We start from the raw sequence: 143,675 nt of genomic DNA, 5'->3' as shown, positions 1-143,675 counted from the left end.
CCTGGATGGAAAATTTTCGAAAATTAATCAGCACCCCCCCTCCAGCTATTAGGTACCCAAGAGTACTTACATGTACACTATTCCGCACTTTAACGGTATCCCTCCTTTTTATGTCATTATATACCGCCACGCGTCATTGATACTACCTAGAACGCAAATGTTAATGTCAAAATCCTGGAAATTAGAAGATGTAACTTTACTTTATCTATGTTGGGATGAATTTTTGTCATTCAGTAGTCAACGACCTAAAATAGGGGTGCATGATAAAATTATTTTACTAGAAGAAAGATACATATTAAAATGGTATAAAGGATGACGATAAAATCAGGTGAAAACATTTGAGAACGAAATACCTTTTCCCAAATCTCTGCTTTTCCTAATTGTATGCCGTCCAATATGAGGATGTGTGGACTTCTCAATCCGGGATACTTGATAGCTGTACCATTATTCGACGTGTCGATTTGGAATATCTTGAAAGAAAAGCAATATATTCTAATTATTTTAATCTTCAACCGGCAAAACCACATTTAATACCAATCAAATATGAAACAGTGTTGACACACAACAGCGTTCATCAAAACCTTTTCTAACATTTTTAAATGTCGATCATGTGGCGCTAGAAGATCTTTAAAATCCCTAAACCGGCGAAACTCAGGATTCATTGACTTAAATCAAAATACCTTACGTGTCCGCCGCCTTAGGTGGATTAAACCCCGTGGAGTAATTAAAAATGGTAAACTTGTGATTTTCACGAATTTTCGCCCTTTTCGCAAAACTTAGTTCTTGCTAAATTGAAAATCCGTTATAACTAAAGAAATTGGTGCGTATTTCCTTCGTTGTGAGACAGGGATGTAATGTGTATTCCCTTCGTTGCGAGAAAGCGAGAAAGGGGTGTAATATACCCTGAGTATCAGAGGTTAAGTTTTCGAAGAATATATTAACCTCTGAAGACCGATAATAGAAATTTTATCGCGCATCATTGTAGAAAGAATCAGAGATGAAGAGCAAATAATACCTTATTAATGTCTAGCAAACTGTATCAGTATGCAGTTTACTATTTACGAATTCCCCAGAAACCTCCAAGTGTAATCGAAGTGAGTTTCTTTCGAAAGAAATCTTTTACACGATCCCCGAATGCATAACAGTAATTACTAAACTATTAATTATGGAAATGTCACTTTCAATTGAATCGAAATAATAGACATACTTTATGTTATGATTCTCTATCACTGACTCTTTTTAAAAAGCATTGATGATATTTTTTTGTTGTGTTTTCAACGACGGGAATAAAAATGTCAACTTTGAACCTCATCCAAGATCTTGGATGGTCGTCATGGTTACTTTTGTCTTCGTTGATTGCGCGCTGAATAGAATCTCGATTCGTCGGCACAGCGTAAATATATGATTTTTAGCTGTGCTTTTCACGGTAGGTGTAATATGTATTCCCTTCGTTGCGAGAAAGGGGTGTAATGTGTATTCCCTTCGTTGCGAGAAAGGGGTGTAATGTGCATTCCCTTCGTTGTGAGGGAGGGAAATAGGAAAGCTCACATACACACTCGCACGAGACATGGATGTAATATGGTATTTCCTTTGTTGGAACCAGAGAGGCGGGGAGAGCTAAAATGCCATTTGCATGAGACAGGGATATACGTATCTGATAAAATGATATTTCTTCGGGAAATTCTCGTGTCTTTTCGTTCGTTACCTTAATATACATCTTGAATTAATGCTTGTGAAAGAACATGAAAGAGTAAGCTTTTAAACTTTTAACCCGCTCACTTTTTATCGATCGTGATATATAGAGGCCCTTAAAAATATCCTTGAACTCATTTGCATGTCAATTAAATTCATAAAGTAACTCTCGCAGGAAATCTACAAAATGTGACGTCATTCTAATTAGATCGTGCAACAGTTTAACAACTTAATCGATTGAAATATTTCAAGTTGTCAACATAGGGTTATTATCCAAAATAAGCAAAATAATAGGGACAACTTTAAGAGGTTATAGCTCGTCAAAGATTCATCATTTTTCAGAAAGATTTTGTACACTTTACAATTGGTCTATTACGGGTCTATTACCACAGGAAAAAATGTTAAAAACCCAGGCCTGGGAACAGGGCATTTTCGGGGTGGGAAATGCCTGTTTTCGGGGGTGGGATATGGGTTTGGAACATGAAACATGCCAAAGGCATTTCGCACCCCGAATTTTTTTAATTTGGAGTCGAAATTGCCCTGTTCCCAGGTCAAGGATATTAAAATTTCGGGGCCGAAAATGGCCTGTTTCCAGGCCTGTGTTTTCAACATTTCGGGGCTGAATTTGGCCTGTTCCCAAGGGCTAGATTTTCAAACTTTCGGGGTCGAAAATTGCTAGTTTTCAGGTCGGTGTTTTTAGTAGACAAAAATCACGGGTTGTGGAGCTGGTCATTTCGGCCCCGAATTAAAAAAAATCCGGGGTGGAAAATGCTTCATATTCCAAAGCCAAATCCCACCCCCGAAAATGGGCATTTCCCACCCCGAAAATGCCCTGTTTCCCAGACCTGTACACGCTCCATTTTCCCCAGCCCCGAAAAAAGGCATTTCCCACCCCAAAAATGTACTGTTCCCAGACCTGTACATGTTCCTTTTCCAAAGCCAAATCCCATCCCCGAAAAAAGGCATTTCCTACCCCGAAAATGCCCTGTTCCCAGACCTGTACGCGTTCCATTTTCCCCAGCCAAATCCCAGCCCCGAAAAAAGGCATTTCCCACCCCAAAAATGTACTGTTCCCAGACCTGTACATGTTCCTTTTTCCAAAGCCAAATCCCACCCCCTCACATGGTCAAAATTACGTTAAGTTTCTCATCGGAAGCACATGAAAAAACGGATTTGACCTTTATCTTTTGGGGATAATTGTTTTTTTCCTTGGAACTATTTTACATATATTAAAATATTTTTACACTATTTATATCTTTGTATGCAAAAAAACTTAAATATAACAAGATATTTTAAAGATAAATATCTGAAATTGTTTATCTCATATTATTTAAAATCAATGAAATATTAACAAAAGCTTGAGATAAAGATATAATAAATATCTGTATATATTCTGGGCGACTTCAAGAGTTCTTTAGCTAGTGATTTCAATTTCATGTCAATCCTGAAAATATATCCAGAAAGATTTGAAAATGTGTTTAACGTGGCAATACTTTTACTACTAGTAGTCCCTACCCTACCCCCAACAGGGGTATCAAATTAAAAAACAAATACAAAAAGCGAATAAATTACTAGCTTTCAGTTTTTACACTGCTATGTTTGTTGCATTNAGTCCCGCTGCGGCAATTTTTTTTTCCGTAGACGGGTGGAAATATCTTTAATGGTCGGAAATATCATAGCGTAATGGTCGGAAATATCATTTGATGGTCGGAAATATCTTTTGATGGTCGGAAATATCCAAAACTCTGAAAATTTGAAAATTTAATGGTCGGAAATATCCCGCACTTTTAAAAATGCTTCATCCAGCAAAAAAATGTAAACAAAGATGGTAGCAAAGGTGCTGTAGTGTGGCCAACTTGTTGTTTGTGCCAGACAAGAGTAGTTTATTATTTTAAGTTTTTGGGACACTGACTGAGAACTGTTTTGTTTCTTAGTTCTTTATACTGTATTTTACACAATACGTAGACAGCTTTTTAGGGAGAGAAAGTGGTATTAACCTTTTTATTTAAACACGACTCTTCTTTCTTTCTTGTCTTTTTTATATCCTTTCCTCCTCTAGCCCCCACTGCTCTCAAATCACCCTAAAGCTAGTCCCAACCTACCTACCTGGACACCCTCCCATTCTAGACCTTACCCCGTTGGATCGATCTGAAAACGACCATACGTTCGGCGGAAAATTTGGCTTCCAAAATCGAACCCTTACAGTGCATCCACACAGGAAAAAATGTTAAAAACCCAGGCCTGGGAACAGGGCATTTTCGGGGTGGGAAATGCCTGTTTTCGGGGGTGGGATTTGGGTTTGGAACATGAAACATGCCAAAGGCATTTCGCACCCCGAATTTTTTTAATTTGGAGTCGAAATTGCCCTGTTCCCAGGTCAAGGATATTAAAATTTCGGGGCCGAAAATGGCCTGTTTCCAGGCCTGTGTTTTCAACATTTCGGGGCTGAATTTGGCCTGTTCCCAAGGGCTAGATTTTCAAACTTTCGGGGTCGAAAATTGCTAGTTTTCAGGTCGGTCTTTTTAGTAGAACAAAAATCACGGGTTGTGGAGCTGGTATTTTCGGCCCCGAAATTAAAAAAATCCGGGGTGGAAAATGCTTCATATTCCCAAAGCAAATCCCACCCCCCCGAAAATGGGCATTTCCCACCCGGGAAAATGCCCTGTTCCAGACTGTACACGTTCCATTTTCCCCCCGAAAAAAGGCATTTCCCACCCCAAAATGTACTGTTCCCAGACCTGTACATGTTCCTTTTTCCAAAGCCAAATCCCAGCCCCGAAAAAAGGCATTTCCCACCCCAAAAATGTACTGTTCCCAGACCTGTACATGTTCCTTTTTCCAAAGCCAAATCCCACCCCCTCAACATGGTCAAAATTACGTTAAGTTTCTCATCGGAAGCACATGAAAAAACGGATTTGACCTTTATCTTTTGGGGATAATTGCTTTTTTCCTTGGAACTATTTTACAGAGATTAAAATATTTTATACACTATTTATATCTTTTGTATGCAAATAAAAACTTAAAGATAAAATAGATATTTTAAAGATAAATATCTGAAATTGTTTATCTCATATTATTTAAAATCAATGAAATATTAACAAAAGCTTGAGATAAAGATATAATAAATATCTGTATATATCTGGGCGACTTCAAGAGTTCTTTAGCTAGTGATTTCAATTTCATGTCAATCCTGAAATATATCCAGAAAGATTGAAAATGTGTTTAACGTGGCAATACTTTTACTACTAGTAGTCCCTACCCTACCCCAACAGGGGTATCAAATTAAAAAACAAATACAAAAAGCGAATAAATTACTAGCTTTCAGTTTTTACACTGCTATGTTTGTTGCATTAAGCAGAATACTAATTAAAAAGACGTAACAAAATCTATGATAAAAAAATCTGTCAGTGAAAATATAGAAAAACGTTTTCGGTTTCGTGGGTTGTAATATAAATACAAACATGGGAAATCTATCCATCCAACAATGAAAGCAATAATAAAACAAAATTTTAACAGAGGTTCTATCTTCGTAAAGAGTTACTTTGCGATAATGAAAACATCGTAAATTATACATAAACATGTTTGAGTGTTTGAGAGTATTTTGACTTGACTTCATGTTATGTTTTCCACCGAACAGAATTGAGCACTGATAACTAATAATCCAAATAAAAAAATAATTTCAGACAGTGCTATAGGCATCATAACTTTGCCTGAAAATGCAATGACTACAAAGTGGATTTGTACCGTCAAGGACTCTAACTTGGGACAGTCTGACAAAACATGGGACAGCAATTCGGCAATCATTTTACCGAACCTCTACCTATTAAAAGTCATTTTAAATTAACATAGTCCCAAATCATAGAAAACAAACTTGTTGTCAACAGAGATTTAACAGTGAAAAAACAGTTCAGAAAGTCAACCATCCCATGATATGACACTCGTCCCAAGTTAGAGCCGTTGACGGTTATCCGGATATCCAAAACAATAACAACCCATTATATGATATACACAATCATGTCAATGTCTAAGGTACTTTCAATTTTTTGCAGTACTTTCAAAATTTCAGAATTTTTGGGCACTTTCTTTGCACTCGCTTATCCTTTTCTTGTCCTGGTCCAATCAAAACCTGCACGTAAAACTTACCCCAAAATCAGTCACGTTTATAAACATTATAACTCCGTCTTTGACGACTGGGAAGATTTCAACGACAAAATTTTGAGAGTTAAAGTAAAGTTTATCCCTCAGCGCAGTCAGCGATGAATCCGATCTGACCGTTAGTGCCTCCAGCCATTTTGGAGATGAATAAAATGAATCATGAAATCTTTGTTATCTAAAGGGATGGGTGAAACCATGTTTGATGAGCCATATCTGGATATCTCTCCTCATATCAAAAGTTCAATGCGATCGAAAAAATCTTTCTCAGCTGAATTCCATGATAGGGAATGTTTGTGAAGCTATTATAGTCATTGTTTGCACCAATATAAAGTTACTTCTGCAAGTTGTAGTCTCCATCAACAGCTTTCGAAAGCAGCGAAATCGACGAAACTACTTGAGTGAAGTTTGTAAGTAACAAAAAGCAAGTTTCACACATTCATTATGTTAAAAAAGTATTGTCTTTTATTCCAATGTATGATAGAAGTCTATTCAAATACATTTGATGTTGGTTCCAAGTAGTATTTCTTCTTTCTTACCAAGAATCACCAAATCTACTCAAAAAGCACTGTTTTGCAGTGCTTCCCCAGCCAAAAATGTAAACAAAATGGCTTCCGCCTTGATTTTGTCCCGACACGCACATCAACTGCAGCGCAGCGAGCGGCCCAGAATTTGGCTAATGGAAAAACCACCCGAAAAACTGTTTTAAGCCCCAAACCCAANTGCCAAAGGCATTTCGCACCCCAATTTTTTTAATTTGGAGTCGAAATTGCCCTGTTCCCAGGTCAAGGATTAAAATTTCGGGGCCGAAAATGGCCTGTTTCGTTCCAGGCCTGTGTTTTCAACATTTCGGGGCTGAATTTGGCCTGTTCCCAAGGGCTAGATTTTCAAACTTTCGGGGTCGAAAATTGCTAGTTTTCAGGTCGGTGTTTTTAGTAGACAAAAATCACGGGTTGTGGAGCTGGTCATTTTCGGCCCCGAAATTAAAAAAAATCCGGGGTGGAAAATGCTTCATATTCCAAAGCCAAATCCACCCCCGAAAATGGGCATTTCCACCCCGAAAATGCCCTGTTCCCAGACCTGTACACGTTCCATTTTCCCCAGCCCCGAAAAAAGGCATTTCCCACCCCAAAAATGTACTGTTCCCAGACCTGTACATGTTCCCTTTTCCAAAGCCAAATCCCATCCCCGAAAAAAGGCATTTCCTACCCCGAAAATGCCCTGTTCCCAGACCTGTACGCGTTCCATTTTCCCCAGCCAAATCCCAGCCCCGAAAAAGGCATTTCCCACCCCAAAAATGTACTGTTCCCAGACCTGTACATGTTCCTTTTTCCAAAGCCAAATCCCACCCCCTCAACATGGTCAAATTACGTTAAGTTTCTCATCGGAAGCACATGAAAAAACGGATTTGACCTTTATCTTTTGGGGATAATTGCTTTTTTCCTTGGAACTATTTTACATATATTAAAATATTTTATACACTATTTATATCTTTTGTATGCAAATAAAAACTTAAAGATAAAATAGATATTTTAAAGATAAATCTGAAATTGTTTATCTCATATTATTTAAAATCAATGAAATATTAACAAAAGCTTGAGATAAAGATATAATAATATCTGTATATATTCTGGGCGACTTCAAGAGTTCTTTAGTGTCAATTTCATGTCAATCCTGAAATATATCCAGAAAGATTTGAAAATGTGTTTAACGTGGCAATACTTTTACTACTAGTAGTCCCTACCCTACCCCAACAGGGTTATCAAATTAAAAAACAAATACAAAAAGCGAATAAATTACTAGCTTTCAGTTTTTACACTGCTATGTTTGTTGCATTAAGCAGAATACTAATTAAAAAGACGTAACAAAATCTATGATAAAAAAATCTGTCAGTGAAAATATAGAAAACGTTTTCGGTTTTCGTGGGTTGTAATATAAATACAAACATGGGAAATCCATCCATCCAACAATGAAAGCAATAATAAAACAAAATTTTAACAGAGGTTCTATCTTCGTAAAGAGTTACTTTGCGATAATGAAAACATCGTAAATTATACATAAACATGTTTGAGTGTTTGAGAGAGTATTTTGACTTGACTTCATGTTATGTTTTTCTTATCTTTACCACCACAAAATTATTCAACATAATAGAATTTATAAACTATTTTCAAGCATAAAATATTGGCTGAAGCAAACTTTGTACAAATTTTATATATTTAAATGATAAAGTAAAAACATCTCAAAATTTTTTATTATAATCCTTTGTGACAGTACTTTTTCTGTTGGGAAGTTGGAAGCTTTTCCACCGAACAGAGAAATTGAGCACTGATAACTAATAATCCAAATAAAAAATAATTTCAGACAGTGCTATAGGCATCATAACTTTGCCTGAAAATGCAATGACTACAAAGTGGATTTGTACCGTCAGGACTCTAACTTGGACAGTCTGACAAAACATGGACAGCAATTCGGCAATCATTTTACCGAACCTCTACCTATTAAAAGTCATTTTAAATTAACATAGTCCCAAATCATAGAAAACAAACTTGTTGTCAACAGAGATTTAACAGTGAAAAAACAGTTCAGAAAGTCAACCATCCCATGATATGACACTCGTCCCAAGTTAGAGCCGTTGACGGTATGCCGGATATCCAAAACAATAACAACCCATTATATGATATACACAATCATGTCAATGTCATAAGGTACTTTCAATTTTTTGCGGTACTTTCAAAATTTCAGAATTTTTGGGCACTTATTGCACTCGCTTATCCTTTTCTTGTCCTGGATCCAATCAAAACCTGCACGTAAAACATACCCCAAAATCAGTCACGTTTATAACATTATAACTCTGTCTTTGACGACTGGGAAGATTCAACGACAAAATTTTGAGAGTTAAAGTAAAGTTTATCCCTCAGCGCAGTCAGCGATGAATCCGATCTGACCGTTAGTGCCTCTTCAGCCATTTTTGAGATGAATAAAATGAATCATGAAATCTTTGTTATCTAAAGGGATGGGTGAAACCATGTTTGAATGAGCCTATATCTTGGATATCTCTCCTCATATCAAAACTGTTCAATGCGATCGAAAAAAATCTTTCTCAGCTGAATTCCATGATAGGGAATGTTTGTGAAGCTATTATAGTCATTGTTTGCACCAATATAAAGTTACTTCTGCAAGTTATTAGTCTCCATCAACAGCTTTCGAAAGCAGCGAAATCGACGAAACTACTTGAGTGAAGTTTGTAAACAAAAAAGCAAGTTTCACACATTCATTATGTTAAAAAAGTATTGTCTTTTATTCCAATGTATGATAGAAGTCTATTCAAATACATTTGATGTTGGTTCCAAGTAGTATTCTTCTTCTTTCTACCAAGAATCACCAAATCTACTCAAAAAGCACTGTTTTGCAGTGCTTCCCCAGCCAAAAATGTAAACAAAATGGCTTCCGCCTTGATTTTTGTCCCGACACGCACATCAACTGCAGCGCAGCGAGCGGCTCCAGAATTTGGCTAATGGAAAAACCACCCGAAAACGACTGTTTTACAGCCCCAAACCCAGGCCTGGGATTTGGCCATTTTCGGACCCGACTTCAAAAAACCCAAGCCTTGGAAATGACCCGTATACAAGGGTGGGTTTTGGGTTTGCTTTTTAGACAATTTTCATTTTTTGAGCTATAAAAACGCAGGCCTGGGAAATTGCCAAATCCCAATGGAGTCCTCACTTTGAAAAACCCAGGCCTGGGATTTGGCCATTTTCGGACCCGACTTCAAAAAACCCAAGCCTTGGAAATGACCTGTATACAAGGGTGGGTTTTGGGTTTGCTTTTTAAACCACTTACGGTTTAAAAGAACGCATGCGCAGTTTGTGGGCTCCAATTGGATCATCCACTATGTAGATGTAGATGTCCAGTCGAATTTTGTGATGATACAAGTGATACTTTTATGGACCTACCTGGTTATGCATTTAACACATATATAATTGATATCTACGTGAGCGTCACCATTAAACAATCATCCAGAACACAAATAGTGACGATCTATTAAAATTAGTCGGTTGTTTCTTATAAAAAAACACGTTTAGAAACCAAAATTTCATACTCTTGAAGAATTCTTTCATATTCAAGACTTCGAGTGCAAAAAAACATCTCATCAAAAAATTCAGTAATTTTAAGAACATTGATGTATGCTTACAGTGATTCTTATAGATAAATATGCGTTTTTTGAGCTGAAAAATTCTTTTTTTAAGAAAATCTGCTGAAGCCATCTTTTACCTACTTTCATGCAAAAAGTCAGAAAATAACAAGTCCAAAAAACCCTTTTTTATCCGTTTTTTAGCTGAAATTTACCCCCAAAATTTTTTTCCAAAAATCTAGCTCCGTCACATTCGAGGGTTTATAGTTATGCATCTTTGTGCAAAAAATCATAAAGAATGAAAGAGCCAATCTCGAGAAACGCTAATACCTAAGTAATTGATAGTGTGCTTATAAAAAAATATCGAATTTGGCCAGTTTTTCTATAAAAACAAGCCAAACAACCAAAATTTCATGTCTAAACATATAGGTCATGTTCAGACATGAGAGTTTAAGTTTAAGGCGTAAGTAGTACTAAGTTGATATGAGAATTAAGAAATACAACGACTTAATTGCTATTTCATCTTTTAGATGGATTACATAAGAGAGGAAAAAGGAATCCCCTTTTGAATGTTTGAGTGGGGCTTCGTTTTTGATAGAGGAGATCGCAAACAGTTTTGTTGCGGAGTATGGGAATCTCCATACTTCGATCCATGATATTCTCATTAAAAGTCCATTAGCTGCCTAAATTGCTAGAGACGCTCCGAGCGTCTCTAAGTCATAAATTTCACGTTCTCCTTTCATAACTCACAAAAGGAGCATGCTTTTCACTTGCGAACTCTGATTTCGTCCATTCAGAAAACTGTGATAATATCGTAAAAACTTTTTTTTTAAACCAGAGGGTGATTCCTTTTTAAACTTTGGTTTAACTTATGAGGAGTCTGCAGCTAAATACAAAAGGAATATAAAAGAAACATGTAGACTTAATTACTTTAAACCTTGGTCTGAACACGACCATATATTTTTTAAAAGTAAGCCCTCATGAGCAAAAAAAACATCTATCTCATAAAAAAATTGAGTAATTTGACTAAGAACATTGATGTATGCTTATTAATAGTGATTCTTATAGATAAACATGCGGTTTTTGAGCCAAAAAAATTTTTTTGCAAAAATTCGCTTAAGCCATCTATAACCTACGATGGTATCCTACTTTCATGCAAAAAATCAGAAAAAATTAACGACCTAATTTTTCACAAAGTCCAAAAAACCCGTTTTTTAGGCCGGTTTTTGGCCCAAATTTGCCCAAAAATTTTTTTTTTGAAAATCGGGCTCCGTCACATTCGAGGGTTTATAGTTATGCATCTTTGTGCAAAAAATCGAACAGACGAACAGACGAAGGAACGGACAAAGGTTAATTTATAGGACCAAAAAATGATGCGTAGAGTTTAGTCTGACAACAACTTTAAAACATAAATTTATGACTGATATATGCATATAAAAATCTTCGTAAAAAATCTTAAAATCAACCGTTTACTTCTATTGTGCTTAATTTCAATAACAACCCAGAAATGTACTCTTAGGTTCCAAATAAACGGGATGAGCTGGAGTTTTTATAAGATACTTCACTAATTGGTGGTTTGAGGTAATAGAGATGACGCGTTCTTTAAAAAAAGTAACAAAATTGTTTTTACTACATGTTAACGACCAACCAAATCAAATAAGAGCTTGTAAAAACTCCAGCTTGTCCCAAATAAACGGCCACCCCCCGCTTGTAAATTTTCCAACCCCCCCGGACCTTATTAGGACCCCCCGTTTATTAATTTTTAAGAATATTTCCAGCTGTCAAAGAGAAGGCCCCTTATTTTGCTCTAAATAGCCTGATTTTAGGCTATATTAACCTTATTTTGGGTTTTCAGAAGAACAATATCCAACCTCCCGGCAATTAAAGTCTGTCTCGAAATAATTTGCAGCTGGAGAAAAAAATGGCTGTAACTTTTGATAGAATTCGAATCAAGTTGCGGTTTTGTGCTCGTTAAAAAGATATTCGTGAGTGGAATATTATCAAGTAAAAAAATTGAGAAAAAAAAGGAAAATGAAAATGAAAAATGAAGAAGAAAAAATCAACTTCTTGTAGAAATGTGGTATAATTATCATTTTCACAGAAGTGATTCTTCAATCTTAGATCATTATCACTGTCAAAAAATTTTTCAAAAATATTCATTCAATCAAAAGATATCAAACAAAATTTGTTGCTGGTTGACTCTATAAAGTAGTAAAAAACGACAAAAAAAACGAAAAAACCTGCCTTTTGTCGATCAAATTTAGGTCTCCTTCCCCGTTTATTAAAATCTCGAAAATTTTCCACCCCCCCCCCCTTTATTTGGAACCTAAGAGCTCGCCTAAGAGTACGAGAATACCCTGTAATAATCAAGCACAAAGGAAGTTAGCAAAATAAATAAAAACTTTACATTGTAAAAAAAATTAAAAACCTACAGTTCATCTCGATCAAACCCCTCAAAATATGGAACATCAGAAAAAAAGTATATTTGCTTGCCAAACATCTGAGCACACTTTTTTAAGCAATCAAGGCTCGAGGGTCCTGAAGTCAGCCAAATGAATTTCACCATCTCGTAAAAAAGAAGCTTTTTTAGAAAAATCTAACTAATGAAGCTAACTATCGCCCTTGACCTAAAAATCTTTACTATGGTATACTATAAGGGATGGTTATGGGGAATTTCTCAGAGATTGAGCTAGCAATTTAAGCCCTGAGCCATAAATCTGGGTTGCTAATAAAAATTTGTAATAATTTGTGAAACCTAAAATCTTAAAAAACTAAAACACCAAAGGTAGTTCTTAATATCATCTTTCGTCTAGTCTTCTAAAAAGTCCGCTCAAGCTGCGGCGTCGAAGCGGAATGTGAGCGATGGGGTTGATGTTGAGGCGTGGCTAGGGTGGGGGCGGATCCGCCATACATATAACCTCCGCCACCACCACCAGGCGTCAGTTGTGGTTGCGATAATTTCAATGATTGGTGTAGCTGATCGATTCCCTCTTCTTCATCTATTTCGTTCAGTTCTTGGTAAGCCCGCGTGTAAATTTCGAGCGCTTTCGCGTAAAACATCATCTCGCTCAACATAAATTCACCAAACACTTTCTTCAAATCTCGAGTTTTCTGTCTTTCGAAATCGGAAATTTGATCTTTCAAAGTATTGGCGGACCGGTTCGCTTCTTCGGCAGCTTTTTTGAATTTCGTTTCAGCTTTTGCGAGTTCAAACTGTTGTGTGCTTTTGGATTTGACATTTTCAAAGGATTTGTGTTCCCTGACTTCCTTTGTGTGGGCTGTGTTGTGTTGTTTGACATCCACACGTGCTTGTTTACATCGCGTTTCATACACAGCGAATCCTTGAACAACACGATTCTCTAAACGTGTTACAAGCGCGTTTCGGTGATCTTGAACCGCGGCAAAACATTCAGCAAACGCGCCTAATCCTTGTTGCAATGCAGGGACTTCTGTGCCCGCGTATTGGCGCAATGATTTCGAGAATTGATCGCCAGCATCGCGGAGTTTTGCAGATCGAACAGTGTAGAGGTTGATGTCTTGCACCATCTGCGGAAAATGGTTTTCAATCTTTTCGATGTTCTCCGTTACAACTTTATTCTTCTGCTCTCCTGAACGAATCGATGTCTTCAAATCCCCTGTAAAGATAAAGAAGAAGATTTGTGATAGGAAGCAGATTTCTTTCAGCGTGAGACCCAAGTGAACGTCAAAAATCTTCCACCGGTGTCGAAAAAAACCTTGAAGTTTGATAATCCTATCTAAATCAAAATACCCATCTATTCCTTCGCTTTCTATCTCGTAGAGAGAGAGAGATGGGACGAAGAAGCAGATAACAAACTGTAACATTTCGCAGAGAAGTGAAGAGGTAGACGCGTACACATGATATAATCTTCATCTTTGTTTTCATCGTCACGACGTAGAAGATCATCAACAGTTTTTTCGACAGTTTTATCATCCTTTATCAGTTCATTTCGGTTGGGTAAATCATTGTTATTATTCCTCTCCCCTTCATCACGTTCATGATTTTCGAGTTCAGACACTTCTTCATAATAATCTTCATCTATCTCAGGTGAGGAAATCATCTCTCTCGCTTTTCCAACATATTCCTTCTCAACCTCTTCCATCGCAAGTCAAATCCACAAAAGATCTCACTCAATCAACCAAGCTTCATAAAATGTTTCAATAGCGATAATATTACATTAAGAAAAGCCTCTTCTTTCACTTTTTCACATTCACGAAAAAGTGTAAAAATACATGAAACGCTGCAGTTCATATAATGAATTATTTAGCCTATACTCTAATGTAGCTACAAAAGAAAACTCTAAATTTGCATGCACAGGCTAATAAATTATTCAACTTTATATGGCTGTTGAGAAATATAAGATGGGATCCATTACTACTGTGTCAGGCTAGTATCAACTTGAATCATAGTTTTCTGATTTCTCCTTGCTTCTTTGTCGACAAATTAAATTCGAATTCTCGAGAGTGAATTTCTAATTAATCGAATTAAGATGACACAATAATAGCTGGCAAAGACATAATGAATGTCTTTCCTCCATGCTGGGTCAACAAGAAGTAACACCCTTCTTTAAAACACTGAAACTTCAACACCTATAATCCTAATATAGCAAACATTATCAAGGGGCAAGGCGGAGGACACTATTGATAACTGGTTTTTCAAATTGTAGAACTGATTAAACCATCTGATTGCTCTCGACGAGAAGATGGGGTCACTTTTGAAATCAAGCATTTTTGATGGAGTCAGCTTTTGTTCATTAATCGAAACACCGACCAGCACATCATGACCCCCCTGATCATAGGCTTTTATATGGTTTATTGTGATTAGACCAACAGTAATAAAGGATTTTTAAAATCAGAAAAATAGCTGCATAAGGAAAATTAGTGTTTCAAGCGATTTTCAAGAGCTCGCCATCAGCTAGTCTTTAGACTTTTCTGTCCATTTTCCTACACACATTTTGGACTTTGCATCATCGAAAATCTTGAAATATCTTATAACAGCTTATAAACATCCATCGGGTCGTAAATTTAAGGGAAAACAAAAATATGTTCATAATTTCTTCCCCTATTACCACTAGGCTCAATAATTTGATGTTAACTAGCCTACGTTTTGGGGGCCCAAAACCTGCATTTTAACAACCATGGTGTACTGTAAAAATTTTACCAAACAAATTCTACCCAAAACCCTCTAAATCACATTTCTAAACTAGGGTCAAAATTTTGTATTCATATTTTAAAGAGATCTCGATAAATCGCCAAAATTGCAAACGTACGTTTTGGGGGCCATTAGAAAAGAGATTTAAAGATATATCTTTAAGAGATTGAAAAATAGTGTTGAACATTTTGAAAAGAACTTTCGGGAAATAAAGTAGAGATGTTAAAGTTTTGCATGCAGAAATTTTTTTTCGTAAAACCTCTTTTCCTCTAGATTTGAGAGAAATTTTAGATTCGATCGACGTTTTGGGGGTCACATACTGTAAGGGCTTTCTTTTTGTTCAATGCTACCCTACTTTTTCAAAGTTGCCGTCCTAGATGCTAAAGGTCCCTTTTATCTTTAGAGAGGCAGCGGTCATAAATATCATTATAATACACATATAGAAGAAATAATCGCTATCTCATTCCCTAGTGTATTGGGCTCTTCCAGAAAAAAACTTGAATATGAGGGGGTGGAGGATATAACATTATTGGGACCCCAGGCAATGTGACTTTTTATACCCCCGGACAGCAGATCTAACCCCCCCCCCGGACAAGCATCAGTTGACTCCCCAGACATTCATAATTACCCCTAAACAGGGCAGTTTTGCCCCATACAAGGCAAATTTTGTAGATTTTTCATTAACCCCCGGACAATATATCCAATATATCCTCCCCCCCCCCCCCCCCCATGTACTAAAGCCCATTCATATAAGAAAATATATATTCTGATTTCATCCATTTCCAAGAAATCTGTAAATCTCTACGTTTTACTATTCTTTCTCAGCGGTTTCAGATTTTGCATAACATTTCCCAATGATGTTCTTTTCATAAGTAAGTAAACCCCCGGTCAATCCTCCATAAAGCCGAAAAAAAGAACATGGGAATATGAACATACATTGAAATGAAGGAGGAACGCGTAGTAGGAACGTTTTTTGTAAAAAAATACAATATTATATAACGAAACGGCCATCCCTTTGCTAAATAACAATACTCGCTTTAAATGTGTTAACTTTTAATTTCCATGCCATTTCATCAACTGAAACTTCAATTTTAACAAATTATATATCGTTGAAAAAATAATTGAGTGAGAAGAAACATTTTAATTCAGAAAATGATGAAAAATTAAGAAAAACGAATTTATCCTTTGGTACTACTAACTTGGTACAGAGGTACTTCGAAGCATCCCAATTTCAACAAGACGCCTTAGCGGCGTGAAGGCCCAGCGATTGTCTTACGCTTATGCGAAATACGCGTGTAAATTTTTTATCTGACTGTGTTTAATTTACGTAATTGCGAGGTACATTTTCTTTATGTCTGAATCTGATATTGGACGCTTTTTGTACTATTTTTCCTGTTACAACTACCTTTTATATAGAGGTTTAAAATTTGAACTAATTGATTAGGAACTTATAAAAGTGGTTCAATTATTTCGCTAGGTTGGTATACACAGGGAAATAAACTAAAATAATGTTTTTCCTTTGAAGAGATAATTATTTGTATGAGGGTGTTTGGAGTTTAAATCTTATAGTAGTAGATCTTTAACATGGGAACTCATAGGTAACCGACAATTAAAAAAAAATAATACTACATATATACAGCTGCATAAACTACGCTTCAAAAAATTATAAAAATTTAATTAAAGTTACAAAACGCACCATAATAAACAATCCTTTAATTTTTCATTAAATCTTAATCATATTGTTTTAATTGTTGAAAATAGCCAACATTTATTAGACGATGATCTCATATTTACTGAGAAATTTCAATGTTGACAATTTGGACAAAATTCACAAAAACAGTATGGCATTCTAATTTTGTTTAAGATTTCAATTAATAGTATACTGTATTAAGCAAAGGTAGTCAAAAGATTTCCCACAAACAGTTAGTCGCATTAGCATCCCACCGAAATGCGTATGAAAGATTAATGCTGCCATTGCACTATATCGGTTACTTGACTCGGAAGCAAAAAAATGCATCACAAAACTTCTAATAGGATTCATGAAAAATAAACTGCGCTTTTTAATGAAATTAACATTTTTATGAGAAATTACCAAAATTTTGAGCCATAGATGAAAAAATTTGAACCGAGCCAACGTTGAAAACTAATTTGAAGAACAACTTCTCAAGAAAAAAATATTCAGGGGAGAAGACACCCACCTAGATCGACATGCACCAACAAATAGGCTATTTCCCCGGAATTTTTTCCCGACCTGAATATCTCCATTATATTTTGAAAAAGAATTTTCCCATAAAACAATGAAATGTACGATTGAAGTAAAGATGGCAGGTGAAGCAAAGGATGGAATAGTTAAAAAAATTCAGACAATTTTGCGACTTCCTGACTCAAAATAATCGGAAAATTAAGAGAAATTATCAGTCGGTCGGACGACAAACACAAGTATTTGTAATTGTGGCCTAAACCAATCTAGATATTGGTAAACAATGACTGTTAGCTGTAAAATCTGTAAAGTTATCCGTAACCGAACAAATCGCTACATGGAAGGTCACATATCTCAAATATCTTTGGTCGTTTTTAAGCATTCCATTTGCCTGGACCTTTAGACCTTCAAATGATACCAAAAGTGCAATCAAATCTACAGTATATAGAGTTTCTTCAGGAAATTTGCAATTCAATTTGATTGTCCATTCTGTTTGATTGGATATGATATTGACTCGAAAGTTTGACTTTTATAGCGTGACCTGACCAATCCAACGTTTGCTCTGTTTTGTTTTTGCCATATATCAATTTTGTTTAACTGTATATCAATAAGTATTTCATACAATACATATATACATCTGTGATAAAATTCTACCCAAAGCTGATATGATAATCAGATTGTCATACTCATATAAAAGTTCAATAAGTTTCACGGTGTTTCATGCATCAATCATGTTGGCATGGCACAATAATGTTGAATAACATCAATGTAAACAATGGTAGTAAAAACTTGCATGAAGATCATAATCATCCGCCAGCATGATTCAACACCATTGACTTTTTGGAAATTTTATTTCCAGTCACCAACCATTTCATATTGATTTGTCTTGTTTTTCTGGTAAAAAAGTTGTTAGTTATACTTAGTTATTGATTGCTCACTTAATACTCGAGCAAATCTTAATATGAATCAAATAGTTGTGTCATGTTGGCATGAATGAAGAAACCAAGCTTCAACGTAAGTTTGTTGTTTTTTGGATGCAGGCATCAGCCATCTTTTGATTAACTTCCTTGGAATTAAATTGGAATTCCTGTCTTATCTTTTCGTTATCCTTTCCAGTCAAATACATTCAGTCGGGTTCATGTTGAATGTACTCCTGACTGTATTATATCTAACATTACATAATAACAGAATAATAATAGAACAACATAATGTATAATGCAGTAGTATAATATACAATTTGCAAACACCGTAGTATAATATAACATATTATGTAATTCATTTAAACACGAATACATCCAGTCGGGTTCATGTTGAATATATGGAAGCTTTAGCCTGTAAACCATAAAACCCGTGTGATGCGCGAACACAGGGGAGACCCTAGCGTAACAGCAAAGGGCTAATGAAAGGCCCATATGCTATCGCTGGGCCAATAATAGTTTTAATTCATTATGAGAAACACTTACACACTTTACACACTTACGCACTATAAAGCGAAAGGACTTACATTATCGGCCCTTTTCACCAGCCTTTATTTGTGTTATTTTTTTGGCTTGCGATGAATTAACGGCTATTTCGTAAAACGGGGCTCCTTTGCGCAGAAGGTTGTACTTTATTTCACTACTATATAAGGTCCTAATTTGCGTAAGATTTAAGATTGGCTGTGATGATTAAAGGGACGGCGTTAATTTGGGGTGCAAAGATTACCAGAAGACCACGGAGCCTTCATAAGTTTATCAGTTTGACTAAGTTACGTAACTTCCATTATCATGGAACATTCGATTTGCGTAAGGAACCGCCTCTTCAAAATTCCATAATGGCGGATTTTTGCAAAGGTACGTAAATTTGGTAAAACCTGAAAAATCAGAGATTTAGGTTATATAAAGAGGAGAACAAAAGGAAAAAGTCATTGGTAAATAGCACTAATTGGGGATTTAGAGAGAACTATAAGCCGCTAGCTATATATAGTTTCATCATCGACAAACACTCCATAACTATTATACCCTCCTACCACCAAGTGGGAATTATCTAGTCTCGAACTTTAAAACCACTTAACAAACCATTTCGGACAAGGCTTGCAAAATGAACGTGAGAATGCGACAGACAGCATCGATCGTTTTTATTGCATTGTAACTTTTCGAACGAAAGCAACCGTTGAGCTTTTAATCCGCTTATAACATAACAACTTACTCAACATCTTCAAAAGAATAGAGATTCTGGGCCTACTACTGCAGTAGTGTCGCACTACTATGAAAAACTCATCTCCCGTACTTAATTTTTCTAACATTCTTATATGCGATTGACGGAAAACTTCAAAATAAAAAAGCAAAACGGGACCTTTGAAAGGTTTATTTTGGGGTGGGGGGGGGGGTGAATAGTTTTTTCCAAATTATAATTTTCAAAGTTATTTCGTAAATCTCAACTCGGAATTATTCTAAACTTATAACAGATGTGACGAAATGCCGACCTGAAATGAAACCTCAATTTATCAGATTTGACGACGGCATCATTCAGTAATTCATTAAATTAATTATGACGACACACTCCAAATAACTCGGAAAAAACGCAAAAATTCCAGGCCCCAAATTTGGCCCCTCTTTTGACTGATGAAGAATAAGATTACGTCAGTTCTTACGTTAAGTTACGTCAGTTCTTACGTCTGCTAATCAGACCAAAAGTGACAATCTCAAATTCAATTTTTCTTCTAATATTTCTCCGAAACGGAGATTTTGAAAACTTCAATCATTCCTCATCTATTTCGTTTGATGTTACCCTAAGAGGTATCTGAAATATTCTTATATGACGTATTACCCCAGAAAACGCTTAAGCTCTAAAGGAGCAGGCCTTTTTTACCATAGACGAGGGTTGGCCGAATTTGCCGACAACAGTTGAACTTCTCTTATTGCGTGGAATGAAGATACTATATTATACAAGTAAAGTAAGAACGTTGAATTTACACCAGAATCAAACAGTGTTACGGTTAAATATGTGGAAAAGTTGATTTTACCTATCTGATATAACTTTACTTGGATCGCCCCAAACTTCAAACATGGTCAGGCCTGATTTGGTAATGCAAACTTTCTAGATGTTTAAATATCTACTCGATCTTCAGTTCGTCAAAATATTTCCTCGTTTTTATTGTTTTTTAAAGTTCCCCATCTTTTCCTCGACGTCCCAAAGGATTGCCCCCTTTACTTTCCACAACACCACGTTAATGCATACACGTGACCATAATGCTATAATTTTTTAGCGAAAAGCTTTTGCTCAATTTTGAAATAAAACTTTGCTGTTTTTTCTTTAATTTAACTTTTGAAATGGCAAAATTTCAAAGATTAATGCTATAAAATACAACAAAACAGAAATTTTTAATGTAGAGTGGGGTACCCAGTTGGTGTGAGTTTATAAAGATCCCCGTTTATTTATATCGGCAGTATATTTTGCTGAGATTTCTTTTCGCATTCAAATAGTCACTACCGAAGGGAGTACAAAACACTTATTTGATTTAGTTTTTTATTAATAACGGTTCGAAAATCGCTTTATAAAAGCTGAAACCTATTCGATATCTGTGGTAAAATTCAACATTCTCTATTTATATTTGCGAGATAGAGAGTTGAAAAAAGGCAATGTCATTTTTCGCAATTTTGTCTTTTTTGCAAATTTCTCTCCAGCACCAGTTAATTTTGACCCCACTTTGATTTAACGTTAGAATTGCTTACACTACAATGACTTTTAATGCTATTTTTAGGTAGCACGTCAACTGGGTAAGTGCTATTCTTTCTCGGTACCCGGTCTTCGATATCTTCTAAAAGATGAAAGTTTTTGCAATGAAACTTTTTTTAATTGCTAGAGGAAGAATCCTTCTCCGCGTGAACTAATTTCTGGCGAGGAAAGATCTTATTTTCTTGACATAAAAGGCTGTTACAATAAAACGTAGAAATAATAGAACTTTTGCGAAAATTTGCATTTCTTCAAGTACTGTTACAAAGTTGTGCACCCTAACTGCTATGGTGGATTCTTATTCCTAACTTTTTCTCTATAAGCCACTAAAAGATACCCCTTTAAAACTCTGATCCTCTTTTTCTCTGAAACGCTATAGATTTTGTCCAATTAGTACCCAAAGTCGAAATTTACGCCAACTGGGTTATCACACCAACTGGGTACCGCACTCTATATATGCTTATTAAAAGAATGTAGTCGAGAAAATGTATAGTCTAAACGAGAATATACATATTGCGGTTGGGATATACCACGACATTTAGAGTAAAAGCCGAGAATGTAAGACAATATGAAACAACGTTTCTTCATCAATTTGAAGAACATTTGGGCATAAATCAAAATGAGGGATTTTTTTCTGCGCTGATAGCAACACCTGATTCTAGACTTGAAAATTAAAAGAGAAAATGGAGTTGTTAGAAATTTGGCGGAAATTGGTATCCTGTTGTTTGCACAACTCAATGTGGGTCTTTTTGCAAAAGTCAGCATTTTTGATAGGCCGGGATAAGGAAACTGTCTCCGAAGATCTCAGCAAGAAAAAAACGGCGGTTAACATGAATCTGTTAGAAGCTTGAAATACTTACAAAAGACGTGCTTACAAAACCTGTATCAAAATATTAAAAATAGAAACTAGTTCTTTTTTGACGCGTGAGCATCTACTTTGAATTCTCCTAGTAGGGGTCAGAATACATGTGAAATAAGTCCCGTTCGATTTTTCTGATAAAAGCACTTTCTCAACGGATTTGAGATATTTGACCTTAGTAGAACCCAAAAAAATAGGGTGGCAATTTTTTTAATGTCGTTTTGGGTATTTTACAGACCAGAATGGAAACGCCCTAAAAATCACTTATTTGGCAATATCTACTCGAAATATTAGTATTTTTCACTGAGATTTTGACTGGACATAGGCATCAGTAACAGGTAACTTTCCCATCCATCAAAAAAATTATTTCTTTAAAAGCGTGTATTTTACAGACCAAAGTCTATTTTGAGGTTTCTAGTCAGTAAAATGTCTCAGATTAATTTTTTTTCTTCGAATTTCTAGTTATAGCTCCCTCTTACTAATGTCTAAATACTGGGGTAATTTCAAGTCGGTCGGGCAATTAGTTTCCGAGTAATCATGATTTTTATAATTTACAGACCAGAATTTTGAAGTTTTGACCAAAACATTAGGTCACTAGGTAAATGTTACATCACAAGGAGAAAATTCAAAATTTACTTTTCTTATTATTTTGAATCTTGTTTATTATTTCGAATTTCTTATCTTCAGTAATATTTTCAGAATCTCAATTCTCTCTTTTTTTTAATTAAACAATAAAAAGTTGAATATGCAAATGAACAACGACACGGACTTTGAAAAATGTATAATCTGGCAAGAAACAGACAAACGGAAAAGCTTTGAAAGAAGCGTTAAAAGAGAGAAATGATTGTAAAGACGTTAGTATTGTGGGGCTATACCAACGATTATCCGACTATTCCGCTGAACATTTACAAAAGAAATCAGCTAAATATCATGGAAGATGCTATAAATCGTGTACACATATTAAAACTATCACACAAGTACGAAAACGTTACGATGAAAGCTTGCAAGGCAAAGTTTCTGCACCGAAGACTGTTGTTAGACGACCTGAGAAACGACCTTCAGATGCTGTTGATCAAAGTGTTTGCAAGCGATTGAGATCTTCATCCGGAACGATATTTAATATAAGGATTTATATGTAATATGTCAGAAGTATCGCCCAGAATCGCTACACACAGTTGAATTTTTGGAAATGGGCAATCGAATGTTTGAGGTTTCACGTAATCTAACTGACAAAACACTGTTCATCCGACTTAATTCAATTTCGGCTGCCGATGATGGGGTAGCTAATGATGTTCGTTACCATCGATACTGCTGGGTAGATAGTCAGAGACAGATGGAAAGGATCAAAGGAAAGAAAGTAACATCAAACAAGGTAGAAATCTGGCAAAAAGAATTATCCATCTCGTTGATTCGGAGATTCGTACATCCACAGTATTAAACATGAGTGACATAAACGATGCATACAATGACTTCCTCGATGCTCAGTCAACAGTAAAAGATCACAAAAAAGTTAATCTTAAAACGTTGCTAAATAAGAACATTACCGACATCGAGTTCACGAAACCAGAACAAAAGAATCAGTCGGAAAAAGTTTCAATGTTGTCAACAAAATATGATGCTGCCGATACTATTTTCTGTGCAACTAGTCACGATATGAATGTTTTGTTCAAAGCTTCCAAAATTGTTCGATCAGAATTGTTAAATCATTCGAAATGGAAATTTAGTGGAAGTTTGAATAATTTCGATATATCCTCACCTTTGAAATCTTTTGTGAAGTGGGCAATCGCTGGCCCAAGAGAGAATATTGCGTCCAAGCGAAAGATCGAGGAGATTAAAACCACAACAAATTCGACTATTCAAATGTTGATCGGTGCTGTCAAAACAAACGACCAAGTTCGTACAAGAAAATCAGACGATACAACGAGAACTACCAACGATTTAGGTTTTTATAATACCAAAGAGACCCCTAATATGGTTGGCCTGGGGATGTATGTTTACCAGAAAACCTGAAGCAAAGAGGTTATTGACACTCTTGCTAAAGTTAACAGTTCGATAAATTACAAAAAGTGTGCGAGCTTACAAAATCAACTTGCAAATCATGTATGTAAAGTGATGGATGAGAACTAAGGCTGTTACATGCCACCAAAAGTTAAATGTTGAGAGTGGCGAGCGTCCTTATTTTGTAATTGACAACAGCGATTTCGAGAACGATACACCTGATGGAAAAGGAGAGTTCCATGGTACAGGGATGATCGCGTGCCAAAAATTTACCGAAAACTCGCAATCACCATTAAATTTCGAGAGAGTTAAGTTAAGTAGACCTGAAAACAAAATTCAAGGAAGACCACTTTTCCAAGGTCTATCAATGCAATCCACCAAAACCGCTAAACCTTACCTTCAAGTCCGATCTGAAAATTGATCTCGAGCCTCTGAAAGAGTTCCAGAACGAAAACCTCAACCTGGGTATTAAGAAAGTACCGCGATACCAGCACCGCCCTTGATATACCTACTTGGTCTGCTTACAACTCGTTGACAACGGACGCTTTACCAAAAACTACGTGCTGCAGTTTGCCATTGCTGAAAGGGTCTCCTACAGATTGGAGTAATCTTTACACATCATCGCTAAAACGAGTCCAGCAAATCAAAGACACTGTCAATCCAACAAAGAAAACCATTGTATCTGTAGATCTACAACTGTACAATAAGTGTTTATTATTGAAAGCAAACGAGGACATTGCTAAGAATTTAATTTTTCGAATGGGAGAACTACATTCTGTGTTTGCCATGTTGAAAGTAATCGGGAAATACATTGAGAGTAGTGGACTTGATCAAATCTTTGTTGAAGCAGACGTGTATGGTCAGTGACAAAAGGACAAATAATCGATGGTAAGCACATGAAGCGTGCAGTTGAAGCTCACACCATGCTGTATCTTGCAATGTGCCCTTCTTATTTTGAAAATGCTATCAGTACCGACAAAAATATCGCCAAACCTTTGCAACAAATTGAAAGATTGGAAGGCGTTGGCAAGCAAATCCACAACAAAGCTTTATCGATCATTGCTAATCATGGAGTTACCAAAGCACTCGAGAAAGTCGATTCTTCTTTAACCATGCAGGCCCTCTTTTATCGCAATTACATGAGAATGGTGGAAAACCTTCTCCTCTTTATTCGAGCCTCCAGAGAAGGTCAGTGGTCAGCTTTATTTTTGCTCACGACCAGCTCAACTATGCGAGATTGACGCCGGTTTACCTGAAAGAAATGCTCACTCTAAAAAGCGAAGATCGTGACACTTGGAATTTCTTTGAAGCCGGCAATTTCTCCGTAAACAAACCGCCCTGGATCGATTCGTTTTGACTGCTCCACAGATGTCTCAAATCATCGAGGAATTCTTTGAAAACAATTGTATCGGATTGTAGCACTGCCCGATGCATCTGTCGAAAGAACAAACTCATTTGCACGGACATGTGTACAGTAAGTGCTCTGACGACTTTGAGAACGATGGTTGCGATGATGATGACGACGAGGACTTAGTGATAGGAAATGAAAGTGACGAGGACGTTAGCGATGACGAAGAATAAATATGTTTCTCATCAATCTTTCTCTTGAAATTTCATAATTAGATATTGTTGTACATACTTTAATGTCAGAAAATTTCGCGAATTTCACGAATGACCCCTCAATTAACGAAATTAAATGGTCACTAAAATCTTTTCGCTGATTCGCAAAAATTAATTCCCACGAGACACAGTTTTCAGGTTTTCTTAGTCATTATTTGCTTATTAGGGACAAGCCTTACGTTTTAGCAGAGAAGTTTGTATTCATTGATTCTTGTTTGCAAGGGGCTTTTATAGATAAATTTGTTTATTTTGATTCAGAAAAGCTTTATTTTTGACATGAATTACGTGATTGTAGAGTGTTAATATATTCTGGTCTGTAAATTACCACGGTGGACTATCATAAATATTAAATATTTTTTTCCCTCAAAGATAGAAATGCGATATGGCAAAAAAAAAGAAAAATCCCAGCCAACCATTTTAGGAACAATTCGATATTAGACGGGGAAAAAAGATAGATTTTTGGGCCTTTAAAAATTCGGGTCAAGCTGGAGTTTTTACAAGATACTTACAAATCAGAGATGCTTTGAGCATAGAACTTTTTCCTATCGTATACAGTAGAATTGATTTATAAAATACAGAACAGATAGGAGGTAAATAAAAGATAAATACCTCAAGCGTCCACAACACTCTCCAAAGTATCTACAACCCCAGGTCCCGAGGTCCCGAAGTCCCGAGTTGAACTGTGCCAACACTCTCCAAAGTATCTACAACCCCAGGTCCCGAGGTCCCGAAGTCCCGAGTTGAACTGTGCCAACACTCTCCAAAGTATCTACAACCCCGGGTCCCGAGGTCCCGAAGTCCCGAGTTGAACTGTGCCAACACTCTCCAAAGTATCTACAACCCCAGGTCCCGAGGTCCCGAAGTCCCGAGTTGAACTGTGCCAACACTCTCCAAAGTATCTACAACCCCAGGTCCCGAGGTCCCGAAGTCCCGAGTTGAACTGTGCCAACACTCTCCAAAGTATCTACTCCCCCAAGTCCCGAGGTCCCGAAGTCCCGAGTTGAACTGTGCCAACACTCTCCAAAGTATCTACAACCCCAGGTCCCGAGGTCCCGAAGTCCCGAGTTGAACTGTGCCAACACTCTCCAAAGTATCTACAACCCCAGGTCCCGAGGTCCCGAAGTCCCGATGTCCCGAAGTCCCGAGTTGAACTGTGCCAACACTCTCCAAAGTATCTACAACCCCAGGTCCCGAGGTCCCGAAGTCCCGAGTTGAACTGTGCCAACACTCTCCAAAGTATCTACAACCCCAGGTCCCGAGGTCCTCAAGGGGATTAAGGCGGGTTCGTGGAGGTCAAAATCCTTGCAACGTTACAAATAATTTTCAGAAGCTCGTTTTGGGCTCAAACGAAGCGTATAACTAATTAGAATAAGATTCAGTCTAGGCAGATGTTTTTTCATTTTGAAATTTTGCGTAATTCGCAATAATCCTCAATTTTGCGCTATTTTGATGACGTCATAAAAATTGAAATTCCAATAACTTTTGATAGAATCATCAAAATAATTTCAAACTTTCACCAAAGATGCATTTCAATGCAGATTTTCAAAAGATTTCAAAAAATTTTCAAAATCTTGATGACGTCAGCATTTTTTAAGGATTTTAGTTTTTTGGCTGAAAAGTGATGACGTCATCAAATTTTATTAAAATTTTTTTCTAATCCTAAAAACATTAATAATATGCATCTTTGGTCAAAATTTGAAATTATTCTGATAATTCTATCAAAAGTTATTGGGATTTCAATTTTCATGACGTCATCAAAATAGCGCAAAATTGAGGATTTTTGCGAATTACGCAAAATTTCAAAATGAAAAAACATCTGCCTAGACTGAATCCTATTCTACTTCGTCATACGCTTCGTTTGAGCCCAAAATGAGCTTCTGAAAATGATTTGTAACGTTGCAAGCATTTTGACCCCGCCTTAATCCCCTTGAGTCCCGAAGTCCCGAGTTGAACTGTGCCAACACTATCCAAAGTATCTACAACCCCAGGTCCCGAGGTCCCGAAGTCCCGAGTTGAACTGTGCCAACACTCTCCAAAGTATCTACTCCCCCAAGTCCCGAGGTCCCGAAGTCCCGAGTTGAACTGTGCCAATTCTCTCCAAAGTATCTACAACCCCAGGTCCCGAGGTCCCGAAGTCCCGAGTTGAACTGTACCAACACTCTCCAAAGTATCTACAACCCCAAGTCCCGAGGTCCCGAAGTCCCGAGTTGAACTGTGCCAACACTCTCCAAAGTATCTACAACCCCGGGTCCCGAGGTCCCGAAGTCCCGAGTTGGACTGTGCCAACACTCTCCAAAGTATCTACAACCCCCAGGTCCCGAGGTCCCGAAGTCCCGAGTTGAACTGTGCCAACACTCTCCAAAGTATCTACAACCCCAGGTCCCGAGGTCCCGAAGTCCCGAGGTCCCGAAGTCCCGAGTTGAACTGTGCCAACACTCTCCAAAGTATCTACAACCCCAAGTCCCGAGGTCCCGAAGTCCCGAGTTGAATTATGCCAACACTGTCAAAACTATCTACACCCACAGGTTCCGAGGTCCTGAAGTCCCGAGTTGAACTATAACAACACTCTCCAAAGTATCTACAACCCCAGGTCCCGAGGTCCCGAGGTCCCGAAGTCCCGAGTTGAACTGTGCCAACACTCTCCAAAGTATGAACTCCCCCAAGTCCCGAAGTCCCGACCACGTAGTCCCGAGATATGACCTCTAAAGTCCAAAAAATGACGATTTTGATGACGTCAGCATTTTTACTGAGAGCAATAAATTGGAACATCGACAAGCTCATTATGTAGCCCTGATCATGAGCTTTCATAAAAATATATGGTTTAATATGTTTAGATCAGCCGTTGGCGAGATATAACAATTTTAAAATCGTTAAAAACGCTTATTTTTGCTGAGTCAGCACTTTTCTTCGATTTTAAAATCACATAACTCAACTCGGGGCCTCGGGGCCTGGGGTGTGGGTTTTTATGGGTGAAGAGAACATACATAACTCAACTCGGGACCTCGGGACTTGGGGGAGTAGATACTTTGGAGAGTGTTGGCACAGTTCAACTCGGGCCTTCGGGACCTCGGGACCTGGGGTTGTAGATACTTTGGAGAGTGTTGGCACAGTTCAACTCGGGACTTCGGGACCTGGGGTTGTAGATACTTTGGAGAGTGTTGGCACAGTTCAACTCGGGACTTCGGGACCTCGGGACCTGGGGTTGTAGATACTTTGGAGAGTGTTGCTACAGTTCAGCTCGGGACTTCGGGACCTCGGGACCTCGGGACCTAGGGTTGTAGATCTTTTGGAAATAATATTGATATAGTTCAACTCGGGACCTCGGGACCTAGGGGTGTGGGGTTATTTGGGTGAAGAGAACATAGCTCAACTCGGGACCTCGGGACCTGGGCTGTTTAATCTTTTTGGAGAGAATATTGATATAGTTCAACTCGGGACTTCGGAACTTGGGGTTAGAGAATATTTTGGAGGTATAACATATCGGGTGTGCTTGTTCCGTAAAATACACACAAAGAAAATCGCATCCCAGCTTGTAAAAACTCCAGCTCATCCGAAAATTCTGGTCTGTAAATTACAAAATTCACGATTACTCGGGAACTAATTGCCCGACCGACTTGAAATTACCCCAGTATTTAGACATTAGTAAGAGGGAGCTATAACTAGAAAGTCGAAGAAAAAAAATTTATCTGGGACATTTTACTGACCAGAAACCTCAAAATAGACTTTGGTCTGTAAAATACACGTTTTTAAAGAAATAATTTTTTTGATGGATGAGAAAGTTACTGTTACTGATGCCTATTTCCAGTCAAAATTTCAGTGAAAAATATCAATATTTCGAGTAGATATTGCCAAATAAGTGATTTTTAGAGCGTTTCCATTCTGGTCTGTAAAATACCCAAAACGACATTTAAAAAATTGCCACCCTATTTTTTTGGGTTCTTCTAAGGTCAAATATCTCAAATCCGTTAAGAAAGTGCTTTTATCAGAAAAATCGAACGGAGATGTATTCTGCCCCCTACTATCCTGTTTTTCTTTCGTTTTTAAACCTTCTCTCTTCGTTACATAACTTAACATGGTTGCCATGGTAGAGAGTTAGCAAACACAATAGGACATTTCACTATAAAAGAAGTCATCTTTCGTGAAAAATCATGTCTCTCAACTTACAATCTAGATGATTGAAGATGTACAACGAATGAATGAAGAAAAATAACAAATTTCAAAGATAAACCAATCAGCTTGCTTTGAAGCCAGACATCTCAACACGATTGAGGTTTGGTTTTGACCATTGAAGTCCAACCACAAGAAGAAGAAGGAAGCTTTAAGAAAACCTCAGACGAGAAACTTCTTCCCTAGCAAAACGAGATAATAGGGATACTGTTTTGAATAACAATCAATTAAAAGACCGACCGCAAGTCTGGAAAACAAACCGGGAAATTTTCCATCGCTTCAAGCAACATCAGAATAAAAAGAATAAAAAGTTAATCAGAGGGGACGGACTTAAACAAGGGAAGAGCCAGACTAACCAATAGAAATGATTATTGAGAACGGAACAAGTTTCAACATCAGTCAAATCAACTCCATCCACGAAGATGAGCGACGTAGTGAATCTATCTTCTTCATAGTTTCATATCTCATGTCTTCCTATTATGGCAACATCTTTGTCATCGTGGCGCTGTGGAAGACCAAAGGATGCTTCACACCAGTCAGTATCATGATACTGAACATCAGTATCGCCAACCTGGCAATCACCACCTTCCCAGCTCTTACCAATTTAATGGAGCTTTTCTGGAGCCGTTGGTTACTAGGGGAGACAATCTGTTACATCACAACATTCGTACAGTATTATTTCCAAACCGTCTCAAATTTTTGTATAATGGCCATCGCAATACAACGCTACCGAGCCATCGCAAGTCCAATTCAAGAAATGATTTCCAGTAAAAGACACACCAAATTCTTACTCGGGATGGCGTGGTCATTCGCAGCTGTGATCGCTATCGTAGCAACCAATATCCACAGCCCTCAACAAATCATCGGAGATCGTGAAACATGCTTCAACGCCTGGATCAATTATCCAGGAAAATCGGAATTCGCAATCGGATCAATCATTGTGTCATTGGTGCTGTACATAAACCCGATGTTTTGTATCACCATTTTGTACCTGAAGCTTATCATCCTTCTCCGAAGACGCTCGTTTCCCGGGGACAACAAGAACGAAGCGCAAATCAAGAAACGCAACAAGGAGAACGCAAGAATCGCCTTGATGTTCGTCGTCACAGTCGGTTTGTTTCAACTTTGTTGGCTGCCAACAGTGCTGCTACAAATTACGGTGGCTACTTTCTTTCAAGGACGCATCACACAGGCTATTTACGAAGCGGAGACCATCATCTCGGCAATCGCTTTCCTTTACAGTGCAATCACGCCATGGGTTTCACGACTTCTATCTCAAACTTGCGACACGAGTTCCTTCGACACGCCGAAAAGGTTTTCCCTTGCATCACAGTGGGTCACATTCAAAGGGATCGTGAAAGCACAATCGAGCAAGCTGTGACAGATGTTTGATGGAACTGTGCAAATAAAAGTCCAACAGTCAGCAGATGGGGAAAATTTATCACTTTCACCTTTCGACCTATAGGAAGGTAGGATATAAAGACATTGGACAAAAAATGAGAGAAGAGTACTGAACAAACCAAGGGGAAAAAGTAGTTCAGAAACCTAACCAGCATTGATACAGAAGAATGTGAAAGAAAACGAAGGGATTATGTCAACCACAAACGACTCAATTAATAAGCAAGAGAAAATCAACAGACAAAGAACTTGCAGATAACAAATACTCCAGACATGCTTACCGAAATTCTGCAACACATACGCGGATAATAGCATTTATGAAGTACTTAACGGCTTTTTCATTTGATTATATGGTAGTTCTAAGGTATTCTAATAATTGTATTATAAACATAACATCAGAAAAATATATCATAATTTGACTTAAAAAACTTTTGAAAAGTATTCTTTGTATGATAACGAAAAGAGGCGCACCCCTTATGCTGACAAAGCAGAAGAGTTTCTCAAAATTTATTCCTAAAATACGTGGGAGGGGGTTGTCTGTAAAAAGATTTATACGGAAATTTCAAAATTCATTCCCGTAGAGGCCACGCTACGTTTTACGTGAGATACACTCTGGTACAGAGTAGGGAGGGAAGTAGTTCTTCCTTTTGTTTCAAAAAATGCTGTGTAAGCAAATGTTAGGAGCGACGTTAATTGATGGCCTTATTAGATATCCGTCTTGGGGAAGTTCATCAAGGTTTGGAAGCTGTCTTCATCTATCATCAATGAAGGGACTGCCTAATAAGTCTGAATAAACTTTATCAATGAGCATTATGAAGTCACGGGAAAAGTTAATATGTCATCATGAATCTTTTTTTTTAATACTATTTTGAGTTTCTTCCTGTCCAACCTATACTATCATTTACACGAATTTCAGGGTTTCGTCATATATAGATAGATACATATGAGCCCTTCGAATGCATTCGGGATAGGTCCTACTCCCGAAAGAGTTGGCGTCACGGCGCTGAGACACACTCCGACTTGATAGACGCGAGCTGCCAAGCCATATATATATCATGACAATCAAACGACACTGGGAGAGCGATGCTCACGCGAGGCCGCGGCACGTCACGATGTCTGTCTCATTTACTCACATTCTTGCATAAGAGTAAATGGTACATTAAGGGAACTTATTTTGGCGGGAACTAATTTTGGCGGATTTGGCAAATTTAGACAAAATTCGCCAAAATTAGTTCCCGCCAAAATTAAATATTTTGCTCACTCGTCAAAATAAGTTCCCGCCAAAATTTAAGTTTTTGTTTTCTTGCTTAAATAACCCCTGAAATTCATCAAAATTGCTCAAAATAAGACAAAATAGAACAGATTTACGCCGTCATTCGCCAAAATTAGTTCTCACCAAAATTAAAAAATTTCATCATTCGCCAAATAAGTTCCCGCCAAAATTAAAAGTCTTTAAGATTTTTGCTGAACGCCAAAATTAGTTCCCGCCAAAATAAGTTCCCTTAAGGTACCGAATTTCCCTCACATAGCATGGTTTGACTCGGGCGAAGGTACATTTACTTGCTAAGTGAATCGTAGTGACATAGTGGGTATCGAACTCGGGCCTCCCAGGCGGGAGTCAAGGATGATAACTACTACACGCTATTTTTTCATCATGGATATTCTTAGCTTATTGGGGAAAATCATCCTGAAATATTCTTATGGTATTCTTAGTCTAGAATCCAAACCAAGCCTAAACGTAGCATGCAATCCCTCAAACAATTCGCAGACTTCGTAAGTTTCTACCCAGGGAATCTCTTGTCACTATATACAAAACCTATGTTAGACCACACCTAGATTATGGAGATATCGTATATGATCGTCCTGGTAATTCTACATTTTCTGAAAAACTCGAGTCTGTTCAATATGATGCCTGTCTTGCAATTACTGGATGCTTCAGAGGAACATCCAGAGAAAAAATATACCTTGAGCTAGGCTTTGAAAGCCTGGCAGACAGACGGTTAATTAGAAGACTCGTATTTTTTTATAAAATAATCAATGGCTTTGCTCCTGCTTATCTTACGAATATTCTTCCTCCCCAGAGAGGAGAGGAAGAACGCAATGCAGGGCGAAGGATAAAACCACCACTCGAGGCACCTTTCTGTAGAACCGAGCGTTATCGTGCCTCTTTCTTTCCTTTTTGCATAAATGAATGGAATAACCTCGGAGATCATATACGAAATCTTCCCACTATTAAGTCTTTCAAGCAAGCAATTCTCCGATTTCTCAGACCCAGTGCTAACTCAATTTTCAGAGCTAGTGACAACGATGGTGTTGTTCTCCTTAACCGATTAAGGGTTGGTTTCAGTCATCTTCGTGAGCATAAGTTCAGGCATAATTTTGCAGACACAGTTGACCCCTTCTGCAACTGTCGACAAAATTCAGTAGAAACAACACAGCATTTTTTGATGCATTGCTCTGATTACTCTAATGACAGACTTGTGATGTTTGACAGCCTTCTTCAACTTGACATAACCTTGTTTCCATTTAATCCCAAAACATTGTGTAGAATACTTCTTTATGGCGACCCCGATTTTAGCATTGTCCAAAATCATGATATATTGAGTATAACAATAAAATTTATCCGTGACACAAGCCGTTTTGGGGGACCGTTATTTTAGTCTTTTACTCTAACTGCTCTCCAAGCTCTTTTTGTTTTTGTTTTTTATTTTTTTGTTAGTATTTATCCTCTGTAGTAAGTTTTTTTTTCCATGCATTTATCAATTGATTTATTAATTTATTGTTAGCTTAGTTTGGGTTCCTTCCTCCTGGCGGTATGATCTGGTGGTCCTTTTGCGGGAGGTTAGGAACCCTTAGTTTTGTACTATTTGTTCGTGTTTCATATACTATAGATAAAAAAAAAAAAAAAAAAAAAAAAAAAAAAAAAACAATTTGGCTTTTTGTGAAAGTTTTAGCATTACTGGGGAATGATTGGCAATTTACAGGTAAATGCTCTAAAATTGACATTCTTAGGTTTCGTTGCAAAATCCGAAGATGGTGGTATTCTTAGCACATATTCTTATTTTTTTGGCTAATTTCATCATAAATATTTTTATAAAGTATATTCTTATAAAAGAAAAATCATGTTTACCACTATGCCTGAAATTGCGCAAAATCTGCTGAGCTAAAATGCTATGAAAAGTTATTTTCGTTTGTAATTTAACAAAGAACTTTTTGAAAATGACTATAAAAATCTAACGGCTACTAGATGCTCTATAGTAGGGGGGTGACAGTGTTTAGAACCAAACCAAATCTATTCAATTAGAAAATTCAAAAGCTTTTAAACTCTAGAGGGGAGCAGGACGCAGAAAGGGCACAAGGAAGGTTTTTTTTTACCAAATGATTGACAGGAGGAAAGGCTACATACGTTTCGAAAATTTTGTTATTGATTAGAATAAGGTTGAAGTTACATTTTGCAGCGGAAAAATGAGTAGCCAGTAGCAATGAAGAGTAAGAGTATTAACTGCATTTTCGTCTGCTCCCACTTTAGTTCTGTTTAGTTCCCAAATTACGAGCTCGCCAGGCTGAGAAGTTTAGTCATTTAAAATACATACAAATGACTTTAGAAGAGAGCCTGATAAAAATGTTCTCAACAATTCCAAATCTAAAATTTGTCTGTAAAAAGTTTAGTCGTTTCGAGTGTTAATTCTTACTTCAAAAATAATATACGAAGACGGCTTGTTAAATGCTGACATCATAAGTAGAAACCTCAGAAGCTAATTCAGTTCAACCTCTTAGGTAAAGGGCGGGTCGTACCCTGTAAGAATCATAATATCGAGAAGGGACTGGAAAGTCAAGCATGTTATTTCCAAACATTATGTAATGTGAGAAGAGGATCATTTCCTAGATGGACCAATGGTAGACCTTTTTTAATTCTAAGTTTTATAACTCAAAAGGTGATCAGAAAATTTGTAATAATGCATCGAGGCTATTAGTTAATGCATCCATAAGCGCTAATCCAAAAGCTTTCAGGGAAACGACTATTTTGGGATCTTATTGTTCACAGTGTTAACGTTAAGAGGTGTTCGGTAATCCATCTGAATCCACTTATGTAGGATGATATGTGTAATCAGAGAGAAAAGAAAAGCTTTAAGAGTAACTACGTTCAAACTAACACGGCCTTGTTTCAACGTCTATCTAACATTACATCATGGACGATGCGGATTGAATGCTAAATTGGGCTCTTCCAGAAAATTTTTGTACATGAGGGGTATGGATGATAAATTTGATATTTCATCCGAGGGGTAGTGAAGAATCTGCAAAATTTGCCTTGTTTTAGGGGCAAACTTGCTCTGATTAGGGGTGATTTTGAATGTCCGGGGGTCAACTGATGCTTGGCTGGGGGGTGAGATCCGTTGTCCGGGGGTCATAATTCACAATGTCCGGGGGTATATTTCTAAAAAATGTTATATCCTCCACCCCCTATATTCAAATTTATTGACGTTTTATTTTGCCAGCAGAACGATCAAGAATATTAAATCCCTTACCTGTTGAATAACTTCTTTGCTGTAATCCCATTGGCTGTGGTGATTGTTGTTGTTGTGCGAGGAAGCTCGGGTTCAGACCTCCAATATTGTTTGGTTGTGGAGGTAAGGATTGAGTTGACTGGTAAGTAGGTTGGTTATACATGGAACCGCCTGCGCCGCCGCCACCACGAAGGTTTGGTGAATAAAGTGGTTGGTTCCCAGTCCCATACATCCTTCTTTTTTCTTATTTTATTGTTTCTTATTTTTGCTGAAAAGGACAATTTGTGTTTATTAGTTCACTACCGAAAGCAAAACGAACAAATTCGCCTTGGAAAGCTTACTTAAAAATAATTTCTTTCTCTTAAAATCTGTTTTTGTTTTGCAAGATGTCTAAAGAGCTATTTCTAAATACAAGCACCCAAAGGAAAACACAAATATATAAGTGATAGTTTTTCTCAAACCCCGTTCGCGTTATTAAAAACAGACCTTCGAAACATTTTTATAGTAAAAAGGACATTCATTCAGAATTTATTTTACAGAAATTCTAATGTTGAAACAACTTTGACTCTTAAAAGATAAAACGTGGAAGAATTCACGGTCTTTTCAAAGTTCTTCTAAAAGAGTGCATTCTTTAAAGAACACTTCTATTTTCTCATTTTCAGTATTCAACCATTTCTCATCAAATAAAATTATTTCATCCTCGTCAACGCGAATAGCATTTCCGTCGCGAATTTTCGTCAAATATTTCTTTCTGCGATCATTCAATAATTTCGCCAATTCCTTCAATTCGGTCTTATTCATCATTTTTTCATTTTTAGCGATTGCCATTTCTTTAGACACATGTTTTCTTAGAAGTTGATCACATTGATGGTGATAATTCTCGATATTTTTCTGCCGGTTTAATCGACGTTCCTCTATTTCCTCTTCCGTGAGAACAGGTGGAACAATTTCCAAAGAGCAACGGTTAACAAATTCGAACACTTTCAAAGAAAACCCATCACTGTTGTTACTCTGAAGGTCAAAACAATCAAAAGAAGTCGTATTTTTCTCCCAATGGTTCAATCCTGGGTCGGTTGATTCGAATAACCGGCTCATTTTCAGTATTGTTTCTTCCGGGACAGACGATTTCCGATTTTTATTCCGTTTGAAAAGTAAATCTAAATCTTCTGGAGCTTTAATGAAAATTTGACAAAAACTGCATGCCATTTTACGAGCCAGTTGGTAATAAGCATACCGCATACTACTGTAAAAGAAGTTATCATCAATGAACAAAACATGCTCCTCACAACCCATGCTACCATTTTGAAAACATGTACACAGTTCCTTAAAGACGTTACATTCATAATCACCCGTTTTTATTTGAATTATGCAATTTTCTACATTCTGAAAGACTTTATGACGATGTGATTTCCATAAACCTTCAAAATTTTCATCTTCGAAGATTAATTTCTCTGGCATCAAGTCATCGTATGTAAATAAATATCTATTGAGGGAAGTATGACCAGGATGGTTCATCAGTTGTCCACAGAATGTTGTTTTACCAACAGCTGGCAAACCAAAGACCAAACAAATTGTGATTTTCATGTTTTTATCTGTAAAGCCTACAAAAAAAAAAGAGATTCGAAAACTTCAAATCAGGATTTGAAACTGAACAGGTCTTAACTCACTGACCTGGTTATAAAAAGACGGTGAAGCAGGAGAAATTTTAAACCTTTGAACACTCGGAACTATCAAAAATGACCCATCAGGTCGGTTTTAGACAGATTAAAGATAAGTAGGTATGATTGTTTTCAATATATTTTGGGTTTTTTAAAAAATATATAAAACATCATCTGATCTAATGGATACAAAAATATAAATTTAAAATATTACTTGAAAACTATTTTCCTGGCTTTAATTTTCAAGGCTGCTAACCTGCGTTTTAAACGTTTTCTTTCACTTTGTTCATCAGCGCCATCAAGAACTGTCGTTACTATACCTTTTCTATTCGCCCGCCCTACGCGACCTGCGACGTGAACATAGTCTTCAGGTAAGGTAGGGATGTAGGTCAGGAAAGCTCGATTTATGAAAGGGAAATCCATCCCTCGGACAGTTTCTTCTGTGCAAACCACTATTTGAATTTCACCCTCTTTGAATGCTTCTAAAAACTTCTCAAACTCATTCGACGATGGTAAAAGAACCTTTTTGTAGAGCGCAACAGCTGCGAAGCCCATTTCTTGGAAAATATCTGCAACATTTTGTACTGAAAGCTCTCTAGGGATGAATACTAAAGTGGAGCGTTCGTTCGATTGGCGAAACAATTGTGTAATCATTTTGATTTTGTTACCCATAATACCATGCGGGCTTGTTGTTGCCTCGGAAACCACAAACAAATGCTGAATATTATCCGGCACCTTTCCGTGTTTGTATTCATCCGGACTACATTTGATAACGGAACTTCGTTTGGTAAAGCCACGATCTTGCAATTCTTGTATCAGTTTGTATGAAACAGTTGCTGAAGTTGCTATCATTTGTGCTCGTTTGTTGTAGAAAGTCAACATAGCTAGAAGTTTATCAGCAGGCTTCGTTTTAGCCATCCCTATCTTATCCAGAGATTTGATGGGCAGCAGCTTATCGACCTCATCTAACACGATCCGACGAACATTACGAAAATATCCACTTTTAGTTTCGAAAATCTCTAACAATCTTTTGGGAGTTCCGATTACAACATTGCTTTCCCGCAAAGCGGTATCGATCTTTCGTTCCTGGAGCTCATCAATACCGGATACATATCGGACAGCTAAACGTCTGTCCGGTAGGTATTTCAGAATTTCGTTATAAACCTGTGAAGCTAATTCACGCGTGGGAACAACTATAACATTAGAGCAGCTTCGATTTCCAAGATTTTGCAAGATTGGTAACAGATAGGTTAAAGTTTTTCCGCTACCGGTTTCTGATTCAATGATTGCCGATCGCCGAGCGAAAAGAATTGGTAATGACTTCTGTTGAACAAATAAAGGCTCGTGAATTCCATTCTGACGAAGAAGTTGTTCACTTGTTTGGTTTACACCTAGCTGTGAGAATAAGGAGAGGTTTGAAGTTTTTTGTTGCTGTTGTATGGTGCTCGTCAACCCTTTATAAACACTGAAATCAATCGTCTCTTGGATTATGTCTGGATTCGAAGTATACAAGTAAGGAGGTTCTTGCTGTCTCTTAAGCATGGTCAGAAACTTCTTGTATTGTCCACCGGCCTCTGTTGTCGCATAACGATGTGATAATTTGAGACTTTGACACAGCTTAAACGTTGACATCTTTATTTATTTTTAAAATCTCGCTGAAAAAGATAAAAGTAAATCATAGAGAAAATGCCAGAAGAGCATCGTAAAGTACGAAAGAAAAAAGTCAAAATTAACAATCAACCTGTTGATTTATGTGGCAGTTAACAAACATTCGGATGATTAGTATATGTAATCACATGATAACGAGTGCAATTCGAATATAATTGCACGAGTGATTTTTTTGTTATTAATTTTCCGAGTCCGAAAGGACGAGGAAAATTCAAAACAAAAAAATCACGAGTGCAATTTTCGAATTGTACGAGTTATTATGTGATTACGAGCTAATCGCACAATGGCTTTCACTACTTTTTCCCAGTTAGGAAAATAAATTACAGAAATTACACTGAGAGTTTCATATTTTTCTCCTCTCTTTATGTCTTTCTTTTATTGTTGTTTATTGATTTTCTTTCTCACAAAATAAATTTCGAATGCAATTAAAACGTTCGATGCAAAAAAAATGTAAGAAAAAACATTAAAACCAATTTTGTAAACATTGGCGCGGCATTGGAGAGTGTGATTAACGATTAATTGCTCTCTACAGGATGCAATTAACGATTAATTGCTCTCTTTGAGGGCGTGCCAAATAAGAAAAAATAGCCCATCGTGCGATTAGCCTGTTAATTAGTCAGAAGGAAACCAAGCAAAAGTAAAAAAAAACAAACTCAATAAGAATATGTACAGAATTATCTTACTATCATACTAGATAAAAAATTAATAACTAAAGATCTCTGCCGTATCGTTTTTCTCATCATAAAAATACAATCTTCTTTGTGAAATACATTCTAACTGAAAAACATCTTTTGAGTTATAAAAATCATCCATTGTAATAATGCCTACCTAGATTAAAAATTTTTTGGATCTCTGCAAAAGCTACTCCAAATTATCGGAAATCCTCGATCTCAGTATTATCGACTTTAGAACGGTTTCAAAAATAAATTATCAAGGAAAAAATCAAGTCTGGTCGACCTTTGAGATATATAGAAAATTAAAAACAATCAAACGACCGATCAATCAATCAAATCAGAGAAATACCCAAGAACCTTATCTTAGCACTTAATGCAGGAATCTTTCGGTACACAAAAGTGTGGATTATGTGATCCGCGTAAGCGCCCGTCAGAAGAATTTGCTGTGATTCTTTACTTTTGGAATCGTTGCATTCTTAGGGTAGCTGAATAGAAGCTTCTTGTACTTGCCAACATACTCATCCTCCTCTCATCTCTTGTTTTCCTCTTAATTGAAACCATTCTGCTTTACGCTAATCCAAACATGGACATCATAGAGTTTGCATATGCCATTGGACGTACTGAAGGATGAGGCTAAAATGTAACAGAGGGTACATAATTATTAAAGAGGATTGGATGGATAAATTAAATATTCGTTCATATTAGTTTTATGAACAATAACACATTTTAGAGTTTCTTATTTTTCAAGTAACTAACTAGACTTTTTTAAACTCGATTGCGAGATAGTGAAAAAGACTTTCTTTTGACAATATGATTAATGTTAACATACCACAGAAGAGAAAGATGTGAAATTCGGTTTGAGATCTTCGTATAGTGTGATGAATGCACCTTTGTTACCCATCTGGTCACTGGAACGGAATGAAGAGAGTTTTTTCATTTCCGCTGATTATTTGAAGTGGGTATTTTTTATGGGAACAAAAGCAGAGCCACTGTATCCCTCAATAAATTTTGATAGAATTAGAAAATCTGACGTAATTTCACATATAATTGTTACGCAACTTTCGTAAAAATAATTGTAACATTAGAAATTAGTCAATCTATTAAACCTCCAAAGGGTTTAGGAGTGGTGACTGATTGTTCTAAGGCGTCAACGTCACAAACTAGCTCCTTCACCCTATATAGATAATTGTGAACGTTGCAGGGCCATCATATATTCTTCATTGCTTAAATCCGAAGGAGTCATTCACAGAATTCCCCAGGGAATCTCCTTTATGTGCACTTTTTCTTTCTTTTGGCGCTATAATTAGTTTTATGGTGTGAGATGCTGCCCTGGGCAATTCGATCTGTCTAGCCAGGGTTAAGTATGCATTGCTGATACATATATTATATCTTTATATTACCAGTAATTGGGTGCAGAGAAAACGGTGATACACTTTCCATTATGTGCTACTTCATATCCCTCGTCTTTGACTTCGTGACTTCGGATGATGTATTCTGCAAACCGATAGATAATAGAACAGTTACATATTATCCTATTTCATAGGATTCGTGTTTTTAGTACATGATATTTTTCTACGTCATTTCAGTAATCATTTTTTTTGTGGTTGATCACTCTTTTTCGAATTGAGATTATGAGTTTTACAAAAGCAAAAAAGAATGGAAAAGAAACCACGTAAATTGAATGATGACAGAAAATCAATTATTTTCAACGTCTTTCTCGAAGGAAAATCTGCACAGATTAGTGCATTTTTCCCCTTTAAATTTATAAAATAGCATAACAGATGCACGAATCCTATGAAATAGGCTAATAATGCATTTAATAAAGGCTTTCTTTTATTTATTCTCAAGAGTAATTAGATGGGATAGTTGAGTAAGTTTCAAAGTAGATTATTACAATTTATGGTCAACAAAAAAAGACAAACCAAGATTATTTCTATTTAGAAAGTTTTGCGTGATATCAGGTCCAAATGATACTCCAGTTCCTCGTTTGCTTGCTGCTCTCCCATTCTAAAAGAAACAATACAACATGAAGGCCAATTATGAAAATGCATTTTTTGGAGAATTATTGTCTGTTCAGAGAAAATTTCCCAGCAAAGGAAAAAGAAGGTCGCATCTAAACCTACTGATATCATTTTCTGCAATGTGTTTGAATACTAATGCATTGCTTAGGGCTTGATTGGTTCATCTAAATAGTCACCTACCTGAGGCTGAGGGTCAGACCAAAGTAATTCACACATAATTCCTTAAAAAAAATATCGAATGAAAACATTTAATCCAACATCCTTTACAATTGTTCAATTTTTCAGCCAAACTACAAAAACATGCAATTGCTGAACTTAATACATTATTAAGATTTGCAATTTTACAAAGCCGCTGTATGTCCACTTTGAATGCAATTTTATCGGGTTTGGCTTCAAGGAAAATTGGTCATGTTTGGGATCGTGGGTGTGCCACTTTTTGAATTAGGTCCTCAATCAAAATTGCTGGCAGCCAAAGAATTGCTTATAGATGAATTTTTTTAGCTTAACTTCAGTACTGAAAGAACTTAAAATACCTTTTTGATTTTTAAAGATTTTAACAGCTAAAAATAAATACCTGAATCAGGGGGTTGTCTATTCCGGTCAACTTTGCGAATATCTTCTATAGTGACGTCATCTTTACTGAAAAGACCACCATGCATTGTCTGAAACGAAATGAAAAAACCAGAAGAAGTGAAAGATAGAAGGAAAAAATATCACCATTTCATTTTCAAAAGAAAAGAAGAACAATATATATCAAGAATAAAGAATATTAATCCTGAAGATATTCTTTCAAACTTAAAAACATGACATCATTGCCAGATACAAACAGCAATAATAGTGTTAATATTAAAAGGTTTTGTCAAAATAAGTCGACTAATAATGAAGAACTAACTTACAACAGCAAAAAGTTGTTTTCTATTACGAGACTTGGATAAACAGAATAGGAAAAAAAAGAAGTGCATAACTTTCCTGTTATTCATGCATATTAGAAATTCTTTTAAAGTTTTTACTTTTCCTAACAGAAGAATTTCTTTAGTTTATAATCAATAATTGAAATCATGATAATTGTTGTAAATCTTACAAGAATTTTTTTGTTGATCAAATGACATAGAGGAAGCAAATTGTAAACTTCTGTAAATAAATCTGCCATTTTGGAAGTGTACCTAAAAAGTGGATAAAAAAACTAAAGAAATAAAAAAAAATAATAGTAGACTAAAACAACTATTGTCAATACATCGTAAAAAAACATAAAAACAACAGTTTAAAAATCTTTATTAATATTCGAATCTTTGACTTAGGGACAGATGAAACTTACTTTGACACTACTTCTCCTTCAAAACCATACATTTTGTTCATCGTAGCACTTTCGTGATTCCCTAAAATGAATTGAAAAATAAATTCAACAACACATTTTTTCGTGAATGCCTCAAAAGTCAATGTGCTGACTAATAACAAGCTTATAGTGATTTCAATGATTTGGCAAATAAGTTTTATAACTTTTAAAGACTGTGTGAGCCATAGATCTCAGTAAACTGAACAAAGCCCAAAATACTGGAACTAATATTCAAGTAACAAACAGGGTGATTAAAAAAAAACCGCACCCCTAAACTTTTTGACGTAACTTTTTTTATATTGGTATTTTGTATAGGTACAAAATTTCCAGCGCTTCTTTGCTGTAAGTTTATAACATTATTATTTATAACGTTATACCTCAAGTATTTCCTTAGGTATTGAAGTTTTGAAGGAAAAGTACTGTTTTTACAAGTGAACAAAGATATTTCATTCTGACGTCAAAAATTCTCCGTATTGTCGTCTTTTACTCGTCTACTAAACTTTTAAAAAGCAACATTATCATCAGAAAGTTGATCAGATCTATACCTCTTGACATGAAGAAATGGTTTGGATAGAGAAGTTTGAATCCGAATAAAGTGAGGATGACTTCTACAGAAAATGAACCACGATCAACAAAATCACCATTGAATAGCTAACCAGTACAAGGGTTAAGGGATATACGACTGATTGGTGAACTATTTACCATATAGCTTCATCCTCGCCAGTGAATAAACTTGTTTGCAAAAACTTTTTGCCTTTATTTGAGCCATTAAGCCATTACGCACATCATTTTGTTTTGATGATTAGTTTTAAAAACTGCAACAAGCTCAGTATTTTTCAAAGCGATTCCGACCTCCTCTTAAATATTGTTAATCTGGCTTTACTATTTGTTCAAAAAATCAATGAAAAGGAGGTATTTATGACTTTATTCAAGGAAACTTCACTGGTATTATATACCCTCGGAAGCCCCACCCAACAAACTTTTACTTGCACCACAAGATTCCCTACAAAAATTACCAAAGGTGCAAAAGACAATGGAATATATGAGAAGGATACATATGGGTTTTCTTCTGACGGTAATCCATTGATTTCAAAAATATTCAGCAGATCATAGAATTGTCCATGGATGTCTCCGCATACTGTTAACTTCTTATCCTTTGAAGATTAAAATATTGAAAATAAGGATTCAAGACAATTCAATCAACAATAAATAAACCATTGAAAAAAAACAATAAATTATGAATTAAGAACTAATTAGAAAAAAGGTTTAATACCTTGGGTATTGTGACATCAATTAGCGAATCACATTTCTCGAAATACTCTTTGATGTTTACTAAAATCTATGAAGACAAAAACACAGTAATTCAATATAAAATATTTATCATACCTTTAATTAATAATACGCTTAAATCTGAACTCTCCAATTCTCGCATAAAGTTTTTTCGCTAGCAATTTTTTAGCATGCAGCAACTCTTTTTTGCGCCTTTTCTATATTTGATCTTTCAATTGGTCAATTTTTCAACTTTTAATAGTGCTCCATATGGAGCGCTGATTACATTATGTTTTCTCACTTGTTGAACATTTGTTTTCTTACCTCTTATTTATCAATAGTTTTGGTCGTTACAAACAAGGCCTTCCCCCAAACCATAATCACAGCTTTGCTATTACCATTGTTTACAACCAAATTATTTCCCTAAGTTTACTGAAAAAGTACATAAATAATCATAAACTGCATACTTGATATGCACATTTCTTGTGAATTTTCTTTTGATTCTTCAAATATGGTAGTAATTTATCCATGAATTCTTTCGTCACTTTCCCATCTTCGTCAAGGGAAGGTCCTTCATAAGTAGATTCAATAGCTGAAGGGGACAAATAGAAGTATAAAGACAGGATATGAACAAATTGAGTTATGATTGACAAGTTATTCATTTAAGATGATTTGAATCTGTCAATCACTCCAAGATATAACAAAAGTTTTGTGTGAGAGTATCAGTTTATTGCAGACAAAAATATGAGAATAACCAAAATTACTAAAAAAGGGCCAAATTGAAAAGTGGTCAACCAAAACACAAAATCAAAAATCTTACAAACAAAATAAGTAACTGTGATTTTTTTTTAAATAACCCTTAAATTTTCCAATTTCAACTTTTAAATCAACCGAGTCGCACTTTTAGACTCTGTAATCAGGTGATTATATCGAAACACAACTAACGGTTTTGTCACGGAAGGACAAGTGTTAAAATATAATGGACCTTCTTTTGAAAAATAAAATGATTAATCAAAAATGAAATGTTGTTTTAAAACAAGTACATACCCTAGTTAGTTTAATAGGTTTATTCATTTTGAAATAAGTCGAACAACAGAAAAGTACTGCAAGCAGAAACTTTTATCAAATATCGAATTCCTTCCATGACAATTTCAAGACAAAAAGTTTTTTCACCAGCTTTGTACAAATACACTATTCTCGATATTATTGCAAGTTCTAACTATTGGTACCCCCTAACAAAAAATTAAATTACATTCCAAAGCAACCTCCTTCATATTCACTTACAAGGTCTGAAATTATTGTCCTTCCGTGACACTTTCACCTTGTCCTTCCGTGACACTTTCACCTTGTCCTTCCGTGACGGATTAAAAATATCTTGTTATTTTTAGAAATCTTGGACTTCAATGGGTCTAATCCATTGCAGGAGAGTATCCCACGAGGTTTAGGACTATTTGGAACCAGCTCAGCCCTGCATGATTAGAGCCTTTGGAAGTAGCTCACTCGCTTGCAAATTTGCGTTTTTACGTTTTTTGCTTTAAAAAGCCTTAAAAACACTTATAATAGAGCTTTTTAAGCGTTTTTAAGCTATTTAAGTGAAAATTTGTTGGTTAAGCCCCCTTTGCTGGACTTCAATGGGTCTAATCCATTGCAGGAGAGTGTCCTACGAGGTTTAGGACCATTGGGAAACAGCTCAGCCCGGTATGGAGCTCAGAATAAGCTTAACTAAGGCTCCAGTACAGCGCTGCAAGCTTACAGCGTAAGCCCAGGCGGCTCTAGAGGCCTAAAAACCGGTTTTCTGGCAAAACTACTGTTCCCAGCTGGTTCTAAACCCTCTAAATCGCTTCAGCACCATGGAAATATGCTAATTAGAGCCTTTGGAAGTAGCTCACTCGCTTGGGTTGAACAATAAAAATACAGTTACAAGGTTTTGAAATGAACTGAATAGTAAAAATGGCTATGATTCATGATATGATGTGTCACTCCACTAGTTTCATTCAACATTTCTTACGCTATTGCTGATTTTGAAAAGTAGGAATTTTTTCCTTCCGTGACAGTGTCCTTCCGTGACACTGACCTTTCTCAGTTGCGAAGGCCTGTAGCCATTGAAATTAATTTTTTTGACTCAGTTCTTTTTTCAATGACAAGCAGATAGACATAAGTTTCTTATGGTGGTATTTTGGCTTTAAAATTCTCTTTAAATTCACAGGAATCTGAATCAGCATACTTTTGTCTTTTTCAATGTCTTTGCTGCATTCCTTCCGTGACAGAACCTTCAAAGTTCAATTATTCAATGAGGAAAAACTTTTATGAAATTTATTTTGCTTTGGAAGTAGTAGTACTATGAAGGCTTTAATTCAGGACTAATACTATTTTTATTCATTTTACCATTTTTCAAAAATAGACCAAAAAAGACTCTGATTTCCTTCCGTGACAGAAACGGAAACTTTTCAATTTGGCCCAAAAGGAAGACAACCACTTACTCATAGATTCTAGATCCAAAGATTCAACAAGGGAGACTTTATTATCATCAACAGCTATAGCTTGAGCAAAAGCTTGTTGATGTACCAACTTTTTACATTCAGTGAATTTCTTCTGTGCATCTTTATCTTTCGGACAAACTTTTGCAACCTTTTCAGAAGGGAGAATTGAAACAAGGATATGAACAATTTAAAAAGAATTATCAAGAAAGAAAAATTATGTGTATACACAGAACACTTAAGATTTGTACACATGTTTTGTTGTTCCCTTCGACAAAACTTATATTGAATCAGGGTAGAAAATCAGGAATATAAGGATTAGATCAGAGACTAAGAGTAAGAATGATTTTGTTCAATAAAGAGGTACTGATACTTACTGCTTCATAATCTCGTAAACTTAATTTGAATTTTCCAAGTGCCATATTTGCAGATGCTCTTCTGTAATACCCCTACAATAGGCAATGGTGACTAAAAACTTTTATTAACATAGCATTTTTAAAGTAACATCTGAAATAACAATTTATTCCTTGAGAGTTAGTCCACAGAAAACCTATCAATGCAAAATTATGTTTGTTTAAAAATACTTGAAACTTGTGTAGAGTATGAAAAAAAGTTGAAACCTTGATATATTTTTTGTCAATCTTGATAGCACTATTTGCATCTTCCAACGCAGCTCCAAAAAAATCCATTTTGATATTACAAAAACTACGGTTTCCGTAGTAAGCTGCAACATTTGGATTCAAATCAATTGCTTCAGAGTACAGTGCCAAAGCTTTGTCAAATTTACCATCTAAAAAAATCAAAATTTAAATGAATCAAGAAAACAATTGGACAATTGAAGAAAAAAAAAACTAAAATGATTAAAATGAGGAATTTTGAACATCAAAATCTTCTCAGAAAAGGAAAGAATTTACTTACTTTTGAAAAATTGGTTTGCTTCATTTTTAATTGATTCAGCTTTCTCTTTGACTTCATCTGAGATTTCAGCATGTCCATTTTCTATTGGTTCACCCATTGTTTTATTTTTACCATTTGCTATAAAAATTGGCAGTTGAGGGCCTAATACAAGATCTATATATATTTTTTGCAAACAGGGCAGTTTTTTGTCAGATGTCAAGTGAAGACTAAACAAATCTTTTTTGGATAAATATATGAATAAAAACTCAAATGGAATGAAAAATGGTTTCCTTGGCAGTACCTCAGCTGTTTTACTGTGGTTCAAAATTTTCTGTATCCGGCATGATTTATTACCAGCAATTGCAGGCCTAGTATTCTGCCTTCTTTAGAAACAATCCAAAGGGCCATTTTAAAGAAGGCAGAATTTTCTCAATGTAGATAGAATTATTGCCTCAATATAATATAGTTTTACATATTTGCAGGCCATCGTGGGGACATGGGCCTCTATGAAACGCTTATACATTTTGGGTTGATTAATACATTGTTATATAGTATAGACAGGTATGCAAACATCTTCTATCAATCTCTGGGATCGATATTTCAGGAAGTCTTTGATCCATTCAAGCAGCTTGTTTTTTATCCCATATGATTCTAGTTGATGAGGAACCAAGTGCTTTTGCAAAGTCAAAAGATATTGAGTCTACTGTTTCCAATATCTTCGGTACTATAATAATAATAATAATAAAATTTTACAATCTAATCCCTATATAAGGATGGATTGGCTGTAGGGCTACCAAAGACACTGGACGATTGTTGTCTGTGTTGTTGGGAACCCTAGAGCAATCTCACACCCTCTCATTTAATGATCTATTACAAAATACATCAATTGAAACATCTTTATCAGAAACAACTTGGTCTAACAGTGTCTTGGAAGGTCGACCACGTTTACGATTTGTGTCATCGTTAAACATTAATTGTTTCAACGACCGTTCGTTAGGCATTCTTATTACATGTGCCACATAGCTCGCTTGTTGACTTTTGATAAAGTCAGTGACGTCACGAGTTCCACAAAGTGCATGCAAATTCTCATTCGTGATGACTAGTCGATAGTCATTGTTTTCTCTGTCAATTTGTTTAAACCCATTGCGAATCATTCTTCTCAAGAATGTTCTGTATGTGATGTCTAGTCTGTTTAGTTGATTCGTACATAGGTTCAGCCCCCCCCCTTATTTTTTTTGGGGGGGCTAAGAAATATTTTGGCCTTTAAAGAGCCTGGGGGCTAAAATTACCAAAATATTTGGGGGGACCTAGATTGTTGGGGGGAGCCTAGATGATCTGACTGAGACTCTGGAGGCTGTTCAGCTAAATCCAAAAGATATCTTATCTTACTATTAAATCAAATATAAAAAGCAAACGACTTGTAAACATAAATATTAAAACAAGTAAAGTTTAGTTTTCATTTATCAGTACTGTACTCACATATATTTTTTATTGACTTCTCTCTACGGGGGCGAGAGAACAATATTTTTGTTTTTGTTTATCTTGGGACCTGAAGTGTTAGGGGACCTAGCACAAGGCAATTTTTTGGGGGGAGCTAAATTGTTGGGGGGACCTTACTTTGTTGGGGGGAGCTAGAAACCTGGCTGAAGCTATGTTCGTAGTTAGACACCAATTTTGACAGGCGTAGGTAAGACGGCTACGCACAAAACAGTTCAGAAATGAAATGCGTGTTCTCAAGTTGATATGGAAATTTTGCAAGAGGTTTGATAGTTCTGCAAATTTTTGACAAGCGAGTTGGATTCGTTGATTTATTTCACTGTCTCCTGTACTAGGCTCGCAGCAATTAATGTAAGCTCCAAGGTATCGAAATATGGAGACATTTTTGAGGTCGACACCTCTCAGGGTTGCAATCGATGTTGGAATTTCGTCAATATTCAGTATCATTGTTTCTGTTTTGGAGTTATTTATTGCAAGTCCAAAACAGGTGAAGATTTCATCTTCCATTTGTAAAATGTCTGTTTCATGAGAAGGGCAATAATTCTACATGGCATGAAACAAAATGTCCCCCTGATTTTTTAATTTCTAGAAAAAAGTTTCCCAATTTTCTGATAAGGTTCTCCTTATCAGAAAGTTGGGAAACTTTTTTTAAATTCGAACTGAAATGAAAAATATTGATTGGACATAAATTTGCTTAGGAGCCCACACACTCTAACCCCTGATCTATGACGTTACAATGGCAAAAAAACTTACTCCCTTCACTATTTTTTCATCATTAATCTTTACTTAAGCTTTGGCTTATATTATTCCTAAGTTTATATTACATATTCTCCAATCATTGTATGTGAAAACAAGCAAGTGACTCTTTTTCAAGCCAAGAGCTTCTGATAAATCCACCATCGAAGTTGTTTTTCTTACGCTAAAGATAACGTGGATCAAACAAAGTACATCTCCAATTGGAAGCCTTCTTATGGACAACAGTCAGTGAAAATTCCAAGCACATTTTTGTGGCCGTTATACGGCCAAAATACTCAATTTTAGTTTTAAAAGTCAATATTTGGAGGATATTTATTTTGTGTCAAAAAATGTCAAAAAGATGATGATAGTGAGCAAAATCAAAATGTATTTTCTCTATGCAGCTCTATGATGATTGAAAATATATTCAATTGAATACATTTCTTTTTTTTTACGCTAATACAATACAATATTAATCCTTGAAAATAAACCCTTCATAAGTGGCTTAGAGGGAGTTTAATAAATTTTTGGTGCCTGTAGCGCGTATTGAACACCTATAATAGTTACTCCGAAGGCCAAAACTCAATTTTTAAGTCAAAAAACGGCCAGTAACCAAAATGCTTGGAATTTTGCCTGAACAGTATTGTTTTATGGGCAGGTCTAAAACGCCTAATACCTACTACTTAATACTTACTACCTAATACTTAATATTTACTGTATATACCTCAAAATTGCTCGAAAATACCTTTAAAATAATCAGCATGCCCAATTCGACCTAATCTGAAAATTTGGTGTTAAAAAAATTTCAGCTTTTTGTCTTATAACGTTTTGAAGACATGAAAATATTTTCTCTCTTTTTTTCTCTTCACTTCATTTTCCCGCGCTTTTTCTATAAAGTTTACAGACTACACACATTTTGTCGAGACACGCTTTTTCGTAGGAGAAAAATATTTCGTTAGCTCATATTAGCTTTATTTATAAGAATCAGTCGATCTGAAAATTTAAAATAAGTAAGTATGCCCCTGTTTCATTGGAACAGACGTAACTGAAGTAGATGGCAGAGAATATTTAGACATGACTTGATTTTATCACAAACCTGATTTACAAATGACCCTTTCGAGCCAGAATATTGACAGGGTCGTTTAATATGGCCTTTTTAAACTTCATTATAGTAAGAATTATTAATGTGAATAAGATGCTTTAAATATCACTAGATAGAAATTTCTAGTAGAAAATGCTAAAAGAGAGATTTTTGGAGGTGTTCATTGAACTTTTGCCTATTATTGACAAAGTGACACTATTTGACAAAAATATTATTATAGTTATTGAATATAAAGCCCTACGAGCCAATCTCAAGAAGTACTATGACACTACTTGATAGAGGCCCGGAATTCCCGAGTTATTTTTTCCGAGTTAAAAAAACCGAGTTAAAAAAAACCGAGTTATCCCGAGTTATGACGTCATTTTTGGAATTTAGTGACGTCATTTTTCATTTCATAACTCGGTTTATTTTGCTTCCTTTAACTTTCCGAGTTATTTTCCATTTTTTAACTCGGGAATTTTTTCTTCCTTTAACTTTCCGAGTTATTTTCCATTTTTTAACTCGGGAATTTTTGCTTCCTTTAACTTTCCGAGTTATTTTTGAATTTTTAACTCGGGAATTTTTTCTTCCTTTAGCTTTCCGAGTTATTTTTCTGCATAAAAAAACACCAGTTTCAATCTATTGATCCCATACCAACCTAAATCAAAGACATAACCATCCATTACCAACTAGAAAAACCTTAACCTGCTTAATAAAATGAATAATCAACAAACAAGTGAATAATTGAAAAGCAAGAACTGAAGTTAAAACCTGCTAGATAAACAAAGTGTAAGCCCTTCAAAAATATTACAGCATAAATAAAATCTCAAAAAATACAGCAGGTAAGTGATGAGATAAAGCTATTTCAAAATTTCCTCCCTACACTTACAGTACAGACAGTATTCTTAAGTGAAATGACAAAATTCTCAAAAAAATTCACTGAGTCCTTCCCACTTCGCTGTAAAAATTTTGAATGAATCACCAACGTTTCAACGTTTCTTGAATCAATCATTTCACAGACTATTCGTAGATTTTTATGAGAGATGTTAAAAAATAAATAAATAAAACACTCACCAAATCAACTTACAGAAAAACATTCGAAAGTTTCCGGCGCGCGTGTGACCTTTGCAAAACATTCGAATTATGAATTCGAATCTTTTTTTTATGTCTCTTTAATCACCAAAAATCTCGGTATATCTACTAAAAATATGTACAAGTAAAAATAAAATGTTACAACTTTTCTTTTTTTTTTTTTTTAAATAAAATAAAATCTACTAACTATATCATTTTTGTCAAGTCGAAAACCCTATCCTATCCCTAATAAAAAGATATTTGATCATATTGAACAGAGTGTGACCAGCACCATCATAGCTAGAAGTTTTAACTGGATCAAACAAAGAGGCTGGGAAAAGATATTAATGGATCAAACTTGAAGAAACGTACAGACCAGAACGCCACACAAAAAAAAAAACGAGCCGAAAGAGGCTGAAAAATTGATATTTGCTTAAAATGCCAAAAATCCAAATAGACTGGGATTTTGGTGAAAGTGTAGGTCAGACAAAAATAAATACTGTATCATACATATCATAAATATCATATGATAAATTAAGTTTAATCACAAAGTTTAAGTGGGCTACACCAAAAGGAAACCTGAGAGTCACAAGAGATAAAAGGGCGATAAAACTCGAAAGTATTTTATATGATGAGCGACAAAACTTAAGTATTGAATTTCTGAACTGAAAAAACTGAACACAAAAATTGGATCTCAAGAAAACTCAAAAGTAAAAGCCAGGAACTACAGTCATAAAAATTAAACAGATATGTCATATAAACATTTTTGTGTCATAAGGCTCTAATTAGACTTGCGGGTAAAAAACATTCCGGGGGTCAAATACGCAACTTTTTCAAAGTGGAAAGTCTTTAAATGTTGACCTGAAGGTATATTGTTATTCGAATGTTTACCCCCGTCTTTGTATAAAAATAATTCGAACATCAAACCCCATTCTGCGCAATGTGAAGTGAAAGATACTGGAAAAGGAAGCAAAAATTCCCGAGTTAAAAATTCAAAAATAACTCGGAAAGCTAAAGGAAGAAAAAATTCCCGAGTTAAAAAAATGAAAAATAACTCGGAAAGTTAAAGGAAGCAAAAATTCCCGAGTTAAAAAATGGAAAATAACTCGGAAAGTTAAAAGGAAGCAAAATAAACCGAGTTATGAAATGAAAAATGACGTCACTAAATTCCAAAAATGACGTCATAACTCGGGATAACTCGGTTTTTTTTTAACTCGGTTTTTTTAACTCGGAAAAAATAACTCGGGAATTCCGGGCCTCCTACTTGATATGATGCAGATAATACAAAAGGATACAATTAATGACCTATATTCAATTTCGAAGAGCGTTTAAATAACGTTTTAGCCGATTGGATCTTTATAAAGGAGACAGGGGTGTATAAGAATAATTGATTTGAATATTTACATATGTTTTCTTAATTATTTCTTAATTATCATCTTATAATTAGATCAAAGTCATAAGAGAGACTTTAGTTAAATATAAAGCAAAGACGTATGTGTTGACATTCAAATTTCACAAAACTTAGAGATTTCGAACATGCGAAGGAGAGTCAGGGCCTGGAAGTTCTGGTCTGTAAAGTATCCAAACGGATTAGGTAGTCAGTATTAAGTATTAAGTAGTAAGTATTAAGTAGTAGGTATTAGGCGTTTTAGACCTGCCCATTGTTTTATTCCTATCACCTTTTAACCATTCAGTGATGATTGCAGTGCTTTTTATTTGATTTTTCGTTCTTATTTTGCTTCTGAGCAAATATTATATTTTTTAAGTCTGGGAAATCCTCTTAATCAGATGCGTAATTCCTGAGGCTGTAAGCATGCAATTACACAGTTAAAATTTATGCCGCCCTACAAGTCCAACCCTGGTTGAGATTGCTTGAGTAGATAAAAGAGTTCACATATTTTTAAATCAAACAAAAACATATTACATGGTCAAACAGGCAGTCTAAGTCTAAGACTTAAACTCCTATATCAGGATCAGAAACTAGGCTAGTCTTACTTCTTTTAACTTTCCCAGTTACAACAATACAATGCTGACAAGTTGACACACCACATTGACAAGTAATCCCTGTGAGAAGTTTATATGGTAATCTGCAGCAAAAATGAAAGTGGTCTCTTCTACTGATTGCTTCCAGGTAGTCCTACGCAGACTTTAATCAGATTTCCACCAATGAGATTGCCGTATTTCACATGACCCTTATTCTTTTTGGCACCCGTGGCCTCTCAGTGCCTTGAACAACGGGCGACTGTAAAATCTCACCTTCAATATATTTGTTTCAATTCGTGATATCATCCTAATGCTTAGGTTTTTTCTCATCTTCAATTTTCTGAAGAAAGAATTTGATGGTGAGAGTTAGATTGTCAACAAAGTGCCCTAATAAATCATTGAATAAAAGAAGAACTTTAAATCTTAAATATTTTCATTTTGAAGAGTTGGTGCAAAAAAGTGAAACATGGAAAAGTTTCATTTCTTATCGTCAGCTGCTCTAACTTGGGACGATTGGTCGAAAAATGGGACTGGTTGATATCTGGCCTGTATTTTCACTTACTGTTGAATCTCTTTGACAACAAATTTGTTTTGATTACTCCACCAAGTTTATCAATCATCCTTTCTGTCATAACATGTCACGATAACTTTCACTGATAGTGCGCCCTTTTAAACTTTTTTGTTTTCATTCAAAATGACCGGACACTGATTGGAGAATTAGAGAACGCCCGCCACCTAACCGCCTATCACCCAATGGGCTTAACAAATAAGTGTGTAACTTGCTGCGCGAGTGGCGTCAAACGCTCCATCGTTTTGCCACTAATTTGTTCTTCTTCGTTCCAGACACTCAAGTGTGTTCCATTAGGGATATTTTTCATATTTTGATTAAAAGCCTACTCACTGCGAAAGAGAAATCATGTATTTTTTAATACGCCGTTCATTAACTCAAACTACTTTGGAGGTTCGGTGAAATGGTGGCCGAATTGCCGTTCCATGTTTTTTCAGATAGTCCCAAGTTAGAGCAGTTTTTTATAAGAATAGTGTACCTTGGATGAGGGTCAAGTATTCTTAAGAAAGTGTTAAAATTGAGGGTGAAATATTTATAAGGTATTCTTACTTTTTTAGACTTGACTTTTTAACAAACATGAGAAATTATCAATTTGAGAGTTTTGGACTTTTGAGTAAACATTTGGGTTAAAAATACATTTCTTCCTCAAAGCTTCAATTTATCTCCAACAAAGGAAGCAGTTTTTTCTGTTAACCAAATACAAAATGACTGTATTCTTATTATTCTTCGACCTTGGCTTCTGTGCAGGAGGCCAGGGTTGGATTCCTACTCACGGCAGTTCACTTGGAAAGTGAACGTTCCTTCGCCTGGGTCAACCTATGCCATGTGAGGGGAATTGGGTAGTCAGTTCAAGGTGCTGATGGGACGCTCATTAGTAAGCGTCTGTATAGTTGCAAGAATAGGCCTCTAACAGTTAGTCACACTAGGAATTCAAGCTTTCAGAAAAAACAACATCAGTCATCTACAGGATGTATTTGCAACAAAAAGGATGAGAGTTACCTGAATCAAGTTCAAGATCCCAAGACAATCAATTAAAACTTGAAAACTTTAAAATGAGACAAAATGACAGATTGCGAATGTGCAGCCAGGTGCAGCAGCCAAATATCAACCAACCAAATTTTTTCATTCAATTCCCAAGACAGCGCTTTGATTTTAAAGGCCTTGTTCAGGGTTCGAATTATAGCTTCGCACTTTGCAAAATGCGAAGTGAATTTTAGATTTAGCGACCCAAAAAGATTTCCCAACTCTAAAATGCGAAGTTGAAAAGTTATAAGGATTTTGCTACCGACACATTTGTTTATCTATTGCTTTATCTACCTGCCACTCCGCTACTTTATTCATTCATTTATCTATTACTTTATCAACTCGCTACTTTATTCACTCGTTTATCTATTGCTTTATCTACTCGCTACTTTGCTATTTTATTCATTCGTTTATCTCTTGCTTTATCAAATCGCTACTTCGCTACTTTCTTCATTCGTTTATCTATTGCTTTATCTACCTACCACTTTGCTACTTTATTCATTTGTTTATCTATTACTTTATCAACTCGCTACTTTATTCACTCGTTTATCTATTGCTTTATCTACTCGCTACTTCGCAACTTTATTCATTTGTTTATGTATTGCTTTATCATCTCGCCACTTCGCTACTTTATTCATTTGTTTATCTATTACTTTATCAACTCACTACTTTATTCACTCGATTATCCATGGCTTTATCAACTAGCTACTTTATTCACTCGTTTATCCATTGCTTTTATCTACTTGTTACTTCAAAACTTCACTATACTTTGCTTTGTCTATAATCTCTTACTTCAACTCTTACTTCGCTTTTCTCGAGAAATGAATTGAAGATACTATCGCATTTTCTTCCAAACAACATCGCAAAATAATAAAAATGTTTCGCAAGCAGTGAAAAAATTTCGCCTGCGCCGCTCCTCTGTGACTTCGCTTCGCTCGGAAAAATAGCGAAGCTCCTAAAATTTATAATTCGAACCCTGTTGTTTATACGCTAAAGTAAAAATAATTTCGCACATGTAAATGGGTCATTGTTTGAGGTCCGGCAAAATTTCCAGGAACCAGCCTATCCGACGGTGCGCGGATCTAGATGGGTCCCGCCTCCCCCGTAGTTCTTTTTCTTGGGAAGTTTATCTTCAAATTAGTTTTCAAGGTTGGCTTGGCTCAAATTTTTTCATCTATGGCTGAGCACCCTGTTGCTAAGATGTTGGCTTGAAATCGAAAGTCTGAAAGTGACCACTGAAAATGAAAGTAAAATTGGCCCGCACTCCAAATCCCGTAATTATGATATAGGAGTTTAAAAGTCTATTCTTTGCCACGGAAAGTCATGTGACATCTTTTTCAACCAATAAGATTTAATAATTTCACGGGTAAAACAAACACTATGGTTTAACTCACTAAAAGATTATGTTTACTGAAAACACATAATTAATCTTTAGTAAGGGGTCACTCACATATCGATTTTTCCTGCAACTAACGTCATTGTGACGCTATCTGAAAAACCCCCCACCCCCCTTTCTTAGCGTCATTTACATAAATATACCAAAAATAGATGAAAGTAATTTTTCTTCTCTATTATACAGATATTGATATTCCAGCCACATTGATTTTTGTGCTTTGTTTCGCACAGTTTAAAACAAGTGGTTTTGACTTATGACTTTCACATTGTCCCCAGACAAACGGCTCGTTGTTTTGTCATATTTACCGTAAGTTGGTCTAATCTCGACATCCGTCTTCTAATTTCAACACCCTTTTACAGAGATAGGAAAGATATGAAAGTTGGAATCGGTGATTGAAAAAAGATTTATCCTCCCTTACCACTAAGCAAAGAAAAATAATTATGACCTTTTTTTTATTTTTCAGCTCTAGAAAAGGGTGTCGAATTTAGACGAGGGATGTTGACATTAGACAAAGTTACGGTATGTAGACGGTCCGTCAGCGCGGCCCTTGTATATCAAAATACGGCCCATCTATTTTTTATTGCGGTATCTCTGTTTTTATGATTAGAGAGATAATAACATATAGACCTTTTTCCAAAGAGGATGTCCTGTTGAATAATTATGTAGTCCAGCCATAAAAACAATGATAGAGCCATGCATAATTACTGTATCATGCATATTGTAATCATGGTTTCAGCCCACTTTTCAGGTGCCCCCATTGAGCATGGTGCCCATTGAGTTTCAAGCCCGAAGGGCTAGAGGTCAATCTCTAACCTTTCTCAGGCAAGAAAAATTGAAGCCTTAAAATATGCGCCGTATTTTTGATGACGGATTGAATCTAGCAATTCCTTTGTTTTCGAGTGATATATTTTTCGAAATTAAGCGGTAAATTTTAGTTTCAATCTGTCATTTGTGTAAAAACCAAACGGGTCGCTCAAGGCCGCGCAACTTTGGTAGGATTTGTTGGCTTCAAATCCTACCAAAGAGATTGACCTCTAGCCCTTCGGGCTTGAAACTCGATGATGGTGCCCCCAGCAATTTAGGTCCCCTTGAGAAATTGCTTTGAGTTAGGTACCCCCATTCAGCCAAACAAATTTGTTGTTATGCTATAAAGATGGCGGTTGTAAATCAAAACAACCACATTAGAAAAATATAGCAAAGATGGCGTGATGGGAAACGAAAGAGAAATTGGATGGGAAACTAGGTGCTGGGGTAAAAAAATTCAATAATTTGAAATATTTTGAAATATTCGATTTGGAAAATATAACCAGCCCTCAGAGCCTCCATCAAGACAGCTAGGTACCCTTGATGAATAGGTAACCCCAAAGAATTGCAAGGCATTAGCCCCCCTCTACTAACCTGGCCTAGGTGCCCTTCAGATTTCTGGGGGGCTGACACCATGTGTAATATATGCATGGTTTTATCATTGTTTTTCTGCTGGACTATCATATAATTATTCAACAGGGTGGCCTCTTTGAAAAAAGGTCTATTACTTCTACAAAGGTAACGGAAGGGTACCGTGAGTGGTCCTAAATCCGACAGCCCTGCCTAATTCCGACCCCCCAAATAAAGGTTATGAAAAAAAATTCTATGTTTACAAACACTCCTTCTCCAAGTTGAACGAAAAACTATTGCAAGAATTCTCAAAACAAATTCAAAACATCTAACAAGATGGCTATAATGTCAAAATGTCAATATTGTAATTAAAAAGTTTGAGTTTTGTAAAAGTCTGAATGTAATTACCTTTTATTATCATTTATGATGTTTGACATATTGCAAAAAAAATTATGTTTTGTATAAGAAGCAATTATTGTTAATTATTTGGTTCAACTGGTTTACTGTATCAAATTTCCCAGTTGACACTTTGGTATTTTGGTTGCTTCACAGCAAAAGGTTTTTTTTATTTTAGTTTGTATCTTTAATTTGAAAGACCACGTCAGATTTAGGCAGGGCTGTCGGATTTAGGACCACTCACGGTATTGGATTGGTATCTCTGTTATATTTTATGCGTTTGAATGAACTGGCTGGTCATTAAAATACACATACGCAGCTCCGCTCGCAGCTCTACTCTAGCATTTTTGTTTCGATTTATTTTCGTATTTTAATGACCAGCCGGGCCTTTCATTTGAGGGCTATGCATGTTAGTTCTTGGGTCAAAAACAGCTGATGCAAGGATCTTTTTATACCAAAAGACTATAGTTCCATCGATAACTTACAACCTGGAGATGTGGACGAAACTGAGAAAAAGTGATCTGGAGAAATTAGAAAGAATCCAGTCAAAAGCCCTAAAGCAAATGTTCAATCTACCTCAAGGAACTCCATACTGGGGGATACTTGCAGAGACAGGAATCTGGCCCTTACAGTCTGTGGTAGAATACCACAGGTTGATGTTCGTCCAAAAAGTGGTGAATGATGGAGACAGTCTCAGTGCTGAAATTATCACAGATCATGATGGGATGGCAGCTGAGACATGGACAAGTGAAACAAAAAGAATAGGAAGAAAGTATAATCTGGATATGAGCCTACAAAAGATCAAAACAATAAAGAAAAGTGAGTGGAAAAGAAAAGTGAAAGATGGAATCAAAAATGATATTGCAGCACAGTGGCAGGAGAAGACCAACAACATGAAAAAACTAAGGCACCTCAAGGAAAGCAAACATGAACAAAAAGACTACCTGAAAGAGACCACATCAGCAGAAGCAGCAGACCTACTACGAATCAGGTTGGAAATGTGCGATATGGGAAACAACCAAGGAAGAGCAAGGAAATGTACTTGTGGTCACCCTGAAGAGCTGGAGCATATTGTAATGTGTCAAAAAGTCAGAGACAGCTACACAGACGCAGAGGAAAGAGAGGTGACAAAAGATGACAAGAGACAGTTACATCAAAATGCCTCGAAAATGTCAATATGAAAATTGCGTAATCAGAGAACGTATGTCTCGCCTGGTCTCGCTCATTATAAAAAGGCAGAGACAAACTTTCAATAATTGGATTGTAACATCGAGTTAAGTCTCTTTTGTTAAGTCACCAGGGGGTAAATAAAACAGACCTTGATACATTTATTGTTCGTTTCAACTTGATGATTCGTTTAAAACTCAGCCTCCTAAATATTTGGGGTAGGTAAAATATGTACAAAGAAATTCATACTTTTCCAACCCGGCGAATCTTTAAAAAAGAAGCGAACAATAAAATATAATTACCCTTTCCAAATAAACCTCTTCGGTGGCGAGCGTAGTCTACTCTGACGTAATTGTAAAATTTATGTGATGGGAGTTTGACATAGTAATGGAATGTTGTTTGGGGAATTATGAAGTTCTCTGGAATTTTGGTTGCATTTATTCAGGTTGATTTTTTATGACTTCTAATGGTACTTTTTCTAACGAGTTTGATTACTCTGTTCTCAAACTTATGTCTTTTTTTTCGCGTCCTTTTCCGTTATTACTTTTATTTATGTTTTTAAAGACAGGTAAGAAGGCATATTGATGTAACTGAGAGAGTGCTCACCAAGCAGTATAGACCTAACTCTTCACACAAAAATTACGGGAAACGCATGTTTGGACTTTGTACCCTAATGCTGCACTCAAGCACTTAAGCCAAAGTCCCGCAAAGGCAGGACAAAAATCAGTTTTTTGAAGTTTGCAAAAAAACGCCACATAGAAGATCTTTCAAATTCAGTATGTGAACAGAGCAGTAAAAAATACAACTTTTCTATTTTTCCTTTTTTTTGCAAAAGTTCTAGGAATGAAAATAAAGGGATAATGATAATTGAATACTATCCATTGATGACCCGCGGCACTATCGTAAAGCTAGAATCGCTTCGCGTACTCTTCGCTTGAGAAAATGATTGACAGATTGAATTTTTTCACCCGCGCAGGAGTTCGCGGATCGTTCTCGGCTCAATCCTCGGACCGCGCTAAAAATGGTAGACTGAGCTGTGATAGATCATTTCAATGGAAGTTGTTGGAATGTTTACAAGGCTCTTGACAGAAAATCGTTTATTTTATTGTCAATGATGACAGTGCGGTTATTAATTTTGTTAGATCTGACAAATTGATGTTTGTAAGTGCACTTTATAGTTTTGATTCCCATTGAAGAATCATATTCTGGTTTTCATGTTATTAGATGCTGTTTTGGAGCTTTAGGTCTACACTGCCAAGGTCAAGGAGTGGATAAAGGGATATCTGGCAGTTAGTCACACTATGAAATCTAGCTTTCAGAAAAAACAACATCAGTCATCTACAGGATGTATTTGCAACAACAAGGATGAGAGTTACCTGAATCAAGTTCGCAAGACAATTAATTAAAACTTGAAAGTTTGAAACAAAATAAAACGTGCAGCAGCCAAAATCAACCAACCAAAATTTGTCATTCAATTCCCGAGACAGCGCTTCGATTTTTAAGGCCTTGTTTATACGCTAAAGTAAAAATAATTCCGCACATGTAAATGGGTCATTGTTTCAGGTCCGGCAAAATTTCCGGGAAACAGCCTATCCGGTGGTGCGCGGATCTAGGTGGATTCCGCCTCCCCTGTAGATCTTTTTCTTGGGAAGTTGATCTTCAAATTAGTTTTCAAGGTTGGCTTGGCTCAAATTTTTTCATCTACGGCTCAAATTTTAGGCAATTTCTCATAGTTTTTGAAAATGAAAATTTCATTAAAAAGCGCCGGGTTATTTTTTCATGAATCCCTTTAGAAGTTTTGCGGCGCATTTTTTTGCTTGAGAGTCAAGTAAACGATATAGCGCATTCGCAGCATTAATCTTTGATACGCATTTTGGCGGGACGCTAGCAGTTAGTCACACTAGGAAATCTAGCTTTCAGAAAAAACAACATCAGTCATCTACAGGATACATTTCAACAACAAGGATGAGAGTTACCTGAATCAAGTTCGCAAGACAATATAAATAAAAACTTGAAAGTTGGAAACAAAATAAAATGTGCAGCAGCCAAAATCAACCAACCAAAATTTGTCATTCAATTCCCGAGACAGCGCTTCGATTTTTAAGGCCTTGTTTATACGCTAAATAAAAACAATTACGCACATGTAAATGGGTCATTGTTTGAGGTCTGGCAAAATTTCCGGGAGATAGCCTACCCGGCTGTGCGCGGATGATCTAGGTGGGTTCCGCCTCCCCCGTAGATCTTTTTCTTGGGAAGTTGATCTTCAAATTAGTTTTCAAGGTTGGCTTGGCTCAAATTTTTTCATCTATGGCTCAAATTTTAGGCAATTTCTCAAAGTTTTTGAAAATGTTAATTTCATTAAAAAGCGCCGGGTTATTTTTTCATGAATCCCTTTAGAAGTTTTGCGGTGCATTTTTTTGCTTGAGAGTCAAGTAAACGATATAGCGCTTTCGCAGCATTAATCTTTGATACGCATTTTTTTGGCGGGACGCTAGTGTGGCTAACTGGCTAGTGTGACTAACTGTCTGGTCTGGAGAAAAAGCCACGAGGAACAAAAAGAATAAAGATACAAAGGAAAAAACCAATCCCGGCATCAGTCAATGATGTATGGTCGAAAGAACATAAAAGGGAAACTAAAGATTAAAGATTAAAGATTAAAGATAGCCTCCTGCTGACAGTTAACCTTTTTCACGGTATTGCTTAGCTTAGTAGTATAACGAGATCAGATCTCTGATTTTCACATATATAGGTATACTTACCTGACAAAAGCTGGAGAGTCCATATTTTGTTGATCTTAAACTTGAGATTTCAACATTAAAACGTAAAATATAGGTAAAACACTTCGCGCCATCAGGCCATGCAAGTCGGTAATCCATGCAAGTCCAGAAGGTCCAGAATCAGACCGGGTGCTAAAAAAGTAAAAGTAGCATAGCGTTTGCCAACTTCAATTTCTCCATAAAAGATTTTCTCAATTGTCTGATCAATACTGGAATTGAACTCGCAGAATAAGCAGAGAAAAAATGTAAGTACTTTTAGTCTAACCACAGCGAACTCTAAAAGTACTATTTTATTTTATTTATTTTAGAGTTCGGTGATTATATTCTACTTTTGCTAATAACAATCTATTTCGCGTCGAATTTTCAGTGTTCCAACCAATCATTCTCAATAAAGGTATCAAACAAGTGGATGTGAAATAGCAGTAGTGAAGAGTTTATACTGTGATTGTGAATGTGAAGTGTAAGCAATTTTTTATGCTTTTGTTTCTGTTTGGTGTTTTTATATTCTCATTTGATCATCCCCTTCAGCTCTTCTAATCCAGACCCGATCAATCGAACTTGTCAAACCAATCGAACAATCGAACTAATCAAACTCCATCGAACAATTAAAGTTCGATTAAAAAAATTAATCGAACTGCTCGCTCTGACAGTTACATCAATATGCCTTCTTACCTGTCTTTAAAAATATAAATAAAAGTAATCACGAAAAAGGACGCGAAAAAAAAAGACATAAGTGTGAGAACAGAGTAATCAAACTCGTTAGAAAAAGTACCATTAGAAGTCATAAAAAATCAACCTGAATAAATGCAATCGAAATCCCAGAGAACTTCATAATTCCCCAAACAACATTACATCACTATGTCAAACTCCCATTACATAAATTTTACAATTACGTCAGAGTAGACTACGCTCGCCACCAAAGAGGTTTATTTGGAAAGGGTAATTACATTTTATTGTTCGCTTCTTTTTTAAAGATTGGCCGGGGTTGGAAAAGTATGAATTTCTTTGTACATATTTTACCTACCCCAAATATTTAGGAGGCTGAGTTTTAAACAAATGGTCAAGTTGAAACGAATGATAAATGTATTAAGGTCTGTTTTATTTACCCCCTGGTGACTTAACAAAAGAGACTTACTCGATGTAACAATCCAATTATTGAAAGTTTGTCTCGGCCTTTTTATAATGAGCGAGACATACGTTCTCTGATTACGCAATTTTCATATTGACATTTTCGAGGCATTTTGATGTAACTGTCTGAGATTTTTTAAAAGATTGTGAGTGTTCGATTAAGTTCAATCAATGGGTTTCGGTTCGATCAGTTCGATAAACCAATTAATTGTTCGACAAGTTTGTGCTGCTCCGCCACTATATATTAGCTTCTTTTCAAAGTCAAATTTCAGAATGTAAATCGGGAAATTACTTCCAATTACAGATTACACACTTTCCCGAATTCTTTTAGCGCCAGAGGCGGTTTGTTGGGGCGTAGTTTTCCGCCACTCGACCGCGTGCGAAATCGCAACAGAGGGGCTACGGACTTTATTCCGGATAGACAAATATCCGGGTACAATCAGGTACAATAAACGTTAAGGCTGTTAAGTCCGGAAACGACCCTGGACACCGCCGTACATTGTACGGTGTTGTACGGTGGGTGTACGGTGGGTACGGTGGGGTGTACGGTGGATTTCAAGTTAACCTTTTTCACCACCGTACCAAATTGATTTCAGTTTCAGAAAGCATGCAAATTTTTAGATAATCAACCGTGGTCGGACTTACTGAAAAACTTCTAAGTTGGAAAAACTTTCTTTGGTACATTAAGTTTGACCATGGAACTTGTCTTTCGCGATCGCATTCCCACCGTACTATTGTACGGTGGGAAATTTAATGTACGGTGGGAAAATGTACGGTGTTTTCAAAGTTAACCTTTAATTCCCACCGGACATTTAAGTCAAGCCCCACCGTACAACACCGTACTGATAAATATCTTATGTTTGTATATATATATTCTAAGCCTCCAGAATGGCTACTCTGTAAAAACAAGAACATGAAATATATTATAACAAATCCCTACGAGTTTCTTTATAAAATAAAATAGGGTGAACCCAACCCTATGTGTGAAGTCCTAAATATATCCTAAAAATATATCCTAATAAAAATAGCCTAATAAAATATATACAACACAACAGACCAGCTGTTGCTGACGACAAGTCCGGTGTAGAAGTGATGTCCACAGACAACACATAAATATATCACAAGTCCGTGTAACGAATTTGAAAATCTATCATAGCGTCTGAAAATACTACATAGTCAAAATATTGCTTTCATGAAAAGGTACCATTAACAATACTTTCAAGTACCTTCATCTTTGAAATAACGTCACGCTTGGTCATGATATCGGCAATTTGTTCCTCAGAAGGAACCCATCGAATATCACTTATCTCGCTTTCATTCATCATTCGTTGAATTTCACCGATATCAATTCTCAATCGTTTCTCTTTAACTTGTTTAGTTGATCGTACGTTCTGTTCTGTAGGTTTGTTATCAGAAAACGCTACGATTGGAATCTTATTCTGAACGAAATCATTGTGTACAAATTCAGTTAACAATGAACCAAGATAAATCGAATTATTCAATGCTTCTTTCAAAGCAAGAACTTCAGCCTCAAGCGTACTTGAAACTTTACGTTTGATCTTTGATGATCCCCAATCGAGAATACAACTTCCCTTCTCACCGATCAATAAAATCACAAAACCTGCTGTGCTAGACATCTTGTCTGGCAGGTTGCAAAAACCAGCATCAGCAAAGACAAATAACTTCATGTCTTCACCAATGGGTCTGAACATTATACGTGACGATTTCTCTTTTGCTTTCTTGATAACTTTTAAACATCGTTTCAAGGTTTTAATTGATGCCTGGTTTTTAGACACACTCATCTCAAGTGTATCAAAACTCAGATCAGGACGCGTTTGCGAGCTGATCCACAACAATTGACCACCGACTTCTCGTAATAATCTCATCTCATCGGAAGAAAGCTCTCTATCGTCTTCGGACGAATCAATTTCAAACGATTGGAGCTCCTTAACGTATTCATCTTGTAATAAAATGATAACATCACTTTCTCGACGAATATTCAATCCAACATACTTGAACACATCGGTCTTGCGTAAACCGACTTTGAACTTCGTAATAACTTTCTCAGTGACGTTTTCATGAAATAACTTAGTACCTGCAAACATGAAATCGTCGACATGCAACACAATAGCACCAAGCAGTTCACCTTTATCGTAATAGCGAAAAACTGCTTTGTCTAAGTTGGATTGAACACAACCAAGCTGAAGAAGGGTATCTTTAACGGATAGATACCAGTTTCGTGCTGCATCAACTAGGCCGTACGCCGCCTTTCTCAATCTCCACACCTTCCCATCTGTTGCTGCTTCTTCTGGAGGTTTGACGTAGACATTACGCTCGATCTTACGTCCTTGGAGAAAAGCCGCCTTGACATCAATGTGTTCTAGCCCCCACTGTTTGTTTACAGCAATCGCGAGAACGGTTCGCAAAGCTGCTTTACTTGCTGTGGGCGCGTCAACCTGAACTTCATTGGTTTCTTCAAATCCTCTGACGACTAACCTTGCTTTCGGCTTAAACTGTCCTGGAGCAAACTCTTTCTCTGTTACAACCCATCTCGTAGAGATAAGTTTCTGACCTGTATCATCAACGGTATCAACAGCTTCAGTTGCTTTCCAATTCTCTAACTCAGCTTCTTTTGCAGCAATCACCTCTGGTTCACCGTGACGACTGACAGGGATGAACACAACGTTTGCTTCTTGCGTTTCTGTTTCCCAAGCTCCTTCTTCTGGGATGTATCTGGCAGGAGCTCGTTTGTTGCGTACGGATCGTCTTAATTCCTCTGGCTCATTCTCAATTCGTTGGGTTGAATTGTTTTCCACTTGTGTTTCGTCATCAGAATTGTCACTGTTTTCAGCTAGCGGAGTGAATGCAGCAATTGATAACTCGTCATCAGATGAATTTGCTTGATCCTCTTCTAATGAAATATCATCTTTCGTAATTCCTTTTGTGTGCGTCGAGTTTACAGGGATGACTCGAGATGAAGAGCAACGTAACACTCTGGAACCATGTACAACAAATACCTTTGTAGAGAGGTGACCTATAACTTTGGCCGGTCCTCTCCATTTGTTGTCAGCAGCTCTCTTGTAGTACACCTTTTCACCGTTTACAAAGATAGTCTCGCACGAACGTACAGGATGTCTCAATGCTCGTTTGATCTTTTCCGACGATTCTGCTTTGACAAACGCACGTCTGGCAGAATACATTCTCTCCAGGTGAGTCTTTGTACGATCACTTTCAGCTTCTTCAAGTGCAGGCAACCCATTCACCAAAACGGATGGCAAATTAGGAAGTGCACCGGTAACAAGTTGGATAGGTGCAAAACCATTGTAGTTTTGCAAAGAGTTCTTAGCACTAACTGCATGCGCCAGAGCCTCTCGAACGCTCAGAGACTTGTCTTCCAACATCATCTTTTCGACCATCAAATCTACAACGGCGTGGTTTCTTTCACACACTCCGTTGCTCCATGGAGATTCAGCACCTGTTGCACAAACCTCGATATTATATTGTTCCATAGCATCGAGGAATTCTGGATTGTCAAATTCCCCACCGTTATCGACAATCACCTTGTTGGAAGCTCCGAAACCTGATTCGATCCAGGTTAAAATGTAAGCATTCACGACAGAACTTGGAAGCTTTCTTGACAAAACTGCTGATTTCGAGAACCTGGTAAATAAATCAATGAAGTGAATGAAATAAAGTTCACCGTTCTTCACAATCTTTAGATCCATTGCCACTACGTCATTGAATTTCTTGGCAATTGGTAATGCGACTACTGGTCTGGCAGGTGTTTTCTTGTATTGTTTACAAATGTCACAGTCCGCAACAACTTCCTTGTTGATTTTCCTTATATCGTTGGTCAAAAGACCTGCGTTTCGTAACAAATCTTCGGTTGCTTTAGCAGAATTATGTCGGAATTGTCTATGTAATTTGATCAGCACTTTACGTTGTTCGTTCATCTCCATTTCAGTTATACAAACATTCACTTCTTCATCTTTCCATAATGGGATTTTAAAATGTCCTGTTGATGTTGTCTGTAACACATGACATACACCGTTTGCGGTCAAAGTTTCATTGTTAAAGTCAAGTATGAAACCTCGAGTTTTCATTTCTGGTTTTGAGATAAGGAGTGGGATATCTCTATCAACAACATCAGCAATCATAGTAGATCTTTCCCCTAATACGTAGCACGGGAATTCGATTTTCTCAGTTGATCTCACAGGTGGCTCACCGCCAAAACGAAAGACAGTACCACCTTTGAAATGTCTTATTTCACTTTTGTCCTCATCAGACATAGCATCAATGAAAATGTCTTTCCATTGTTTTCCCATTACATTAGCAGAACAACAACTATCTAGCAGTGCTTCTTCACTGCTTCTCATATGAAATACTTCTTCGTGCTTTATCGGAATGTCACAAATGTTCGCTTCTTTAACTTCCGGGTTTTCGTTTCCAGCAACGTTGACTTGCTGCTGATTTTCGTAAGATTCAGGACAACCTGTACCGTTACGGCCTGAAAAATGGAAAATTGAGCCGCAAATGTTACATGTCATTGGGTACCCGTCATCATCGAGTGGATTAGTTTCTCTCCTCCTTACTCCACCTCGTGCTCTCGCATTGCTACTGAATCTAGCTCGTTGTTGGGCATTTGATCGTTGACGGGGAGGGAAATTGCTGTTCCCACCTCGTTGATGGTTTCCTCGACCTCTCGCGTATGATCTACCTCGACCACCACCTCCTCTTCCTCGTCCTCGTGGACTACCGCTATACATATACATAGCTTCTTCATCATTGACGTGCGAAGTATCAAAGGCTTCTTCTTTTACTATTGAAGTACCTTTAACACTCAGTCCGGTCTTAGTGCTACCCAAATACTTTCTCATTGATCGCTTCGCTTGATCAAAGATATTTGCTTGCTTTTCATCGATACCACTCAAAACGAGTTGACTAAGTTCATCAGATAGGGAAGCATTTTCCATTAGTTGTAGTGCTAAAGTCTCATCATCTAAGTCTCTACCGAGTTTTCTCAAGTCAGCAACATTCTCCTCGTATTTATCAATATACGTATCAACCTCTTCTTCCTGGTTTCGTTTGGTGTTGATGAATGAATGCCACGCTTTCTTTTTCAGAGCTAATTGGTCCTCTTTAAATCGTTCGTCTAATACCGTCAAAATCTGTTTAACTCCTTGGTCTCCAAATACATCAATATTTCCCAATTGGGCTGCAGTTATCAATTTAGCACCCAATCCATCTCTCTTAATATCTTTCAGCTTTGCAAATAACAAATAGCTCCTGTCAGCTTTTGCAATTTTTGCTCTATCACATGCACTATCCCAAAGTTCAACACAAAATCTCCAGTCATTGTAGTTTTGATGACTAGAGTCCCATACTGGAGGCATCAACTTTTCTTCTCTGTACAACTTCTTCTCAGCCATCACTCTGCTACCATTGATAAATATCTTATGTTTGTATATATATATTCTAAGCCTCCAGAATGGCTACTCTGTAAAAACAAGAACATGAAATATATTATAACACGTACAATGTACGGCGGTGTCCAGGGTCGTGTCCGGGAGCTGTGGAAATGGCAATCGCGTGGCAGGATAAAGTTTTTGCAAGCGAGGGAAGATATGAAGATTTAATGTCATCGAACTAATCGAAGTTTTTACTGACCGAACAATCGAACTGCTCTATTGCTTCAAAAATTGTGAGCGTTCAATTAGGTTGGATTAATCTTTTTAATTGAACTTTAATCGTTCGATGAAGTTCGATTAGTTCGATTGTTCGATTGGTTCAACAAGTTCGATTGATCGGGTCTGGTCTAATTCAGATTGGGCTCTTCCAGTTTCAAAGTCCGTTACAGTCCGTTTTTTTAATAATATATACATCAACGATCTCCACCACTGTATCAAAACTTCTGAAACATATCATTTTGCGTCATTTTGCTGATGATACACATCTTTTAAATCTTTCAAAAACCCTTTGGTCCCTCTGTGCAACCTAAGAGTTCTAGTTCAGTTAGGAACATTTGGCGAGTTCCTGTACGCAGTTGCAATAAAAAAAATCATTACAGCCACGCAAGATTTGACTCTATCTTTTTATTCCATGAAGAGATTACTTGGCCTTAATTGCTTGGATTCAGTTCCTGTAGCCAGTAGTGTGACCCCCCTGCAGTGAGGCTGGAACTTCGATTTTTGAGGATTACGATTTTACCAGCTTTTTAGCAATTTTTGCCTCGCTAACCCAAATCTCGCAACCTCTTTACCTTTTCCGAAAAAAACGCAAAGCAAAATTTTTTTCGTCTTCACATACAGGATCGATTCTCTCAAAAACAAAATACATCTTTTGGTCTTTGGGTTTGTTTCTGACGTTTTTCCTTCAAAGAATATTACACTTTCCTTTTCCCCTCGAGCGCGCAAAAATGATTAGCTCGCATCCTCATCGCGCGGGCGAATAAAGATGAGCCGGCAATCTTGCACTGAGGGTGCTACTTAGTTTCCGCCCTATTTTGCGCCCACAATAGAATGGTCCAAATACGGGGGTATTCCAAATGATAAACAATGTCGTTCTGTAAGTGTTTTTTTCTAAGAGATACAAATAGTATATTGAATATTATTAACTTATTTATTTAAGTATTTATGAGCCCAAATTTAAATATCTGGTTAAATAAAAAACAAATGATATCAGTTCTGTTTTTACTCAAACCTCCGGGAAAAGTTTTTTGGCAGACTTGGCTATTTTACAAATTTCGAAAAAGAACTCCCATAGGAATTCCGATACATAACTCGATTGGTTCATTTCGGAACGGCTTCAAGAAAGTCACAATGGCAGATGATTTTAAAAGTTTCTGAGGAAATGTGGGGAATTTGTCCATGTTGATGGCTTGTTGATTCTTTAAAGAAAAAAGATAACAGGTATAGCTTTTTCTAATCCTGGAATATCGAGGTTCCAGCTACACTGCCCTGTATTTCTATTTCATTCCGCGCAGGTTTTTCAATAGAGATGTCTTATTGGACTAGAGAAAGCAAAAGTGAAATCGCGCGATCTGATTGGATGAAAAAAAGACCGTGGGAACTGGAACTGAAAATAATTCTCATTCTAAAACAAGATGGCGGCAGGAAAAGCACGTCTTTTGCTTTGGATGAAAGGTTGTGAATTCTGGAGATTTTAAGGTTTCATCTTATCTTATCTCATTTACTTTAATTAGTAGAGGCTTCTTCAATGTTTGGGGAAGGTATATTTTTATATTTATAGACTTATAAGTCTATAAAAGTTATTTATTTTTCGACAGTGGAAGAAAGTGTTTAAAAAAGCATTTTTTGTGCTCAAGGTTTATTTTTCTTCGCTAATTTTTGTCTTCAATCTTAAATAGATGAACAAGTATTTGACTGATGGTTATGATTTTTTCACAGAACATAGTAAAACTATTCAGGAACTTGGACCTTTTTACAGAATTTAAAAAAATCTGTTAGTTCTGGAGTTATATTGAAAAGTTTAGACATGGGTAGTTCGCGTTCGTTTTTCGCGTTCCCAAATCAAACGCACGTGCAGCACTCATTAAAAAATGGCGTTCGTGTCTTTTCTCACTCTTTTTAGCCTAAACGATGTAGCAAACAAAGTAAGTATAAGCACTGGCTGAAATTTTGGAGGATTTTTCGCGTCGGAAAAACTTTTTCTTCATTGAAGCACTCGAGGTTTACTGAAGTTAAGCACATATAAGATATTCTTGTTATAATTATTGATATTCACTGAAACACTGTTCTTTGTGCGCTGAGGTGGAGTGCGGGACGTAACTCAAGCGGCAACTAACTCGCTTTCTGTTGGAAGATCATATATTTGGCGTTTTGGTGTTACCACCCATGAAGCAGCGGGCGCCTTTGTCTTTCCCCAACTCTTTCCACCATTTTAGATGGCCTTAACAAGAGATCCAAAAGGGCGCATTAATCTTAGTTATAAAATTTAGTTATTAATTTTAGTTATAAAAATGTATGTGAAGCTGTGTGACATGCCTGGAAAATCAGTTAGATGAGACATTCAAATCTCTTTTTGGGGCAATGGGTTTTTCATTTTCCTTTTTACTATGAAGGTTAAAACATTCCATGTCTATTTTTCTTTTCAAAGCCAATTAATACAATATTAAAAAATTTGGTTGGTTAAAAAAGGTCAATTGGTTATTCTTTCAGCCATTTAAAGGTCTTCATTTATTTGTATCAGGGAAATTATTAAAAGCAGGGTTATGGTTTCTCTATGATAAATGTTAATCAACCCATGATTAAGACAGTAAGGTCATTCATTATTTTTCATTTTTAAGTATTTAGGACTGCAGGGCTGCAAATAAATATTTTTAGTCAATTGGACATCATGTCCGACAGAAATGAAATCCTGTCGGTCAAACTCAAAATCCTGCCGGTCATTCAGTGTATATTTTTTTTTAAAGTTACGGAGAAAGCGAGTAGGAAAAGTAAAAGTTACCTTTTTAAACAGTTTGTTACTGTATATAACAGAGAAATTGATTCGATAAAAATGATATTAGAAACACCTTTGGAAGTTAAGAAGAAAGCGAGTTGATAAAAGTTAACTTAGAAACACTCTTGAAAGTTATGAAGTAAGCAAGTTGATGAAAATGGTCTTAAAAAAACTCTTGAAAGTTATGAAGAAAGCGAGTCGATAAAAGTTTAACTTTGAAACACCCTTGAATGAAAGTTACGAAGAAAGCGAATTGATAAAAGTGATCTTAGAAACACTCTTGAAAGTTACGAAGAAAGCGAGTCGATAAAAGTTAACTTTGAAACACCCTTGAAAGTTACAAAGAAAGCAAATTGATAAAAGTGATCTTAGAAACAAAGAAGGTTACGAAGAAAGCAAATTGACAAAAGTAATTTAGAAACACCCTTAAAAGAGTTACAAAGAAAGCGGGTTGATAAAAGTGATCTTAGAAACAAAGAAAGTAACGAAGAAAGCAAGTCGATAAAAGTTAACTTAGAAACACTCTTGAAAGTTATGAAGTAAGCAAGTTGATGAAAATGGTCTTAAAAAAACTCTTGAAAGTTATGAAGAAAGCGAGTCGATAAAAGTTTAACTTTGAAACACCCTTGAATGAAAGTTACGAAGAAAGCGAATTGATAAAAGTGATCTTAGAAACACTCTTGAAAGTTACGAAGAAAGCGAGTCGATAAAAGTTAACTTTGAAACACCCTTGAAAGTTACAAAGAAAGCAAATTGATAAAAGTGATCTTAGAAACAAAGAAGGTTACGAAGAAAGCAAATTGACAAAAGTAATTTAGAAACACCCTTAAAAGAGTTACAAAGAAAGCGGGTTGATAAAAGTGATCTTAGAAACAAAGAAAGTAACGAAGAAAGCAAGTCGATAAAAGTTAACTTAGAAACACCCTGAAAGCTACAAAGGAAGCGAGTATTAAAAGAATAGGCTAAGTAAGAGACAGGGGTGTAAGAGATTTATTTTCAACTCTCAAGTTAATGGTTTATTCCTTTTTTCATTCGGACATCATGACCGACACAAAAGAATTTCAGTCGGTCAAATAGCTTTTTCAGTCGGACATTGACCGATGACCAACGCTTATTTGCATCCCTGGGACTGAACCCAGTTTATTTTATTTATTTTAGGAAATTTTGGATCTAAATCTTAAAATTTCTCTGTTTTAAATGTATAGTGAAGCAATTTACAGAGCTTTTTACGAACCCCTTTTTATGGCATTTAAACTTATATTCTCTTACAAAGTGCGTCAGCTTTTGGTATTACAAAGTGCAGCAGGTATTGTAACTGTGGCATTTATTACAAAGTGTGTCATTACAGGGGCCAAAAAATCAACCAACTTTCCTGGGTGACAGAAAGTTTTCTAATGTTCACCCTTAGTTTACCACCTTAAACGTTATATTAAGTATATTTAGGCAATTACTTTTTTATTTTCTGGTTTTACGGACATTATGAGGAAAAGTTTTGGACAGGAGGATAGAAAAAAGATAAAAATAAAATTGATGTTATTTATTTTCTTTAAAAAAATCTGAAATCGGAGGAAATAGTAAAATAAAATTTTATGAAATTTCCTAAAGTACACGTTTTTTTTTTTTATAAGGAACCTTAACTTTGCTCTGAGCCTGGAGTTCCTTATTTTTACAGAGAATTTCAGTCTCAAATTTCCTTATCGAGTTCCTTACTACATAGGAAATTTTGAACTTTTTGCCCCTTGAAAGATCAAAATTTGGTCAAATTAGTCCCAATAAGGTACATTATTTTCAAATCCACTTATTCTCAGCCTGAGCAGTTTCTTAACAATTCCTTATTTTTTGAACCATTTTCAGCCTCGAGTTCCTTATAAACGTGTTCCTTATAAAAAAAAAAAACGTGTATCGATTTTCTAGATTTAAAGACAAAAGAATAAAGTGCAAGATGTTGTTATAGATAGAGTCTATGGTTAAAAAACACTAAAAATAAACTGAAACATAAAAATGTACACATAAAGACTATATGTAAGAGTTTTTTTTAGTTTTTCTTCTTTTTTGAAAGTCGGGAGGAGTAGTAAAAAGTAAAAGGAGAGAAAGTAAATAAAAGTTTTTGAAATCTCTATTTAATTTTTTTTATTTTGGCAAAAATAGCGTCAGCGGATCCATCAACCAATAAATAAAAAAGTGTTTGCCTTAAGTAAAAAAATATTTACAAGAGTATGAAAAGAGATTTGGGTTCACCCAAAACTTTTTCTTTGGTCCCCTTAAACATGAATCCCCTCTCATTTCTGAAAATTTCAAAAATTTTCCCCTTAAAATTTTGCCCAAAATTCAAGTCCCTTATTTTAAGGGGGGGCTGAAACCGTACACCATCTGAAAGCTGAGGTTTTCAGCTTTCTAGTGGTAAAATTTTGGTAAAATAACATCCAGGCTTTTAGACATGTTGCCATTGTTATATTACAGCAGGCATTTACACACAGTCAAAAGATAGAGCAGCCCTCCATCAGCCATCGTGTCAAGTTCTTAAATCTAGGTGTTAGTATAGTTGTCACTAGTCGTTCCTTGACACAGCCATCCTTGCCATACGCTTGAGTCTTCCATCGTCAACTCTTTGGCCACAACCCCTGTTTCTTTTCCACACTCTGATTTGTTTTATAAATCCTCAATCTGCAACTCCACTAATCCACAAGTCTATCTTTCAAGGTCACCTCTTAAAAACAACTTTACAACTTTTCCTAAAAACAAGTCAAAAACTCAAAAACTGTTCTAATCAAAAGCATTTTGAACATTATATCATGGCAAAATTTGCGTTGCTATGTGCACTGATGCGCAACAGAGCTGTTATACAATCAGTATGACAATGCTGCTTCGCATGGCTTATAATAAAAATATTACACTGTGGTAATAAGTGATTTTTAAGCCTTTTTGGTATACCACCATGTCACTAAACAACAAGATGTCCAAAATGTGTACCAAAACAAGATCTAATAATAGAGATTACTGTACAACACAACAGAAATTATGTTTCTAAAATTAATTTTATCAGGTTTTAGATATGAAAAATATAATCCAAAGGTAAACATCTGCACAATGTTTCTTCGATACTAGCAATACGGTGATGGATTCTTTGCTTCATTATGAGGTAAGATGTTGTGGCATCAAATAATATTACCAACAAGCCATGCTGTTCTGTCTTGTTTCCTTCCAGCAGATTTTATTTTCAAAAAAGCTTTTGCGAAGCCTTTGTTATTTGCTTTTATATTGACTTAAATAAATTAAATTAATTTGAAATTTGAAATAAAAATATATGAGTATCGTTGGTTTACAGCTCTCATTTATTTGAGTATTGACTTTTTGAAGCCAAAAATTATAAATTACTTTTATTAGGGCAATACCTCAGGGAGTGAACTAGTTTCCAAAACATTGGATATTTTGCGGAAACTAGTGGAAGAAGAGGATCATTCAGTCACAGAGGAAGACAAAGATGCAGCTCTCAAATGTTTTATGCAGCTCTTTGTACAAGAGGTATTATACATTATGCCCCTTGTTTGGATATTTAAATTACATAGCAATGAGAATCCCTCTTGATTTTGTTGCTTAATAATTTTTGAATGGCATTTGGTTAAAAAGAAATGTTTGTAAACCTTTTGCTAGCTATCAAATCTCCAAGATTAATTCTGTTTCTCTAGACACATTAGGGATCTTCTCAAAAATAAATTCGCTTAAATAATCGAATTTAAGCGAAAAATTCGCTTAAATAATCGAAGTACTTCGATTATTTAACAATCGAAATTCGATTATTTAGTCACCTCAGTTCGATTATTTAGTCCCCTCAGTTCGATTATTTAGTCCCCTTGGTTCGACTATTTAATCTTATTATTCGATTAATTAATCCTTTTGATTCCAAAATATAATCGAATTTTTTCCAAAACATAATCGAATATCGGTTATTTTTTCTTACGTAGATCGAAAACAGCGCAAACAAGCCTTTGTCTACTGTGGATTTGAAAGACAAGAAAAAATATTTTCAAAAAGCCATAGTCAAATCAACCAATGACTGCATAATTCTTCTTACCTTTAAGGATTTTGGATCTACCAAGGGGCATCATAAATTATAAAATGATAGAATAATCCTTTTGTGAATCACATTATCGCATGATCTTTAAGTTTCTTAATGTTTGGATAACAATTCCACGATCCCTCCACGATAAAGTACTTCTATCTTTTTCTATCTTTTTAATTTCCACACACTTTCCTCTGTCATCAACCTCTCAACACAGTTGCTTCTTATTTCTTTGTTATTGTTTTTCGATTCGAAAATAGCACTCCATCGTTGTGTTCATGTTCAAATCAAAAAGGCAAAACAAAAAAAAAGATAAAAGGATAAAAGGGAGAGCGCTCACAAGATCAAGAATACGTCATTACGTCATATAAAAGCAGGAAAAAACATTCTTTTGCTCTATTGTTCTGTTCGCAAACGTCAATCATGGCGTTTTGATTGGTCAATGCAACATTTTTTTCTTACAAGTTACGTCATGCTCTATTATTCTGTTTGTAAGAATGGATTCGAATTTTACATCCAGGTTTTTTTTAATGGCTAGATAAGAGATCGAATCATCGCACAGAATTGATGCTGCACTATTTGTCATCTAAAAAATGAAGTCGTTGCATTGTTTTTCGCGCGAGTTCTATTTTCTGCAAATCAAATTATTGCGTCACGCATTCGAAAGATTCGAAAATGTTGCAATCAAAACATTGAATTCATTTGTGAGTTTGGTTTTGAGAAGAAAACATTTCCTGAAAATTAAACCTAAAATATTGTGATATTATTCATATTTTGAAAAGACTTTGAAAACAGAAAGTTATAAAATTTATTACATTGAGATATGGTTGTAAGAGGTATGTATGTATGGAAATGGAATGCTTTGTTTGCTTCAGTTTTCACTACAGACTTTCCTCCCCTCGAAATTCAGTTTTCGATGGGAGCCTTTATTTATCTAAACTTTGTTTTTATTAATGGTGATTCATTTTTGGATATCAAAAACTCCCAAGGATAACCAGTAAGTTTTATTTATTTTGGAGGTAAAAAATGCTAAAGAGAATGAGTAGATATGTGTCGGTGATTTGTAAAATAAAGGGATTTCTTTTTCGAAATTGCGCTTCCATTGAAACGTGAAGTTAAAATTGACGTTACAGCATTTGAAAAAAGATATAACTTCAAGGCAATGAAAAATCGATGAAAATTGGATTACAACCTGTACTTTTTTATATGTCATTTTTTAGCATTTTCTATCCTCTTTCACTTGCGATGGGTGGGAAAATTGTCCAAAACAAACAGCCGAATTTAACCGAAAACCATTTTACCGAAATTCGGTATTTTTGAGAGGATCCCTAAGATATAAGCGAAAAAGGATTAATTAATCGAATACAAGGATTAAATAATCGAATAAAGGAGATTAAATAATCGAATATAGGAGATTAAATAGTCGAAGCTATTCGACTAAACAACGGCAGCTATTCGATTAAATAGTCGAATCATTAATCGAACTTAATAATCGAAATCGATTATATTTTGAGAAGATCCCTATCCCAGCANTCAAAATATTCTCTAGCTTGGAGAGCTTCATTTATCGGCGATCCAAAAAATATCAGCAATCTGATTGGTTAAAAAGAGTACAATATATCTTGTATTTTACATGTAAAAATATAAATTGACGAAGATGTTGTTGCATTGTAGCGGTAGCAGCAATCTAACGTCACTTTGTTACAAAATTGCCCTGCGCTTTTTTCCAACACAAAAAGTGCATTTTTTTGGGTCACCGATAAGCCAGTTATCAGACATTTGCTCACACAAGATAGAAATATTTCACTCGTTACGGATTTTTTCCATATATTTTCCTCGCCTAAAGGCTCAGAAAATATTGTACGAAAAAGTCTCCGAACTCGTAAAATATTTCTCATATTGTACTCGCAACTGTCTGATAACTATTACATATTGCTTCTTTAAAGAAACAGGAAGAAATCAACTTTTTTTATTTAAAAAAATTACCTATCTTGGTTAAAACCACTGAGTGCTGAACCATATTTAGTGTTATCTAGAAAAAATGGAAACCTCAGACTGATACTGAACCTGACTGGATTGATTATTATTATTATTATTCATTGACATTATTTCTTAGAAACATTATGCTCATTAATTGTTGGTAATGATACAGGAGTCAGAGAAAAATTTGGAAAGTGGAAAGAAATTGTAACAGTGAGTGATGCTGATATTCATCTACTTAAAACCTTATAGAAAACCTTTGTAAGGTCTTCTTTTTGGCCCTACCTCTTGGAGGTCCTTCAAATTAACCTTTGTTCATCCATCCATTTGTCTGTTCCTTTGTCTGTTACAAGTTTTTTCAGGATTGACACATTAGTTTGTTCTGATTTTTTGGATAATGATGCAGAAAGAGGGTAGTCAAAAAGTGACCAATTTTCAAAGGAAAAATTTCAAAATTTCAAAATTTCAAATCTTTATTGTTTGAGAGTACTTTTTTAAGGACTTATAGACTTAGGACTTAAAGCTTATGTACAATTCCAGATTTAGTTTCATTCACAGCCCAATTAAAAAATGGTTTTTCAAAATTTTTAGGTTGACCTAATTATTTTGCTAACATTTCTTTCATTTATTTAGAATGTTCTGGTTGGGGAAGTGGTGAATATCTTTGGTGTTATTCAAGATATGCTATGTATTGAAAGTGTAAGAAAGAGTTTTAAAACTATGTACAAAATTTGGTTTGTCCTTACAAACCAATAGACCCAAAATATTTGTAATATATGTTTGATTATGCTTGCAGCCCTTGAATTCATGGTAAAAGGTAAAAGCTGAGCCAAATAAGTGAAGTGAAATCTTGGTAAAAAATGCTATTAAGGGAGTGAAATCTTAATTGTCAGAACTGGCTTTCCAAAGCATTGTTTTATAAACTACCTTCATGCTACTTGTATTCAAGACATTTTTTTTGATTCTTTGAATAAAAAATTGATGTTGTATAAAACTCTTATAAAAGCTGCTATCACAAAAGAATGTTCCGTGCAAGTACCCAAAATTGATCATGTTTACATTACAGGTTATGCACATCAACCATCCAGGGTAGCCGATTTAATGAAAAAGTGTCTGAGAAGGATAAAGACATAAAACCGAAACTATAATTATTATGTTTTTGAAACTTGGTTAATTGAAATTGTAGTGTTTAAAAATGTTTTTTTAGGATGACGAAGCATTTATCAATGACAGACTGCGACTGGTCATCAATCTGCTTACGACAATTCTCAATAGTAATGGCTTTGTCAAGGTACATTCGACATGTTACTTTAATTTTAAAGCCTTTGAGGTGACTCTTTCAGAGATGATGGCTTATTGATTAATATTTGCAGCATTGAAAACTGAACTGTCAAGACTGTAATTTACTGCCAAAATACAAAAGTAACTGAATGATTCATATTTTCTTGCTGTCTTGCTCTTGTTTTCATTTAAAATTATTTTATTTTCAGTGTACCTTCGATAATCAATTCGAAATGGAAATGTTAAAGTTTGGTTTGAAAACTCATCAAAATCTGAATACTGACGTTGCTTTGGCATTGCTTGAACTTGTAGGAATTCCTTCTCAAACTTTTTAATTCATCATTTTATTAAAGTGAATATTTAACTGTAAATTGGGACTCTTAAGGCAGGGTTCAGACAGACCCTGGAAAACCTGGAAAACCTGGAAATATGATAAATTTTCAGAAAAATCAGGGAAACTCAGGGAAACCCAGGGGAAACTCAGGGAATTTTATTTTTTGAAGAATGAATGGAAAACGGATTTAAAAGTTTTTTTAGTTTTAAAGTGTTTATTCATATGCAGTATTTGTAGCTTTAATTTTTACCTTAGGTTTACCATTTGATATGTGTGCCTTTTGTTTAAAGATACATCTCTTTTGACTCTGCTTAGTTTTTATGGTTTGCTTGATACTCAGGGAAAAAATAGGGAAAAAATAGCTAAAATGAGGAATTTCTCAGGGAAAAAACCTTTGAAAATTGATTAAAATTCAGGGAAACTCAGGGAATTTTATTTTCGAAGGTCTGTCTGAACCCTGTAAGGTTTTTACACCTAGGCTGTCAGTGGTTTTTTCAAAGTGAATTCAAAATTTTGAAAGTGGTTTTCAGCTACATCAATTAATAATACTGAATTTTCTAGATTTGTCAGCTTAAAAATCATTTCATCAAAAGACCTGATTTGTCAATCCTTCTCTTAGAGTTGAATTGAGACTGTGATCATTTCTCTTTTTCAGCTGACAGTAAACAATAACTTTGAGACTGGTTTACAACAGAGAGTGATTCACTTAGAAAGTTTGACACCAATCCTTATTCAAGCATTACCAAACTTCCAACCTGATGCTCAAAGGTAGTAAATTTGTCCAGACTGTCTCCACTAAACACTTATGAATCCCTATTAGCGTAGGGCAGCACACCTCAAAATTTCTTCAAAACTCTATTCCCCATGTGAAATATTTCTCTGAGTCATTGAGTTTAAGTGCAAACTAAATTTATATCCACTTCATCACGTTCATTGAAAGAAACTTTCCTGTAAATCTGTTACCTCAAAAGCTGATTCCGTCGCAAAGGGTCGATAGGTGTATTGCGACCGACCACAGGCGAGGGCGACCTGAAGACTCCCTTTTCGTATAGCTGTCTACCCGAAGGCGAAGGTAGGGGAGGGTGCCACTCCTTTCCCTGGATTTCTCCACTTACCCTTGATCCGTCTCTTTAGTTACTGAGCATCAAGCAAGTACCATTTTGGGAATCTTTGGTATGACCCGGTTGGGGATTGAACCCACAACCTTGCGCACCGTAGCTGGATGCTCTACCTTCATGCTACGGTCGCTAAGGTGTATTGCAGCTCAATCAAACCAATCGAATCTGTAAATTACATAATATTAAGTTATAATTGATTAATATGCATGTCCTTAATTGCTTTCAGGACCCTTTGTGAAAGCATTCGTGTAATGTGTGCAACTGTCCTACAAAATCGATTGATATGTTGTCGAATCGGCTTGATCACTGACATTCTAATGGTGTTGCAATCTTCATTGGATTTGGAAATGCACAGCAAAGGTAAAAGGCATAAGGCTAATAAAACTTTTTATCAAAACTTCTTTTTTTTATTATTGAATTCTTCTGTCGATATGATCTCACTTATTTAAGGCAAAATTTGGTAATACTATAAAATTATTACAGAAAATTATGGGAAAGTGTCTAGGATGCATCAATTCTTCATAAATTGATCAGTTTCCAAGTTTTTTTATCAATGTCAATAGAATATGTATCTGATCAGCAAACACAGGCAAAAAGGTTGAATTTCATTTTATTTTGGCCATGTGATCAATACCAATGGGCAATCTACATTCGCTTAGCTTGGTGAAATCATATTGTCATTCAAATGCAATGACTTCCTCAGTCTTATTGACAACACATTGACATGAGATGTATACACCTGACCTATCACCTCTTAGCGGCACAAGGAGACTGGTAATAATACAAGGAAAATTCTTCTCGATGACAGTATCAAAAACAAATGTGCTCTTGTGAAAAATGTAAGATAATTGCATTGAAGCGATAAAGTAACATCAACATAGTTAAGCTTTTCTAGTGCTAAAACTAGTTTGCACTCCACCACAGAGAATTAAGAAAAATATCCCTCAAGAGTTTTGGCGGGAGTTTGCTTGGCTTGATTTAGTTGTAGCCTAAAAATGTTGTGTGCTGAGAAGAAATCATCCTTATAAATAAATTTCCAGTCCCCTAAAAAGCCAATCTCCGCTGCTCAGGTTTGATATAGGCCAGCGTCCAAGGTGCAGAAAAGGCCTTAAAAATGGTATGGTTTGTTAACTTTCTATGTCTAAATCTCGAGATAATTCATTTTTAAGGTGGGTAAATATACTGAAAAACTGCTGACTCAGCAAAAAATATTGATAATTTTCAATATTTAAACCAAAATATCTCGAGATTTTGATATCGAAAGTTAACAAACCATACCATTTTTGGATACTACTAATTCAGGGCTATCCAGCCGTGGGAATGATTTTTTCTGAAAATGCTTCTAGGAAAATGCTGACGTCATCGGAAAACGCCAAAAACGTCGATTTTTCGCCTTAAAAATGCCATTTCTCGGCACCAGGTGGTCGAAACTTAAAAAATAACCCCATTTTCTCTATCTACTTTTCAAGCTGAATCAGTTGGTAGCATCAGATATTTGATTTTCAGACTTCGAAAAAACCGTTAGTAAAGGGGGGAGCCTTGATAAGTTCTATCGATTAACTAAAAATCGATTCACTCGAAAACTGCAGGAGATTCGAAGGGCAAATTTTTTTGTCAATTCTCCACCCTATTAGGAGCATAATATCAAAAATTTGCCCTGATCTAAGGGGTTCCCTACGAAGTGACACAATTCACTACCTCGGCCGCTGGTCTAATAGGTGTATTCTGATCATGTGATCAAAAACAATGGGAAAAAATATCAACCTTGAAATTGAAAACAATCCCAATTGGAGACAAGGTTTGCTATTCCATTGACATTGTTTTGATATCAAAATGGTCTATGTATAGGAACTGAGCCTGTCAAAATAATTTCAGTTTATCAACAAGTCTGAATAAACTAAAGATTTTTCCCTTCTTTCCAGATTGCTTGATCAGCATAATGGAGATTTTAGGTTGCTTGTCAATTACCTCCTCTGAACTCAAACTATTGATTAATTTGTTTCACAGAAAAACACAAGTAAGTCTATCAGTATACTAATCATTGTTTTTACCGATCGTAGTGCAGTGGTAGAGCATCTGGCTACAGTTTGCAAGTTTGTGTGCTCAACCTCCAGCCGGGTCATACCAAAGATTCTCAAAATGGTACTTGATACCTCTCTGCTTGATGCTCAGCAATTAAGAAAAGGATCAAGGGTAAATGGAGAAATCCAGAGAGAAAGAGTGGCACCCTCCCCTACCTTCGGGTGGATAGCTATCGAAAGACGAGCCTTCGGGTCGTCTCCGACTGCAGTCGCAGACTTACTTACTATACTAATCATTGGTGAATTTCAAAGTTTTTCCAACCACCTCTTTTTGATAATCCAGCAGAATCCAGTCCCAATTTTCTCAACAAAACTGAAAGATTTTCAAGTAAATTTCTATCCATATCAGGCATGTTTCAACATCAACATTTGTATTTGTGGTTTTTGCCCCTTGCTTTGCGTTTTTTTTAATCGTCCACCAAGTTAGGTGAAGAATTAATTAGGGGCTTTACACTTACTTCTAAATAGTATGAGTTGGCTGACCGTCTGGTGCAATCGCTTGAAAGGATGGCATCACAAAGTTCTCAACACCATATGCAACAACAACCAAAACATTTCATTGACCTCTACAACCCTTACAAAGAAACGGTTTGTAATTTCAATGTTCATAGTTCGGAAGAGCCCCCCCCCCCCCGGTCTAGAGCAACTCCTTACTCTAGGTTCTACCCTCTTTCAAAATCTGATGCAAATCCCTTCAAAATTGGGATGTTATTGGAATTCTTTGCCCACTTTCACTAAAATGATAAAGGGGTGCTAACTATAATGTTATAATTCCAATGAAGCTTCACTACCATTTCCTTTCTTTTTAAAGTTTGTCCATTCAGATTCATGGTGTTACTTACCCTCCCTCTTGAGGAAATGCAGCTATTTTTCCACCAATGTTCGACTGATAAGAATTTCGGCAAATTTTTAGCTGTATTTTTCTACCAGATTGCGTCAGTTATAAAGCAAAATACTTTAGGATTATTCGTGGAGTTTCTACGCTTAGAGTAACCAAAAAGCTCGAATTTGAAAAGGTTGGTCCTAATAAGATTATATTTTATATTCATTTCATTCTAGACGATCAAATGTCCTGTCATTCAAAAATTTAATGCGAAAGGGATTACAATACACACTTGGGTTTGCTTGGATTTCTCTTTACCGAATCGTGCGACACAAAGGACCACCAAAATAAGACACATCTTATACAGGTAATGAGACGTGAAATTATATTATACTCTAGTCCCTTAATAATTTTTTATTATTACATTGGCAACTTGTTATACTCAGTGTCATTTTTGACGAAATATTTAAAGGGACATTAAAGTAGTAAAATGTAAACATTGCGCGAACCACGTGTCATTAAAGAGAACAATTAAAATCACGTGTCCAAAACAAACTTGTAAAACAATTGAACAATCAAAGTTACCCATATTTGGTTTGATTTTTTATTTTGACATGTGACATTTGTTTTGATTTTGTATCCGCTGCATACAGTTTGTTTACAAATTTCGCAAGTACTGTTATGTCCCTTTAAGATTCTGCTTTTGAAGTAAATTTTCATGTGAGAATTTTGTTGTGAGATATCCGCTAAATATGTATGTGTTTCTTTTATTCTCCGTCAGTTTTCTGAATGCTCGTGGCGAAGGTTTTGAAGCATTCTTTACAAGCGATGGATTTTTGGTTATTGTTGTTCATACCAAGAAGGAATTTCTGACGACCACTGTTACTTCTGCACCATTCGTTGACCAGGAATGGGTAAGGAATACTATTTTTCTAATAGAATGGAAAATGTTGGTTGAATGGTGCATGGGTTATTAATATTGACTTCTGTACAGGAGGAAGGTGCTTGATCCCCTCCCGGTGCTATGATTTACTTGGCAAGTGAATGTTCTCCTGTTATATAACCCATGCAATGTGAGGGGAACTGAGTAATAAAATCTTGATACAGAAGTATGGGAGGTCAAATACTTAGCAGGTTCGAATATATGAGGATACTATTAGTTACACGGTCTTCTCGAGGTGGGATATACAGGGTCAGTAAAAACCGTATTGGTGACGAGGCTTGCCGTATCCCACTTTGAGACGACCGTGCAACGGATTTATCCCGTTGAAGTCCCTTTGCATGTTTTCCAAAAGCACGAAAAACTTTCAGAAATCTCCAAGTAGATAGTTACATCAAAGAGCTACAAAGTAAATCAAGCTGTGAAAGTGAGACCCGTGAATGTGACATTTTATGAAATCGCAATTAAAAGTCTTGCTGTATCCATATAAACTCAAGAAAAGTAAAAATCAAAATAACTTTGAAGATTTTCTGTTTGTTGACTTTCTCAACCCCGACTATTTCAATTTCGATTTCAAGTCTTTTTCAAAACAAAACATTCGAATCTTGATCAAAGCAATCAAAAGTACTCGTCAATATGCAATGTCTTGGTCTTTTTTAATTGCAATCATTAAGTGTTGTTTATATTTTAATTTGACACTCCCACATCTCCTTTTCAGCATAGTTTGACGATTGTACACACAAAACGTCTTCTCGGGCGAGCATTACTACACGTTTATGTGGATGGGTTAGAAATTCATGCCGCACAATTACAATTTCCAACGTTGAATAAGGTAAGATGATCCGACTAGAAAGGGCTGGTTTAACAAAAGGTAAAACTGAGTTCAGCAGACAGGATAGTCCTTTACTCAAATACACAAAGTAAAAGAACCTTAAAAAACACCTCGAAATTTCTTCACAAGATTAATGTAAGTTCAGATTATCATGAAATCATTTTTGAAAATAACCCGAAAAGCCTATTCAATGCTTGGAGGAGCTTTAGTATTTTTCAGTACACGTGGCTGGATTTTCTTGTCTTAATTCTGACAAAATTACAATTTCGACTACAGTATTACTGAAACGATTTGCATAAGGAATCACCTCTTGAGATTTGAATATTATCTTACCAATCAAAGGTGAAAGACCTCTACTTTCTTTTGTAGGAGATTGTTCACTCGACTATTGGTAGCAGTATCTCGGCCAATGGTAACTTTCACTACATGATTCACCCACCAACCACGCCACAAAGTCCTGTCAATAAAGGAGAAACAATCTTCCCTGAAAACATTGTTGCTGGGCACCAGAATGAGATTTGGGGGATACCGACCAGTTTGAAAGGGCAGATGTCTTCATTCATGCTTTTCAATGACTCAGTACAAGTAGATAGAATCAGGGAACTAGCAGGCCTAGGTAGGTTATTGAATGCAATCAACATTCATTCGAACTGTCTCTAGTTCGATGTTCATTGTCTTGAATACCATTCTTTTAGATTTATCTTAACTGTAGCCTCATTTTTCTCTTAGAGTATTGTTCGATGGTCTATTTAGATCAGACTTTCTTAAGTTTGAATTCGAATTTCAACCGATGGACTTAGATGGAATGTTTGTCATTTCGGAATTTTGACTAATATTTAGATTCAAAAAATGTGGAGTTGTGCTATGGGCGTTTCTCGCCTTGCAACATTCGTTTCTAATTCTCTAAATACTTTAACTAACTTTTGCTTGCCCTACTTTGATTGCAGGACCCAATTTTGTACACTTATTCACTCCAAAAGACTTGTTGCCTGCATTACTGGCGAACGATACAGCTGGCTTGTTATCAAGTGTCGTCTTTTATTATAACGCAAAGGTAGAGAGCTTATATTTTTCCCTTCCTTTATTGATAAAATGATACAGAAAGGATTCCATTGACTCGTAGACTGAACTTTTTCATTACTGAGGCTATTGGTTACTAATGATATCCTGATTGAAAGAGAGTTTTCTATTTTAAAAAATAGGTTGGCCGTCATGGGCCACCATAATCTTGTTCGAAAGTGAGTTTTGGGAGGTTGATTTCTTCTTACTCCTCTTCAACATTTTCCTTGCTGAGACCCTTCATTTGTTTTTCTTGAAAATTTGTGTATGGATTGAAGGGGGAGATTTTCTTCTAACGTCGCGTGAAATAAAGTTTTACTGAATGATTTATTGCTTGGTTTTTATTAGGCTGCTGCCAGGAACGGATTAGAGGATTTGAACAAAACATTTCGTGACAAAATGCATGCATTACGTAACTTAACTGGACACATCTGCCAAGTGTATACCATACAAGAATCCATTCAATCTTTGGGAGGTCTACCCGTATTATTCCCACTGCTAGAACAAGCCTGTTTCAAATCACCTAAGAATAAGAAGTTCTGTATTTCGGAGGACGGTCTTTCAGAGAAGTCTGACGATACGAAATCAAAAACAAGCACAGATTTGTTATCTGTAAATGACGATTCCTTATCCATCACAAGTTCCACAGGTCTTGATGTCGTTGATGGTAGTAAACCAGTGTTGTCTGATTTGCCAGTATTGTATTCACCAAAGAATAAGCCAAGTCCTTATGAAGGAGATGACCCAGAGAGGTGGACACACGAAGTCGATGATGAATTAAGAGTCATTGAAGTCGTTCATAAAGATTCATTGGATAATGCTGGTGCTATTTCAACTCCCAGCCAAACTTTGAAAACACCTTCATCAGGAAATGATGGGTTATTAAAAAGATCACAAGCAGGAAGTTTTGTCGTCCTAGCAACGCCTCCATTACCAAGGTAAACTTTTCTTTTCGTGAACCTTACATGTCAAACTTTTATTTCTTCCCGACTTGCTTTTGACTATTTGAACATTCTTTGCATCTTCTTACCAAAGTGTCCAAGCTCATTGTCAGAAAATAAGAGAAATACAATTTTGTATTACGCTTTTCTCAGGAACGATTCCGACTGGACGTTAGTGGATCCTTCTCTGCCAAGAACTCGATCAGATACTTTCAAACATTGGGTAAAGTCAGATAATCACGATATCAATGGTGTAGCGCATTTCGTTGCGTTGATTCGTAATATCATTGGAAGTCGTTTACAAACGAACATAACTCCTTTGGATGTAAATGGGATCAAAGTTATCAGCTTGTTGCTCCACGATTGCGACCCGGCTCTCATAAATATCGGTTTTCACAACGCTATCGGACAACTGGTTGAAAGCCTGTTAGGACTCAAAGACGAAATGCTAGAAGCTGTCTATCAATATATTGTTTTTGATTTCGAGATTTGGGCAAATGCCGACATCTCGGTACAAATAGCTCACATACAGTTATTGAGTACTTATATAAAAGACGACCCAACATATTTTGGGAATTTATTTACCATCGATTACTTTCTCAACATTGTGCAGCAGTTTTATTGCCGTGGACCGACCGAGCGGACCGAAAAAAGGAGGCAGATACTGACAGAAACTGATGAGAGAGACTTAAGGACGGCTCTCCTTGGTAATATTAATCTCGTGATTATATTTTTAATGACTTTTGGATGCATTTAAATATATTATAGGTGAAATATTTGGATTGAACAAGCTATCGTCTGAATAAAGTCTTACAAGTTGATGTAGTAGCGTGCTTGATTCAACGTACAATAGTGTTATCTGACCTTCACTCGGGCAAAACCTAGATAATGACACTTTTTCAGAGTTCTAGGAAAAACAATTATAGATGTGGGAGAATAATTATTACTTGAGGAAAGTGAAACCATTGATTGTGGCAATACATATAAAATATTACTTTCGTTACGATACCAACTTTCATATCCAGGGTACAATAATTTCCAATGACTCTTTGAAAGTTTCTTTCTCTTCCAACCATAGGTTTGATCTTCTACTTGTTGCAACACACACCAAGCAAAGAGAACATCAACTACGTGTTGAACTTCATAGCTGCTGTACCAAAACATGAATATCTTGATGAAGTTCTGGATATGTTGGACAACGCAACCAGGACTGGTGGACATGAACTTGTAACCACGATTTCAGGTATTAGAATTATTTTTTTTATTTTTCGCTCGCGTCACAGCTATACTTGTCTTCGCTATTATGGTTTAGCTTCACATGATCTGACCGGTAGTTATGACCCTTCTAAGCCACGCAAACGCTATCTTTTTTATGCTCTGTAGTAACTTGCTGATTTGTTCCTTCTTTCACAGAATCAGGCAGTAACATTTTATACAGATGGTTGGTGCACGAAGTTTCCAACAAAATTCGTATCAAAATTCTTAGCTTGATAGTCTACCTCCTAAAAAAAGGAAAAATTTCGGATGCTGGCAAAAAGAAGCTTTCTTTGGACGGGGATGGTTTATTTGACGGTATCGGTGAACTTCTATGCAAACAAGACATCGATCGTGACGTCATTGTGCATCTACTCAAGTTAGGGATATCGGTTGATCGGACCAGTGATTTGAAATCCGATATCTATACCGATTTTGGTAAAGTATTGACAGTGTTCCATATCGTACAGTTTCATCCAAGACCTGTCAAACTGGAAGTTGCAATCAAAGTGAGTTTTCCCTTAATCTGTATCTTCATTTGAATGTTTAGGTTTTAAAAGGTTAAGTTCCTTGTAAAGCGAGGAATGATTTAAATCGGGTCTGATTACGCGTAGATTTCCGCCTCATTCTCTTTGCTTTTTGAGCTACAACACAAATTTTAATCACATTCTTCAATGTGCGTTTTTCCATCTTCGTTTCATCACAATGTATATAGATTCTTTTTAAAACGAGGATTGATCGGGTATGAATTCTCTCTAGGATTTTGACAACAACATGAAGTTTTACACCACGTGAATAATCTTGAAATTAACCACAAGTTTTGTACCTAACCGCAAGTTTTGTACCTAACCGCAAGTTTTGTACCTAACCGCAAATTGTGTACTTGACCTTACATATTTATTGCTTTACAGGTTCGAAATTCGCTCAAACTATCGGATATCAGTTCAGTGCGATGTGCGAACGAACCTGGTTGGTACGAACCGATCTGGCGATTAATTGTATCTGAAAACACACAACCCGAAGATCTTGAGGATGTGATGGAGGCAGAACTGGTGCACGTGGTGATTGAGATAATCCATATTGTGATGTGGACTGGAATCATAGGATCTGATATCGCAGCATGGACTGTAAGTGGCACTTTTTGGACTCCTCTATAGAATGAGGGGTGATAATAAAAATCATGAACGAAACTTTATCTAGATAAATAAGTTTCAGTTTATCGACTTAGATTGAAAGTTAATCATGGCTTGGATCACAAGATCAACAAAATCTTGTGATTGATCCAAGCCACGATAAATTTCCAATATGAAGAATCTTTAGTTAGTCCAGGTAAGTCAAAGTTTTAATTCCCTCACTGTAATGAATTTGTATGTGTTTGTTTTTCCTGTAGTCTAGACTATAATTTTTTTATCCTGACTGATTGAGGACGCTTATGGTAAACCAGAATTTTTTTACCGACCTCGATTTTCCGGGACAAAACTTCGGACTGCTTTAATTTGTTTTAACCATTCGTCCGCCCACAAAAGAGTGGATCCATAAACTCGCTAATAAAGGGCCAGGGGTAAAATCTAGGCACTGACAAAACCAGATTTCTTGAATATAATATAGACTTTGAAATAATTGATTGAAATGAACTTTTTTTCCATGTCTTTCCACGCAGAAACGTATCGAAGCAATATGTTCACTTCACGAGATAGCAGCACGACATCACTTTATTCTTCCAATGCTAAACATCGAACGGCAGCTGTATGAAATGTGTCTTGAAGCATCTGTTCAATCCATCGAACAATCCACACAACCTTATGCAGTGGATACCCAGAATGCAGTGCAAATCCTCCGATTAGTTGAAGAGTTTCTCATCTCGACAGGTCAGTGAATACATCTTTTTTCGGCTTTTACTTCAATGGGATTTATAAGCATTCTATTTTTTTTTTTTATTTTTTTTTTTTGCAAAATAACAATACCCAAAATGAGAAAATTTGAGCTAAAAACTTCAAAAAATAGGATTTTTGGACTTTGTCATGTTAAGGGAAAATGGTAAAATGGTAATGTTTAAAATATGATGGAGCCCAATTTACGAAAAAAAGTTTTGGGGCAAAATTGGTCCATTCATCGTTACCTTTATTTTCAGTTATCATTATATTATAAGTTAATACTAGTTATTACTGTAGTGGTAAACTAACGTTAAAAGAATTGTAAAATGACAATAAAAAATGATCTTATTGGCCTTTTAAAAATAAAAATTTAGCGCTAAAATCTGTCTGACAAACATGACTGGGTATTGTGGATTCGTGTCAATTTTGGATTGCCTTTGTGCTAAAAAGCGATTTCATTACAGTGTTTCATAGACGGTATAAACTTCCATACAAAATGAATGTAATTGTGTAAACAACCGATATCCAATCTAATCTATGCTTCAAATGTCAATAAAGTTATACATAAAGGCTTGATGAGTGATTATAATTCAACCGTCAAACGAAAACGGAGGACTGAGTCAAACCACCTGATCGATCTTGGCTCCTCACTACATCTCAGTAAGCTGCCGATATATATATATATATATATTTTCCTACTTTTCTTTGCCCTGTGCGGTTCTCCCGTCGCGGCACGCCGAACCGGGTTCTCGGCCAACTTACGATTCTATTCTTTTCAGTTTTTGTGTGATTTTTTCTATTTTTATGTAAGATTGTGTTTGTTGTAGTGTCTGTTTGTTGTCTGTTATTTATTTGGAAGCTGCTGGTCAGTTCCTTTTTCTACTATGTTTTCCGAAGGCGACTGAGTGTGGGCCCTTAAACACGTGGAAAGTCACTATGCCAGTCACAAGTCTGGGACTTCGGGTTTTGTTTTGTTATGTATCCTTTTTTTTTTTTTTTTTTAATTTATTTGATGTGTTTGCTTTTGTATTTGTCCCCATTTTGATGTATTTTGATGAACTTACGGAAGTGTGTTTATCAAAAAAGTTTTTTGCAATTCATTGTTTCTCCACTATTACTTTTCTTCTATCTTCATTGGATTAGGTTTTCTTTCACATACCACTATTTAAATTCCCTTTAACTTTTTGCTAAATTACCCTCTGTTTCGGAATGATTAAAAAATAAAAAATACCAAAAAAATCGTAAATACACACAATTAACAAAAATATTCTTAACTTTTTTCGTTTTTATCAGTTTGAGTTATTTATATATCAATACTTTTCTTTTTCTAAAATGACAGATATTACATATCTTCACTATATATATATAATATATATCCATTGTTATGAAAGAATAGTCCTATAAACTTTCACATCATGCTTTGAATAAAAGTCACCATTCGAAAATACAAGTCTTCTCTAAAATCTTCTAGAATCTCTGAAATCGAAATCTTCATCCTCTTTGAATGAACGGAGTGTAACTTTCTCTTTAACTTGATCAGAAGGTAGATGTATGTTGCCTGGCATTGGATATTGACCCACGTGGTGGAAGATCTATCCTCGTTCTTCTGCGCAATATTGTCTTACACCCTGCTTTGAAATTAGGGTCTTTCCACACGTACAAAAAAGGGTTTGTACATGAATTGGACAATGCGATGTAAGTAACCACGACCGGAGTGATCACTTTCAAATTTTCTGAAAAAAGGCTTGGATTTGCTCCACCAATCAGCAACAAAATGATGAAAATGAGAGTTGGTAAACATGCTATGAGGTAGCAGAGAATGATTATTAGGACGTTTTTGGTGCACCGAATATAATAGCCGACTTGCTGTTGACCTCCTATATTAGCTGCGATCCGTCTGCGACTTTGTCTGACAGCATCCCAGATGTAAAAGTAGCTGACAATCATGAAAATGACAGAAGTTACGGTATTGCAAATGCCGAAGAACATATATACAGAGGCATCATAGGTGGACGCCAAAGATACCATAAATGCCATACTCCAATATAAAATCATGATCAAGTTGACTTTACGATTAGTTAGATTGTGGTAATGTCTATTGGCTCTGGCGATGTGTAGGTAGCGTTCATATGCCAGGAACACTACGGAGCACAAAGAACTTCCACCCATCCAGAGTGTGAGCACACTGTAGACCTTTTCTACCCTACATCTAACAGATGTAATGTCGCTTGTGTTCATCAACCAAATTACCAAAGGTAAACACACATAACCAACCAAACAATCACTCAAAGCGAGAGACGTTAAAATTTTATTCGATTTTGATCGCTGCGACGGTTGCCAAAGAACAATCAAACAAAATGTGTTGCCAGCAGCTGCAATTATGGATGATAAACCGTAGAAAGTAGTGGCAATGATATTGAAAGTTACATCCAGCGATGAAAACAAACCATAACATGGAAATCCGCCTTCCATGTTAGCTAAAGTTCATGGAATCACTCAATAGAAGACGTTTCCTTTCTTAAACATAGGATATGGTTGCTCCAGTATGGGCTTTTATATCCGTAATTCATGTTAAATAACCACTATCTCGAATCCTTGTTTTCCAAATTACATCAACAAGCTTTTCATCATCAGGCTAATTGCTACTGTTTTGGTAGTTCAGGGAAATCGACATATGAAGTCGATTTTCTTTTTGATTGAGAAGTGATTGGAAAGTGATCATCTCAAAACTCATACGTGATATTTAGCTCTTTCCAACTCTTAATCGACTCATTTCCGAATCAATTCTTGGAAATTGTTTCAAAACGTTTGACCAAGTAACCGCGCGTGATTCTCATTTAATATTGAGAATATGAAAATGTGAAAAAGAAGGATTGTCTAAACTACCACTCATTTCTCGTGGCAAATGATTGTTAGTTTAAAAAGTGTAGAGTGGTTTAACAGTCCAATTTGATGTTAGGGAGAAAAATAATCACAATTTTATCAACCATGAAAGAGGGCAAATCCGACCATTTCAATCTGAAATGACGAACAGTTTATTTATAGTTGTCAAATTTACCGGGTCTTCTAAAACAAATGCGAATAATGGAAAAAAAATAGTATTTTAGTAAATTAACTATTTTTTTAGTAAAATATTAAAAATTCAAAATACTTAGCATTGTGTTAAAAAAAAGAAGCAAAGAATAGAACTAAAATTAATTGGCTGGTGTCACAGGAAAAAAGTACTCCCTGAAGAAAGTTCTCTCCATTACTTATTTCCCGGAAATAAGTACCGGTGCAAAATCAAAAATTAAAAATTAATATGCCCCGAGGACCAAATTCCAATTATTAAAATTTAAAAAGATCTGTCTGGAATTAAGCTGCACACACCCCCACTGATATGTTTTGATATAGGGGATGCGTATCGTGAGTTACCCCCGTCTTTGTGTTTTTGAGTTTTAAAAACTTGATTAGTTTGATAAGGAAGTTTTATATGAGAGATCTTTAAATTTCATTAAATTTGAATTAAAGATTTGAATGGCTAGAGGTTGATACATAACTTCTGAAGCTTTTCTAAATAGGTTACCCTGAAATTGGGGTAGCTTTTACACACGATACGGATCCCCTATATCAAAATCAACTCGGGGATATGTATATGTGTAGTCTAGCCTGAAATCAAATTTATATTCGATCTTTTGCTTTTTTTCGATAGAAATCTCTGACGATGAAACACTGAAGTGGAGCGTAAAGGTAAGAGTGAGAGAAAATCTTTAAAAATCTTGATTTTTCGTCTTACTTGCAGGAGGTCGATTGTGCAAAATTTCATGATCACTTTATCCTATTGTACTTTTTGGACCTACCCCGGTGGGGTAGAGATCCTATAAATTAACCGATGTCCGTCTGTCCGTTCGTTCGTCCGTTCGTCCGTCTGTTACCAGCTTTTCTCAGGATTGGTTCATTAGTTTTTTCTGATTTTTGGCACAATGATCCAAAATGGCAATGCCCAAAATAGGACGGAGCCCGATTTTGGAAAAAAAAATTTCTCCGGCCGAAAATGCCGGAAATATGCCGGAAAAACTGTTTTTTTGGCATTTTCTCGAGATTTTATCATTAGTTTTTTCTAATTTTTTGCTCAAAGATGCGTATTAACAATGCCCAAAACATGGCGGAGTCTGATTTTTGAGAAAATATTTTTACGGCTTAAAATGCCGGAAATATGCCGGAAATCGCCGTTTTTGCAGATTTTCATTGGCCTTTTTCCTTATAATTGATTGTTTTTTCATTCAAAAACATTAATAGCAATGCCCACCATCAAGCATGTTTTAATTTTCAATGAAATTGATTTTTGAAGCCGGAACTATTTAAAAATCGCCGGAACAACCTATTTTCGCCGGAAATACAGTATTTCTTGAATTTCTCGAGCTGTACTTTATATTTTTTTATGAAATTTTGCACATTGATGCAAAATGACAATACCTAAAATGTGACGGAGCCCGATTTTCGAAAAACATTTTTTTTTTTGGCAATTTCTCGAGATTTCATCATTAGTTTTTTCTGATTTTTTGCACATAGATGCGTAATAGCAATGCCCAAAACATGGCTGAGTTCGATTTTTGAGAAAAATTCTATTCTTGCCGAAAATGCCAGAAATATACCGGAAATCGCCGTTTTTGCAGATTTTCATTGGACTTTTTCCTATTATTTCTTTGTTTTTTCACGCAAAATTGCCCATAATATGCCGTCAAAACCGGTTTGTTGCCATTTTCTCGAGATTTCATTAATCGTTTGTCCCGATTTTTGCATGAAGATGTGTATCAGCAATGCCCTAAGTGTGGCCGATTCGGATTTTTTAGAATCATGTCATGCCGGAAGTGTGCCGGAAATCGCCGTTTTTGCAGATTTGAATTCGGCTTTTTCCATATATTTCTTTGTTTTTTTTCACTTAAAAAAATTATTGATAACAATGACACCATCAAGCATGATTCAATTGTCAACAAAACCTTTGCAAATTTGCAACCGGAACTTTCTATTTCTTTTTTCCCTAAACCCCTCCCCCCCCATCAAATATCAATGATGAAATTTAATGCATTTTCGCTAACTGCTATATTTTCTTAATGATTGTTTTTCTCCTTATTGCTATCTAAGTTTCATCATCAGGTAGGTCCATTCAGCATATTGCTTTTTTTAATTAGTCCTTTCCAAATACATCAATCAAATTAACTTATATTTTTCCAGATATTTTGAAAATGACTTTGAAGAAATCTTGAAAAATATTGCTTAAATCAATGGACCTTTTCATAAATTACGTTACAAACATCACTTGCATCGTTTTGAAATTATTTTCATGGTAATTAACTCCCAGCGGATTTTATTAAAACTACCTATTCATAAAAAATCATTTAATGTCTCAAGAGACATAATCACTATGGTAATTGTTTGAATACGAGGCAAGTGATGTTCGTGACGTAATTCGTGAAAAGGTCTATTGGAATACTGTTTCATTTCAACCTTTCATATCTTCTAACTTTTCCAGTTGATCGGCAACATTTTCAAACTGTTGAACACTCTAAACGCATGGGATGATTCTATCGAGGGCGGTGCAGAATGGGTGGAAGTGTTACAAATCACCGAACGTATTTTATATCGAAGTTTCATGATCAAGTTGGACATGGACATACTTGTGGAGACGAACAAAAGGTTAACACAACTTCTCCATAAACGCCTTGTGACGGATGAGATGGAAGCTACTTACCAATTATTCAAGTTAGATTCTGTTTTAAGAATCTCGCAAGCACATGGTGAGCAAATAGAAATTTAAAGAGTATTCCTTATCTAGTCAGATTTCTTCCTCGAAAAGTTGATCTAAACTACATTTCCCTAACTAGAGGAATCTCAATTGTAAAAGAGAAAGTTCAAGCCTGAAAATTCCTTTCATATCTTTCAAGCTAGATGCAATCGGGTCTCCAGGTGGTACTTTTCCTTGGGTCTACCTTGGCTTTTTGAGTTAGGCGAACACTGAAAAATTACCTCAATTGGAATTTTATGAATTTTCTACTTTTTACGACGACTTTCCCTTTTCACAGCTCCATCCCTCCCGGATCAATATCCCGTCAATTTACACAACACCTTCAAATCTTTTTTTCAGAGCTTCAGTTGGACAAGATCATCAACATTTTACTGCAACGTTTCGAACGTTTCACCTCCATCTTCATTGCACAGAACCTTCTCACAAACCTTCCCTCGTTAAACCCTGCCACTTTCAAAACAAACTTCCTGGCCTACATGGAGACGGAAGAATATTACACTTTCATTCGCGTTATCAGAGATAAGGCATTGGAATTCGAACAGAAACCAAGGTATCTTAGATTGTCGTTTTGTTGTTTGATGAGTTAGGCCACAACTTCTAGCACCATGTTGTCTGCTAACCTCTCTATCGTTTATGGGTAGGCTTGATTTGATCATTTTATCTCTCATTTTTTTTCTTAATGACTAAATACTTAAATTAGGTCAAATCAGAAAAACGAAATACACCAGAGGGGTGAAAATTGTTATGGCCGGAGACGTTCGAGTTATCAAGGTCCGAGTTGCAGACATTTAACTGTACTTAATATGGTCGTCAATTTGCTTTGTGGTTTTTCAACCGAGATTAATATCATAAGAATCCAGGTATTGCACGGCTAATATTTTCTTTGTTATAGTGCAGCTAAACCGTCTCTGGACAACGGCCGTTTATGGATGGATTCGTTGAGTTCAATGAGCAAATCAGTTCAACAACGACAAATGAAACTGGAAGATTCACTGGAGAACGTCAGCAAGATAGTGTACCACGAGTTTGACGAAAGAAGGGCTGCTGAACGAAAATCACTCGCAGAAAGCGTCAAAATTTATCGTCAAAAAATGGCTATCATTAAGAGTCTCTGGCAATACCAGAAACGTTTTTTGACCAGTGAAAGAGGAGCATGGTCTTCGAAGTGAGTTAAAGTAAAATTTCTTATTTGATAGTATAAGATAATGTGAAGCTTTCGTACATTGGGCATGAAAATGTCAAAAAATGTCAACAGCCTAGAATTCCTGTCCAACTATATCCACTCAGGAGATTTGGGTGGCAGAACAGGTGTATTCATCTTGTCCTTATTAGGAGACATTAGCACTGCGTACTGTACCCTGCCTAGCCTGATCTACATAGATATTTGAACGAAAATACGATTCAATTGAAACTGAGACCATTTCTACTATATGTTTTCAGGAAATTGAGCGAACCTCGACATTTCCGTCTATCGAACACCGAAAATTGTTACAGAATGCGTTTGAAATTAACTGAAAATTTGAACTACAATCCACATTCGGACGCGGCTCGCCAACGAGACGTCTCGAACGCGCCTGATAACGAACCTCAAGTGCGTAAACAATCAAATGAATTGAACTTGGCGGACGTTACAGTCGAACGCGCGGACGAACAAGTGTTCAGTGATGAAGAGACGCTCTCTCCGAATGAAGATGAAGACGAAGAAGAAAAACAAGCTGACTCAAGGTTAGGAGAGTGATTATTTCTTTGAAAACTCCGCTACAAATTGTTTTTTTGTTTGTTTCAAATCTTGATACGATGGGAATAAGAATTATTGCTAATTAATTTACGTGTCCTATTTCGAATTTGACACAAGCAAAAATTACTACAGATAGTTTGACCAATGGAGATCTTACTTCTCTTTACCCAAGGGCTAAGAAGTAATTTTTCGCAGATTCGTATTTTGTAAATTTTGGAAAACTATTCTGTTTTTTCAGCCATTTGTATGACCTGGAAACGTTCGATCAAATTAGTGGTTCTTGTATCCACTCAAGCGATTGTCAACTAGTCACCCTTATGGATGTCGTCGCCGGTAGAGTTGAACTCACCAAAACACATGTGTGTTACTATGACGACAGCCAGGAATCAAATAATTCTCACGATTTCAAATTCGCGCTGGAGGAGCTTAGGGAAGTGTATAACAGAAGATACAACTTGAGGAAAAGTGCAATCGAGTTTTTTTTGTTGGATCGATCGAGCTATTTCATCAATTTCAAACAGCCTAAGGTTCGGTTGCCTTTCTTGAAACTTTTTTTTCGCGTGGCATTTATTTTTATTTTTATTGGTTCTTCCTCTATCCACGGAAAGTTTTGCGGGTAAAACTAACAAATATTTTCAAAGATATTTTTTTCAATGCATAAGAAACAATATAATTTCTAAAAAATTGCTGAGCAGGAGTGAGAGAAAGTTACTTTATTTTTCGTTTAAAAATGCTGTGTAAAATTAATTATGTCCTTTTAAAGCCTCATGTTTTAACAAAAAAAAGTTTGAAGCTAATCAATCATCGCTTTTTCGCAATAGGACAAAGATTTGTTTTACCGTAAACTGACTGGTCAACGCCCAAAGAACCTATATTACAGTGGAATACAAAACCCGTCAAGACTTTTACGCGTTTCAAAGCTCACCACCAAATGGGTGGATCGTGAAATTTCAAATTTCGAATACTTAATGCAATTGAATACTATTTCGGGAAGGACTTATAATGATTTAGCACAATATCCCGTTTTCCCTTGGGTGATTACCGATTTTGAATCCGATACTATTGATTTGGAGAATCCGGACATTTATCGGGATTTGACGAAACCGGTTGGTGCTATTAACGAAAAGAAGGCCAAAGAAATCAAGAAGAGGTAACGAGTGTTGTGTTCTGAAAAATGAAGTGAAGTGTCAAAATTCGAGGACAAAAACCGAGATTTTGGATTTTGGGACCGATATCGCCACTTTTTCCCAAAATTTAGTCTTTCGATCCCCTTTAAAAAGATAGTTTGAAAACCCACTTACTTTCCAAATAAGACGTGATTGCTAAGCCCAAAATTAAAATAAATAATCCTATTTTTTGCCATAGATACGATTCATTCATTGATCCGAGTGGGTTAACGCAGCGTTCACATTACTTCACTCATTACTCTAACCCTGGTGGTATTTTACATTACCTAGTGCGTGTGGAGCCATTCACTAGTTTACACATCCGTTTACAAGGCGGAAAATTCGACTGTGCTGATCGACAGTTCTACTCAATAGCTACAACGTGGAAAACTGTTTATACTGGAGGCGACGTCAAGGAGTTGATCCCAGAATTCTTCTGCTTCCCAGAATTCCTTTCAAACCTGAACCATTTCAATTTAGGCTCTAGACAGGTAAATTAAATTTATTTGTAATCAAAAGTTTGACAAATCATTTTACTTACACCCATATTGTTCAATCCTTACCGTGAAAGGTAGTCGGGGCAGTTTTGGTCGAGGGAAATATAACAATCAGTCTATAAGGTTACAAAATTACCCTCGATCTTTTTCTCCAATAAGTTTAATGAAATTTCACTTCACATCCTGTGTTTGTATTTCTGCCTCTGAAATAGTTTTTATCATTCCCCTCTCATGGTTGATATTGCTCTACAGCGGACTAGGGGACTGTTACTAATTTGAACTTCTATAAATTCGAAACCCTCTGTAATTTGAACAAACTAGGTTTCCCGTTCGAGTTCGAATTAGCAAGAGTCTTCTGTTCAAGAGAGATCGTTGTGTCATGCTGAACTTTACATTTCATTTCATAGAGGACTGGGGAGAGGGTGAACGATGTCGCCCTTCCGCCCTGGGCGAAAAACGCGTACGATTTTATCGACATCCATCGAAGAGCTCTCGAGTCTGAATATGTTTCAGAGAATCTTCACTCGTGGATCGACTTAATCTTCGGATACAAGCAACGTGGAAAAAATGCTGAGCAAGCATTAAATGTCTTCAGCCATTATTCATATGAAGGTAAAACTTTGTTGTTTTTCATTCAATGTTTCAACTCATTCAATTCATTCCGATAACTTTCTCTTTGTTATCTTGTTGAAGAAGACCTTAGGCCGAAAAATTCATAAAGACACTTCTCGCTTTTTTATACTTCAATATTGAGGATGTTTAACTGTTACTTCAATTCACGCTACAATACTGAAGAGTTTGCGCAGAGTAATCTTGAGATAACTTTTTACATTCACTTCCCCTCAGGTGCTGTCGATCTCGATAAAATCGAGGACGACATTTTGCGTGAAGCCACGGAAGGGATGATCAACAACTTTGGACAAACGCCAACGCAATTATTGAAGAAACCGCATCCTAAACGAAAGGCGTTGAGTGAGGTGGACCTCGGGCGGATGAAAGTGACCACTCAATTAGAAACAGATCCCAATAACATCAACTTCTCGCTCATTCAGGTAATATAACTTAAGTACTTTGTAGAATTGGTAGCCCAGCATTGTATTTCTCACAGACAATTTTCTTACTAATGGGATGTTATCCATGAGGTGAGCAGGGCGCAGTGGTGACGGGGTTTTGTACGGGTACTCCCTAGTGCTTCGTATTGACACCTCGTCAAAAGTCTCAGTAAATAAGTGTTGATCAGAGAAACACTCACCATAGATAGATGTTCGAAGTTTAACATAACTACAAAACTGCTAAACAGTTGCAATCTTTGCCATATTTCGATCTCGTTTTCAGATTCTTCACATGACGTCACCGGTAGTTTTCATTGCCGTCTGTAAACCTCGTCCCAAGTCCATTTTGTATCACGCGGTCCCAGACTCCTTGATCACCATCCACTCCAATGGATTATTTGGTATTCACCAGTGGTTTCCCTACACAGACACCAAATCCAATAACTTCTCTTTCACCATGGATGTTCTGTTGGCTTCCCCTTCAAGGTAAATATTTTCTTTTTTTGGATATCGGTCGCACCTAGAAAAATCTAGTTTTCCAAATTCACTCAAATTCAATATCTTAAAAAGCCTGCGAATTTTTTTGGAAAACTCCAACATTTACGCAATCAAAAAAAGTGAATTTTCACATTCACAAATGCAAATTCTCTCAATTCAGATTTTTTTTCAATTTTCTCGCATTTTCATTCATGCATTCACGCAAACCACTGGAGGCGTCTTTTGTCCGTACTGAGTTGACCAGTATTCTTATTTCAGCTACAATCAACGCTTCTTACCCGGCGTCCGTTCGCCTATGCACGAATTTTCTTCCAAGCTCTTTGCGTTCACGTCGGACGGGCATCTCATGTTGTTGTGCGGTTATTGGGACAATAGTATTCGAGTGGTCAACACTGACCGTGGAAAGGATAAAGTCAAAGCTTGCGTCAGTTTCCATAATGGTAAGTATTGACATAATGATCGAACAAGACTGAAATTGACTGATACTTCAGGATTTGGGTGGGTGCTGAACTTAGCTCTAGTTTAGACGGCCGACTTTCTGCCCTGCCTATTCTAATTGTTAGAGTAGGCCGAAAGTGGGCACAAAGCTGGAAGTTAAAACCTTTGCTTGGAAAAGATTAAATGAAGACATTGCATTGACGTCAAAAGATGGCAATGCATTGACTTTAGACAGTTCACTTTATGCCAACTTAATTCACAAATAGAATAGACAGGGCTTAGTTACCTCTAATCCTGTAGATTTCTTAAACGCAACTCTTTTTTTGGCTGGGTGAAAAATCCCAATCTTCGTACAACTTTAACCCTAAATAATATCCTTTTCGTCATTTGCATCGCTTTTGTTGAATAATCCCAATTTCTTATTACATACAGTATGTGGCCCCCAAAACGGCGATCAAATTTGAAATTTCTCTCAAATCTAGAGGAAAAGAGATTTTACAAAAATTTTTGCTGCATGAAAACCTTTAACATCTCTACTTTATTTCCCGGAAGTTCTTTTTCAAAATTTTCAATCTCAACAATATTTTTCAATCGCTTAAAGATAGGTAGCTTTTTTCTAATGGCCCCCAAAACGGAGGTTTGAAATTTTAGCGATGCCTCGAGATATCTTTAAGATATTGATACAAAATTTTGACCATAGTTTTGAAATATGATTAAGAAGGTTTTGGGCATAAATTTATTTGATAAAATCTTTTACAGTATACCCCTGGTTGTCAAAATGCAGGTTTGGGGCCCCCAAAACGGAGGTGTAGTTAAAATCAAATTATTAAGCCCAGTGGTAATAGGGGGAAAAACTATGAACATATTTGTGTTTTCCCTTAAATTTACGACCCGATGGATGTAAAATTTATGATTTTTATGAAATATTTCAAGATTTTCGATATTGCAAAGTCCAAACTGAAAATTTAGAAATTTTCAAAATGACAATTTTAATTTAACAACGTCTTAATCAAGTTTTGAAAACAAATCTCTTTTGAAAATAGTTCCATTCATGTATGGAATAAGCTGTGAAAATTTTAGAAAAAAAAGCTTAACTGAAACTGAAAATATTAAGCTTTAAAGATATTTTTCTCCTGTATTTTGCAAAAAAATGACAGAATTTGCCGTTTTTGCTGATTCAGCGAAAAATTTTATATATAATGTTAATTTTTTGTTATAAACTATTAACTCAAGGTGATAGGAATAGAATTCCAAGATTTTTTGCTTTTTCTCATATTTAGAATTTTCGGTTTTGTCAATGCTGATTCTAGGGCTCCAAAATACTGGTTGACCTTCAAGATAATATATCTTTTACCCAGCCTCTAAAGTCACAGATGTATTTGCATTTTCTGAACGGCATTAGGTGTAGAAAGTTTCCTATACCCCGTTTTCATAACTTATTTTCAATATCCAAGGAGCTAGAGTGAGTTATATGCAATTTTTATCTAATTTTGGTGTTAAAATATTTCCTTTAGACGCAAATATGTTATTTTGAATCTGTCTCAAACCAGCAAAAACATGCTCATTTTTAAGTATAACCATCATTCTTTCAAAATAAATAAAAATCGTTTAATTCTGATAAATCTACAAGTCAGAATCTTCATTTTAATGAAAACCTCCGTTTTGGGGGCCGTCTCCGTTTTGGGGGCCATAAACTGTAGCGAGTTTATGTATTCGAGCTAAATCGAAGGAGGTGGTATAAAGCAAAGTTTAAATGTCCTCAAAATCGCCGTCCATTTTGCTCGACGACACCAAAATACCGTCGTCTGTTTAGGTGAGCAAAGGCAATCTAGAGCTGTACATCAACTATCGACTTTGTTTTGCGTACCGTCGCCCTCGATATCCTCCGATACATAAACTTGGCATTAACGAAATTTTTCTACTTTTTTAAACCTGTAGACGTTGTGACATGCATTAGCCTGGATGCTGATGGATCGCACTTGATCTCAGGCTCAGCTGATTTAACTTGCGCCATCTGGAAGATTGAACAAACAAGTGGTTTTTCCACCGGTCTCTCTAAGAAACCGGTACAAATGTTATACGGACATACAGCCTGTGTGACAGCTGTTTCCATGTATGGTGACCTGGATATCGCGGCTAGTGGAGCTCAGGTATGATATTCTTTTTGTCAAAATACTCTAATTTACAGTCCGTGCAGATTTGATTTAATGACATTCCTGGTTTAGAATTTATCATCGATTCTCTGGAATAACGTCCTTGCCTCTCGCATGATTTTTCAATTTTCTTGATTTTCATGATCTTTTCATTTTCTTGTGGTACGCAGTACTTCGGTTTGATATCTCTACTCATGTTAACGTCTTAACTTACCTATACTCAGGCCGTGGCAATAAAGGTTCTAGCAAAATCTCTAGACAAACAATTTGTCGATAATTCAGTTAACTTAGGTTATCTTTTAGGGTATAATAAGCTAGTCCTGCCACAGCAGTCGGTTATATCTTTCGATATCTGTGGCGTGGGTATTGGATGCCTTTTTAAAATCTCTCGGTCCAGGGGGGGGGGGGGGTCGGTACTAAAATCCAAGACACATTTGAGTACTAAAAAGTTTTTTGACGATTTTTGACATACCCCCACCTAATTTTTGAAAAAGGAATTTTAGTACACATGTACTAAAAAATTTTTTGACATTTTAGCATAGTGACAACCTAAATTAGGCTTATTCTGGAATTCGGTTCAGAGAATGGCTTTGATGACTTTCAACAAAACTTTTTTTAAATTTCTTGAAGACCCCACCTAATTTGGGATTTTAGTACACATGGTACTAAAATGCTTTAAGTCCTTTTTTGTAGTACCACCACGTCACTAAAAGTCATGATGTCTGAAATTTTAGTACCGCCCCCACCCCCTGCTCGGTCTGGAGTAACCATAGCGGCCCATCAGCCCCTATCAGTCAATGAGACTTCTATCGTTACTACCTAACAAAGAAGGTGTCCTAATTGCTTTAAAATTAATTTAAGTCGTGAATCGACTCAGGGAAAATAAGCTTTATTTAGCTTATACTGACCAAACCCAAGTTCCATTAGACTGTTGACATTTAAAAAATTGTGCCCCTTTTCTTATGCTACAGATGATAAACTAGCCTATAAGAGACTTAGTTAAAAATGATCCCATCGTGAGTTATGAAAATTGTATCATTTTATCAAAAAAGTGTCAGCTGTAAAACGCCGGTAAGAAATATACAATTCACAATGCGATTAAGAATGATAAAGAAAATCACATATGTCACGGATGACAGTGCAGTCTTTTCAATCGCTTCCGAACTGGTTCAACTGTGAACGTGTAGATGAAGAAGTCAGCGGTATAACTGGTGAAATACATAGCTGAGAGGGCTGTATTGTGCGCTATGATCATCGGTGTTTGAGTAAGAAAGTAATAACAACTTACAAAGTCCGGAATGATGGTGAAAATGATAAACGTGATTACTAACAAAAAGATGGCGAAAAATTGTTTGCTATTCGTTAGCCTCCTCGGTGGTCTTTTCCGTATGCTTTGGGTTTTTCCGGCGTTCGTTATATCCGGGTTCACGCAGTTCTTTTTTCTGTTTTGCTTAATTTTGATGAAAATGTATAAATAGGCTGGGATAGCGACAAGGAGGAATATGATATCCAGAATCGGAAAGAAAATGGCGTCAATGATGAAAATTTCCACATCTTGGAACCAGAAGATAAAGAAGAGTATCCAGTTGAAACACCACGCTAGTATGATGAGCTTAATGGTGCTTCTTGTGTTCCAATACAACGGAAACTTGATGCTCAAATAGATTCGCATAAACCTATCTAATGACATGAAAATTAACGACTCGTACATCATATAATAAAAACTGTATTGAATCAGTGACATCAAGCGAAAATGTTGCGGTAAAGCTCGCCGAAAAATGCCAAAGACACATGTCTGTAGTTCAGCGATGGTCAGATTCAAAAGATAGATTTTCTGAGTAGTTCCAAAAGTTGGGTTGCTGAATTTTGTTGTTATTAACAAACAGAATCCAAGGAAGTGTAAAACCATCGGAAAACCAATGAAAATTGTGATATATTCCATTTCGTGACCAAAGCCAAGTTTATTAATCAACGACAACTGTCTATAGGTCTTCGGTCTTCCAGACCTACCGACATACGCCGAAAGAGCTGCCAGAGTTCAGTAGTTCAACCTTAATAGAAGGATTGAAATTAAGCCGTATTATGATAATATCTACTTTCGATATTCTAGTCTCCGTGTTTGTTTTTTGCTCCGTTTTGTTGTATTAAAGTTTTGAAGGAAAAAGCAAACTTTTTCATAAAGAAGGATTTCGCAAGTCTTCCTCTTCAAAAAAGATTTTCATTTTTGATATCCCCTTTACATTTTTCATTACTTAGTCCAATCAAAATAATTAGTTCGAGTTAGGATATCATTATTTTTTAATTGAAAGCCCCCTAGGTCTTAGTTATCATTTTAAATGATCTGTGATTAGGAGAAAAAGACTCCTTGTTCCATTTTTCCTAGCATGCACTGCAACCTACGCTTTTTATTTTGGTGAAATTTCCTGGTCATTTGTTTAGACTACTCGAGTGTTATTAAACACTAGAATTCGTTGAAGAAGAAAAAAAACAGAAAACTTATCCGAAATAAAGCCTGCTTGTAAAAGCGAAAGGGTATTCGCCGATCAGATGGAAAACATATTCGTTAGATATCTGAATGGTCAATTAAATGAAAGACTACCATCCCTACCATATGTTCCATATTTCCCTTTTGTTGTTCTTCTTTACTTTTCGGTGTAGTACCCTTTCCTGCATACTCCTGTACATTACACGTTTTTTTATAAGGGACAAGTTTATAAGGAACTTGAGGCTGAAAAAGGTCTGAAAAATAAGGAATAGTTAAGGAACTGCTCAGGCTCAGAATAAGAAATGAAGTCAAGGAACAGCAAGAGTCCAACTTGAACTTTTACACATTTACAACAACCTAAATAAAAAGATGTAAAAATGTTGCTGAAACATCGTCCAATATGTCACAAAGACAAAAAATGCTTATGCAGAACACATAGCAAATCCAATCTTAGCAGCTGAGTAACTAAGGAACTTTGAGGTTGAAACTCTTTGGAAAAATAAGGGACTCAAGCCAAGTTGAGGGTTCCTTATAAATAATTGTATACCCTGTATACAAATGAATATCCGATACCTTAAAGAAATGATTTTAGACCTTTTATCATTATTAGCGAGGTTAAGCAAGAAGCTATCTATTACATACGGAATCTATTACGTGAGTTTTTAGACTGGATCCGAGGCGTTTTAGCCTGATTCCTAAAGCTTCACGGCATAGAAAAAAAAGTGGTTAAGCAAAAAGGCGATCTATGACGTATGGCGTAATGTTTATTTTTCCGTATCTCACTTTCGGCCCCAACTTATAAAATTTTATTTTTCTTTCTTTCTTTTCCAGCTTTCTTGTTGGTGGTCTGGTCTATAAAATCCCCTTACTTTCAATCTTAATCTACTAAGTTTTTTCCCAAGACAAATGTTTTCACAAAAATTAAAACTAGACAAGCATAGTCAAGAGTTTTCTCTGTATTACTTTTATTATTTTTATGCAACATTTTTATAAACAAAAAATATGACTATGACTTATCATTTCAATGAATTCTTAACATTGCAATAGAAATATATAATTTCATAATTTCATTCCTAGTTTACATAGGTACCAATCAAAAATTACTGCTTTATTTATAAACAAAAAAATAATCTGTAAGAGCATAGTATATACACTGTATACAGTCTGTCATCCTTATTTAGCTGCACTTCTATATGAATGCTTCACCATTAGCATTACCAATAAAAAAGTGTGCAAACCAGGTCTCGAGTTTCATATCTGGCAGGTGTTCCTTCTTATGCTTCTTTACATTCCAAGGTATCAATGTCACCTTTTTAGGAAGGGAGATGTCTCTTTAGAATCAAACCAAACTTTCTGGAACGTTATAACATTATAATGTCGAAGAAGATGGAGGATGACCAGTCAATAAACATTTTTCAGTAAAGGATTGAGAACTTAAAGCAGTAGCGGTTGTCCAGAAGATAGAGCTTGATATAATTTTCGAGAACGGTTTGAAGTTCAGCGGTTGTGTGACATCAGGTTCTTACTCAGGCTGATTTGTACGTACAATATATGGTTGATGATGGAGAGCAGAAATTGAATCTCGTTGCTTAGTTGTAGCAGTTGAAATTGGAACAATAAATAAAGATTTCTTCTGTTATGCTTCGGGTGGAAGGGTAAATTTATTTGAGCTTGGCAGAGCAGTCTTTTTCGTGTTTGTTGCTTTGGGTGTGGTTGACATTATAACTTTGTGGCTTCTTCACACTTGATGGTAGCACCACAGAAACACTAAAAAACATGAAAAAGAAATATGGTTACATGCTGTTCATTGTAAAGGTTACTTTGGATGTATTTGGACTTTGAGAGAATATAAAAAGAAAGATAAAAAACAGTAGAAAAACAAACAGACAAAAGAACCAGAAAGAAACTTTCTGTTTGTTTTGGTTTGATAAAAAATTCAGCAAAGGTTATTTAATTACACTTACATCTTGACCTTCTTTTGAGCAATAAATTCTTTCACTTTGTTTGTATGCATCATAGTTTCCACAGATGAGATTCAAAAACTTTCTTCTGTCAGCTCAAACTTGTCAGAAAGTCAAAAAAAACTCTACCAAAGTTTCTTTTCTGTTTACATTTTTTTCGGGTGATTTTTGATCCTAAGCGATTCAGCCCAATCTCCGTAAGGTAAATTTCCCTGGATCATACTTATATCCTAATCGATATCTATTACGTGAGATTGGAGAATTTCGCGCAATAGATCCACTCCTCAAACTATGACGTACAGGTCAAATTTCACGGGACAGAGTTAGCCTTGAGATTTGGGCGCTAGCCCGCGAAAAACTCACGTAATAGATTCCGTACGTAATAGATAGCTTCTTGCTTAACCTCGCTATTAAGAATATTTATGTTTGATTTTGAAATTTCTCATACTGTCTTTAATTTCTTGTAGAACGGTACTTGTTTGATACACACCATACGTCGTGGGATTTTCATGCACACTTTATCTCCAAAACACGCCAACATTGAGGGTGAGACGAACGTGCTCCAAATCAAAGTTTCCGACCACGGAAGAATTGTCGTCCTTTCCAATGTTAAAGACCAAGACATGGTAAGAAAAATAACTTGCCTCGTGTTTCTTGGAAGATGGAAAATGAAATTTTCTTCCAGCGATATTTTTATTATTAGGTGGAGGCTATCCTGAGCCTTCCAGGGTCCCTTTTCCGACTGAAGGAATGGTCACAAAATCACTAAATTAGAAAAACTTGCAAGATCGCATTTTGATCATTTTTTCCAAATTTTCAAGGTGCTAGGTTACGGGAAAAATATCAGAGTCGAGTCTGACATTTCGCCAGTTATCCCTTTAATCTTTTTTTTGTGATCTAAAAATGCTGCATAGACTTACCTTACCTTTTGATTTTTCTAATATTTCCAAGTTTTTCTTTTGAAAAATAAAAAACTAAGTTGTGGAGCTTTAATATTTTCAATATTTGACTTGCATAAAGTTGACATTATAAAGCGGTCGTGATTTTATACCGGGTGCGCCACAAAAAAGTTTCTCTCTTTGAGACTAATTTTCTCGAAATCTAAAAATTTTAGAAAAACCATTCCTATATCATTGGAAAGAAGAAAGATAGACTTAAATTTTGATGGGTCATTTATTAAATTCGATTCATCAGATCAAAAGTTATGCTCAATTGAATATAAAAGTTACTTTCAGAAAGTGCTCAAAAACGGTAAAAATCGACCTATCAAATTTTTACTTTAAATTTGGCAATTGCATTAGCCTTTACATGATTAAGAGCATTTTTCAGTAACAAAACACATAAATTTTGAAACTGAAGGGTCGAAAGGGTTTAAATTCTTCATCAAAATCAATTTAATTTAGTTTTACCGAAATTTTCCTCAGATTTTTGGTTCTAGACTGGATAAAGTCTATGTAAGGCTGGATCTACCTCGAAACCCATATTTGATGTATTTTTATGAATTTTACCAGATTATTTGGCCTTTTTCGACGGATTTTCTACCTTTCATTGAAATTCAACCTTCCTTTAAATAAGAAAAGGTCATTTAGACAGCTAATTATCATTTTTAATGACTGTAACGAAAATACTGATATATCATGAAATCATGCTTATGTTTAATTTGATAGGTCGATTTTCAACGTTTTTGAGCACTTTCCGAAAGTAACTTTTTTATTCAATTGAGCATAAGTTTTGATCTAATGAATCGAGTTCAATAAATGACCCATCAAAATTTAAGTTTATCTTTCTTCTTTCCAATGAAATAGGAATGGTTCTTTTAAAACTTTTAGATTTCGAGAAAATTAGTTGTAAAGAGAGAAACTTTTTTGTGGCGCACCCGGTATTTCTCCTCTTTTCTTACTTTTCAGTCTTGTCATTTCCTGACAGTGTACACCATCAACAGCCACCTGTTGTACAACCTCCCCTTAAACATGGTGGTACACGACTTCTGTCTGACCAACAACTTCCTTGTCTTTGGAAGTATGAATGGAGCCTTACAGATACGCCATATGAGAGAGTAAGTTCCCCTATTCAAACTTCACATTGTTTAAAAAAACTGCTGACGTCATCAAAATATTGTGCAAAAGTTTCATTCCTTTTCAATCATTTTTAAAGAATTTGCCAGATTCTTCTTCTTCTATATCTTCTTGTTCTTCAAAGTGGTTTCCATATTTTGACATTAAAATTTTCTGAAAATATCTCATCCACTTGTTTTCAGCTTGAACGAGGCTGTAGTTTCCAAGAAAGTAAAAGCACCCATCCGGACGGTCTTTGCAACTCACAATGGCTCCCATATCTTCGTCGGTCAAGATGATGGAAATATTCTTGTCATTTGCCCTTCCAAATTGACCACGTGACCTTAATATCTCTTTTGATTGGATGACTAGTAACGATCTTTGGTTTCATTGGACGAAACTTAACCTTGGACGGAAACATTTTACTACAAAGTAGTGGTGTTTGTGCTTATCTAAATATTATATAACGAGTCGAGCTTATTAAGTTTTTGATTGCGCAGCTGGTGTTCACCCCCGAAATATTCTTAAAACTATCGATATTTTAACTAATGATTAGATAAATAATACAATTTTCCATTAGGCGCAGGATTTCTGAGTCAAAGCTGGTTTATTAGTAAAGTTTGCTTTCTTTGTATATTACTTTCTCCATATGAGATGGAGTTTTATAAGATACTTTAATAATTGGTCATTTGAAGTAATAAAAATGACGCGTTTATTAGAAAAAGCAACAAAATTGTTTTATTACTGGTTAACGACTAACCAAATCGAATAAAAGCTGGTAAAAATTCCATCACGTCCCACTTTCTCAATGAAATTTCCAGGTATTGATTGAATGGTTGAAAAATTCATCTTACTCAACCCTACCATTCAATGTCCAGTTCTAAACCATGGCAATCTGTTCTTTTATGAAAAACTTGCGACACTGACTTGGGTCTCATTTCTTCAGGTGAAAAATCACTCCGAGTCTTTCGAGTAAAAAAAATTCAAATGTTTTTTTTTCTCAATTGATTACTAGTTGCTTGTACAAATTGCATTTAGTTGTTTTTCGTTTTTATTTATATTTTCTATACCAAATTTTAAATTTTTTTATACTTTGTTATTGTTTTTTCAAAAAAAAATTTCGGACTTTGCACTTTAAGTAGCGAAAAATGATAGATAATTTAAGACACTTTAATAATCGAAAATATATTTTTTGTTGATTTAATAGGTGTTATTTTCCGGCGTTCTTGTAATATTCTCGTGTAAATTTCATTGAACTTTTCGCACCCTTTTTATATATTTTTTTTTTCAATTTTAGTCATTTTGTTTACTTTCTTTTTCTAAAATTTTGGGGCGGATCTTTTTTTTTTTTTTTTTTTGGAGGGTATTCCGGTAATTTAATTTATAATTACATCCTATTTACAAGAATAACGAGCCTCGAAAACGCTAGATTTTTCAGGATTTTCAAACAACTAAAGAGGATTTTTAACGAAAAGTGTCTCTTCTACTCTTTTACCCATAATCCCTATGTATAAGGAAATTAAGACAACTTATTTGATTATTCTAAATTTTGTGAACTCAGGGGGGGGTCTTATATTTTCTAAAACAATTTTTCATTTGATCCATAGGGTGTTTTACTTACTAAAATCCTTCAATGAATTTAAATTATATTGTTATATTAAAAGAATATATTTTTAATTAATACCAAGAAATGATATTGAATATGGTAGAATATGCAATTTTTCTCCAGCTCTATTTCAAAAGCGATGACCTGGATGCTTGTATACAGTCTAACAGAGAACTATAACAATTCTATGACGTGGATATATCTGTAGTGGGATCACTTCTGTATCATTGCTGTATAAGTTCAGACAACCCCGTTTCGCCCAGGTCAACATTTCGAAGTCCTTTGTTGACATCAAAGTTTTGTTGTGGTTGTCATCACCCTTGGTGATTAATCTCATTAGCGATATCTCCAAGATTACTCTTCAGCTGGTCATTTAAATTATAAATCCTCTCTTCTCTCTTAACATTTGTACAACATGGCAACCTTATCATGCCCTCTACTCTAAAGTCCCCTTATTATCTTGATCATTAAAAATTCTATTGAAAGACTTTGGTGTAAAATTTTCATCCTTTTTCACTCTTTTTTTAGTAGAAAAACGAGGAAGGCTGAGTGACCTTTCTTTGGCAAAGTGAATAGAGCTAAAATCCAACGGATTTTTTTTCTGTAATATTCATGTGGGGTAATATTTGTTCAATCGATAGAATTTCTTTATGGTTAAAAAGTTATTCCAGTTTATGAATTTGAATACAAAATTTTGTTGATAACTTTATTTCCACTGCAATGATAAGATGTGCTTCGGTAAAAACACTGATATTTTGTTTCAGTGTGTTCGGATTATTCGCGTATCTCTTCAATCTTCATGAGCATCGAAATACTTTTTCAAAACTGACACAAAACAAACTATCCAAAGAAAATAATGACATCGTTAATTTAAAGGAGAGACTTTCGAAGTTACAGAGACGTGTGACGAACCTTACAAAGTTGGTGCAATATTTACATAGAAAGAAAAGGGTTGTGAGGGAAGCATCGAATACTGCAATGCGTCTAAATGTTGCTGATCTTAATACAGATTCATGCGGCAAGACTGGGAGAAAACATATTTTGTCTTATTCTCTTTTCGGTGAAAAAGGGGAACGATTTTCTAAATTTATCCACGATTTATCAAGAGAAGCTTCCAAGATTGAGACTTATCAAACATTTGCCATTCGTATTTATACGGATACTAGAAATTACCGGAAATTGAAAGTGCGCTATACGGCGTTAGAAAACGTCGAGTTTTGCGACGTCGCAAAATTTTCAATAACACCCAACGTACCGGGAATGTTTTGGCGTTTCTTGCCGATGGTGGATGAGCTTTGCGACGTTATGTGCTCCCGTGACTTGGATTCACCGTTGCTTCAACGTGAGGGTGACGCCGTAAATGAATGGTTGAGTTCTGGGAAAATGTTACACGTTATGCGTGATAAACAATACCATAATGTTCCCGTTATGGGCGGGATGTGGTGTATACGCCCTAACCTAGACAGGAAACTGAGTCATCAAATATTCAAGAAAATGATCTCAAGAGCTAAGAATTCATTAGATAGTTGGCGTAAATCTTTCGATCAAAAGGTTCTTGAAACAGAACTATGGACAAGATTGAATCAGAACGTTTTACAGCACGATTCTTTCTATTGTGAACATTTTGCTGGTTCGAAACCTTTTCCGACTCAACGAAACGACTTCTACGTTGGTTGTGTCCGGGATTGTTCCGTAAAGGATGTTAAAGAATGTCCGGTATCTTGTCGTCCGAAAAATCATCAAGATTGGACATACTGTTAAAGGTAAAACGTTACGGAAATTTGTTTTGAAAAGATAATGGCGGGATAGTTGCTCTATAATTTTTATGAATATTAATTATTTGCGTGAATTTATAGAAAAAAAAGTGTATAAATGTTGAGAATCTTAAACCATGTTCAGACGTTACGGATCGAGAGTGTTCATATTAGTTTGGAACTTTTCGGAGCATAAAAACGGAGCATTTCCATTCCTATGAAAAAAGTGGGGCGAAACCGTTTCGATCTGTTTTGCTTTGTACGGTCTTCTTTTTTGACGTTTCGAATTTTGACGTTCACACAGTGTTTTGGAACCGTTTCGTTTTGCTTTGGAGCAAAACGGAACTGTAACGTCTGAACATGGTCTAAGTCAATAAAAAAATACAATGTGCCAAAAAAATCTTATTTGACAAAGATTTTACCTTTAAAATAAAATAAAACAAAAGTCATTCAAGTTTGCGTCTCAATTTATACATACATATGTGGACACGTTACCTTTTTTTTAACAATTCTTTAGCACGCATCTATGCTTTATTTTATTATAAAGCCACGCAACGTTGGAATTATATTTCTGTAATGTGATAGATTAATCAATTTTAGAAAACTTGAATAATGAAGATGGAATAATCGATTATTTTCTCTTTTTAGAATATTTGAGCTTTGCAATAAATATTGCAAAAATAAAAATATGCGATTTTTTATTCGTATTTTTCTTTGACAAGAACGATTTCAAGTCCCGGGGGGGAGGGGTACTACCCTTGTCGACCGATGGGGGTGCTCCGTTGAGGTTCGAAAAATGGACCCTACGTGGGACTCGAAATTTGCGAAAAAAGTGAGCCTGAATGGGACTGAAATTCCAAAATTGTCTCAAATTTTCTACTTTTTCCCCAAATTTTCCAAAAATAGGCACCCTACGAGGGACTGATTTTTCTATTTTGGTGTTTTTGCGACCCTACCTGGGACTCGTGGAGGTTAAAAAAGGTACCCTGACCAGCGGAGCATCCCCGTAACCCATCTTGGCCTAGTACCCCCCCCCCCGGGTTTCAAGTGGGTCATTTTGGCCGTTTTAGGTCCACACGTTTTTTTATAGAACATTAAAAAAAATTTAAGCCTTTGGATGTTCTTAACTTTTTGAGTTTTAAGCCTAAAACTGTTCTTAACATGTTCTTATTTTCACCATTTTGGGAGTGTTTTTGTAACGTTTAGTTGCGATCATCTGCCATCGTATAAATTTTCTTCATAATGATAACCAAATCACGGTGTCTTCAGATATCCGTAGTTTACATTGATCACACTTGCTCCGTAACATGGAGACCATGGGCCGAGGGGAACAACATTGACATTTGTTAACTCTATCAATTGAGTCACCGTCAATGGTACCTGGTACTTTAAATTCCCATCGATGTATAAAACAAAGTAATAACCAACACCAGGCCGAACTTCGATTCTTGCTTTCATGAAATACCATACTCCTTGAGTGATACTACCATAATATCGAGGGACTTTCACTTCTACTCCATTATCCATATACCAAAGTGTAAGTTCAAGCTTTCTGTTTGAACCATGGATTCCGAACCAAGGTGAGCGAGGATGATCATTTCCCTTAAAACCCATCAACCCACAATATCCACTTGGTAGGAAACTATCAATTTTCGCCTGAAATGTCACCCACCATGGCCAATTCCATTCGGATAGAGTCTCTAATGTCGTCCTAGTTGTGATTGGAGCTACAGAAAAAAGATCATAAAAACATATTTTTCTATTTCTAAAGGTTTGGTCCGTAAGAGAGGTTTACACATCGAGGAGTAAAAATAAGAATTACGTACGACTAACCATATGGTGCACGGGGTATATTTTGTTCATTTAGATTTCTAGAAGTATATCCAAATCAATGATTACATAGAATTTCTAAAGGGATGTGTACCTTAATTTCAGACATCCTAGGAAGGTTCGAAAAGGCATAAAGATAGAAAAAAGCTTTCCTCATACTGAAGGGTGAGTTTTTGTAAAATTTTGGGAAAAGAGACAAATTTCTTAGAAAATTTAACAGAATTAGCCCGAAAAAGGGATTAGCTTTAAATGAAAAAGTCTTTTACCACTGCTAGCTGTTTGTCTGAATCTGAATTTCTTGATTCGCCCTCTCAAGCAAGATTTCTGGAGATGGTGGCATGAATATACTTCAGTGTCCCTCAATTCGGTCACATTTTCTGTTGGTAATCTTTCATCAACCTCCAAATATCCATCGATCATAAACATGACTTTGTATCCTGAGTAATGATGACTCATCAATCTGTGTTGGATGACATCAAGTTTGTACCACCGGTCTGTGCCTAGCGTTATCGGTAGCTCAATCACCTTCCCATAAACTTCAATAGTGAGCTTCAGATTAGGTTGTGTTTTGATGACAGCTCTGATAGATGCCCCAGTTGTTTCTTTATTTCTGAAACTGAACATCTCCATAGTTTGTGAACCTGTGTCTTTGATTTGAAAGTAGACTTCCAATTTCCATTCTGTCTTGATGACCGGGATGAAATGTAGAATCTGGTTCTTTTCTGGTTTAATTTCTATGGTGGAACATTTTCAAATCTCAGTAAACATTCGTCCAAGTGGGATGGTTACACAGGGATGGTTCAAAGATACATACACCCCTGTCTCACAGCCCAGTGTACTTTGGACGTACAAACTTTCGCAAGCAGAAACTTTCGCGATTTTCGCAAATTTTAGCCCTTTTCGCGAAAGTAAATGTCTCTGAAAATTCTCGATTTGAGCGATCAAAACACTATTTTCATACTTAAAATATTTCACGAAAGTTTATGCTCGCAAAAAATTATTTTTTGTCGAATTCGTGAAAGTAAATGTCGTAGATTGCGCGATTTTTCGACCTCGCCAAAGCTTCTGCTCGCCAAAGTTTGTACGTCTAAAGTAGCTTCTTCCCAAAGTGGGGATGGAAATATCGAATTTCTATCCATCTATTTATATTTCTATTTTTTTGGTGTTTAATCTCAATGGGAATAGAAATTCTATTGTTCTCAGGTAAAAAAATCCAGTTGGGATGGTTTTGGAGTGCAATTTTTGGTCCAGCGCGCAACAGAATGGACCTTTAAAAAGAAACTGATCGAAAAGATTTTGTCTTTGTCGGGGCCTGTGCGCACAATCAATTAACAAGTCCAGGCTAAACCAACCGCCGATCTAGAATTTTTGCCCCACCGACCCACGCGATGTTTGACCTATGTTTTGGATTGAATTGGTAGTAGAGTCAAATTTCTCGGTTAGATTAAAGGGTTGTTTCAGGTAGGGTCAGGTAGGGTTAGGGCTAGGGTTGGGGATGGGAGTTAACCCGGGTAGAGTTTGGAGTAAATACCATGTTTATAAGGAACTTTGAACTCCTTAATGCATAATGCAGTTGTGACTCGATGGCCGAGTGGTTAAAGCGCTGGCGTTCTAATCATAGGTGCTTTGTATATAGTAGGTTCGAACTCCATCAGCGGCAAAAGTTTCGAAATTTCGGAAAATGCATCAAAAACTTTCAAAACTTAGCAATACAAAGAAAGTGTCAAAGAATAGAAGCTCAGAGTGGAGGATGGGAAGGAATCTTTATTGCGTCACTTAAGGAACCCGGTACGAACGACATTCGGTTATTGCCACGTCAGCTGGACCTTCACGCCGCTCCGGCTTCTTGTCTTCAATTGAATTTAAAATGGGGATGAAAGCAAAGTCAATTTGCTAGTAGGGCTTAAATTGTAGGGTATTTTTCCCACCGGGAACGAAACTTTGGTTGAATTTTGCAGTGGAGCGAGGTCTTAACGTCTTAACGGAACTGAACTGTGATGGTTCAAAAGACACTTGACACATATCAGGAAGGAAACAGAATCTATCTTAGCTGAGTTTTTCACCTTTCCCAAGTGATGGCGCTTTTGCTTTAGGATGTAAAAGATGATATGAATTTCTTTGGGAAAAATTAAGAAAATTCAATCCTTCTAGCCGTAAAATTGAATAATAGAATCGCTTTTATTTAATTAGATAAATTTTCTCTGCACTTGGTTCATTGATACGTTGGTTTTCAATAATTTATCGAACTCTGTATTGAACCTTCTTCGTTCAAAAAAGGAGTATTATATTTTCTCCTTACCATTTTCCAAATCGAAGCTGTTTGATTTGACTGTTCTTTCCTGGGTGTCTCCTGCTTCCTAGAATGAAGATAGCACGAAAAAATTCTTCACCACGGTCTCCAGACTATCAATTAATCTTTAAAGATAAGTTTTTCAAAAGCCTTGGTCCATTTTTTTATTTTGCTTGTTAGGATTAGCAAAATGCCTAATAAAATTGGAAAAAGAAGCAAAATTAGATTTCACCATTAAGCAAGTTAAATTTTTTTGGGAATTCGTGGGATATTAGTCAGAGATAATAATTTTCTAGATTTCTGTTGCTGTGAATTGCTGTGAATTGCTTAAAATCTCCAGGCTCAGCATCGTTCTTTAATTGTTTATTTTTCCGACGATTTTGAGCCTCATTGTTCTTATAAAATTGAATGTTCATATGAAAAAACGAGTCTGTTTATTTCTGTTCGTAAAAGGCAAAAATGAAATACTGACTGTTTTAGGGTAGAATCGCCATCCTTTATCATCAATCAGATTGTCTTCTGATGTACCCACCGCTTCTTTGTTCATAACACACTCCTTGCGTTCAGCATGGTAATTGATGGACTTACATTTTTCTTTCATCAAAGAACATGTAGCCATACAATACTGTTCGCTGACATCGGCATTTTTCAAGTATTGGTCGCTTACAAGCCTTTTGTTTTGTTTCCCATTGATATAACGATCATTAAATAAATGCTGACTAAGCACTTCCAAAGGAAGAATGGCTATCAGTATAAAAAACTGTTCCCTTCTACACCGAATTTTCATTTTTGCTTCAAATCATTTTAGTTTTCTTTCTTGATACTTTAATTTCTCACTCCTTTTTCTCGAAATGTTTCTCTTTTACCCAATTATTTTCGTGATATATTCTTGCATTAATTAAAAATTGAAAAATCTTTTTTGAAGTGGATAAGAAATTAAATGATTTATTCCAAAGAGAATATAAAAAGAAATTGTTTATAAATTCTCTTTGTTTATTCATCTAAAAAAAATAGGTCTTTGCCGGTTGATTGACATATCCTATTCAGGAAGGCTAACCTTTAAAAAAACATGCATATTCAAATGAAATCAATAGCACACCACATAGTACTTCAAACAGAATGTGTAAATATTTATTCGTTTGTACGACTTGCCAACCCATCTTAGTGACGGGGAGGGGTGTACGGTATTTTGAAATTGTGGAAATCGACCCTTTTTTCTTCGGAATTTCGGAAATCGGGCAAAATTCCTTTGGTATTTTGGAATTCTGAAATTGTTTCGGTATCGAAAATGTATGAATTTTTGTTTCGAAATTTTGGTATTATAAAGTTTTTATCCCCCTTTTTCGGAATTTATACATGAAAAATCGAATTTGATGAAAAATTAGTCAAAACGAGGAAAAATACCTCAAAAAATCGGTTTCGGAATTGCAAGTATTTTTTTACGGAATTTCGGAAATTTTGGCATAATTATTCGGTATTTCGAAAATCGCAAACCCCGTACCCCCCCGTACGTTCCTGCGTCATAGGTACCTAACAATTATCCCCCTGATAATAAATTTTTCGAAAATTTTCCACCCGTGACATTCTTGTTCCAGCCCCCCTGCTTATTAATTTTTGGGAAAATGCTTTTGAAAGTTCTCTCTTTTGTCTTAATTCTGCTGTATTAGCCTTCTTTTCAAAAATTTTCCACCCAGGATACTTTTATTTCAATCCCCTTCCGCTCATTAAGTTTTGGGAATTTTTTCCGCCCAACTTATTCCAAGCCCCCCCCCCTGTTTAATATTAGGTACCCGAGAGAGAGTATGCAATTCCTACATAAGTTGCGTCATGAAGGGTTGCACGGCCTGCGTAGTTTTCATACAAAAGCTGGATTGGAAGTAACATTTACCCTTACAACTTGAAAAATGTAAAACGAAACCAATTCAAATTTTAAAGCCGTCATTTTTTCTTGCTTGGGAAAGGTGGAAGGTTCCAATGAAGCATAAACCCGAAGGGCTAGAGATGAATCTTTAACCTTTCTCATAGGCAAGAAAAAGCAAGAAACTTTTTTGGAAAAAAAAATTTTTTAAGGCTTCATGCCTGAGAAAGGTTGAGATTCTACTCTAGCCCTTCGGGCTTTAAACTCAATGGTTTTCGAGTGATATTTATTTCGAAATCTACAATCAGAGACAAAATACTTGGCACAAAAGGGAAATTCACCGGGGTGTTTTGAAACCACATTCGATTTGTAAGTGCTCTAAAGTAGGTTCGAAGGGTAGAGTTTTAACTCTGAGTTTTAACGCTAGACTTAAGACTTCTGAGGATCTAAAAGTTTAAAAATGGTCCAGTAGGGCTTGAAATATAGCCTAGAAACCAATAAATCCCTCCCAGATCGAAATAATCGATGAAATCAAGTTGAGGGCCTGAAATTGACATTCTGGATTGTAGCAGTAAATTTTAGTTTCAATCTAGCATTTGTGCAAAAACTAGGCGGGTTGCACTAGGTCGCACACCTTTGGTAGGATTTTGTTTTACTTGTTTAACAGAGTGATTAACTCTGGGCATAGTCAAAAAATTGATTTCGGTAAAATAAAAGTTATGTTACACTCTAAACAAAGAATTGCCTTTACAAATTGCTTTTTGATCGAATCCCTTAAAATTGATTAAGAATTTAATTGTAAAAATGACGTTATGAACTTTAAAAAGACGTTAATAATATGTTGCATCATCCATTTTTTTCAAACTGTCCGCAAAGAATTGAACTGTTTTAAATTTTTCGGAAAATTTTTCTAAATTGATGCATCAAAAGTAATAGCTGTTTTTCTATTAACAATTGGGATTTCAAGATTTTGAGACAAGTAAGGTTTTTAGAAAGATTTTCCGAAAATGTATTTTTAGTTCGCTAAAAGATACACCATCTACCACAAACGTTTTTTCAAAATATTACTTCTTCGCCGAAACTAAGCTCTTCAAAGTTGAAATACTCCTTGTCGCAAAAGTCTTCATTTTCTTCTTTATCAAATTTTTTCTTTGCGATTCTTAAATCTTCAGACTATCTATAACATGTCAAAGTTTTGTTAGCTACATCAGGCAGAAATTTATATTTTGTACATGAAAAAAATCAAAATTCACTATGGTCAGAGCCATAAAATTTCTGTTTCGTTTTTGCTTAAAATATATGTTACAAGAGGTCAAGAAATAAAAATTTATGGAGAGGAGATTCGATTCTAGCCCTTTGGGCTTATACTTCATTGCAGTAGCGACCTGGCTTAATTTTCTTGGTGGTGCAAACTATGAAACTGGCGCCCCTGGTATTTCTGTCCTTATTTGCGCCCTATACCATTAAGTGAAACTATTAAGGTAAGAGCAGTGACTGGTTGAAAGTAACGCCCGGAATCTCTGAGTCAACAAAGTTTTATTTATACAAAGGTGGTGGTAATGATAATTTGATATCTATTTCCTTGTTATTTCCTGTTCTTACTGTACTCTCCATTAAAGATCAATGGCTGAAAGAGGCCCCAAAAATTCGAAAGTTGGCAAGAATAAGGGTTCTTTGTAATTCTGGCGCCGCAGGCAAAAAAATTTGGTGTAAGAAAGGTCAAACAGCTTATAAGAAATTCTAAAAAGCAAAAATTTAGTCCGCATAAGACCACAAAAACCAGAGCGAGCAGTTTCGATCAATCTCTCACTTTGGGAGTGAGCATCCTCTTTAACCCCTGGTGGATACACAACACTTCTCTTGCTTTGACTTTTCGCAATTCAATGTTGATAGTAGTTTTGAAAATATTCGTTAAAGAAAATGAAGGGCCGCAGGCGAAAAAAAATTTACATTGCACCTATAGAAGGCGCTAAAAACGTGTCAAATTGACAAGAATCTGAGGTGAAAGCATTTATTTCTTTTTCGATAGGGTATAGAATATACAAATTGGTTTCATTATTTTCCTGTCAAGCTTTACTACCGCACTTACGGCTAACTATATCCAAAAGTCCCCTCAACAATCGAATCAATACACCTTCTTGACCGTAGCCGCCAATTGCCGCGCAAGTATTTTTTGTCCATTTACCACCCTAAAACCGTACCAGTCTTTTTTGTCGCACTTAAAGACAATAGAAAAAAGTGTAAAAAAGGATTGGATCGAGTTTAGGGTGGTAAATTAAATACCTGATTGAATAATAAAGTGTTAGGCGCCTGACTGCGCGACTACGGTCGAAAAGGTTTATCTATAATGATGTAATTGAGCCAAACAAACCTATGTACATTTATGGCTCCCGGTCTCCACGGATAGCTCCTGTTTTTCCGTTTTAGATTTATAACAAAATTATAACAGAAAATAGCCAGAGCTGGACTCTTTGGCTACAGCATGGCTAAGTCTCTTTTTTTCAAATTTCCCAATTTCCTTAGAAATTTGTGTTAGTTATATCTTTCAAGGGTTGGCTGTGTCCAGTAGCCTTCTGTTCATGTGTCGGCTCAATCCTCTGAACCCAGTTCCGTGTGAAAGGGCACCAACGTAGAAAAGCCGTTCGAAACTTCTTATAAACGAAGAAGTAGATAATAGGGTTCCATAAAGAGGATGTTTTACCGAAGTAAGCACACATATCGAAGAACACTGTATCTTTGATATTTCCTTTGATTTTCCAATAAAAGACACTGATAGCATACGGAGTCCAAGAGATCAAAAAACACACCAACATGACAGCGACCAGGATGCTGAACCTCTTCTCTTCTTTGACAGTATCTTTGGAGATTTTGGAATCTTCACCAAGATTGTCGGCAATGAATTGACGCATCTTGTGTAATTCTCGCTTGATAATGAGGAAGAAGGAAATGGTTGTTATGATGGGGATGATATAGCAGAAGACGAGTAAACAGTAGACGTAAGATTTTCGGATAGGATCTGTTGAAATAAAGTCGATGCTACATCTGTGTGTTTCTTTAGATTCGTAAATGATTGCTCCCCAACCAATCATGTTGAACAACGAGCCCCAAACGAATCCATACAGCCAGGTCGGTACCAAGAAGGCGACAATAACTTTCCTTGATATCAACCAATCTTCAGACTTGAAAGGATATTTGACAGCTAAGAATCTTTCCACGGTGAGGGATACCATATGAGTGAGTGAGACCAATGAAAAACAAGCCACAACATGTCCGGCCACGATGCAAGCATCATGCGTCTTGAAAAATGTTTGAAGCGAGAAGCCGACCACGCTGACAAACAGCTCAGATATGGACAAACTGTTCAGTAGTGTGAATCGAACATTTGTGGGCTCATTCTTAAAGCCCTTTCGTAAAGTGACGATGACCATTATGTTGAGAATAATGGATGTCGGTGTAATAAGATACATGAAAATCAATCCATCATTTGCACCCATATTAGAGCTCAAAACTATACTGTGAAGTTTTCCTCATGAAGCAATGTAACTGTTTTGACCAATCCCATTTCTACCAGCCGATTTTATACGTTACGAGCCCTTATCAGGGGGTTCAACAGTTGGCTTGTTTTCGAGTATTTCAAGTTAATTCATCAAACTTCAAGAGGGAAAATTTGCGAAGTTTTGTAACCTTTTTTAATTGTTTTATTTCCCAACCTCGAAGCTAAGATTTATCTTTGAAGAAGAGTGACAAATCTTGTCGAATAATCTCTTTGATTCTTGAGTTTTTTTTTTCATGCCAATATAACACCTTATTGTACAACCGTAGAGAAAACATTTTTGATACCATCTGTAGAAGAAACGGACTTTGGTATTAATAATTTAAAAAACTTAAAACTTTTCTTTGAAAATAAGTTACAAATTCCTTTTGAGATATAGGATGGATTTAACTCGTACGTAAAATTCATGATATTCATGATGTAATGTTTTCTACGGAAATACCCAGGTTTTAGTCAGTAGTGGTAAATTTAAACTAGACAAAAGTTGTATGAAATTTGCCACTATTGGGAAAAACCGGGGTCTTTCCGTAGAAAACATTACGTCATTGATATCATGAACTGTCGAACGTGCTAACCGCACTGGCTCAACTTCAGTATCTTTGAAATCATTCGTAGGCCCAATTGTAAACTTAATGGCTTAAGGAAAATTTTAGTATTTCTTAAATAGGTTTTAGCCTCGTTTAGGTTAAAAACTCGTCCCCAGGCCCCAACAAGAAAATTGTTTTAAAAATGAAACATTAGCCCAAGATATTCACCCAAGGAGCAAGTATGCAAAATTTCAGCCAAATCCGATCATTTTTGAAGCCTCCAGGTTGCCCGAAGTTTTAGCCTCGTTTTGGGACTAAAACTCGTGACCACGCCCTTAAAAATTAGAATTTTGAAAAATGAAAAAAACACCCTCAGGGATTCACCCAAGGATCAAGTGTGTAAATTTTCAACAAAATCGGACAATTTTTGAAGTCTCCAGCCTGCCCCAAAGTTTTAGCCTCGTTTTGGGACCAAAACTCGTGACCATGCCTTTAAAAATTAGAATTTTGAAAAAAATGAAAAAAACACCCCCAGCGATTCACACAAGGATCAAGTGTGCAAAATTTCAACAAAATCGGACAATTTTTGAAGTCTCTAGCCTGCCCCAAAGTTTTTGCGACAGACACACAGACACACAGACACACACATTCTCAGATTCTAGCTCAACTGAAGTTGAGAAAATCGGTCTAAAAGAAATCACAATTTTGGGGAAATTTTTTTTCTTTTGCCAAAAACTGCTTAAGCAAATGGTAGGAGAGCGTTAAAGGATGTCTATTAAACACTGCTTTCACTTACAAAAATAACAAAAGGTAAAGGAATATTGAAATTTGATTAGTGAAAGATAATGACGAACGTATGTGATGTAATGGGACCATGCATGTAACTAGAAATATTATGAAAGAATGTAACCTTTAAAAGAGGAAAGACAACTAACCCACTGATTTTATGCCACTCCTCCCCCCGAACGTAATGCATAAGTGTTTCAATTTTTTTTTCTCGAGATTTGTAACACATTTTCCTTTTCAAGAAACCAGTCCCCGTTCTCGACCGCAAACTCAAAAGAAAAAGACTCTCTGAAGTGTTATAAGTTGATATACTTCTTCTTTTTATCGCACAAAAAATTAGTTATACACATCCATTTAAATATACATAATATAAGATAATAAAAAACAATCCTTTATATGTTTCATATTTCTTCGTATCTTACGTGTCTGTCGTTGTCCCGCTGACGGCGTCGTTCCGTCGGTTGACGGGAATCACTGCGGTGACGTGTCAAATTATTTCGATGATATTCAGCACCTAATGGGTGGGAGGAAAATATGTTTTAAAGAATCTGCGTAGAGAGAAACGAGAAACTCCTTTTAAGAAGAAAGACAACAAAGAGAGTTTTTGAGTTCAAAAACAAAAGGATTCGATCCGGAAAAGAACCTTTCCAACAAAAGGCAGTTTTTAGAATGTTTCAAACAAATCTATACATGATTCATGAGAAATCAGGGTGAGAAAAATGACTTGATATGGTATTGAACAAAAACAAAAGAAATTTAGGTCATGAAGGTAATAAAGATATAGATGTAGAGAAAACGTCTCGGTAATGACCTAAATGGTCGTTGAAATCTTTTATAAATCTATTCAAAGCGGCTTTTCTTTGATGTACTATCATTGGAAGCAAAAAAATCCGAAATGTAAATTTATAAGAACAGAAAGAGGCTGGTCCGTTGATTTTGAAAAACTTAATTTGGCGAGAAATCTTAGTTAAAATGCGATTCGAAATAGTCTTAACTGATTTAAGGATAAAAGAATATATCAATTTCATAAGGATATATTTTTGGGCTGGTATTTTGTAAACATTGAGAGTCGCATCACATTATCATTGAAAGTTTCTCATCTTAAAATCTTCACGTCTAAGTGAGCAGCGGTTTTCATACTCTAACAAAATGATCGATACAAGGTTCCTAATCGTAACACGTAATTCTCTTTTAAATCTATCGATGGCCTTATGGGCAGCTTCCCCTAGAAGTTTAGAGTATTGTGCTTATTATGTGAAGTTTTTTTCAATTTTTCATGACAAGGCTCATCTTATTCCCAAAGCAACCAAACAGCTGTTTGCTTCCGATGATAAATCAGAATAGAACAAAAGGCATTGACTCTCCATCTATATCTTTATTACCTTCATGCTTAGGTTAAAAAGAGTAGAGCACAAAAAAAATATCAGAAGCCTGGCCACACTTACTATCAAGCGCTCGTGGCTGATGAGGTTGGTATCGATTATGTGAGCTATCATGGTGCGTTAAGCCACGCGCTTGGTGATTTCTACCGGCTTTACTTTGCCACTCTTGATGGAATCGTTCACGGTCGTCTTCAAAAGAAAAATTAAAGTTTCAATCAATAATAAATTCATAACTTATGATGCAGTTATCTTAATTAATAGAGCTTTTTCAGTTCAGTTGTTGTCTAGTATAGCAAAAGTTTATTAATTGTGACTAATTTTTCTCAATTTCATATGCCTACTTTTTGCTTAAATATCTATCTTTGAAGATTCAGGTTATATTAAATTAAATTGATTAAATATACCAATTATTTACCCCCTAACCTCAGTGAAAATTTCCTTTAGTCAAGTTTTATGCCCTCCGTTTATCAGAAACTCGACTCTAGAGTAATCCAAACTTCATTATGAATAAAACTTTCAAATTGCATAAGAAATCAACTCAGCCTTCAAATTGGTACGTTTTTATTCCGTAATGGTAGCTTTTCGCTAAGTTAGCAGGGCGCTTTATTTATAATAACAGTATAAACATTGTGATTATAGTAAAATCAGTTAGTAAGGAAAATATTAATGGCAACTAAATGAAAAACAGAAGTGGCGTACCTTCATCAAGATTAATGAAATTTTGTTTTTCTTCTCGTTCATTGGTTCGATTGTTTCGAATACGTTCGACCACGTGACCTCGATCATCTAAGAAAAGGGGAAATGTGATTGTTTTATTTCGGTTACATATATTTTCACCACTATGGCAAAGAACATGCATTCCTCCAAATCAGATATAGACCTAATTTCCGGGGGGTTGGAAATTGTAATTACGAAAACCCTAAAATAAGGTAAATATAGGCTAAAATCAGGCTATTTAGAACAGAATAAGGGACCTTCTCTTTGAAAGTTGAAAAAAAAAAAAGTTAATAAACAGGTCCTAATGAGGTCCACCGGGGGGGGGGATGGGGTCGGAAAATTTTCGAAAAATTAACAAGCGGGGGGTCCGTTTATTATCAGGGGGGATCGGGTTCAATAATCCGAAATGATAAGCCGTCGTCGAACATAGAGGTCGTCGTCGCCGCGCATAGAGGCCGTGGTCGGACATAGAGGTCGTCGCCGGACATAGAGGTCGTGGTCGGACATAGAAGTCGTCGTCGTTCATAGAGGTCTCAGCCCAATTTTTTTCAGTCTTTATTTTATAAGTTCTGGTCTGGAAATTTGACAACACAGTCTTCAAAATAACACCTTATCGTATTTGTGTATAGCAAAGTCACGGCAGAACGTCGTCTTCTTCGATAACATAGAGGTCTTGGCCGGACATAGAGGTCGTCGTCGAACATAGAGGTCTTGGCCGGACATAGAGGTCGTCGTCGAACATAGAGGTCTTGGCCGGACATAGAGGTCTTGGCCGGACATAGAGGTCATCGTCGAACATAAAGGTCTTGGCCGGACATAGAGGTCGTCGTCGAACATAGAGGTCTTGGCCGGACATAGAGGTCATCGTCGAACATAAAGGTCTTGGCCGGACATAAAGGTCTTGGCCGGACATAGAGGTCATGGCCGGACATAGAGGTCTTGGCCGGACAAAGGGACATAGAGGTCGTCGTCGAACATAGAATTCGCCGGGGTGGTTTGCATCAACGAAGGCGATTTATCTGGCGGGGTGGTTCTTGCTCAGGGTGGTTTTTGCGAAACCAATTTCTTCCTTTCGATATTTTCTCCTGAAGGGGATTTGTAGTGAGTTTGGTTTTTTATTTCTTCATCTGGACCATAGCGTAGAAGTTCAAACTTTGTGTCATTTAGTTTCATGTTGTTTTCTTCAGTCCAGTCATAGACCTAGAACCGTTTTTCGGTATATTTTGCCTTAATTTAAATTTAAACTGAATTTCCAGGGTGCTTTCCTATTTCAACAAATAGGAAATAGGTGGCTGAACTAAAATTTTGTAAATCAACTTATTGGTAAGCCCAGGAAAAACAGCGGATTGATCTAGAAAAATACTTGCGGTACACATTTTTTATAAGCAACCGGGTTGCTAAGGGCTCAGGCCTCAAAATGGCCCAAAAAAATTAAGCAATTTGCTTAGCAATCCTGACGCCTCAAATCCAAATTAGCAACTTTTTTTCCTCAGCAATAAAAAAAACTCGGGCACAATTTTAGAAGAGAGCCTTGCAAACATTCGAAATATGCCTTTACTGTCCATTTAAATTAAAAAATTGTCGAAAAATTCAAAATTGTGTTTTTCAACTATTTTAAGTTTGAAAATCTTTTGCCCTCCTGGATTTCGAAAAATCCTTAGCAAAAAATGGAATTGCTTTTAAAAAAATTTGTAGACTAGGAGCTATTGACGCAAACGCCATTTTGACCAAAATTTCAAAATAACAAAAAAACTTTTTAGAGTTGAAAACGAAGTAGCCAAGCAAGCTCGACGCTCGCTTGCTTCTTACTTCGCGCTCGATGGCAATTTCAAGACATCGAGTAAGAAGCATTAGCGAGCGTCGAGCTTGCTTGGCTAAAAACGAAGCGAAGAACCAACAGAAGAAATGCCTACAATGACTTATATTGAAAAAAAAAAAAAAATCATCACCCCCCCATTCATCATTAATCATTGATTAATTTCCAAAACATCTGAAATCTTCCAGACGACGTTAGAGTCTGGCTGGGCAGAATAAAAATCAGAATGGCCACTTATCTGCGTCATCCAGTCTATCAAAAAGCTCTAAGTGACCTCCAGGCTAGTGATCCCGTTGTTCGACGGCGACTTCTATGTCCGGCCAAGTCCGGCCAAGACCTCTATGCTCGACGACGACCTCTATGTCCGGCCAAGACCTCTATGTTCGACGACGACCTCTATGTCCGGCCAAGACCTCTATGTCGACGACTAATGCCTCTAAGACTCTCTATGTCCGGCCAAGACCTCTATGTTCGACGACGACCTCTATGTCCGGCCAAGACCTCTATGTTCGACGACGACCTCTATGTCCACCTCTATGTTCGACGACGACCTCTATGTCCAGCCAAGACCTCTATGTTATCGAAGAAGACGACGTTCTGCCGTGACTTTGCTATACACAAATACGATAAGGTGTTATTTTGAAGACTGTGTTGTCAAATTTCCAGACCAGAACTTATAAAATAAAGACCGAAAAAAATTGGGCTGAGACCTCTATGAACGACGACGACTTCTATGTCCGACCACGACCTCTATGTCCGGCAACGACCTCTATGTCCGACCACGGCCTCTATGCGCGGCGACGACGACCTCTATGTTCGACGACGGCTTATCATTTCGGATTATTGAACCCGATCCCCCCTGATAGTTTATTTGGAACCTAAGAGTAAGAAGATACATCAAGGAGGTTTCACAGATAAACACGAATTGATCCTAGTCGAACAATTCTCAAATTCAAAAGTTGAAATTAAAGCATGTCAATCCACATGTGTATTTTTAATTTGACATATGAAATGTATCGAAGTATAACATACGTATATGGTGACCAATAGCCATTCTGTCGGTCCCAGTCTCTGAGTTTCGTTCGCTTTTTCGTGTTTGGCGGACCTAGAAATTCAGAGTAACAAAAGATTAGTATTAAATAAAAATAATAATTTAAGAATTTGTACTATAGGATGTATCTTTGTGAGTAAGCGATTCAAGAACAATGTTAGAGCACACTTACTTTGATTGAACAGACACTTTTGATTTTTCGATGAAATGATCTAATTTCCGAACAGATTCTGACAACTCCGCACTGGCACGTATGCACTATGAAAGCCATGTCACAGATCGGAGCAGATCGTGGTATGCGCAGAATAGATGATCTATTATGAGATGATTAGAAACGACTCAAGTTCGGTAAAGTGTGATTCTTATACTTACACCATCTGGCCCTTGAGTAATTTGAGAGGATGCTTCGTAATATTTTGGGTGGTCTCCTTCACCACCTCTTGAGTAGGACATGACTTTTGATGACGAATAAAATTGCCCAGTGGATGACGAAGAGCCTCTCTCCATGTCAGCCTGCGAAAAATGGAAATAAGCAGAAGAATGAACAAATTCCATCTGTTGGAACAAACCAGGGTTCAGGGCCTTCCAAGCTTAGTTAAGATAAAAGGTGCTTTCCCGGGTAGCTTGGAACTTCTTAGGGTCAACCGAAGCTAATGTTGGTGGTGGTGAGGGGGGTAGGTAAACTTGTAATCCACGGTATAGGGAGAAGTACAAATTGTATTATTCCAGCTAATTCTTCAAACACGGCTGAAACTGAAATATTTGCGAATTTATACATACCATCATACGATTCATCTCTTGGAACACACTTCCACCACCAAACATACCTCCTCTACCAATAGGTGACAACATCTCGTTCTGGTGTTGTTGTTGTTGGTGGTGTTGTTGTTGGTGTGGACGTCTTTGGTGATTTCTATGGTAGAAAGTTTTCGTACCCTCCGTCTTACTTTTATAAATTATAAGCTGGTTAGCTTCAAATAACACCTTTCTTGGAAAATAGATACCAGGTGACAGTGGCCCACCAAATATTTACGTACAGTTTTTAACATCTTGACATCAAATAAATATCCTAAAGTACTTGGAGCTTAGGTATTTGGGAAAAAGAAATGGGAAAAAATGCAAAATTACTAAGACCTACTTTCTTTAGCTTGGTCTCATATATTCTGGCCCAATTTTTATATTCAATATTTTTTTAGTTTGTACATTACAATTGCATTACCTTTGCTGTCTATTAGAAGAGTCACCTATAGCAGAGTGGTGTGGTGGCTGTCCCATCCTGCCTCCTGGCATCCCAAAAGATGACATCATTTGATCCATACGATTAAACTCTTCAAACATATAGGATGAAGAACTGTAAAAAGGAGGAAAAATATAATAAGCATTAACTGGAAAAAATCTAATATTTTTTCATCTAATTGTGACACCTTTTCATAATTATGTGTGTGTATTCAATCGGCAATGGAATTTCGTGGAATTTCTTAACAGAGTCAAAACAGAATATGCTACTATGTCTTTAAGAAAAGATTCTAAAAAGGCTTTAGTTGTTTTATAAGTATTTCTTTTTGAATTATGAAATTCTACCTTTTATAGACCTTTTGCTAGTCAAACTTGAGATTTGATTGAAAACATTCTACCTTTTATATCTGAAAAAGCTAATTAAAATTCAGAAAACGCGTGTCAAACTAAAAATCAAAAACATTCAAACTGAGCGAGAAATCATTTTCACCAACTTAACGCAACAAGGACAAAAGTTGAAAACCAACAAAACAAAACAGCGACAAACCTTAAAACCAACAACAATAACAAAATAAAAACAAAGAACCAAAAAGTAACAACGCACAAATAAACAATCTTACAATAGACAAACAATCAATATAAATCTACAAATTTAGCGGAGAGAAAACCGATAAGTGAATTTAAAGAAAGTTGAGAAATAAATGGAAAGAGGATAGATGAAGACCAAAGTCTGGCATCAGGTGTGGCCATGAGTAAGCTTGCCCTGCTACTCTAGAGTCACCCGTCATCTAACGAAAGGTTAGAAAGTGTTGCAATCACAATCTAGAAAAGAAAAGATTTAGAAAGAAAGACGCATAATCGAAAAGTTTGAAAAGTTTGAAAAGTTGGCCCAGAGCCCGGTTCGGCGTGCCGTATCCGAGTGGCCGTACGAAAGAAAACGAAGAAGGAAATGAGGACTTCAAACAAAAAACACACAAATTTATATCAATACGCGTGAACTTCTTTAACCATTTTTTTACTAATGTGAGTTGCTAATTCACATATCCTGCAAACAAGTGGAGCGCTACCAACCACTAGACTTTCTAATAAGTTCAAACGAGACATTCACAATTTTCAAACTAAAAATGTTAAAATAAATAGACCTTTTGCTAGTCAGGATGTTATGTTGAATAATTAAAAACTCCAGTTTTCTTGGCTTTATAATCTTTGTGTAAACTTGCATATGTTTTGCATATTTCTTAACTAAATCCAACTAACTTTTTCGTTCCTGTATTTTTTTTAGATATATGGGTATGGAAAAAAGGTCTATTCTGGCAGTTTGGTAAAATTTGTGTGGGATTAGCCAAACTCAAAATTAACTTAGTAGGTTTAATGAGCTTTCCTATGATATATAAATGAAGACTCCCTAGATTGGTGAGCATGAAAAAATAGTATTCACCCCCTGGTAAATATTGAGATTGTTTTATTTTGGACAATCCCAGACACAAAAAATATTTTGTTATCCAATCACCACGGTATTGATCGTTTTATTTTGTCCGATCAAAAAATTGCCGTGCCATTGTTTTTGAAAAAGCAACATCTAATCAAATGAAGGTAAAGCGCTTTCATCCAACCAGAAACGATTTTTGACAAACTATACCGGGTGGTTGAAATAAACTTTGAATGTTGGTAGCTTCTTCAGATTGATAAAATTCTTTAACGGCCCTGAAAATACTTTTATTAGATAGAGGATAGTGTAACTTAAGATATCATAACTTGAGATTATTGAAAACAGTGTACGCTATTTCTTCATGTTTGCAAATGAAAAGCTCATGAAAGCTGCTAACTTAATTTTGAGTTTGGCAAATCCCCAAGATAGTCAACAATCCTTACTTCCCACTCAACGCTTTTCCCACTCAAGATGACCTTGCAAAATCGCTTAATGAGGGAAGTCAAATCGATTCCATCTTGCTTGATTTTTCCAAAGCATTTGACAAGGTAGACCATGACAAACTGTGCATTAAGCTTGATCACTACGGAATAAGAGGTAATACTCTCTCCTGGATCAGAAATTACCTTGCAAACAGAACGCAAACTGTAGTTATTAACAGCAAGAGCTCAGACAAAGCCACGGTATTATCTGGTGTTCCCCAAGGGACAGTATTGGGACCACTACTATTTCTAGTATACATAAACGATCTACCATTGTGTGTGAACTCTCAAATACGTCTTTTTGCGGATGATGCTCTATTATACAGAAAAATTGAACCAGTCAATGACACTTATCAACTTCAACATGATCTAAATAATCTGATTGAGTGGGAAAGGCATTGGTCCATCAAATTCAATCCAAACAAATGCAAGGTCCTCAGAGTCACCAATAAGCGCAAAATCATCCTATCTGACTATTCCATGCATAACCAGGCATAACCAGATCCTTGAGCTTGTTGACTCAGCAAAATACCTCGGCGTATTTATACACAAAAAGTTATCTTGGAATACCCATGTCAACTATACCTTGAAAAAAGCCAAACAAATCAGATGCTTCCTCCAGCGTAACCTGCATACATGTAACCAAGTAATCAAGCTCCAAGCTTATCGTAACTATGTGAGACCGATTCTTGAATACGCATCAGTTGTCTGGGATCCTCATACTTCAGCAAACATCAACCAATTAGAAATGGTCCAACGCAAGGCATCCAGATTTATATGTAATGATTGGAAATATTCCAGTAGTCCAACCACCATGATTCGTAATCTTAACCTTAAGACCCTCCAGCAAAGACGGCTTGAAACTAAACTGAACTACATGCATAAGACAGTTAGGGAAACCATCCAGGATCCTGCCATTCAATAAGCCAGCAAAAACTAAATGACACTTGTAAACTTAAGTTTCTTACTATTTTCCATCGAAAACAACCAAAAACATTGCTACATCCCAAAGCCGGAGACCAAAACAAATTATCTTCCAAGATTATGGCGCCCTTTTGGATCTTTTGTTAAGGCCATCTAAAATGGTGGAAAGAGTTGCGGAAAGACAAAGGCGCCCGTTGCTTCGAGGGTGGTAATGCCAAAACGCCCAATATGATCTTCCAACAGAAGGCGAATTAGTTGCCGCGCGAGTTACGTCATGCACTCCACCGCAGCGCACAACGAAGCGTGTTTCAATGAATATCGTTAATTATAAGAATATCTTATGTGCTTACCTTCAGTAAACTTTGAGTGCTTCATTGAGAATGAAGAAGGTAAGAAGATAAAAAATGCGCTGGATAATTTTCATTGTAACAGTTTGGACAATCATCGCTGAAAGTTTGAAAAAGTTTTTCCAACGCAAAAAAATAATTCAGCCAATTATTAAAGCACAGTGTGCTTATACTTACTATGTTTGCTACATCCTCTAGGCTAAAAAAAGTGCGAAAGGACACGAACGCCACTTTTTAATGAGTGATGTTATGATTTTTTTGATTGCGGTCGCGTACGGGAACTCGCCAAATGTTCCTAACTGTAAGATTCTACACGGTCGAATTGATTGTTTATCTTCTCTTGTACGTCGTGCTCGTACCGCTAACTTAAAAATTATACCAATAATTGCACGAATCCGGTCGTATGAATACAGCTATGCCCCTTCAACAATTAGGTTGTGGAATGCCTTACCAACCCATATCGTCAATAAAGAAGACCCTGATAAATTTAGCCTTAGCATTTCCAATACGAATTTTAACTTGTGGAATTTTTTTTTTATTTCTTTTTGATTTTTACTTTTTCTATCCTGAGCTAGTCCTTTTTGTCTCTTCCGATTTTACTCTTTGTGTCTTGTGTCCCCATGCTTTGTCTTCTGTTTGAACAATTTTTGTGCCATGTTATTTATTTACTGCTGGCCTTATCACCATCGTGGAATCATGGACATGGATAGTTTTAATATTTCAACTTAATATTTTTATCTTACATTTTGATATGAAAATATTTATTTTAATAGTTTTTAATTTCAAAATTACAAATATTTTTCCCTATAATAGCCATTCCAGGGTCAAATTGAAACTATTCTGGTGGCAATCAAACCTAGTTCATCTTGTAGAGCTTCAAAAAAGAAAAAAAATGAGGGGTCATACACCTCCTAATGATAAGCGGTTCCGGAGATATTGAGATTTTGGTTCCGCTAAAATAGCACCTTTTTAGACATTTGAGGTTGACAATTTAGCCCAGAAATGGCATATAAAATGGCACCGAAATATGCTGCGAAAATTGAAAATTCAAGCTTTTGTATTGAATCAAGATATTTCAGATATCTTCAATTTGACTGCAGACTTTTATCAAATTCTTTTTGTAATGGCTTGCTAACACTTCAAGGAAGAAATGAAAAGACATTTTTTTGAAAAAGAAGACATTGCATTGCAAAAAACAATAAAAACGTTATAAAGCGGAAGTTAAAATTGCTGAACCTACCTATCTTTGTAATGAAAGCGCTGCGAAGGAAAAATTCCCCATGGCATATAAATAACTGTTTTAGGCTAAAAAAGGGTCAAATTTTTCAGTGGTATCACTCTCTATAATTCTAGTCCTCCTTTTTAGGCTAAAGTATGAAAAGTAAAAAATAATAACTTTAATGAAAGAATTAATTTCAGAGAGTAGCACCATTGGATTTCTCAGGTATTTTCTGATAAATATGGAAAGTTTCACTGTCTGAACATTTTTCCCCCCGCAGCGCTTTGAAATCAAAGATGAGTTGTGAAATTTTTTGTGTCTCGCAGATCTAATTTTTCTAAAAATGGCCTTAGTTGAAACGAATTTTTAGACAAAAGTGTAGAATATTACACCTGCATATTATATATGGTTGGAAAGCTAAAAGACAGCTCAAAATTACTCAAAAATAATTAATTTTATAGCTCAACTACACAAAGAACAATTGCTTTTCAAAGTTTGACCTAAAATTAAAGATTTTGAGAAGCGTCAAATAAAAAACAAGCAAAGCCGGAATGGCTACCTATAATTCCTACAATTTTCTACTTAGCTTGGCATGTCATCGTCTTGTTTCAGCTCAATCTTACACTTTGCTATTTGAGTCTACACCTACTTTTGTGCTTTCCATTTTACCAGCGTCTTAGAACATCCTGCGCTAATGTTTTTAACTTTTTATTTTATTTTATCCTTTATATGTTTAAAATCACGAAAATGTACGTAGTGTATTATGTGATAATTCAATAGAACCCTGGTAAACTAACTCGGGTAATACTAGGGTAATACTCAAGTAATTGACGTGAGGTATACCCGAAAATCCCGATGAGCAATTTACTCGAGTATTGCGGGTCGAAAAATTCCTAAAATAGAAACCCGTCTTACCTGGGTAACTAGGGTTCTCGGGTTTACCTGATTTACCCGTTTGCTCACGTCAGCCTCTTTACAGTTCAAACTCGGGTAAATCAGGTTTAAATATCATTGGTTTTTGGGAAACATACTCGAAATTGTTTTGTTAAAATACCGCAAGAAAAAAGGAAGCATCACATTTTGCATTACTTTACTTGATATATTTTCAGAATAATCACATAAGAATTCACAAATACAGTTTAACAGCTTAAGAGTAATCTAGCTTCGAAATACACGATTTACAAACATAGACTGTCAACGATCTTTTTGGGGAAAAATAATTTGTTGACTGGCTCTTTTATCAACTTAATGTAACGTCTGTTCCAACTAATTCAAAAAAGGCATTTTCTAGTTTTTGAACATAGAAACAATAATATAATTAAAAGTAAAAATTCGTCCAAAAGATAATTTTGAGTGGATTAATAAGGCAAGTCTTAGTGATACTGTTAAGTTAAAAATAATTTCAACGAACCTAGCGAACTCAAATGAATCTGTTCAAAATTATCTTTCCAACGCGATATTACTTTAAAATATAATAATACTACTATTAATGTTTAAAAATGTGACTTGGAACTGACAAAAGTCAGCGAAAATGAGAATCTCTTATGAAAATTGATTTCCTTAAAGCAGTGTCAAGAAAGGTTATCCTTCAAAATTTTTGATAAAATTAATATAGTATAAAATGAAAGTAAATTGATATAGATTCTAAATTCATAAATTGTAAATAATTTGTCTACTTTAACACATTTCATAGAATAAAAAAATTACTTTTACATGATTGTTCGTTAATTGATTTTTGATACAAAGAGGTTCCAGTTCAAAAGCAGATTACAGTTGCACTCATTTGACACGAATAACCAGGAATAACAACTGTTTGGAACATATTATACAATGAAGCTGTCACCATCTAATATAGACACGGGGAGCGTGTTTGAGACTGAAGATTCATATTGCAAAAGAAATGTGAAAACAACAGCGCAAATTTGAGTTGAGTTAACCGAATTTGTCGCTGTCACGAAACTCCATTGACTTTCTTCACCTTAAAAATTAATGATAAATAATGATGTCATAGAAATTCAGTAAGGTTTTGAAGCGTTGTCCATTGTCCAATTGTATACATTTAATGTCTGAATTTCCCTAGGGAGGGGTACTGTCACTGGCGTGTCACTGGTGTTCAAAAATGGATCCTAGACAATTTTTAGCTGATTTCAAAAATTATCCCAAGTATTTCTTTACTTATAAAAGGGACTCTGGTCAGCGACACATCCCCATCTTGCCTGAGTGCCCTAGGGAGTCCTTCAACAAAAATTTCAAACCCTCAGAACTTGAAATGGCTTCCCTAAAAATTAGTATACTGGAATATATCATGATATAGTTGACCTGTTCATCCGCCCAAATATCTTCGCATTGAAAAATAACACTTACTTGTTAAATGGGGAAGAATTTTCATCAGCTTTCGAATTTTGATTCAGTTGGTACTATGGTTGGAAGAGCCATGTCTAAAAAAATATTAGAATTTCTCATTACTGAATTGTTACCACAAACTCCATTTAAATCTCAAGCAATGAATTTTTTAAGTATTTACGAAGGCTACAAATTCTTGTTCACAGCCTTCAATGTACTGAGCTATACAGACCAAATATTGGTGATTTTTACAGTTCGGCCATCTGTTTAACAGGCATCTTTCAACATCTGAATAGTTAAACAGACATTCGGTACTTACTTGACTTGCGGTGTAATCTGAGTGAATTGTCAATTTTGAATTCTTTGTGCATTTCAGCTTTGTTGGGGTTGAACCTGTCAAAAAAGAATGAATATCAAAAAATATTTTACATTTTATATTGTTCTTTCCTGAGTGAGGGAAGCAGGGTACGCATGTTTTATTGGATTCTCTCTCTTGAGCTACACCCATCCAAAAACTATCAGTTATTCCCTTATGAACCTATATAAGTAAAAAGAATTATCTAACTACCTGAATGACACACCACAACCTAATTTCAGACGTTTCTAAAGCATAGTAAGTAAGGAAAATCTAGTTATTAGGCCGGCCCAAAAAAAATGTTACCTGTCTAGTGCAATAAAAAAAGTTATTTGAAAGACAAAATCGGTAGAATTGCAATTGAACCATTGCATAGTGCACTTTACGAATCTCATGAAAGATTTTTTTATTGTGCCAGTGTAAAAAAATGGAAATGGAGAAGTTTCAAAGAATTTTGCTGTTACTCAGCTAAAATCGGACCATTTTTGAAGTCTCGAGCTTGCCTTAAAGTTTTCAGCCTTGTTTTGAGGGTAAACTCATGACCACGCCCCTATTGAATCAAAATTTTTAAAAATGAAAAATACCCCAGATATTCACCCAAGGAACAAGTGTGCAAAATTTCATCTGAATTGGAATATTTTTGAAGTCTCAAGCCTGCCCCAAAGTTTTTAGCCTTGTTTTGAGGCTAAAACTTGTTACCACACCCCTAAGAGTCAACATTTTGAAAATATGAAAAAAAGAAAAAACAAAAAAAAAAAAAAAAAAAAAAAAAAAAAAAAAAAAAAAAAAAAAAAAAAAAAAAAAAAAAAAAAAAAAAAAAAAAAAAAAAAAAAAAAAAAAAAAAGCTCCCAGAAATTCACCCAAGGAACAAGTGTGCAAAATTTCAGCTAAATCGGACCATTTTTGAAGTCTCCAACCTGTCCCAGAGTTTTTAGCCTCGTTTTGAGGCCAAAACTCATGACCACACCCCTAAGAATCGAAATTTTGAAAAAATGAAAAAAAAACATTCCCAGATATTCACCCAAGGAACAAGTGTGCAAAATTTCATCTGAATCGGAATATTTTTGAAGTCTCAAGCCTGCCCCAAAGTTTTTAGCCTTGTTTTGAGGCTAAAACTCGTTACCACACCCCTAAGAGTCAACATTTTGAAAATATGAAAAAAAAGCTCCCAGAAATTCACCCAAGGAACAAGTGTGCAAAATTTCAGCTAAATCGAACCATTTTTGAAGTCTCCAACCTGCCCCAAAGTTTTTAGCCCCGTTTTGAGGCTAAAACTCTTTACCACACCCCAAGAGTCAACATTTCGAAAAAAAAGCAAAAAAATTCCCCCAGATAATCACCCAAGGAACAAGTGTGCAAAATTTCAGCTGAATCGGAATATTTTTGAAGTCTCAAGCCTGTCCCAAAGTTTTTAGCCTCGTTTTGAGACTAAAACACGTGACCACACCCCTAAGAGTCAACATTTCGAAAAAAAAGCAAAAAAATTCCCCCAGATAATCACGCAAGGAACAAGTGTGCAAAATTTCAGCTGAATCGGAATATTTTTGAAGTCTCAAGCCTGTCCCAAAGTTTTTAGCCTCGTTTTGAGACTAAAACACGTGACCACACCCCTAAGACTCATTATTTAGAAAAAATGAAAAAAATGCTCCCAGATATTCACCCAAGGAACAAGTGTGCAAAATTTCAGCCGAATCCGACCATTTTTGAAGACTCCAGCCTGCCCGCTGCCCCAAACAAAGTTTAGCGGTGACAGACAGACAGACTGCACCACGGACATACTGACATTCTCAGATTCTAGCTGAACTGAAGTTGAGAATATTATTTGTTAATTTGGTAATTATTTATTATTTGGTAAAATTGGTAAACCAATTGGTAAAAGTTTAGGTGATTGTAAAAAGTTTCGAAATTTGGTTTTTATTTTCGTAAGTGAGGACAGCGCTAAATTCGAATTTCCCACTGTAAAAAATGTGAGTCCAATATTGGACTCACAGCTCGAACCCGTCTTGTGTACATCAAATTATAAAAAAACACACGACGGGTCTCCTGTCTAAAGAAGAACCATGAATCAAACCAACTTCCCCTGCCCTGTCAAATTTATTAAGAAAATAAAGAATGATAAAAGCATACCTTTTTTTCGTTATCCAGTCATAGTCATTGCCTTTGGAAAATTGAAGGCGATTTTCTTCATCCAGTTGTCAAAGTAAATTGTAAATGAGAAGTACGAAGTGACGTGACCTTCCATCTTGAACTCTCTCGCAGAAAGAAAAAAAGCGCGCTCTAAATTCTCGATCGTGAAAAAAAAATTTTTGCGGACGCGAAGGACCACTCAAATTCGTCCAATAACCCGAGTTCTTCAGGTAAGTGCTCGGTGCGCAGGCGCGCGCTAACCTGGGTTTCCCGACTTTTAAGGTAAACCCGAAATACTCGAAAAAACAACAACCTGAACAACCCGTGAATTCGGGTTAACCCGATTTACTGGAAACGAACCGGACTTCCAAAAATAGCAATTTCAGGTAAGGTCGGGTGAACCTGATACACCCGAAATTGAACCCGAGTTGATTTACCAGGGAACTAGAACAGAGGAATAACCCTTTTTCAATCAGTGATTCAAGCTTTCATATTATTCCTGTCTCTAAAGAAGGGTGTCGGAATTTAGATGAGGAGGGATGTCGATATTAGACCAACTTACGGTAGTAGTAGCAGTGGGAAAGAAATAAAAAATGTATACATAAAATAACAACCGTACATCCTGTGCCCAAGTTCAGGAGTTGCCATAAAGCCATTATGGTAATAACCGGGAGGGCACATTGCTATACATTGTACATAAAATAATATACCTGAAAAAGGGATCATCCCCAAACATTGATCTTCCAAACATTTTAAGATTTCCTTCCTAAAGTCAGTTCTAGTCCTGGCCTGGTTTGAGTGTTTGTCGTGTCGTTCTTCGTTTGAATTCCTTCTGATTTTTCCAGAATTTTTTACAAGGACACTTTCGATTTCTAAGTCGGCACCTTTGCACAACATATTGGGCACATGGGGGCGCGTGGGTGTTGGATGGAGGATGAGCGCCCTCATTTCCAAACAGATTCACGCAAATCATGGAGAATGCCGAGTTTGTTTGGATGTGTATTTTTCTGCGATGAGGGGAGACGGAAAAAGTTTTCATCAGAGAAAATATCGATATTTAATTCGAGCTGTGACTGTGTGATACTCACGGTAGGGGGTATACTCCATTTTTTCACATTTTAGCCACCCTAGAGAGATTTTTTCCCAAAAATTTTAGTCCAAATTTATTAGACGATCTAGTCAAAATTTCAAGAATTTATGACCCTTTGATTGAGGGAGTTGATTTTTGATTTTCGTAATTTTTCGAACCCTTACAGAGAGACTCAATTGCTTTTTAATAGTCTTTCGAGTGACTACCGAGAGAGTGAAAAAGGCTTTCGCACAAACCCGGCACCCGTTTTGCCTTAGTACCCCCCCCCTCGGGGAGTGAGATATTTTTACTTCAGCCAATCCCACGATAGCTCCACGAGTGATAAAATTAAAACCAAAAGTAAAAGATGAAAAACAAATCAAGATATGTATGGTGTTATACTTTGGAGGGTAGCGAACCCCTTATGAAATCGAATTGTGGCTGACGTCTTGAAAGATTTTAGAATAGAATAAATTTTAGAATTAGTTAAAAGAGTAGTAATTTTGAAAGAACATAGATTGTTCAAGGGACATTGGAAAAAGCAGTAAACTACGTCGATCGGCAGGAATAACAAAGATATATCTGGGGTTAGAAAATCCTGAACTCCTTCCCAGTCCCCAATTCTATTTTACTATGATGGCGCTCACGAAAGATTTGATTGCACGCGACCGTCCATCATTAAAATAAAAAAAACGTGCAAGGTTGTTCTAGTGGGTACGTGATTGAGAAAACCTTTCCACTTATTGTCATCAATCAAGAAAGAACAATTTTTTGTATCCTTCTATTTTCCCAGATTTAAAATTCACCCTCAGGAAATGAAGATAATCTTTACCCGGATTCAATTTTACTTCAAGATATCACTGTCAATTTCAAATATTGTATTGAAGGAAGGAATTCCAATTCTAGTGTACAGTCAGAGATTTCACTTTTCATAAGCCTCAAAAAAGAAACTGGAAGTAAGATAGAAAAAAAAAACCCAAAATAGTGCTGCTGTTAGGATTAATATCAGAGAAATTAAATATTTTAGGAAAGCCTATGGCAAAAGATAATTCCATTGCAGTGAGTAAATAAAACTGCTCACGCGATTTCGAATTAGCCTATGAAAAAAATAAGAAAATTATTTCCATTGATCTATTGGAAATTCGGAAAGCTAGAGTCTCTTGGTCAAGCTAGAGTCTCTTGGTCAAGCTTTCGAAAACAACTGCAACTAGTATTATTTTGGCAAAGGATGATATGGTTCCAAGCTAACTAACTGGGCAATTTCTTTGGAAAGGCTAGATCGTGGGTCGAATAATAAGTTAAGCTTAAGAAGAACCACACCGAAAGAACAGAAGAAATTGCAAACATGAGCGATTAGAGGCCCTTGTATCTTACTCTATAAATTAGATAGTTTCGTAGAGGTCAATAGGCCTGTGAAATACACATCTATAAATTAAGTCCCAATAAGGGTTTTTATACTTCACCCACCCGATTTCGCAATTGGATCACTGAATGATAAATTGATAAGAACATACATAAACGACGTGCAGCCCAGTTTCATTTAAATGAACTGATGACTATTGTGGAATCTTTTTGCTAAATTAACCACGTGAAAAAGAATATTTACAAATCAACACAAACAAAAATATATACAAAAAAATACAAAAAGTATTTACAAAGTGATCCCCAACAACACACAGAAAACTTCCGAAAGGTTCAATGCTACCTGGCATTTTCGTTATTGATTGTTTGAAGGATTCGCTTACTATCAATTTCAGATGAGTCTCCCTCTTTTTCAATATCATGTTTTCGCTTGTTTTCATTGGACGTCAAAGAGGGCTATCAAAGAAATATTACAGTGTCATTCAATTATTCTCGAAACTTCATCGCTTTTTATCTGACAAACTATGTCAAACATGGACGAAAATTTTCATGATGGACTACGTTTTTCAGCAACCAATGATTATCGCAATCTTCGTACCCAGAGCCATTTACACCACTTTTTGATTTTACTGATGGACGTACAAAACCTTCGTGAGCACTACCAGAATCATAAAAAAACGAGCTACTGTAAGGGGCTGGGTGCAAGTTTAGTTGATGTAGATTTTCAGACGCCAAAACTAATTAATGATACCAGGAGAAATATGCCTTTTTGAGGTACCCTAAGGAGGTCCTTTAAGGATCTTCTGTAATACTGTAAACCCAAAACACTTTTTCCTAAAACTTTCAAGAGCGATTAAAGCATAAGTTCTAGTTTAGACGGCCGACTTTCTGCCCTGCCTATTCTAATTATTAGAGTAGGCAGAGAGTGGGCACAAAGTTGGCAGTTAA

The 143,675-nt window shown here is 36.0% G+C and overlaps 11 protein-coding genes and 1 long non-coding RNA gene across 13 annotated transcripts in view; 1 reads left to right on the top strand and 11 right to left on the bottom strand.

Moving 5' to 3' along the window:
- Positions 1-11,385: 11,385 nt before the first annotated feature.
- LOC136798759 (CBY1-interacting BAR domain-containing protein 1-like) lies at positions 11,386-35,875 on the bottom strand. Of its 2 annotated transcripts, none has more exons than XM_067055428.1 (2): positions 35,629-35,875; positions 11,386-13,611 (listed from the first exon to the last, which is right to left on the bottom strand). In XM_067055428.1, the coding sequence occupies exons 1-2, from the start codon at positions 35,837-35,839 to the stop codon at positions 12,794-12,796; spliced, it is 1,029 nt and encodes a 342-aa protein (XP_066911529.1). In that variant the 5' UTR covers positions 35,840-35,875; the 3' UTR covers positions 11,386-12,793. The 2 variants fall into 2 exon arrangements, with proteins under 2 accessions (XP_066911529.1, XP_066911528.1); XM_067055427.1 differs by lacking the exon at positions 35,629-35,875 and adding an exon at positions 13,851-14,365.
- A 323-nt stretch (positions 35,876-36,198) lies between these two features.
- Positions 36,199-37,192, bottom strand: LOC136798758 (L-seryl-tRNA(Sec) kinase-like). Its single transcript, XM_067055425.1, has one exon. It carries the CDS (start codon positions 37,189-37,191, stop codon positions 36,211-36,213), a length of 981 nt encoding a protein of 326 aa, XP_066911526.1. The 5' UTR covers position 37,192; the 3' UTR covers positions 36,199-36,210.
- Positions 37,193-37,443: 251 nt separating this feature from the next.
- On the bottom strand, positions 37,444-38,916 carry LOC136798757 (uncharacterized). The gene has a single exon (XM_067055424.1). It carries the CDS (start codon positions 38,895-38,897, stop codon positions 37,476-37,478), a length of 1,422 nt encoding a protein of 473 aa, XP_066911525.1. The 5' UTR covers positions 38,898-38,916; the 3' UTR covers positions 37,444-37,475.
- Positions 38,917-39,590: 674 nt separating this feature from the next.
- LOC136798751 (serine/threonine-protein phosphatase 5-like) lies at positions 39,591-47,790 on the bottom strand. The gene is made up of 16 exons (XM_067055418.1): positions 47,626-47,790; positions 47,328-47,497; positions 47,085-47,156; positions 46,711-46,858; positions 44,698-44,822; positions 44,235-44,300; positions 44,017-44,115; positions 43,507-43,612; positions 42,944-43,004; positions 42,710-42,791; positions 42,203-42,290; positions 41,809-41,849; positions 41,530-41,614; positions 41,008-41,101; positions 40,437-40,515; positions 39,591-40,240 (listed from the first exon to the last, which is right to left on the bottom strand). Exons 1-16 carry the CDS (start codon positions 47,720-47,722, stop codon positions 40,175-40,177), a joined length of 1,479 nt encoding a protein of 492 aa, XP_066911519.1. The 5' UTR covers positions 47,723-47,790; the 3' UTR covers positions 39,591-40,174.
- A 27,507-nt stretch (positions 47,791-75,297) lies between these two features.
- On the top strand, positions 75,298-111,576 carry LOC136798750 (neurobeachin-like protein 1). The gene is made up of 37 exons (XM_067055417.1): positions 75,298-75,399; positions 75,645-75,852; positions 78,437-78,513; positions 78,934-78,999; positions 79,508-79,591; positions 79,791-79,889; positions 80,571-80,683; positions 81,260-81,393; positions 82,956-83,050; positions 83,583-83,702; positions 84,174-84,304; positions 84,719-84,851; positions 85,596-85,709; positions 86,079-86,325; positions 86,657-86,763; positions 87,117-87,706; positions 87,863-88,416; positions 88,788-88,952; positions 89,123-89,472; positions 89,875-90,090; positions 90,624-90,831; positions 94,529-94,566; positions 96,350-96,614; positions 96,962-97,172; positions 97,515-97,787; positions 98,063-98,347; positions 98,599-98,887; positions 99,182-99,510; positions 99,726-100,017; positions 100,431-100,635; positions 100,870-101,075; positions 101,359-101,561; positions 101,832-102,013; positions 103,950-104,161; positions 109,078-109,236; positions 110,518-110,666; positions 110,868-111,576. The coding sequence occupies exons 4-37, from the start codon at positions 78,982-78,984 to the stop codon at positions 111,004-111,006; spliced, it is 6,915 nt and encodes a 2,304-aa protein (XP_066911518.1). The 5' UTR covers positions 75,298-75,399; positions 75,645-75,852; positions 78,437-78,513; positions 78,934-78,981; the 3' UTR covers positions 111,007-111,576.
- Positions 92,212-93,324, bottom strand: LOC136798753 (adenosine receptor A3-like). Its single transcript, XM_067055420.1, has one exon. It carries the CDS (start codon positions 93,307-93,309, stop codon positions 92,374-92,376), a length of 936 nt encoding a protein of 311 aa, XP_066911521.1. The 5' UTR covers positions 93,310-93,324; the 3' UTR covers positions 92,212-92,373.
- A 3,338-nt stretch (positions 111,577-114,914) lies between the features above and the next one.
- LOC136798752 (uncharacterized) lies at positions 114,915-119,028 on the bottom strand. The gene is made up of 4 exons (XM_067055419.1): positions 118,617-119,028; positions 118,154-118,211; positions 116,121-116,588; positions 114,915-115,751 (listed from the first exon to the last, which is right to left on the bottom strand). Exons 1-4 carry the CDS (start codon positions 118,929-118,931, stop codon positions 115,279-115,281), a joined length of 1,314 nt encoding a protein of 437 aa, XP_066911520.1. The 5' UTR covers positions 118,932-119,028; the 3' UTR covers positions 114,915-115,278.
- A 2,982-nt stretch (positions 119,029-122,010) lies between these two features.
- On the bottom strand, positions 122,011-123,614 carry LOC136798749 (parapinopsin-like). The gene has a single exon (XM_067055416.1). It carries the CDS (start codon positions 123,494-123,496, stop codon positions 122,522-122,524), a length of 975 nt encoding a protein of 324 aa, XP_066911517.1. The 5' UTR covers positions 123,497-123,614; the 3' UTR covers positions 122,011-122,521.
- Positions 123,615-125,164: 1,550 nt separating this feature from the next.
- On the bottom strand, positions 125,165-129,885 carry LOC136798756 (myeloid leukemia factor 2-like). The gene is made up of 4 exons (XM_067055423.1): positions 129,816-129,885; positions 126,950-127,036; positions 126,314-126,439; positions 125,165-125,382 (listed from the first exon to the last, which is right to left on the bottom strand). The coding sequence occupies exons 1-4, from the start codon at positions 129,835-129,837 to the stop codon at positions 125,270-125,272; spliced, it is 348 nt and encodes a 115-aa protein (XP_066911524.1). The 5' UTR covers positions 129,838-129,885; the 3' UTR covers positions 125,165-125,269.
- A 288-nt stretch (positions 129,886-130,173) lies between these two features.
- LOC136798762 (myeloid leukemia factor 2-like) lies at positions 130,174-131,172 on the bottom strand. The gene is made up of 3 exons (XM_067055431.1): positions 131,054-131,172; positions 130,615-130,747; positions 130,174-130,347 (listed from the first exon to the last, which is right to left on the bottom strand). Exons 1-3 carry the CDS (start codon positions 131,170-131,172, stop codon positions 130,174-130,176), a joined length of 426 nt encoding a protein of 141 aa, XP_066911532.1.
- A 5,785-nt stretch (positions 131,173-136,957) lies between these two features.
- Positions 136,958-138,871, bottom strand: LOC136798748 (uncharacterized). Its single transcript, XR_010845430.1, has 3 exons — positions 138,134-138,871; positions 137,836-137,909; positions 136,958-137,449 (listed from the first exon to the last, which is right to left on the bottom strand). It is a non-coding gene; the product is annotated as an uncharacterized lncRNA (long non-coding RNA).
- Positions 138,872-142,899: 4,028 nt separating this feature from the next.
- LOC136798761 (ubiquitin-conjugating enzyme E2 T-like) overlaps positions 142,900-143,675 on the bottom strand; it is a gene marked incomplete at its 5' end in the record, with an annotated part of 6,918 nt that continues 6,142 nt past the window's right edge. The window contains one exon of the mRNA XM_067055430.1: positions 142,900-143,183. Coding sequence (XP_066911531.1) covers positions 143,067-143,183 — 117 coding nt within the window. The remainder of the gene's footprint in view (positions 143,184-143,675) is intronic.

The sequence above is a fragment of the Clytia hemisphaerica genome, unplaced genomic scaffold (genome assembly GCF_902728285.1).
Source record: "Clytia hemisphaerica strain Z4C2 unplaced genomic scaffold, Clytia hemisphaerica genome assembly, whole genome shotgun sequence".
Taxonomy (NCBI): Eukaryota; Metazoa; Cnidaria; class Hydrozoa; order Leptothecata; family Clytiidae; genus Clytia; species Clytia hemisphaerica.
Note: the sequence above shows the minus strand (reverse complement) of the source record. Positions and strands in the feature narration are given on the sequence as shown.

What these genes read in the sequence shown, in the direction of transcription:
- LOC136798762 (XM_067055431.1), bottom strand. Translation starts at nt 131,172, where the DNA reads ATGTTTGAAGAGTTTAATCGTATGGATCAAATGATGTCATCTTTTGGG. An exon ending in TCTTCTAATAGACAGCAAAG is followed by an intron (nt 130,748 to 131,053) that starts GTAATGCAATTG and finishes TTTCTACCATAG; the next exon opens with AAATCACCAAAGACGTCCAC. An exon ending in AAGAGATGAATCGTATGATG is followed by an intron (nt 130,348 to 130,614) that starts GTATGTATAAAT and finishes CATTTTTCGCAG; the next exon opens with GCTGACATGGAGAGAGGCTC.
- LOC136798749 (XM_067055416.1), bottom strand. Translation starts at nt 123,496, where the DNA reads ATGGGTGCAAATGATGGATTGATTTTCATGTATCTTATTACACCGACA.
- LOC136798751 (XM_067055418.1), bottom strand. Translation starts at nt 47,722, where the DNA reads ATGGGTGAACCAATAGAAAATGGACATGCTGAAATCTCAGATGAAGTC. An exon ending in CCATTTCTTCATGTCAAGAG is followed by an intron (nt 43,005 to 43,506) that starts GTATAGATCTGA and finishes AATTCATTTTAG; the next exon opens with GGAATCACGAAAGTGCTACG. An exon ending in GGTCTGACCCTCAGCCTCAG is followed by an intron (nt 41,615 to 41,808) that starts GTAGGTGACTAT and finishes TGTTTCTTTTAG; the next exon opens with AATGGGAGAGCAGCAAGCAA.
- LOC136798752 (XM_067055419.1), bottom strand. Translation starts at nt 118,931, where the DNA reads ATGAAAATTCGGTGTAGAAGGGAACAGTTTTTTATACTGATAGCCATT. An exon ending in CAGCTTCGATTTGGAAAATG is followed by an intron (nt 116,589 to 118,153) that starts GTAAGGAGAAAA and finishes GTTCCACCATAG; the next exon opens with AAATTAAACCAGAAAAGAAC. An exon ending in CAGACAAACAGCTAGCAGTG is followed by an intron (nt 115,752 to 116,120) that starts GTAAAAGACTTT and finishes TTTTTTCTGTAG; the next exon opens with CTCCAATCACAACTAGGACG.
- LOC136798758 (XM_067055425.1), bottom strand. Translation starts at nt 37,191, where the DNA reads ATGAAAATCACAATTTGTTTGGTCTTTGGTTTGCCAGCTGTTGGTAAA.
- LOC136798757 (XM_067055424.1), bottom strand. Translation starts at nt 38,897, where the DNA reads ATGTCAACGTTTAAGCTGTGTCAAAGTCTCAAATTATCACATCGTTAT.
- LOC136798750 (XM_067055417.1), top strand. An exon ending in AACTGGAAGTTGCAATCAAA is followed by an intron (nt 89,473 to 89,874) that starts GTGAGTTTTCCC and finishes ATTGCTTTACAG; the next exon opens with GTTCGAAATTCGCTCAAACT. An exon ending in AGAGTTTCTCATCTCGACAG is followed by an intron (nt 90,832 to 94,528) that starts GTCAGTGAATAC and finishes TTTTTTCGATAG; the next exon opens with AAATCTCTGACGATGAAACA.
- LOC136798759 (XM_067055427.1), bottom strand. Translation starts at nt 14,097, where the DNA reads ATGGAAGAGGTTGAGAAGGAATATGTTGGAAAAGCGAGAGAGATGATT. An exon ending in AGATGAAGATTATATCATGT is followed by an intron (nt 13,612 to 13,850) that starts GTACGCGTCTAC and finishes TTATCTTTACAG; the next exon opens with GGGATTTGAAGACATCGATT.
- LOC136798756 (XM_067055423.1), bottom strand. Translation starts at nt 129,837, where the DNA reads ATGGCTATTGGTCACCATATAC. An exon ending in TTTCATTAATCTTGATGAAG is followed by an intron (nt 126,440 to 126,949) that starts GTACGCCACTTC and finishes TTTCTTTTGAAG; the next exon opens with ACGACCGTGAACGATTCCAT. An exon ending in TCAGCCACGAGCGCTTGATA is followed by an intron (nt 125,383 to 126,313) that starts GTAAGTGTGGCC and finishes CCCACCCATTAG; the next exon opens with GTGCTGAATATCATCGAAAT.
- LOC136798753 (XM_067055420.1), bottom strand. Translation starts at nt 93,309, where the DNA reads ATGGAAGGCGGATTTCCATGTTATGGTTTGTTTTCATCGCTGGATGTA.